We start from the raw sequence: 143,210 nt of genomic DNA, 5'->3' as shown, positions 1-143,210 counted from the left end.
GGAGGGGTGGGGGGGTGGGGACATTCATAAATCCATATCAAACAGTCCCCAAATTATGACAGATGACATGGCAGTCATAAAATTGCACAAGCAAAACTCACCAAGTCATTAATTTCATGGCCGTAGAAAATAAACAGACACATTTTTTCGCGGCCCTAATAAATTTTTAAAAACTCAAAGAATGGTCCATCTGCTTCGAATAATTTTTAATTTCCTATTCTGTCTCATTCCCATTAGCTATTCCACTGAGATATTTGCTAAATTCTTTCATTTACCTCCTCCCATCTGTATTCAATTACCCTATTCCCAAATAGAGTGAGTTTTTGTTTCTCCTAAGCGCGGGACAAAATACCCCCGCCTGTACCTTAAAGCAAATGTTATGTGTGTTTTATTATCTGTTAGACTGTATGAGTCATTCTAACTCCATTGCCTGTGTGGAAAGGTTTGGAGAGCAATCTGATTTTGATGTTTTTTGGCTTGGGTGGAAAACACCTGCCCGATTCTCAAAGCTAATCTATTAACGTGGTAAATGCTGTAGCAGATGTTCCTGAGTGAGCAAGGGGCCGCACTGGGCTGTGACCAGACCCAGAGTGTCGGGCACACAGTGGAAATGCTCAGAGATCAGAGGCCAGAAATATCACTGGGGGCCAGAGCTGTCATGAAGTCACATTTTCTGGCTGCCCCCAGGCTCTGGCTGTCAGGAGACTCCTCACTGCCTCCCTGGACTCTTAGCAGCCACTCAAGACAGAAGGACATCTCAAGGTCACCTGGTCTACCCCTCCACACCCCTGTTTTTTACATAAGGGACACTGTGGCCCAGAGAAGAAATAAGCCTTGCCCAAAGCCACACAGCATCCTGAAAAAGGACAACATCCTTTTAGGCTGCAGACCCCAATGTTCGGAAGACCTTACAAGTGAGGTGAGACTCCTTTTGTGGAGCTGAGATACAGAGGGGAGAGCATTCTGTGAGCACACCTTTCCCTAACCCCCCCCCCCCACACACACCAAGTGCCTTCTACCTGGGAAAACAAGATCACTGAGGGGCTTTTCAGTTTAAAACTCTTCTATATCTTTCCTCATCCTGGAGGAGTTGGGCCAGGCCTGCAGGAAGTGGGGTGAGGGGTTAAAGCCTTTGCTCCATGGTGGGTTAGTTTCAACACTGTGTACATACCACTGGGAACTGCAAAGCCCTGGAACATGGACTTCCAGGCCAAGCAGCAGATCTGGGGAGGAATCAGGGTCTCCAAAGACACACATTGTAGGAACTATGTTGTTGCTCTCTGGGTGCCCACATCCCCTCATCTCTCATTAAATCCATGCATGCTAGTAGCTTCTTACTATGGGCACCTGAAATACTGCCCAAGAGCTTTCTCTGGCCTGGGATTATGTTCAGTAGAACCTCAGGACAGGCCAGAGGTGCCAGGGACTTGATGGCCCCAAGAGCAAGCCTAAAACAATGATGAATGGGAGTTGGTGTGCAAATATCCCAGCTCCTTCCCCTCTTGGATGGGAGGAAAACAATTCTGAGACATGTTCTAAAGCCATGGTTCTCAACCAGACATGATCTTGGCCCAGGAGACATTTGGCAATGTCTGCAGATATCTTGGTTGAATGGTTGCTATCTGCATCTAGTTGGTAGAGGCCAAGAGGCCACCAAACATCCTATAATGCACAGGACAGCACCTCCCCCACTCCCCAACCAATAGTAATCCAGTCTAAAATGTCATTAGTGTGGAGGCTGGGAAACCCTATTCTCTATCCTCTCCCAGAGGTTCCCAAAGAGATTGAGCCTCAGATGCCCAAATCAATAACCTGCTCATTTAGGCACATTCTCCTGACTTCTTTCCCCTCCCTGGCTCATTTCCCCACTCTCCTTTCAGCACCTCCTAGGACCAACTCTCACATAACTACTTTTACTGAAATATTCATGTCAAGGTCTGCTTCTTAGGGGACCCAACCTAAGATTATCCATTACTACAGTCATAACAACAACCTTGGAAGATTCTCAAAGGTTTGGGTTCCTGTTTCAGTCACCTACACTCTTACCATACACATGAAGTCCAGTGACACCCAAACTGATGTGGGTGATTAAGGACACACATATGTGAGGGCACACCAGCCAGCCTGGCTAGGAGGTTCTTTGGTCCTACTCTAGTGGACCAGCTGATTGGAACTGTGCTCACCCTGAAAAGTGACAGAAGACTTGAGTGCTGATTCAATGCAGTCCCTACCAGAATCTCAGCTGATTTCTTTATAGAAATGGATGAGCCAATTCTAAAATTCATATGGAATTACAAGTGGCCAGGAATAGCCAAAAAAAATATTGAAAAAAAAGAACAGAGTAGGAGGACTCATACTTCCTGATTTCAAAACTTGCCACAAAGCAACAGTAATCAAGATAGTACAGTACTGAGACAAAGATAGATATATAGATCAATAAACTAGAATTGAGAGTACATAAATACCCATATATCTGTGGCCAACTGACTTTCAATAAGAGTGTCAAGATCATTCAGTGAATAGTCTTTTCAACAAGTGATACCAGGACAACTGGATATCCACATGCAAAAGAATGAAACTGAGGGGCGTCTTGGTGGCTCAGTCAGTTAAGCATCCAACTCTTGATTTTGGCTCAGGTCATGATCTCAACAGTTCATGAGTTTAAGCCCTATATCGGGCTCCATGCTGGCAGTATAGAGCCTGCTTGGTATTCATTCTCTCTCTCTCTCTCTCTCTCTCTCTCTCTCTCTCTCTCTCTCTCTTCCTCTCTCTCCCTCTCTCTCCCTCTCTTTCTCTGCCCCTTCCCTGCTCGTATTCTCACTCTCTGTCTCTGTCTCTCTCTCAAAATAAATAAATAAATAAATAAATAAATAAATAAATAAACAAACAAATCACTTTAAAAAAAGAATTAAATTGAATCCTTACCTCACACCATATACAAATATTAACTCAAGATGGATCAAAGATTTAAATTTAAGAGCTAAAACTATAAAACCCCTAGAAGAAAATATAGGGGTAAATCTTCATTATCTTGCGTTTGGGAAAGTATTTTTAGATATTACCCCAAAAGCATGAATAGTAAAAGAAAAAGTAGTTAAACTAGACTTCATCAAAACTGCAATATTTGTGCTTCTAAGAACACCATCAATAAAGTGAAAAGACAACACAGAATGGGAGAAAATGTTTGCAAATTATGTATCTGAAAAGGGACTTATATTATTAGGTATCTATGAATTTGGAACTACTATTTTCTCCTGATGAATTTAAACCTTACATATTGACCTTTAATACCACTATATCTTCCATAGCCTTTTTTCCTTAAATCTATTTTGTCTGATAGTAATACAATTATGCTAATTTCCTTTTGGTTAGTATTTTTCTGGTTTTCTTTTCCTGTTTTACTTACAATTTTTTTAAAAATCTGTCCTCATGTTTTAGTTGTGTCTCATAGAAGCAGAATTTGGCTATTCTTTTCTTTTTAAATTTTTTTTTAGCATTTATTTATTTTTGAAAGATAGAGACAGAGTATGAGCAGGGGAGGGGCAGAGAGAGAGGGAGACACAGAATTCAAAGCAGGCTACAGGCTCCGAGCTGTCAGTACAGAGCCCAACGCAGGGCCAAACTCACAAACCGTGAGATCATGACCTGAGCTGAAGTCAGATGCTTAACCCACTGAGCCACCCAGGCGCCCCTTGGCTATTCTTTTTAAAACCCAGTCTGAGGGACACCTGGGTGGCTCAGTTGGGCAAGCATCTGACTCTTGATTTTGGCTCAGGTCATGATCTCACAGTAGTGAGACCGAGTCCTGCATCAGGCTCCATGCTGAACATGGAGCTTGCTTAAGATTCTCTCTCTCCCTCTCCTTCTGCCACTTGTGCACACACTCTGTCTCTCTCTCAAAAAAATAAAATAAAATAACAGGGGGCACCTGGGTGTCTCAGTCAGTTGAGCATCCGACTTTAGCTCAGGTCATGATCTCACAGTTCATGAGTTCAAGCCCCACATTGGGTGCTGTGCTGACAGTTCAGAGTCTGGAGCCTGCTTAGGATTCTGTGTCTCCCTCTCTCTCTCTCTGCCCCTCCTCTGCTCACACTCTGTCTCTCTCTCAAAAATAAATAAAAATATTTAATAAAAAATTTTTTAATAAAGTAAAATTATCTTTAAAAATAAAAAATAAGAAAAATAAGAAAAATAAAAATAAAATCCAATCTGATAGTCCATGCATATTAACTGAAGAGTTCAGTCTATTTATATATATAAAGATTTATGTAATATTACAATTATATTTATTTATAAAGATTTATATATATTTATAAAGATTACAAATATATTTGGCTTTATTTCTATGATCTGTGTGTGTGTGTGTGTGTGTGTGTGTGTGTGTGTGTGTGTTCTAATTTGTCCTGCTTCCTAAGGATTTCTTTTCTTCTTTGTTGCAATGCTTTGAATTGACTGAGGTTTTTTTTACTCATCCCAGTTTTTCTCCACCTAGTAGTGTGGATGATAGGCATTCTACTTCTTCTTTCTTTTTTTTTCAAGATTTTAGTTTTAAGTAATCTCTCCACCCAATGTGGGACTTGAACTTACAACCCCAAGATCAAGAGTCACATTCTCCACTGACTGAGCCAGCCAGCTGCTGGCTTATTTCTTTACTGGTGATTTGGCATTTTGAAATGATTACCTAACTTAACATAATCTAAAGTGAATCAATATTTACCCTTCTCCCAAACAACGAAAAATACTTTAAAAGTTTTAATTCCATTTATTGAGTCCTGGGCTTTAACTCCTTCTCTTGTTTAACCCCATAGAATAGACATTGTTTTGGACAATCAGTGTGTTTGTTTAAATTTACCCATATTTTTATTATTTTCTTAATTCATTGTTTCTTCTTGTATCTCAGACCTTCTTCCTGAGATCATTTTTCTTCTCAAGTTCCTCCTTCAGAAATCCCTCTAATGGAGGGGAGGGATCTGTTATTTACAAATTCTCTCAGTTTTAGTATAAATGAAAATGTCTTCCACCCTTATTCCTATTTTTTGCATTCTTATTGAGATGATTCACATACTATAAAATTGGCCCTTTGAAAGTATACAATTCAACAGTTTTACTATACTTATACAGTCTTACAAACATCATACAATCTAATTCCTGAACATTTCATCACCCAAAACAGTATTTTTTCAATTCTCTTTAGTGTATGAGTATATACTTAGGATATACACTTATTCTTAAAAGATATGATACCTTTTTTAAAAAAATGTTTATTTATTTATATGGGGTGCCTGGGTGGCTCAGCTGGGTGTCAGACTTCGGCTCAGGTCATGATCTCACAGTTTGTGAGTTTGAGCCCTGCATCAGGCTCTGTGCTGACAGCTCAGAGCCTGGAGCCTGCTTCAGATTCTGTGTCTCCCTCTCTCTCTCTGCCCCTCTCTCACTCACACTCTGTCTCTCTCTCTCTGTCTCTCTCTCTCTCTCAAAATAAATAAATAAACATTTTTAAATGTTTAATAAATACAAATGTTAATTTATTTTTGAGAGAGAGAAAGAAAATGCAAGCGGGGGAAGGGGCAGAGAGAGAGAATGCCAAGCAGGCTCCATGCTGTCAGTGCAGAGCCCAATACTGGGCTGATGAAACTTGAGATCATGACCTGAGCTGAAATCAAGAGTTGGAGCAACTGAGACACTCAGGCATTCAAGATAAGTTATCTCTTAAAAAAATTATTTCAGGAGATGTCTGGGTGGCTCAGTCAGTTGAGCATCTGACTCTTGATTTCAGCTCAGGTCATGATCCCAGGGTCATGGGATCAAGCCCTGTGTTGGGCTCATGCTGTGCATGGAGCCTGCTTAGGATTCTCTCTCCCTCTCCCACTCCCCCACTCATGTTCTCTCTCTCTCTCTCTCTCTCTCTCTCTCTCTCTCTCTCAAATAAAATTAAAAATAAAATTATTTCAGTCTTATTGAGGATGAGTCTTGGGATGGTATGACTTTTTTATTTTTATATATATATATTTTTTATTTGTGAGAGAAAGAGGGTGCAAGTGAGTGAAGGGCAAAGAAAAGAAGAGAGGGGGAATCCCATGAGGGGCAGAAAGAGAGGGTGAGAGAGAGAAGTGGGGTTCACCCCAAGTGTGGCTCCAGCTCACCCAAAGCAGGGCTTGTGCTCACCCAAGGCAGGGCTCAAACTCACCCACGTGGGGCTCAAACTCACGAACCATGAGATCATGACCTGAGCTGAAGTTGGATGATTAACTAACTGAGCCACCCAGGTGCCCCAGTATGACTTCTTTAAACCTCTTTAAAGCTACTAGTCTTCTTTCACTGTTACTATTGATACTATTGTAAACTCATCAGCCATTACAGTCTAATTTCTTCTAATTATAGAAGTTGTGAACAATAAAAACTTTTCTGTTATTTTAAAGATCTTCTCCTTGGCATTCCTCAGTTTGACTATCATGTATCTATGTATGGACTTATTTTTATTTACCATGTTTTGGATTCACTGGAATTCTTGAATTTGAAAGTTCCTGTTTTTTAATATCATGGAAAATTCTCAGCTACTATCTCTTTGAACAGTGCCTCTCTCCCATTATTCCTATAATTGCTTTCCAAAAGTCTGATTAGACATATATTAGAGCTTCTTATTTTGTCTTCCATGTCTCTTCTCCAAATTTTTCATTTTTCTTTCTGTGCTGAATTATGTGTAGTGCTTTCAGACCTGTCTTCCAGTGTACTAATCCTCTCTCCAGCTGTGTCTATTCCATTTATCTGATCCACTGAGTTTCTCATTTCAAATGTGATACACTTACATTTCTAGAACCTCTGTTTTGCAAACATTTCTGGTCATTTTCATAATCCCTTGCTTCTTTTTTGTGCCACAGAAGCTCAGGGTGTGGAGTTGTCAGCTGCCCAGCAAGGTAGGTATCCCTGGGGACATAGAAATTTCAGCACTCACTCTCTTCCCTGGGCTCATGTTCCCAATTTGTTCCTGGCCTCTCAAAATTCCCTTATTTTATATATTTTTTTAATTTTTTAAATGTTTATTTCTTTTTTAAGAGATGGAGAGACAGAGTATGAGTGGGGAAGGGGCACAGAGAGAGAGGGAGATACAGAATCCAAAGGAGGCTCCAGGATCTGAGCTGTCAGCACAGAGCCTGATGTAGGGTTTGAACCCATCAGCCGTGAGAAAATGACTTGAGCTGAAGTCTGACACTTACCCAACTGAGCCACCCAGGAGCCCCAAAATTCCATTATTTTCTTAGAGGCCTTTTTGTTAACTGAAGAAAATTTAAAAACATATTTCTAGCATCATTAAAAATTTTTTAAGCTTATTTATTTATTTCTGAGAGAGACAGAGGGAGTGTGAGTGGGGGAGGGGCAGAGAAAGAGGGAAAATCAAGCAGGCTCTGCCCCATCCACACAGAGCCCAACTTAGGGCTCAATCTCATGAACCGTGAGATCATGACCTGAGCCAGAATCAGGAGTCAGACACCTAACCGACTGAGCCACCCAGAAGCCCCATCATTAGATATTTTGTAGCTGACATATTTGTATGCCTTTAATCATCATCATCTTATAGGTTTTTAAATACCTTTGTTCCTTTTCCAATACCCATGTTTTCAGAACATAGCTATTAAGCACCTATTATGTGCCTAGAACTGTGCTGGGGACTGGGAGAATGAGACAGAGATTGTCCCTGCCCTCAGAGTTTCTTATGGTCTGTTGAGAAGCCAAACACTTAACCAGACATCTGCACCCACCCCACCCCCCATTAATCAGTGTGCTCTGATGGGGGAGGCATTCGTAAACAAGACCATGATGAGATACATAAAGTGCAGAAATACTCTAATAATCAAGTTGATCTCTTTATGTAAATATTCAATACTTATTTAACGGGCTAGCTTAAATAAAAACTCAAGCTCTTTGGGGCTCCTGGATGGCTAAGTTGGTTAAGTGTTCTACTTTGGCTCAGGTCATGATCTCATGGCTCATGAGTTTGACACCCACAATGGGCTCTCTACTGTCAGCACAAAGCCCTCTTCCAGATCCTCTGTCTCCCTCTCTCTCTGTCCCTCCCCCACTTGGGTGCTCTCTCTCTCTCCCTCTCTCTCTGTCTCTCTCTGTCTCTCTCTCTCTCTTTCTTTCAAAAATAAATAAACTTTTTTTTTAAAAAAAAGCTCTTTTCCTGCATTAGAAGGCATAAAGGAAGCTATTATTATTCAAGCCCATATTGTTACTGGGACATGCATCTTTTGGGGAGAGGATCTAGCCCCACCCCAACCCCAATCTACTTAGAAAATCAATTACTCTAACCATATACCTCTTGGAGGGATGGTCTGGTAAATTTTTCCATCTCCTTGCATTTCTACTGATGTTTCAATTGCTTCCCTAGTCATCCCTTAATTCTGGTGTTCTGAGTCACTACTGCTGTATAACATATCACTCCAAAACAGTGGCTTAAAACAACTACATGCTATTGGTTGAATTATGTCCCCAACAAAGATATGTTGAAGTCCTAACCCTCAATATTTCAGCATGTGATCTTCTTTGAGAAATAGCATCATTGCACATGTAACTAGTTAAGATGACATCGTACTGAGATAAGGTGGGTCGCTAATCCAATATAACTGGTGTCCTTATAGAAAGTGGGAAATCTGGGCACAGAGACACAGGAGGAACCCAACACAAAGATGGAGGCAGAGATTGGAGTGATGTATCTATAAGCCAAGGAATGCCAAGCTTTGCTTACAATCACCAGAGCTAGGAGAGAGGCATGGAACAGATTCTCCCTCAGAGCACTGGGAACCAATGCTGCCAACACCTTGATTTGGGACTCTAGCCCCCAAAACTGTGAGAGAGTAAATTTCTGGCTTTGTACCTAGTTTGTGGTCATTTGTAACCTAGGCAGCCCTAGCAAATTCATACATGATCCTTTATTCTGAGCATGAATCTAAAGGCTGCCTGGACCCCAGGCCGCTCCCACTCTGGGTCTGTCCTGCATTGGTGGCTGGGGCTGTGATCGCTCATCTCAAAGGCTCCTCAGGCACATGTCTGACACCTGGGCTGGGAAGACTTGAACAGCTGGGGCTGGATGCATTGAGGCCCCCGGGCATTTCTCTCTCCCATTTCTCTCACCTGGCAGCCTCGGGGGGATGGACTTCTTACAGGGCAGCTGACAGTTCCCAGAGCAAGTTTCCAAGAGAGAATCTGGGAGAAGCTAGCAGGCCTTTTCTAACCAGCCTTGGAAGTCATAGAGCATCACTTCTGCTATGTTCTATTCATAGAGCCCCCCCCTATGTCCAAGCAAGGGGCATGAACTCTACATCCTGATGAGAGGAGCGTGTAAGTATTCACAGACATGTTTTCAAATCTGCACACCAGCTCAGTCAGGGGACATCTGACCTGAGGGATGGGGGAAGGCTCCCTAGAGACAGTAACGTCTGCCTGCCTGAATTCCTAGGCATGAGGAGTTAGCCAGGGAGCAAGGAGAGGAGCCACTTCCCTCCTCCCCCTGCACTGAGCCTCCCAGCTGATGCAGGAATCCTGTCCCCCTTCCATTCTCACTACAGCCCCCAAGCCCAATGAAACCCTAGGCTCACTCACTCAATTGAGCCAGGCCCTGCACATCCAGACTCTGCCCAGATAACCAAAGGTCAGTCCAGGCTCCTCTCTCCCACCAACCAAAGAGGTGGAGGGCAAACTTAGGTCCTTAAGTGCCTGACAGAGACCCTTCCTTTTCTGTTCATTTCTGTCCCTCCTTCCCCACTGCTCTGGGGCAGACAGCAGGCCCCTCAGAGAGACTCCCACACATACTATAAGCCCCAAGGTTTGGCATCTCAGTCTTAGGGTCTGGTGCAGCTACTCCCCCCATGTAACCCCTCCTGTGGCTCCCCAATTCTCTCCTTTGTACTGAGTCTTTACAAATCTGCTCCCTACCCCTCCCCCAGCCCATTCCGCTGATAAGAAGATGAAAGCATCTCTGGCTATGTTGTTAGTCTGCCAAGGCCACTTTTCTGTGAAGGGCAACATCCAGGTGTCTCATCACCTGGAAGCGCCTAATCTGGGACAGTGAGGGGACGGGGGGTGTACACACGCACACAGACAAACACACACACACACACGTGAGCGCACTCCCTTTTTCCCACCAGGCCTCAGATCTCCGGAGGAGGCTGAACAAAGGTTTGTCCAAGGTCACATCCTCCTCCTCTCCGATGCTGCCTCCACCCTCAGAGCAGCAACCAAGACCATCAGACCAGTGTGTGCAGGGCAGCCCATTTGTTGAGTATCTGCTACAGTTCAGCCCTGCGCCCTCTGTCCCTGCCAACCCCCTTACTAGTCTACTCAATCACACGATGAAGAAGCCGAAGCTGGGTCTGTGCCTGAGCTGAGATTCATTGTCATGTTTGTCTGAACATCGTTCTCTAAAACTAGATCCTTCACTTCTCGCTTCCTCCTACCCTCCTCCTCTTTACCTCTCCCTCTCTCTTCCTCTTCTTCCCTACCTCTGTCCATCTGTCTATCTGTCTCTAGGCTCCTTCTCTCTCTCCTTTGCTGTAATCCCCCACAAGGGTCTAGGGCTGTTTAGAAGCTAGAATTATCTCCAAGATGGATTTGACCTTCTATTCAGTCTTTCGTACCAGAATCTGGCCACACTTGTTAGGAAAACTGCAGGGAGGAATGAACAGTGGGCTATCTGCTGCCTCCTTCCCCCACCCGCCAAGGGACCTTTCTCAGGTCTTTAAGCTGAGACCCAAGGTGGGTTGGGTGGGGGAAGGAACGACTAAAGACCAGAATGGTAAGGGAGATAGATCATTCCCAGTGGTCAGGCTACAGTAGGACACATACAGCCGAGGAGACAGGAATTAAGTGTTTATCAATAATCAAAGTTCCTCCCAACCTGAAAGCTCCAGCCCAAAAGAGTGCTACCACTTGAAACCTATGTGACCTCTGTTATGTCACTTAACCTCTCTGAGCTAATAGTAACCCCTAATTTAAAGGACTGTTATAACAATTTAGTGTTGATTTCTTTAGAATGCTTTGGGCTACAAATAACAGAAAAGTCAACCAAGACTTCCTTGAGTGGGGCGCCTGGGTGGCTCAGTCAGTTGAGCGTCTGACTTCGACTCAGGTCCTGATCTCATGGCTCATAAGTTCGAGCCCCTCATTGGGCTCTGTGCTGACAGCTCAGAGCCTGGAGCCTGCTTCAGATTCTGTGTCTCCCTCTCTCTCTGCCCCTCCTCAACCCCCTCTCAAAAATAAATAAACATTAAACATTTTTTTTAAAAAAAGACTTCCTTGAGCAATAAAGATAGTTAATTCTTTCAAACACTGAGATCTGAGAGGTAGGTGTTTTCAGGTTTTGTGCAATGATTCAGAAATTCCATCAAAAACAAGTTTCTTTCTACATTTCTGTTCACTGTCCTTACCTTGTCGTTGGCATTTCATACTGCTCCTCATGGTTGAACGTTAGCTGCTGCCACTCCAGACATCATGCACCACATTTAAAAAGTGGGGCGGGAGGGAGGATATTAATAATACAACACCCCTTCAGACAATGGATCCTAGTGCAGATGATCAAGGATCCCACCTTAAAAGATTCTGCCCTACAGCATGATCTCCCAATGAGAAACTCATTCTCAAGATACTTTTGCATCTTAAAGGTTCAGAGAAAAATGGTGACACCCCAATGGTAGGGCTCCACGCACATGTGAGGCTAGGTAGGGCAGGAGAAGGCTTCTTGGCGTCTCAGGTCATATCATAGACCTTCAGAGCTGGAAGGGACCAGAGATAGTCTCCCCCAACCCCAACCATACAAATGGGGAAACTGAGGCCCAGGGCAGAGAAGTGATTTCCTCATGGTCACACAGCAGAGCCAGGATCAGGAATAAGGATTCCTGGCTCTGATCCCCTCTTAGCATTCTGGGGCAAGTCCTCAGAAAGGAGGGCTTAGACCAGGAAACGCAGGTGTCTTAGGTGGGCTCCCCAGAAGCAGAGCCTGAATCGGGGATCCCTCTTCAGATGGTTCACTGGGAGAGGCTCTGAGAAAGGGAGTGAGGGCACACATAACAGGGGAAGGTAAAAGCTAAGTCTAGCCGCAGCCTGTTCCCACTGAGGGTCCTGGAGCATGATCAGCATCACAGAGTTAGTCCTACCTTGAGGTCTGGGGGCGCCTGTTGTACCACCACATCCGCCAGCCACTGGCCGCAGCCCGCCCAGCTGGTGCGGCCTTCGGGGTGGGGCAGCTCTCCTCCCTCCGGTGAAGGGGCAGCTGTGAGCCACTAGCAGCAGCTCTCCGGCAGCTGGGGGAATGCACACACCAGCAGGTTAGAAGCTAAACAAGCAAGTGTCCTCCCAGAGCCCTAAGCCATTGCTGGCAATCCCAGCCACAGAGCACGGTGTACCAGAGAACAGGCCTGTCCCCTCTGCAACGTCAGTTTCCCTGTTCGTAAAATGGGCATGCAGGACCAAGGGACTGCCAGACTCCTTTCCAGCTCCCAGACCGGCCACTTGCCCGGGCAGTGGAAGGATCAGTGAGAGCAAAGCAGGGTCTCCACTCAATCAGTCTTGAACCCCACGAGGCTGGCAGAGGCAACAGTTTCTTGGCATGTGTACATCTCCAGCCTGCTGAGCAGGCCTGGGGAGTCAGTATTTCTTGAAATGTAAGTACCGAGACCACACTGGGTTGTCAGTAAATTCATTATCCCATTACGCAGACCTGAATTATTCAGCGCTCTTGAGGCCGCCTCAGGAACGTGCCCGAGCACAGTCGATGCCGGCATTAGTGGGATGGATGGAGTCAGGCCCGGGGCATGGTTGGTGCCAGGATGATGGATCTGGGCCCAGAGAAGCTGCCGGGCACAAGGGAGTGTCTGACTAGCAGGCCCTGGGCCCTGGGCGTTTCTGGGGCCTAGGAAGTGGATAATGCACACATCCACCACTCCCCTCCTCCCCCAGGAAATTGGCAGAGTGTGTTTTTGGAGCCCCATCTGCTCCACAGGGCCCAGGGACAGAAGATCCAGACTTCACCTCTTCCTGGCTGTGTGACCTCCAGGAGGCTGTTTGCCTCTCTGAGTCTCAGTTTCTTTATCTGTAAAATGCAGCTAAATGTTCCCAGTATCCATTCTCCCACTTAAGTTTAACTATAGAACTGATTTTTCTCTGAGCATATAATGCTCTAGAATAAAGGCTATTTCTAGACTGAAGTGTGGCCATATGACTAAGTGCTGATCAAAGGAATGCAAGTAGAAGGATCCAGTGAAACTTTCAGGAGGTGTCCTCAAAGGAAAGGGGAGAGTCCTGTTTTGTCTCTTTTGTTTTGCTGAAAACTAGGATGAAGGTGTGATGGCTGGAGCTCACGCAGCCATCTTGCTCAGGGAGGAGAAGCCACATGATGAGGATGGCAGCACAACATAGTACAAGCCTGAGTCCATGTTGGCCCTGGAGCCTCCTTATCACCTCCATCTCTATAAAATAGAGATCAAACTCTCTCTTGCTTAAGTTGCTATTCTTTTGGATTTTTCTGTCACTCCCAGCCAAACCCAACCCTACCTTGTTGGGCAAGTCTGAGGGTGAAATGAGACGTTACAGGAAAAGCAGCCACCTCAGTAGGCATTTCCTCTAGGACACTTCAGTGATTAAGAACTGTAAGCCCTGAAACCTTAGGATCAAATCCCAACTCTATCGCTTATAAGCTGTGCAACTTTGGGCAAGTTGCTTAACCTCTCTGTGCTTCAGTTTCCTCATCTGTAAGACAGAGATAAAAATTACACCTTCCCTCTCACAGGGTTAATGTGGACTAAGTGAGTCAATATGAAGTTACAAAAAGTAGCTGACACACAGCAAGTGCTATATAAGAATCGGCAGTTAGTTTTTTACCTATCTAGGGGGATTCCATACATAGCTCAGGGACCTACGTTCCCATAACATCTCCCAAAGCTTCATCTCAGTTTGGTTTTTCCCCTGAAGGTGATTGTGTTCTCAGGGCAACGATGCCAATGGCATTCTGAGTTTCAGCCAGGACACGAATAGCTTTGCCTCGAGGGAGAGGACCCCGGTCTGAGCCAGTAGAAGTGGGTGGCAGAGACTGGGCTCCTGGTGTGGACCCCAAAAGAGGGTTTTCTCTCCAGGATGCCTATGAAGTACTCAGGAAGAGAGAAAGAGAAATAAAGACCCCTTACTGGCTATGTGTCCTGCACAGATATCCCTTCCTTCCGGGCCTCCGGGGAGTGTATTAAATCCGAGGTCACAGTTCATGTGCCAGCAGGACAGAAGACCAATGTGAAATATGAGTGAAATGTGTCAGGTCTGAGGCAGCAGGGAGAGTGGAGACCAGGACAAGAGCACATGACCCAGGGGGGCAGGCATCACACAGAGCCAGCTAACCTGCCAGGCTGCACAAGGGGCCTGCTGCTGTCAAATCTTCCTTTCCTTTTTTTTTTTTTTAAAGTTTATTTTGAGAGAGACAGAGAAAGAGAGCAAGCAGGGGAGGGGCAGAGAGAGAGGGAGAGAGAGAATCCCAAGCAGGCTCTGCACCATCAGCACGGAGCCCAATGCAGGCTCACTCGAACCCGTGAACTCTGAGATCACGACCCGAGCTGAAAGCAAGAGTCGGACACTTAACTGATTGTGCCACCCAGACACCAAAATCTTCCTTTTCTAAAGGAATGGAAATCATGGGGCGCCTGGGTGGCGCAGTCGGTTAAGCGTCCGACTTCAGCCAGGTCACGATCTCGTGGTCCGTGAGTTTGAGCCCCGCGTCAGGCTCTGGGCTGATGGCTCAGAGCCTGGAGCCTGTTTCCGATTCTGTGTCTCCCTCTCTCTCTGCCCCTCCCCCGTTCATGCTCTGTCTCTCTCTGTCCCAAAAATAAATAAACGTTGAAAAAAAAAATTAAAAAAAAAAAAAAAGGAATGGAAATCAAATCTGAATTCTTTGTGAAATTTTCTGATCCTTTACTGTTAGCTCCATTCAAACAAACAAAACACTGATAAAGGCAAACAAAGTATGTCCCCGGGCCAGCTTCAGGCCACCAGATGTAAAACAAGTGCTGAGAGGTGTGCTATGCGACACAGTGTGAATTCTGGAGTCCCTGGATATATTTCACGGCGTAGGTGAGGGATCAGCTTGTGCTGAGCCTGGGCGGGCAGCATGGAGGAAAGACAGATGCTGGGAGTTTTCCCTCCCAGGGAAGCAGGTGCCGTGGGCTGGACCGGGGTTCAGGATGGCAGGGAGCGCGGGCAGAGGCTCACGCCTACTACCTCAGGTAACACTCTGGCCCCCAGAGCTTCACGTCCTTCCTCTAAGAAACAGATTAGGGAGTCCAGTTTCGGCCCCCTGGCACAACCCTGGCCCACCTGCCCTGCTGAGGCCCTGCCCAATCCACAGCCTCTGCACCCACAACTTTGGGGACCCCCTCGGGGCCTGTGTTAGCTTGGACTGCTGATCCTGCCTCTTCAGTCTGCCATCCGTAATGGGGTTGCACGCCCACACCCTTCTCCATGTGACTTCTCCACTGAGGGGGTAGACTACACATGCGCCTGTACTCAGCCTGGCCAAGTGACTTGCTGTGGACACTGCAACATCAGCAGCCCTGACTGAGGCAGAGGCTTTAGAACCACTTGGGTGCTTGGCCTCTTGCTCCTGTGCGCTGGTCTCAGAATGATCTGAACCCACCACCTGAATGAAGCACCCCAGCTGACCTGCTGACCCAGGAGAGAAAAGTGCATGGTTATTTTGGAAGCCACTGACACTTGGGACTGTTACATAGCACTTTTGCAGCAGAAGCCTGACTATTATGTTGGGAAGACAGGGGCTTCCCCCACCCATCCCCAGCTCACTACACAAAATCCCTCGCCCTGTCTGGTCATCGTCACAGAAGTCCCTGTGCCCCTGCCTCTGAGGTAAATACAGAGACTCCCTCTGGAGGGGGAAGTCCCCCAAGTTGTGGGCTGTGAGACCTTGGATGAGCTACTTCCCCTAAGAGTCACCTGTAGGGTGTGGGTGACATGCCTACCTCACCAGGGATTGGGAGGTGTCCATGGGATGCCTCAGGTCTGAGGGGCACAGGGGTGGGAGGAAGTACCCAGGGCTGCTATTTGGACTTGTCAGGAAGGGGAGGAACTTGGCCTGCCTCAAGGGATGGGGCGACTCCTGTGAGAGAGCTCACCCCTGAGGTAAATGGAGCCTCACTTTTGCAGGGTGTGATTTTGAGTACAGTGGGGAATCTGACACTCTAGCCTGAAGAAAAAGCAAACAGGGTTATCTCAGGACCCACTCCAAACCACTCCTGTGGGAACAGGCCACATTGTTTGTATCAGGAATGCTTTCGAGCTTCCAGTAAAAGAATATGCAACTAATCGTTGCTTTTTTTTTTAAACTTTTTTTAACATTTATTTATTTTTGAGAGACAGAGAGAAACAGAGCATGAGTGGGGAAGGGGCAGAGAGAGAAGGAGACACAGAATCTGAAGCAGGCTCCAGGCTCCGAGCCATCAGCCCAGAGCCCGACGCGGGGCTCGAACTCACGGACCACGAGATCATGACCTGGCTGAAGTCGGACGCTTAACCGACTGCGCCACCCAGGCGCCCCCCCCCCTTTTTTTTTTTAACGAAAATTTTTTTTTAACATTTAAAAAAACAGGAAGAAAGAAACAGATGACATCATGAGACACACACCAAGGTCATCGGGGATTGTGGCAGACAGAATTTTGCCCCCATGATCTCTACGACCTCCACCATCAGTGCGAATCCTGTGGTTCTTATCTTAAATGGCAAGGGGACTTTGCAGATGTAACTAAGGTTACCAACCAGGTCACGTTAAAATAAGGACATTACCTGCGATTACCTGGGTGGGCCCACCGTAAGCACAGGAGCACTTAAAGGCAGAAGAGAAAGGCAAAGTGATTTGAAGCACCAACAAGATCCAAGATGTCTTTGCTGGCCTTGACACAGGAGCTTCACGAGAAGGAGCTGAAATCCACCAACAACCAGTGGGCTGAGAAAAGAGCCGGGGGGGGCCCGGCAGAACCGCAGCCCCAGCAACACTGTGACGTCAGCGTGGCGAGCCCCCAAGCAGAGAATGCAGCCATACCTTGACAGCTTCTGCCCCACAGGACTGTGAAATGATAAATGGGGGCTGTTCAAAGCCCGCACGTTTGTGGGTGCTCAGTACACAGCGAGAGAGGTAGAGAAGTATCACCCTCACTTTCTAGCTGAGAAACTCTGAACTCACAGCCACGGAGCTATGGGACCAACGACAGACCCCAAGTCCATCTGATCCTAGAGCCCGTGCTGTCGCTTTCCCACTGGGCCTGTCCAGATAAGGAAGCCGGGGCACAGGAGGCCGGGGCATTGCCAGGTCTGTAGCATCTCAGCACAGAGGAGGCAGGAGCAGGCAGTGGGGCTCCATCGTCCCCACCTCATCTGAGAAGCCCCAGAAGCCCCTAACTCATGGTCTCTCTGATTCCATCCGCTCGGCCTGAAACACCCCTAGAGCCTTGGAGTCAGGGCGTTGCCCCCCCACACACACCCCCAAAGTCTTAGGTGAACAGGTGCCATCCTCCCTGGGGAGCTTGGCAAACCTCACCCAGATGCGGTCAGACTTCAGGCTGCAAATTTCTGTATGGAGAGGCCTACAGAAGGCAAGACCTGGACAGAGGCTCCAAGGTGCCCCTGGCAGCCCACAGCTGCTGGGGAAGAGCCCGCTGAGCGTGGGAAGCGGATGGAGAGCCCAAAGGTAGGAAAAGGATTCCTGAGGTGGGGGCAGGGCAGAGGCGTCAGCTGGCCCCACCAGACTCCACCTCCACGTCTCAGCTCCTCTGATACATGCTCCCAATCAGAGGAAACGGTGGTCCCAGGGGCCAGATCAAACCCAGACATCAAAGATGTATTCAGTTCGGCTGAAGCAATGCTTAAAAAAAAACAAAAGTCTAATCCAAATGCTTAAAATGGTGAGGTTTCACATTACAAGCCAGATTTCAACCCTTCTTGAGAACTCACAAGCTCTGGCCACACTGCATCCATCTTCCCACATGGCGGCATAGGCGGCCAAGTGGCTGCCAGGCCTTTGGACGGGACATGAGCTCTGCAGTGCCCCAGTCCGCACTGCCCCCTACTGCTTCGCCTCACCTACCTGTGCAGCCCCTGAACACTTCCATCTTCCAATTGCTTAGGCCTGACCTGACTCCACAACCCTACTTTTCTGCCCCTACCCTGCCCTGCACAGTCCTGGGGAGCCCCTGGGAGAGAGGATCCAACCCATGTGATGTCAGCAGTTCAGAAGTAGAAGCTGGGGGTGTCATGATAGAAATTCAGGGGCCTCTTCCAGACCCATTGTTGTGGAAAGCTGTTTCCAGGGCCCTGATTTGGCTAAGAATTTGTCAGGGGTCAATTCTCACTTCCTGGTATGGACCTAAAGGTATGAAGAGGCACCCACTTTCTCTGCCCTTACCAGCCTGAGAGTTCCTGGGTGCCTAGTGGGGCATTTGACCTGCATGGGACCAAAAGGGCAACCCAGAGAGGTAGAAATGGTGTTCCTCTTGCCCAGCCCCTCATGGCCCTGGGAGCAGCTGCCCACATCCAGATGGCCCTTTGGGGAGGCCCAGCTCCCTCCTCCCCACCGCAGGGGCACCTCTGAGGAAAAGAAGCAACACTGACTTTGTTTTCAGCCTCCTGGAAAAGGCTCTGTAGGATTCCAAGGCGACACTTTGCTCCCTTCATTGTGAGCTGAGACGCCCCGGTGCTGCAATGCAAGAGACAAGAAATGAGTAGCAAACGGGGGAGGGAGGTGGAAAAATTAAATTTTGCGTGATCAGCAAGGTTTCAAACAATCGCTCGCCAACTGAAGTGGGTGCCACGTCTATAAGTCATTCTGTTTTATAGACCATTAGGATCTCCAGAGAGAGCCTGCATGGAGACCACTGCTTTTTGTTGAAATTAAAATGTCAGAGAAAAAGAAATAGAACAAAACAGGGAATCTGCAATTAATTACCAGGCCATAAAAATTCAATAATCAGGAGGCAGAGCGGCCGCGGGCCCAGAGGTATCAGAGCCAGCGTAACAAGAATGGAATACATTAATCTTTTCAAATTAGTTTTTTAATCTGACGGGGATATATGGTGACATGCCTCCCCTCCCTGCCGGCTCCCCGCCCCCCACCCCCCCTCCGGGGCTCCCGCCGGAAGCCAGGCTTGGGGAGGGAGGCTCGGGTGTGAGCTGGGGGCCTGCCCAAATCCGGACTCCCAGACAAGGTAGAGCTGAGCCCAGGGCCCCCAGGCCGGTGGCCTGGTGGAGAGAGCCCAGCACGGCTGCCAGGAAAGCACTTCTTGGGTGTCTGGATCTTGCTGGGTCTCAGCGCATGGAGTCAGTGAGGAGGGCACCTCTCTGAGCTTTGGTTTCCTCCTCGGGAAAATGGGAACAGTATGCCAGCCTCATAGGTAGGCTGCATTTAGAAGGCCTGGTACTCAGTGGGAGGCCCCTACGGTTACTGTGTTGACTGTCTAGACCCGCAGCTGCAGCAGCAAGGAGCGGGGTGCCGCTCCAGCACACTGCTCAGGCCGCACTTATGTATCACTTGCTGTGTGCTCAGCCCTGGGAGAGGAGAGACCCAGCAGCCCTTACCCTGGGGATGAGGCTCAGAGTCTGGTCAGAGAAACATTTACTGGGGGCCAACCAGGATGCAGAGGATTCGAAGGCAAAGGGGCAGGTGCTTCCCAGCCAGCCGCACCCCCGCCCAGCCCAGGCACAGACAGCCGGCTCCACCCCGCGCCCGGGGTCAGTCCCGCCCTCTGCGTCTGACTGGAGGTCACGTCAGCGGCTCCTGGAGACTTGACCCGGAACTGAGCCCTCCTCCTGCACCGCCTCCCAGCTGGGGTCAGGGCTGTGCTCCAAGTCTCTCCAGCTCGCTCCGATCTTCCTCGGCTTAGCCGATCTCACGGACCACCCCCTAAACCTCAACAAACCTGCCTCTGGGCCTTGGGGTCCGGGGGCCTCGCACCCGCTAAGCCTCCTCTGGGAAGCCCCCCGGTGGAGTTCCTGACTGGCCAGAGTGGGTACTAAATGGGCTGTTGGAGCACCCAGCCCGGGGGGGGAGGTGACCTTGAGCGGCCGGATGACCCGCTGCCCTTTGGCCCTGGACTCCTTTTAAATGTAAGTTACAGCCCACCAAGTGCCGGCCCTGTGTAAATCCTTCACGTGGATTTTCTCGTTTCATCCCCTGGGAGGTGGCGACTGTGAATAACCCCATTTTGCAGAAGAGGAAATTGTGAAAGCAGAGCTGCTCCCCATTCTAGTGTGTGCTGTGGTCTCTGAATGCAGCGTCACTAGGAATACAAGCCACTGGCTTCTTTCGCCTTCCCCACTTTGTGTTACGGTAAGTGTTCCATCAGTGCTCACTGGAGAGTGACCCTGCAGAACAGCCCTGCAAGGGGACCTCACCTGCCCTGCAATCACTCCCCCTCCCCCAAATGTCTCCACTCCTGCCTCCACATGTCTCCACAGCTGCCATTTACTGGACACCTACTGTGTGCCAGGTTGTGGGATCTGGTGCTGTTTACGGTAAGACCGTGGTTCCTACTTCACACAAAATAAACAGGCTGAGAAAGAGGGACCCAAGAGCTCATACGTCTGTCTGGCACCCGACGGCGGGTTTCTAAGAACCTTGTCTCAGGGCCCCATCAACAAGCCTCCCCTCTCAAGCCTCCCCTCCTGTGGTTTTTGTCCCCAAACCGGGTCCTTCAATCGGATACCCTCACTCACCTCCCACAGGAAGCCTCCCAGTCCCTCTCGGAACTCCTGTAATTTCTATCACTTCGTGCAAATTACTATCCTGTTACGCCAGCGGCCCAGCCACCCACCCACATATGCCCCAGGGTCCCAGCAGAAGCAGCAGCGATAATAAGAAGCACCCAGGAGGGGCATCAAATTTCTACCTCCCTGACCCAGGACCGTAGACCTCGAGGACCCGCACCGAAAGCCCAGACCCCAGATGCAGGCTTGCTCCCCTTCCCGGGCGCAGTTCCAAGCGCAGCCACCAGATGGCGCCCGGCTCGCTCTGGCGGGGCTTGCAGTAAAGCTGTGCGGCCGCCAGATGGCGTTCGAGACCGCAGTTCTGCGGGCAGTACCGGGACAAGGCGGAGACTAGAAGGCAGGCGGGTCCCAGTACGGGCGCAGAAGCCCAAGCCAAGTGACCTGGACGTCTCTCCCTCCTGGCCACACCATGATCCAGCCCGCACCCCGGCTCTCTGTGCCCGCCGCGTTGGTCCTGGGCTCCGCCGCGCTGGGCGCCGCCTTCGCCACCGGCCTCTTCCTGGGTGAGTAAGGCGGGGCCTGCGGCACCTCCCGCAGAGCCCCCGCAGGCGGGGCAGGTGCGGGAGCGGAGCCCGTGACTCCGCGAGGCTGGCTGAGGCTGAAGCTCAGCCCTGGCGCCCCGGAGTCCCAGACCCTGACCCAGGACCCCTCCCCGTCAGGGAGACGGTGCCATCCGGAGCGATCCCGGCGAGAGAAGCGCCTGCTGCCCCCTGAAGACAGCCCCCTCTGGCAGTATCTGCTGAGCCGCTCCATGCGGGAGCATCCGGTGCTGCGGAGCCTACGGCTGGTCAGCAGGGCCAGGGGCGGGAACAGGCGCCCACTTCGGACCCAGCGGGCCCCACGTGCTTGTGTGACCTTGGGCTGGGCCTTGGAGCTCCCCGGGCTTCCGGGACACCGCAGGCGGGGCGCGGTGGGCGTTCCCTGAGGGCCAGTCCCCCTAGGCCACGCCCACAGCCGCGCACCTGGAGGGGGTGTGAACACGGGGCGGAGCTGGGTGACTGGCAGTGGTGGTGCGACCCTCTCCCCTCCACCACCGCGACACAGCTGACCCTGGAGCAGCCGCAGGGAGATTCCATGATGACCTGTGAGCAGGCCCAGCTTCTGGCCAACCTGGCACGACTCATCAAGGCGAAGAAGGCGCTGGACCTGGGTAGGGCGCACGGCTGGGACCACTGGGAGCCTAAGTCACCAGGATGTCCCCCATTCTGGCCTGAGCCTGTCCATGTCCCTGCCCACAGGCACTTTCACAGGCTACTCAGCCCTAGCGTTGGCCTTGGCGCTGCCCCCGGCCGGGCGCGTAATAACCTGCGAGGTGAACCCAGAGCCTCTGGAGCTGGGGCGGCCCCTGTGGAGGCAGGTGAGTGTCCCGCACATTTGAGGCCCTCGTCAGGCCCTTGGAGCCTGACCACTCCCAGCCCTAGGAGAAAGGACCTGCTGGCTGTGACCCCACTCCTTCCGCAGGCTGAGGAGGAACACAAGATCGACCTTCGGTTGAAGCCCGCCCTGGAGACCCTGGGTGAGCAACGGAGTAGAAGGGGCCTTGGCACCATTTTCTAAGTGGGACGACTGGGCGTGAGCTAGTGACCAGGTCTACTGGGCGGGCTTGAGGCAGTGACAGTCCTCTGCTTCCTGGCCTCACCTATGCGGCCACATGCTGGGTGGCAGGGCGCCCCTCCAGACCAGAGTCCCTGAATGGTCACAGCACCTGGGCAGGCCTGGGCAGGGGCTTCTGACCACCTGGGCTGCGGACTCAAGACCTATCTTACCCCCCGCCCCCCCCTCAAGACGAGCTCCTGGCCGCGGGCGAAGCTGGCACCTTCGACGTGGCCGTGGTGGACGCGGACAAGGAGAACTGTGCCGCCTACTATGAGCGATGCCTGCAGCTGCTGCGCCCTGGAGGAGTCCTCGCCGTCCTCAGTGTAAGGGATAGACTAGGGGGAGAGCCCTCCTGGGCTGGGTCTCCGTCTTTTCCCTTGGCTCCTCCCTGTGCCCCGCCCCCATGCCACAAAGCCCCGCCCAGTGCTTTCTCCCCCTGGGGTCCTGTCTCCAGCTCTCACCCCTCCTCCTGCTTAGGCACCTCCTCCTCGGCCCTGTCCCTCCATGATGCCCCGCCCCTCCGCAGGTCCTGTGGCGCGGAGAGGTGTTACAGCCTCAACCGCGGGACACCGAGGCCCAGTGCGTGCGGAACCTGAACGAGCGCATCCTGCGGGACGCCAGGGTCCACATCAGCCTTCTGCCTCTGGGCGACGGCCTCACCTTAGCCTTCAAGATCTAGGGCTGGCCCCCCGAGAGTGGCCTCAAGTGAGGGGACCTGGGTACCCCAGACATCAACCCTGAGTTCTAAATTCGACAATAAAGTGGGGCCTGGGACAAGATCTTCTCAGCCTCCGTACGTGGCTCTAACGTGGGGTAGGGAGGGAGGGCCCAGCACTGGCAGGTTCTTCAGCAGAAGGGAGCCTTGAGGTCATAGGCGTCATCCCCTCCGTGGCACTGTCCTGAGGACCACGTGGCACCAGGGCTAAAGCCTGAGTAGGAGCCTCCAGCTGACGGGAGGCAAGATATAAAGTTTTGATTGACCTGGCCACATACAGTTGCTCAGAGATCCCAGCTCTTCGGATTTGCCTCCACTCCACAGGATGCTCGCTAGAGCCCCGCCTTGGTCTCCCTCCTACTTAGCTTCCTAGGAGGGTCAAGTGAATGAAGCTCTTGTTTGGCGCAGCTGGGACTGGTTGGGAGACCACAGCTGGAGTCTGACAACAGGAAACAGACCCTACAGCTGACCAGGTTTGTGGCTGGGTACTTTCACAGGTTATGCTGGTTCTGCTATCTGCCCATGTTTTCACAGCACTGTCAGCTCGATCTCACCTCTACAGTGGAGGCTCTGGTCAGTGGACATCATTTCTGAAAAACAGGCCACTTGACTTAGACCTGAGGACCACGAGGTTGGAGTATATATCCTGTCCTCCCCCTGAAGTCCTGGAGAAAGGTGAGGGACTGAGTGGGATCACTGACCAGAAAGGTGTGAAGCAGACAGGCCAACAGGTAGGAGGAGACCATCAGTACTGCGGTTTTAAATAAGTTCCCCAGAGGAAGATGAAGATATGGTTAGGCTGTCCGGCACCAACATCTACGAGCTGAGGTGGAGGGAAGCCAGGTGCTTCACTTCTCTCATCTAAACCTCCCTAATCCTAATCCCCTAGGAAGGTATCTCCAGGCCACAGATGAAGTGTTCTTCCCACTAACACTGCCTCAGGCAGAAATGGCATCAGCCTAGAAGACAATCAGGTTTTGCCACCACTTGGTTAGGCCTGGGTGCTGCTACGAGGCTGGAGGCTACTAGAAACAAGGCCACAGGAGACCGTTAACAGGCAACTTTCATAATCCTAAACTTCTTGGTACGTACCTTACATTTTAACCCACAGGGCTCTGGGTGTGAACCAACCCTTGTCTCTCCACACATTAAAGCCTATTAAGGTTGCACATGGGGAAGGGGCACCTGGGTGGCTCAGCCGGTTAAGCGTCTGACTTCGACCCAGGTCATGATCTCACGGTCCGTGGGTTCGAGCCCCGTGTCGGGCTCTGTGCTGACAGCTCAGAGTCTGGAGCCTGTTTCAGATTCTGTGTCTCCCTCTCTCTCTGCCCCTCCCCCGTTCATGCTTTGTCTCAAAAATAAATGTTTAAAAAAAAAAAAAAGGATGCACATGGGTGAACAGGCCCAATTTACTCTTAAATAGATCTTTGACAAACTGGTAGCTCACTTGTGCCACACCCAGTCCTGAGTACTGGACCAGGTAAACACAACATGAGGGAAGGCCACTGGTTAACTAAGGGGCAGCAGGTCATCCAGGAGGCTTCAGGGGTCACCAGGCCTGTGACCAGTTCCTTCCCACCAAGCACCGCCAGCAGTTTCTCAGCGGTCTGCTGAGCTACTTCACAGCTCTCCTGTGTATCCCAAAAGCATGAGGTGTTTTCACACCTAACTTGCAGACATCTTTTTTAACCTAGCAACAGTGTCTCTCAAATGGCTCAAATTCCAACTTTCTGCCATTAAGTCCTATCTTATTCATACAGGCCATTTCTGCCAGTCCGTCAAGACGAACACAGTAAGATCAGAAAGACCCCTTTTTTTGTTGTTTTTAGAGGAGAGCACGAATGGGGGGAAGGGGCAGAGATTGAGAATCCTAACCAGGCTCCACACTGAGCACAGAGCCCAAGGCAGGGCTCAATCTATAACCGTGAGATCATGATCTGAGCTGAAATCGAGTCAGATGCCTGACTGAGCTACCCAGGCGCCCCAGAAGGAGCCTTTTTATCACCCCAGTGTGGAAAGTTTGCTTGGGTTTCTAATCTCTCATCAGATTCTTTCTGACCTAGAAATATTCAGCATGTATCATTTTTTGGGTAGTGAGTCTGAAAGTACTTACATTTCCTTATCTGTTCTCTCTCAGACTTCAAATGGTACACTGGGTCTAGTAGTTTCAATGTGAACAAATCTCTCCCTTCTCTTAAACTCTGATCACATTCTTCAAACTATCTCCTCCCATCAGAACACTTGCTCTTTCCTACTATTCCAACCAGAATCACCTATTAATTTCTATCATTCAGTCCAAGTGCAGATTAAGGGCCAGTGGCCACAAAACCTGAAGGCACGGCTTCTGGTCTCACACACTTAAGTCCGACCCTTTCAGTCAGTGTCTGCCTAGAATGAAATGACTGACATCTGACCGAGGCCCACATATTCCCTTCTCAGTTCCTCTGGTTACAGACACCCCACTCCACTTGCCTACACCTTGTCCCATCCCACCTATGGCCTAGCTCATTTTCCACAGCGATAGCTTGCAGGGGTGTGGTGTATGTGGCTAACCTTCAGCACCATCCCTTCTTCCTTTCTTCATCACTTACTCTCCACTCCCTCCTGGGGTCAACAGTGATCCAATGGAATTTTGGACAAACTTACAAACTGAAGATATAAAGGCATATATCCTCTTATTTTATTGTAGTCCAAAAAGCTCATGGAGTTACTTTAGGGACACAGAGGACTTAATGGCACAGATTTAGGTAAAAAGCAAAATGCTCACCAGAAAAATAAAGTACTAACTAGATACAAGGGAGATTTGACCCTAGCTGGCAAATGTTTAACTCTGCAAATACTTGGAGTCATTAGTTATGTATACTTGTTTTATTCATAATCTGTAATGTTTTGGGATACCAAAAGTAACTCTAATAGTTGAATTTAACAAAATTTTTTAACCTCATCTTAAAACTTCCACTGATCCATCTCATTCAATGGCAATTTTCAATGTTAATAAGAACATAAAAACAAACATGCACACAACTGCACAGTTTTCATAAAGGTCTATTTCATTATTGGTGGGTAGCGCATTTAACAGTTAAATACATTTAAATAATGTATAGGTGACTGCACGACTGCAGCATTGGTAACTAGATAACCGATTCAACTAGAAACCAGCTAACAAGTAACTGTCTAAATGTTTAAAATACAGCTCTTGTTTAGATCATCCTTTGTTTTGATCACCTTCTTGGGGGGAAAAAGCCTGCTGGTCGGTCACACTGGAAATATATTAAGGCCAAATCTTCTGATATCCATTCCCAGAGGTTTCTTTCAGCTAGATTAAGCCTCCAACTCCAGGGCAAGCCCAAGTTTGTGGCCTCCAGCATTAATGCTCTTCCCATCTACCAGAGCAGACAGTGTAAGCTTGACACCTGTAAACAAAAGCAGGCAACTATGATTTGTCTGAACACCTCCAAAGTCTGCAATCTTTAATAGCCTGCCTGTCCCTCCTCAGCCTGTCAGATGACCTACTAGTGCCAGCCACCAGAGGGCACTTAGGAGTATCAGAGATACAAGAGAATTCAGAAAGTAAAGAGATAAAGTCACAGAGCATAAAAATGTTAATAAAGTTCAAAGTGCTCTAGAAAATATAGTAATATTCAATATGCTACAAAGGAAAATCATAATTGGACTCAGGAAAGGAAAACTACAATAGAGAAGTGGGGAAAACAGAATATAGACTACATGTATAGACTATTACATATTGCTAAATTAATGTTAATTTCCTTAGCTATAACAGTGGTATTGTAGTTAGGAAGAAAAATGTCTTAATCTCAGGATATGCATGTTAGGGCTGGTGTATCCACATGTCTACAAAACAAATAATTCTTAAAGGCATATAGAGAAAAAAAGGATTATGTATGCAGACATGGACAGAGAAAACACATGTGGTAAATGTTAACTGGTAAATGTGGCTAAGGGCATATGGGTGTTCTTCATACCATTCTTTCCTTTAGGTTTCCAAAAGGCCAAAATAAAGTCTGGGGGAAAATCCCTATTTGAAAGGGGGGGGGGGGGGGGGGGGAGTTCCAAGTGCTTTAGAACCTGCTATTCAAATGTGGTCCAAGAACCAGTAACACTGGCGTCACACAAGAGCTTGTTAGAAAGACAGAACCCTTCATCCAGATCTATGGGCTCAGAATCTGCATTTTGATGAGTCCCCGGGTGATTCATGCACACTAAAATTTGGTAAGTACTGCTCTAGAAAACATAGCAAGGCTCAAAATAGTACATAAAGTAAACGAGACTACAGAGACCAAACAATGAAAGCAATGAGTTATGTCAGAGAGCACAACACTCCTGTTCTGAGTAGATGCATGCTGAAGCATTTAGGGAAGTGTCATGACAGCTCCAACTTCCAAACAGCCCAGCAAAAAAAAAAGGAAAAAAAAAGGAATAAAAAAAATTGTGGCAAAAGATAAACATGTTCATAGTACTGTTTTTGAAAGGTTTACAAAGAAGCTGAGAAATAAAAAATAATTTTTGAAACACCATCAAAAAAATCCTACGTATCAAGAACACTTACCAGGCCTCAGAGTCTGAGTATAGCCCACTCCAATTAAACTAGAGTTGTTGACTTTTGCCTAAAATAAAATACAAAAACAGCTGTAAACTTTTTGAATCTCCGGAGAGACAAAGGCCCTCCAGGTTTCCTTATCATGCAATTATGAAGTGTTCTGCTTTTTTATTCACATGTGAAATACTGAAATTCAATATTGTTATTAAGCCAAACAACAGCCAGGTGCCACTTAATTCTTATCCATTAAACTCAAAGTCAGATTATCAGTAGGACCCAATTTTCTTCATTGTAAAAAGGTGACAAACAACCTCTAGGATCAAAACAGATTTGGAAATTATTTGATGTCTACACTCTTGTAATGTGTAACATCAAAACAGTCCAGTCCAGAGACAGAAATGATGTACCTACAAGCAAAAGTCACATAAACGACACTTACATTCACTCGGCACACAGCCAAGCCTTCACTAGCCACCAATGGCCAAGTGAGCTATTGGTCTTAAGAAAGAAATGCCCCACTAGTGACCATCTTGTGTCCAACAAGCTAAGAGCCTCAGACAAAACTGGATACAAGTTTCTACTATTTCAGAATAGAAGTAAACCATCAAACTGTGATGGGCAATACTTCAGGGTGATGCTTGATTGGGGGCACAGGGGCACTAGAAATGTTAGATGTATTTCCAAACTAATCCCCAGGAGTCACTCAATGGCACACAGGCCAAAGTTGCCTTCCCATTTTAGACTATGAGAGAGCTACATCAGCTGGCATTAAATCTGTGATGGTGCCATGGACATACATTTGAAAAGAACAGCAGCGTAGCTACCAGAGGATAATGTGTGAATCCTAAGGTTTTTACTGCTACAGTGTAAGTGGAAACAGACGGGAAAAATAAATGAATCACTGCCTTGCCAATGGGAAAAGCATTCTGGGTGCTTCTCATTCTTTCTGCTTACAACTGCTATCATAAAATAAGAGTGAGGCTAAAGCTTAACTGCCTAAATTATCAAAACATTGTTCTCAGGAATGAAGATCACTTTACGTAACAGAAATAACTCTCGGGGAAGGTTTAACTTCCTTTTATTCCCAGTACATACAGTATAGGCAGTGCCTGACCTGTAAGCAACTGACACACAGGAACAGCTGCTAATGTGCCTCAAATAGAGCCAGTGCCTTGCCTCTACACTCTCAGACACTGCACGCCCTTCTACCCTAAACCCACTATGACTGAAGGATGAAATAGCAAAGAAGCAAAGAGACTGGGTAGCTCAGTCAGTTGAGTGTCCAACTTTGGCTCAGGTCATGATCTCATGGTTCACGGGTTCGAGCCCCCAGTCGGGCTCCGTGCGGACAGTGCAGAGCCTGGAGTCTGCTTTCGATTCTGTGTCTCCCTCTCTCTCTGCCCCTCCTCCTGCTCAAGCTGTCTGTCTCTCTCTCTCTCTCTCTCAAAAACAAACATTAAAAAAAAAAAAAAAAGCCTAAGAAAAGGACTAGGGTGGTTATCCACCCCAACTAACCAAGAACAGGTGGAAGGGAGTTCTTGGGATGCAAGACTTTTTTTTTTTTAATGTTTATTATTTTGAGAGAAAGCGCAGGCGGGGAGAGGCAGAGAGAGAGGGAGACACAGAATCCGAAGCAGGCTCTAGGTTCTGAGTTGTCAGCACAGAGCCTGACACTGGGCTCAAACTCACAAACCGTGAAATTATGACCTGAGCCAAAGTGGAACACTTTGCCGACTGAGCCACCCATGTGCCCCTGGGATGCAGGACTCTTAATGCTAAAGCTGGAATAGTCCCAGGCAAAGCAGGATGAGCTAGTGGTCACCCTAGCCAGGAGGGAAATCAAAAGATGTACAACCCCTTCTGGTTCTACCCCTTCTGCTCTGGGCCTAGCAGTAAGGAAAGTCCTTTCTCTCTCTAAGCTTTGGGATCTCCACCTGCAAAACAGCATTTGTACCACAGACCCTGAAGATCAAATCTAAAGATATTTTGTTAACCATAAAGACAGAGTCCGGGGCGCCTGGGTGGCGCAGTCAGTTAAGCGTCCGACTTCAGCCAGGTCACGATCTCGCGGTCCGTGAGTTCGAGCCCCGCGTCAGGCTCTGGGCTGATGGCTCGGAGCCTGGAGCCTGTTTCCGATTCTGTCTCCCTCTCTCTCTGCCCCTCCCCCGTTCATGCTCTGTCTCTCTCTGTCCCAAAAATAAATAAACGTTGGAAAAAAAAAAAAAAGACAGAGTCCAACTAACATAGTACTACTATTTCCTATAGAAAGACAAAGTAACAATTAAAATGCTATTACTCCTGGCCTGGGGCCAAAACACTGGCTTACCTGAGCTTAGACAGGCTTGGAGCTCAGGGTTATTATCCACACTAACTGAGCAGCTTTTGAGGTTAAACAAACTCCTATGACCTGGTAACAAACTTCTAACACTGTCTCCACAGAAAATGCAGCATTACAAATTCTAATTCCAATCTAGGAGTAAACTAGGGATCCTGTGAACCACGGTTCAAACTTTCAATACAATTCAATCTACCCAAAGATGAATTCCCACAAGCAAAGAGCCCACTCCAAGCCCACAGCAGTACTCACAGAAATGGAAGCAGTGGGGTCCAACTGATATTTGGCTGCAATGCCAAAGCGAGTGCAGTTGGTACCTGATGTCCAAGCAAGGTTTACTGAAGTGTCAAGATCTTCACATACTTTCTGATAAATTGAACCTCCAAATTCTGTCCCATCATTGCTGTAAGATACTTTAAATTAGTAAATCTAAAACAGACACTGTAATGTCTACAGCACTAAGCTGATATTGTAGAATTATAGTTAAACAATGCTATAGTTATACTGCTCACATGGGTCTCTAGTATTCCACTGAAAACGTGTTTTAAAAGGTCTTTATTCCAATGTATGCCCCAAAGTAAGGTCATACAAATCATGATAAATCATTCAGTAGAATTACCACCCAGCCATTAATAATCATGCTGTAGAATGCTACAATAAAATTATCAAAATGTATTAAGGTAGTACGGGAGGGATTATAAACCAGGCTTTGTAATATGTATTTTCTATATTTACATATAAGAAGAGAAAACTCCCAAACATTATCAGGTAACAAAGATTATACATCTAGATGGTAGGATTAGGATTATGAGAAATTCTGGTCTTCTTCTTTGTACTTCTGCTATTTAATAATCTGTTGTTTTTATAAGGGAGAAAAATTCTTAAATCCTTTCAACATACATACCTAATTTGGGTTAGGTAAAAACACCATACATTTTAGGCAATCCTACCAACTCAGCACCTCAGATATCACAGACAAGTCAAACATACTGGTAATTTGGCAAATCTTAGCCTTTTCTAAAACTCCAGAGCACATCAAGCCTCACATAAATTAAACATTTACTCTCTCAGCACCAAAAGTCAGACTAACGTTTTTTACTATACACTTCTAAGGGCACCCGGAAATGCCTAAGGATGATGATCTTTTTGTGTTAAGAGAGATCCTTTAGGGGTACTGGGTGGCTAAGTTGGTTAAGCATCCAACTCCTGATTTTAGCTCAGGTCATGATCTGACAGTTTGTGAGTTTGAGCCCCTAGTCGGGCTCTGCGCTAACAGCGTGGAGCCTGCCTGGAATATTCTCTCTCTCTCTCTCTCTCTCTCTCTGCCCCTCCCACACATGCATGCACACACACTCTCAAAATAAATAAAGAAATTTTCTTTTAAAAAGGCAGAAATTCTTTTTTTTTTTTTTTAAGAGAAATCCTTTAGATTGTACCTGGGTTCATAAGAAATGACAGGTGACATCAATACCACTCCCAGGTCCTATGTCCCCATAACCCACAAAGCAAATACTCACACATTAGTGTGTAGCTGGAAATCCCCAGTCCTGTAGCCCACTGCAAAGTTGTTTCTTGTCAGCTTTGATTTGGCACTGTCAAAGGTCATCTGGTACCCAGCAAGCCAGCCCTCATAACCAAAGACAGCTGAACCATGGATTGCAGGTCCAGCAAAATCAAAGTCAACATCACAACCGAGGTTTATACACTCCCTCTTGTAAGAAGACTTGATTTTACCACTTTTCTTTCTGGAAAAAGAACAAGCTGACTTAAAACTGATGCCAGTGGGAAAGCCTTACACACTCAACCTCTGCACAGACAGCACAAGAGGGATTTATGAACTGCAGCACAAATGGGGAGTAAAAGCAGTAGTAGGATAACCCTAAGAGGTAAAGAAGATACAGCTCAGTGAGCTAAAAAAAACAAGGGAACATGGAGTTACTGGACTTCCACCACCATCAGAAGATTGCTTTTTGCACGACTGGCAATCAGTCACAAAAGCCTATTAGAAACATGTTAATTACCCAAGTTAGTGCCACAATGGGAAGAGGCATATATTTGAAGGGAAGCCAACAATAGCGACTGTAGTACTCATCATCTTCCAAAGGCAAAAACAGAAATTCACCACCACAAGGAAGTTAAGGAAGCTATCAAACAGTAAACGTGCACCTTTCCTAAATATACAGAAATGCTTTTAAAGCAGATAAAGGGGTGCCTGGCTGGCTCAGTTGCTAGAGCATACGACTCTTGATCTCAGGGTTGAGCTAAAGCTCCACACTGGATATAGAGATTACTTAAAAATAAAAATGAAATTTAAAGCAGATAAAAATGTCTGTTACATGCTTACCCCGTGTTTGGTGAAAAGGTAGTATCAAATGTCAGTTTCAAACCTTGACAAATCTATTTTGAGAGAAAAAGAATTTGTTTTCATCATTATTTCCTTTTTGAATTACAAAAATAAATTAATACTAAAACACATGTTCAAAATGTTACCTGGTCTTCAATTGCTATTTCTGTTCCCAGAGTGTTATCAGTGTTCCACTTTTCTGTGAAAGTCAGACCATACTCACACCATTTATATTTGGTCTCCAAGGTTCCAGTAACTTTACCAGTGTCTGTGTTAGATGAACCAGATGTTGAGAATTCCTAGTAAGACAATAAATGACTTCATGAACTTTCTTGTAAGCCTAGAAGAATCACTGCCTAACTTACATAAAAACCCACTAAAATACAGGAATTTCACTAATCCTTTTTTCCAGTTTCCCAAATATTCCTATCCTCTGCTACTGTGAGTACATACAAGAACAAATTAGCCTGTCAGTTACTAACTGCCACCTTACATACACTGGACATTTCCAACCAATCACAAGTTAACCTGTATTTAATTCTCAAATGAACGACAAACTGTAGACCTTTTAAGGAAACTTCCACTAAGGTGATTTTATTTGGAATTTAAAAATCAGGGAAGGTGGCGGGGAGGAATGAATGTTTTGGCACTGTCTGCTTTCTGCCTGATATTAAATAAAACACCACGAAGGTTAGTATGGTTAATCATAGATGCCCCCCCATCACTAAAATGAGCATTTATAATAACTGACACACTATTAGGAAATGTTTCCTGAAAATTCCTACAACAGAAAGCACTCCAGTGTAGGAAGAATTCATGCCATGAGAAAAAATTTAAAATCTTTGGTAACCCCAATATTCTATTTTTCTGAGACGAAGTTTTCCTAAGATTTCATACCTTCCCAAACATCTTTCACATTCTCATTAAAAACGAAACAAAGTAGGAAAAGATTTGCTCTACAACTGGTTTTATCATGCATGATGTAAACTATATTATGTATGATAGATAATATCAGTAGAGAAAACAATCTAATACAGGTATTAATTTGAAGCACACCACATAATCTTATGTTTGCAGCAAATATAAGTAACTTGCCAATCCCTAATTGCACACCAACTGGAAAGGAAGGCATAATATGGAGGGCTTACTGAAATTTACAATCTGCTATAGAAAATCCAAAAACCTAATAATCTTTCAAGTTTATTATACAGACAGGCAAACTTCCAAGTTAAAATATTAAAATACCTACTGAGTGTTCTGATTCACAATTTGTCTGCTAATGATGGCTACACACTTTGGCCAATGGAAAGCCAAGTCTAAAGAAGACAGCTAATCTAACTAATAGAACTCAACCTGAAATTGTGATGCCTGCAAGAGTGAGGAAATATCAAAAATATTATCAGTGGAAGAAAAGGCCAATCATCCCTCACTTAGAAAACAGAACATTTGTATAACTATTGCTCTGCAGTGAGATGGACTCAATCTCCTGATGTAAAATGCTTTAACAGGAATTTCAAGTCAAGGCTTGGCACTCAGTGCCCATACTAAAAAGCACTGGATTGTCAGGAAAAAACACTGGATGTAAAATTTAAGAGTCCTGGCATCCAGTTCTGGCTGTCATTTAGTAAATGAGTAACACTGAAGAAGACACTTTTCTGGGTCTCAATTTCCCGTATTGTATTAACAAGATCTACCTTTGGAGGATTAAATTGGACTGGCACTGTGAAAGCTCTGCACATTTTCCTGTGCTCTACACAAAAGGAAAGCATTACTAAAACAATATATATGGAGCATGTTCTTCTAGCAAATCCTTGGAATGCTGAATATGTGGAAGCAGCTATTTTTAATCCTGAGTGACAAAGACCAATGACTCTTGAGGCTCCACCCACTGCCATCCATCAGCCTATAGGTTATGAGCCAGCCTATATATATATATGTGTATGTGTGTGTGTGTGTGTGTATATATCTATACCTATATCTATACCTATATCTATATCTATATCTATATCTATATCTATATCTATATCTATATCTATATCTATATAGATCTCCAAGGAATCCTCAAGACACAAAATCAAGATCATCATGTGGGACCAGAACTGGACCAGATGACATCACTGGAACAGCTTACACCTTTCACTCCATCACCAAACACTTAAGGCTTCTACATTCTGGAGCAAACTGGACACCTCTGCAGTTTAGGTGAGAAAACAGAACGAGCTGTTAAAGGGACTTATCTGGGGCCAGGTACATACTACAAGAGCAGTACCACATTGAGTTACACATTAAATGGAAACAAAACATACTGTATGGAATCCAACCCGTATACATCCTTCTTGATCTTAAACCTAATTCTGTAAAGCGTTCCTTAACCACTGTCCACAAAAAGCCTTTTCTCTCCAACAAAGATTTTGATTAATCAATCTAGTACTAGATACACTTCTCTGATTGTTCTTCAGATTAAAGTTTATTTTGTCTCTCCAACCAGCAATAAACAAGCTCTTTAAACAAGGATTGAGTCTTCATTTTTCTCAGAAGGCTTTTGTGACGCCAAAAGTGCACAGCAAGTGCTTATATAGGACTTCAAGAGGTTAAAGAGTGGGAACACAAAAACAAACACTAAGTCACTGCTCTGTACTATTACTCTGAGCAGGTAAGCTGCACAACCAGTGAACACTTGGGCTTCCTTACAGACCAAAGAAGCCAAATGACAGATGTGACCAATATAATACCCCTGAAATCCAAGTCTGTGCATTAAGAAACTACATTATGATCAATTTTAATAAATATCAGTTATATGCACTAAGGGAGCTAACAATTACAGCAAGAATTTATCAAAATAACCAGTTAATAGTCAGTATTCACACACATAACCATCCCCAAAGCAATCTCAAAACAGGGCAGCACCTGGGTGGTTTAGTCAATTAAGCATCTGACTCTCGGTTTCAGTTCAGGTTAGGGTCTCACAGAGCTCAAGCCCTGCATCAGAGCAGTGTGGAACTTGCTTGGGATTCTGTCTCTCTACCCCTCCGTTGCTCATGCAAGGGCGTGTGCACGCTCCCGCTCTCTCTTCTAACAAACAAATGAATGAACACTGAAAAACAAAAAAGGCAGGGGGCACCTGGGTGGCTCAGTGGGTTGGGGGGCCGACTTTGGCTCAGGTCATGATCCCGAAGTCCTGATCTCGCAGTTTGTGAGTTGGAGCCCGGCGCAGGGCTGTGCTGACAGCTCAGAGCCTGGAGCCTGCTTCAGATTCTGTGTCTCCCTCTCTCTCTGACCCTCCCCCACTCATACACACGCTCTTGCTCTCAAATGGATTAACATTAAAAATGTTTTTTAAAAGAAAAAGGAAAATTATTTAACAGTTCATCAGGATTTATTAGATATCTAACACTCACCACACCACTGCATGACTTTGTTTTCACATCCAGTTTCACCAACCCAAAACCTTCAAGTAGAGAGTAAAAGATAACAAAATGATTATTCTGTATAAAAAATGCATACCAATAGCTGAAATCACATAAAAAACAGAAAAACTTCATATATTCAGAGGAGCATAAAAATGTGGGTTGATACAACATTTAAATGAAAAGATTTTTAATTACTCTATGTAAACTAACATGTACAGCACAGAACATCTCATGCAGCTTTGCCTAGTGTTCTGGTGTATATATGGCACAAAAAATGGTTTTCAAACCATTTTAAAACCTAAATATCAGATCAGAAAATTAACTTTAAGTCTTGGAATAACCAATAGTTTATTGTAATACAGACATTTAGAACAATTATCCCAAAGAGATCTTCCTTTAGGATTAATCAACTAAGTAACTGGAAAAATAATCCAAAGTAGAGGGGGTGTATGTGGAACAAAATCTTCAAGAAGAAAACCCAAATTCATTTGAAAAAATCCATAAACCACTAGGAATAACCACTGCCAAAGCAAAAACACTTTAAACATCCTAATTCTAGTCACTCAAGACCTAAGCTGTATCTGAAGGAAATGAAAGCACAGCTGTTTTTTCCTTATAAATAAAATCCATGAACTACAGTTTGAAAAAAATTAGAGGAAACTGGGGTGGAGAAAGATGTGGATTGTTACTATTTTAACAGAAGTTTTATCTAAAATGTATCTAGTAAACAAACCAACACAGCAAGATATTTACAATTTGAAAAAATTATTAACTTCCTCAAGCAATCCAAACACATTTTCACTTCTGATCGGGGGCGGGTAAGGAAAAAAAAAAAAAAGGAAAGAAAAAAAAGAATCTTACCAAATCCCTTGTTGAAAATATCTCTGGCAGCTTTGCCAAGGTCAGCATATGATGGAGGAATACACATTGCTGGTGGGAAGAAACATTCCAGTGTTAAGGTTCCTGTTCTCCCACTTTCTGTCCAGGAACTAGATTATCACCCACTGCTATCTTTAAATTGAAGCAGTCCAACTTGTTGAAGATGTCTTCTTTTGATACTACCAGGAGCTACACTAACTATATGTATTCTAATGATCCGTGAAAGAGGTATCACCAATAAAGGTTTATTTCTAAAATGAATAACCACAGTAAGTGGCTATATAAACTTGGGCAATTCCTTCCAAAACAGAAAAAACAGACTTTCTATTCCTAAATTTACACAGTATCTACAGCCTCACCTCTTGGGACCCAACTAGTACAAAGAACCAAACACATACACACAAACATATCTATACACACAGAAATCTCTGCCAAAATTCACTGGGATAGGCTGATTTAACCAAGTGACCTAAAACCAAAACCTGAAACAAGGCCCTCTCCCATAACAGACCTCTTAGTATCCTCCATGAGTTCGAAACCAATATTCTGGAGTGGGAAGAGATAGGTAATTAACACGTTAATTTAAATACTAGAATTTAGACAAAAACACAATAAACTGGGATTCACTCAAGTATCTACATCAACTAACTATCAAAAAGCACTTTAGGCATATTAATATGGCACTCAAGTCCTTGGCCAATGCTACGCGGCTTAAGGACAAGCAATCTGTGGCGGTTATACCAGCTCATTCATTCTACAGAGCACGTCCACGCCCTTAGGAGCACGTGTAATGACCTTGTGCTCTCACCAAGGGGGTTACTACTTCCTCTAAAAAAGTGACTGACCCAATCTTCCAAAGGCTGAATCCAACAGTAACTTTTTGCTTTCGAGTTCGTCAAAGGCACGTTCAAGAGGTGGAGGTGATGCGTCCACAGACCAACTCCCCTGACCTAGTCCCTCTATCTGAAATCCCACAGCCCAGCCCCTCCTCCGCAGAGCTGAGGCAGTCAGACGGTGGAGCGGCTACCGAAAGGGGCGAGTTTCCAAGCCCTTGGAAAGATCAGGGGAAAGAAGGTGCGGTTTTCCGGTGGACAGGCTTCGACTCCCAGCCAACCCCGCCCCATCCCGCAGACATCTCTGCTCTACTTACGCCGCGCGCAGCTCTGTCCATAGGTCGCCATGGCGAAGCCACAGAAAGAGGTGATCTGCTGGAGGGACAAGAGGTGCGGTCAACGGGGGTTAGGGACAAGTCAAGAGGCCAGAAGGGGGTCTCAGACAGGGAGGCGAAGAGCCGCGGGGCTGCGCGGCCATCTTAGGGAGCCAGGGCCGACCCCGAGTGTGGCTAAGGCGTCCTGCTTGGCCGTCGGGGCCTAGGCGGCCAAGTGACGCGACAGCGGCGTACCTGGTGCTCTCCCGGGAGGGGCTGCTGCCGCCGCTCTGCTCGCAGCTGAGGCCGCTCGGCTCGCTCAGGCTTCGGCTGCAGCTACCGCGGCTGGAGGGCGAAGTGAAGGAGACACCGTTCCGCCCGCCGCAACCCTGTCCTCCCCCCGCCAGGACCCCGCCGTTGCCCCCGAGGCTGTCCGCCGCGCCGGCCCCCGCAACGCCGCCCGCTGTCCACTCCAACCTGCTTCAGAACAGCCACGAGGGCCGAAGACACACCCGGCCCCGGGGTGGGCTGCTTCTGTCCGTCGGCGGGGGCCGGAAAGGCAGAGGCTGCTGGACCTCGGGTCAGGCAGCGACGAGGGCAACCCCAGAGGAGAGGGGGCGGGGAACGGCGGAGGCAGCGCTGTAGGGACTGCGCGTGCGGGAAATGGGGCCGAGGCCCGGCGCGCGCTCCTCATGGATGGGGTGGGGCGTCAGGCGCGCACCCGCGCGGGACCCGGCGCCACTAGGCGCGGCTGCGCAGCACGGGGGTCACGTACGACTCTCCAACTTCCTTCAGGGGTGTGCTTCCCATACCCTGCAGAGACCGTCTCCGTGCAGGGCGTCTGAAAGGAGTTAGCTAGCGTTACCCCGGCCTAACCTGAGCAAGTGCAGCGTGCGCTTCTGAAAGACTCTCCAAGCCCAGGAAGAACGAATGGGACACTGGGGCGCCACTTCCAACGCCACCCGCACTCACTGCCTTCGCCCACCTCCCATCGCAGAGGCCGCGGTGGGAGGGCCAGCCCAGAACTAAGTGGAGCCGGCCTCAGGGTGCCCCGCCCCTTTTCCTCGCTTCTAGCCCTTAGGGTTCCTCTTTTGTCGCCGCCTCCTGGCTTAGGTATAGGACAGCTTTGCACACGCACCGAACCGGAGCTGTCTTGATGAGTCAAGCCTGCTAGAAAATTTAGGAATCTTGCTGACAAGGCAGTAGAATGTTGCGCTCAAGTTCCTTGAGTGTGCTGGAAGAGTGAGGGAGCTAAGAGAACAAGAAAAAATGAGCCGTCTAATGAGATAGAAATAGGGTCAATTGAAGCCCCAGAATCCATCAGCAATCTCAGCATTTTATCCTTACTGTATCTGAGTTTCCTCATCACTAAAATGGCAAGTTTAAAGGAGACGAAGTGGTCTTTAGTAGCCATTCAGCCGCACACAATGAGGAAAGCCTCCCAACCCCCATCCCCTCTGGCTCTGAAAGCCACCTCTGCTCAACTCAAATGCTGCTGGAAGTTCCACCGTCCTAAACCAGACGGTAACCAGATAGAGATTTCCACAAGGCAAACCCAGATTGAAGGTGCATCCTGATGGACTCCCTCCCATTTGTAAGCTCAGCCATAAAACTTGCCTGGTTATGGTTGGAACTACTCCTGTAACAGGTTAGAAGAAAGGAAGAGTCTTTGCTCAGGCACCAGAAACACTAATTAATGCCTTCATTCAAGCTCAGACAGGTTGCGCTGAAATCAGCCTGGTTCTACTGGGAACTTGTTTGCTTTGGCTGTGCTTGATGCTTTTGTGAAACTAATAGCAAAGACTGATGCCTCATCCCAAATGCAGCCTGACACACCGCCTTCCTGAAAAACCTAGTCTGTGCTCAGCCACCTCCATTACCTGCAATAGGGCTTATTCACAATGTGAACTATCTGTAGTAATTTTAACCCCCAGAGAATTTCACTGTGCCACAGAACACAGACCTTAGGCTTTAGTTTAACCTCCAGGAACCCAAGGAATGTACAGAATACCTAATGACCAGGAGAAGAGTCATGGCAATTTATTTCAAAGTTGTATTCAGTAAATCTATTCCAGTGCTTTCATTCAAAGCCCCTTAGAAGCAGCAATAGTAGCAGCCACCACTATAAGCAACTACCTTGTGTCGCCCACAGGGGAAGCAAAGTACACTCAGCTGCACTTCCTGCTCTCAGGGCACTTACGGTCAAGTGTGTGTAGAGGTATCCAGAACTGTGAAGCGTCCAAGATTTTACTCCACTCGCAAGCTAGCAAGTTAGTCTACCATAGTTTTATAGGTTCATAAATGCTGGCAGAAGACATGAGACTCAGAGACAAAAGACTTTATTACTTGTGGCATGGCAAGCAACATAGGTTCATGTTTGAATTAGTTCCCCTTGCCCTCTCTGTCCCCAGGGGTGATGCAGAACAGCCCATGTGGAAGCTATGCACAGTAAGTGTTTGCGTCACAGCTGAGGACCTGAATTTAAGAAACCTGTTTTACAAAAAAAGAAAAAGAAAGAAAAAACAAACCTCCTGTTTCACAAGCCGCTGCTGCAAACCTGCCCAACCTCTTCACTCTGCCCCAGACAGAGACACTATCTCTATCTTCCAAGGCTGTTTGCTATGCAGACATCCTTGAAAAGATAGTTTGGGATAAAAGAAGTCATAAGACCTGGAGAAACTCCATGGAGAACTGTCCCACAAAAAGGATAGGGAATTCAGGAATTGCAAGTACAGTGCTAAATGCAAGTACAGAGATTTGTGGGCATAGTCACACTGAAAAGACACTTGCCGTAAAGTCTGAAAGGAGAACTTATCAAAAGTAAAAAGCCAATAGGTCAAGGGTGGAAAGCTAAATTCTAGAAAGAGACATGTGCAAAGCCATACAGGTACTTCAAGTGGCAAGAATCACTTGGAAACCACAAGTAATTAAGTAAACCTGGAAAAACCTACAGGAAAAGTTGAAGATGTTGGGTGGAGTCAAATGCTGAAGGTCCTGAAAGCAGCAAGTGAAGAAGAATCTAGGATGGCTGGGAGCAACATTTCTGACCTGAGCAACTGGGAGAACAAAGGTTCCACTCAGTGTTGTGAGGGCTACAGGAGGAGGGTCAGGTGTGAGGATGGAGGATGAGGAAGAGAGAGGAAAGATGATTCTGTTTCAGATAAGTATGAGGAACCAGGGGCCACATCTGAATAGAGTTATCCAGTAGGCAATTATGAAGCCTAGGAGAAAGGTATAGGTAGGAGATACTGGAATGAAAATTTTGGTTTTAATTAGGACTATCCTTGGGTGTGATTAAAGTCAATAAATGATGGGATAGCAATAAAGATAGTAGAAGCCTTAGCAGTGTTGGTATTCCAGGGGTGAACAGACTGGCCAGGAGGCTAAAAGAAAACCTAGGAGGGAATACTTCCTGGAAGCCAAAGGGCAAGAGCAGTGACTGGACGGTGCTCTGCAAGAGCAGTGACTGACGGGGAGAGTGCTGGACGGTGTCACATCCTGAGGAGTGGTCAAGTGAGGCAAAGAGTATTAGCTTCTCTTAGCTACAAATTACCCCAAAACTTAATATTTTAAAACAACAAACATTTTATTACCTGAAAGTTTCTGTGGGTCAAAAATTGGCTTAGCCGGGTAGTTCTGGCCCAAGGCCTCCCACTGAGGCTGCAGTCAAGATACTTGCTAGGGCTACAGTCATCTGAAGAGTTGACTGCTATAGGATCTGCTTCCAAGATGGCTGCCTCATATGGCTCTTGGCAAGAGGCCTCAGTTCTTCACTATGTGCATCTCTCCATAGGGTTGCTTGAGTGTCCTCATGACATGGCAGCTGGCTTCTCCCAGAGCAGGTGATCTAAGAGAGAGAGGCCAAAGCCACAATGTCTTAGATGATCCAACCTCAAAAATCACACTGTTGGGGCACCTGGCTGGCTCAGTAGATAGAGCATGTGACTCTTGATCTCAGGGTTGTAAGTTCAAGCCCCACATTGGGCACAGAGCCTACTTAAAAAAAAAAAAAAAAAAAAAAAATGGATTCCGAAATCATGCTGTCATTTCTGCCTTATTCTGCTTATTAGAAGTGAGTTATTAAGACCAGTCCATGCTCAAGGGGAAAGAAATTAGACTCCATGTTTTGAAATGAGTGTCAAAGAATTTGTGGATAGATTTTAAATTACTACAATCAATGCTCTTGTCACATTATTTACATTTCTCCTACATGGAAAATATATTAACTCCCTCTGAAGATCTCCCCCAAACCTCCAGCCTTTATAGCATTAGCAGAAGTCTTTCGAAGTATATTTCCTTAAGTACAGCAACTCCAGTACAGTTCCTCTTGATCTGAAGACTTATGAACCAAGAGACAAGCTGTCTACCCCCCAACACATACACACTTTCAGTACACATGGGGTAGGATAGGCACAGGATATCTAACTGCTAAAGACACCCCTGGTCAAAAAGGGAGAAATAGGACATATATAGGAGTCCATAGCAGTTCTGAAATCCAGCCAGGCAAATTTTGACTGTTTCTCTATTAGGACTCAGTCCTATTGTTGCCTGTGCCAGATGAGGTCACATAGGGAGAGACAGCCCTAGATTCACATGTCTTCTTTTCCTGTCCCAAGGTCTGTCCCATTATATGAAGGGTACACCCCACCTCACACTTCTACTCCATCCCCCTTCACATACACACACTCCTTGACCACTTCTGTGGGCTCAAGGGTATGTCACTGGCAGTTCAATCCATGCTCAAGAGAAAGGACTCTGGGGAAGAAATCCTTACAGTCCCCAGAAGCAGGCTGAGAACTGTTTCAATGGGAAGACAGATCTTCTGTATCCAGAGTTTGGTCCAGCTATGGAGAAGGTGAGCATGGTAGGCATGTTTCCTTGGCCCTGCAGACTCCTCACCCCATAGAAATAGGTACAATCTGAGGAGGGTTTGAGGGGGGCTTTCTAAAGTATGAGGCCCAGGGTGGGAAGGCCCTTTTGCCCAGGTCTAAGGACAGCACTGGGGCTAAGGACTGGGAATCTTCATATGACTGAAACAGACATTTATTGTGATGAGAGAGAAGGAGAGCCAGGATGGTAAGCTGTGGTTATGGTTAGAATGTGGGATGTTGAGATGTAAGGTTTAGCAGTGGAGCATTCTGGGTGGTGAGGAAGTGAAGTTCACTGGATTTGAGGTCAAAGATGACAGGTGAGGCTAGGTTTTTGAAACCAACCACCCCACACACACTCAACATGCAATGGTGAGATAGGCACAGGTTGTGGCAGGGATACTGAAGCCACCAGGATGTTGCTAGGATAAAAGGTAGAGAGGAAAACTGGGGAGTCAAGTGCCAAAGTCCTCAGGGAACACAGGGGAGTAGCCAGGAAGTTAGTCATAAAGGATAACGAGTAGAGGATGATAGAACTGATGGTGGAGGTGATTTTATAGGAGGGTGGAGGAGAAAAAAAAAAAAAAAAAAGAATGGCCACACTTCCCATCCCCAGGTCCAGCCCTTGAGTATGGAAGGGTGTGGGGAATGATCAGGCTTCTCTCTGGGAAGAAGGAACATCTGTGGGAAAAGGTCCTTTTTTTGCCAAGGTGAAGAGAATGAAAGAGCATTCACTGGTGCAACTGAAGACTTAGGGTAGTTTATAATAGAACAAGGCTCTGGAGGGGATCAAGGGAGGGGGCAGCAGTGAGAGGACAAACCAGAAAGAAGGAAGCACAGACAGAACTGTGGTGAAAACTAAGGAGAGTGCAAGGAAATAGGGGGACTTAAAATATTTGGGGAAATTAGGACCCATGGCTTGAGGTGATGTCATTCCTAGGATTAACAGGGCTCAAAAGCCAAGCCAGTACCTATGAAAAATCCCTGAAATTGTGCATAAAGAACAGTGTGCCTGGTTTTGTGCACATAACTTTGGGCTATCATTCTCAGATACTCAGATATCATTTTCATCACTGATCTAGACTGCCTGTCAAAGCCCAGCAGTGACCAGGGGAAAGGAGAAGCATTCTACAGCTCTCCAGATCACAGGCAGGGGGGACTGCATTTCAATTTACTATTTAATATAAGATGTGATGATTAAAGAAGATAGTGGAGTTACAGCTTAATAGAACACAAAATAAGTGTAAGTTTCATGCAGTTCCTCCCCGTTGATATTCTGGTGGAATGATTCTGGGTTGATGCAGAGACTGATATAAAAGGACTTTGCTACTTATCATGCAGTCAGCAACCTGGGGTCTTGCTCAGAGTTCCAATTAGAACACTGGTGAAACATTGTTTTTTTTCCTTGAAAAACTCACACCTTCCTTATGGGAAAGCTTAGCCCAAAGCAACAGGGAAAATGAAGAGAGGCTCCTGACCAAGAAACTTCAGTGGCTCCCGTTTGCCCAGAGCATAAGGTCCCTGGTATAAGGAAAATGGATCATGATTCCGCTCTGCCTTCCTTCACAGACATGTTTCCTACCTACCACCTGTGCTAATTCAGGTCATGGGCTATTCCCAGATCACGGTGTTTTCATTCAGTCTCACTGCCTTTGCTGTATGCTGGTTATCCCACCTGGAAGGCTTCCCCATCCCCACTGTTTTGAATTAAGAATCCTTTTATTTTCTTTTAAGTTTATTTATTTATCGAGAGAGAGAGAGAGAGAGAGAGAGAGAGAGAGAGAGAGAGAGAGAGAGAGAGTCACAAGCAGGGGAGGGGCAGAGAAAGAGAGAGAGAGGGAAAGAGAGAGAGAGAAAAAGAGAGAGACTTCACACCATCAGCATGGAGCTGGATGCAGGGCTGGATCTCACGAACCATGAGATCATGACCTGAGTCGAAATCAGTATCAGACGCTTAACCAACTGAGCCACCCAGTTGCCCCCTCTGAATCCTTTTACAGCTCGACTCCAATGTACTCCCACCACAGTGTTGGCTGACTTACCAACTATGCATTCATTTACTTTCTCTGAATTTCTAGGGCATTTGTGACCTTATGGCATTTATTACATAGTTTCTAGTATTTTATTATGAAAATTTCCAAACATACAGAAAAGTTGAAAGAATTGGATAATGGATGCCATATGCTACTATCTAGATTCTACAATTGCCATTTTGTTACATTTATTTTTATCCCATATCTATCCATCTATGCATTCATCAATCCATCTTACCTTTTTGATGCATTTCAGGGTTAGTTGCAGACATCAGTACACTTCACCTGTAAATACTTCAGCATGCATACCATTAACTAGAGTTCAATATTTATTTGTGCTTTTTAAAGTGAAATTTACTCACATATATCATGGAGTTTTTGTTTGTTTGCTTTGCTTTGTTTTTAAATACTCTGGGGCACCTGGGTGGCTCACTCAGTTAAGCATCTGGCTTCGGCTCAGGTCATGATCTCATGGTTCGTGAGTTCAAGCCCTGCGTCGCTCTGTGCTGACAGCTCAGAGCCTGGAGCTTGCTTTGGATTATGTGTCTCCCTCTCTCTCTGCCCCTCCCCTGCTCTCTCTCTCTGTCTCTCTGTCTCTCTCTCTCAAAAATAAACATTAAAAAAAATACTCTGCCTTCCCTATGACTCTCTTTTTTTAATTTTCAGTGTTTATTTATTTGAGAGAGAGAGAGAGAGAGAGAGAGTAGGAAGGGGCAGAGAGAGAGGGAGACAGAATCTGAAGCAGGTTCCAGACTCTGAGCTGTCAGCACAGAGCCTGATGTGGGGCTCACACTCACGAACCATGAGATCATGGCCTAAGCCGAAGTCAGAAGCTTAACCTAATGAGCCACCCAGGCACCCCTACCTTCCTTATGAAACTTTTTAATGGTGAGAATCATTTATTACTCAATTCTATCCCCACACACCCAATATCTAATAATGATGACACTAGTAATGATAAACATAATCAAAATAATCATGGCTAACACATACTGAGCATTTGTGCCAGGCACTGTTCTAAACACTTCATATGTTTTTTTAAAATTCTTATAACAACCCCATGAAACAGGTAGGATAAAGATATCTGTTGTAGATAAAGAGAGGTTAGGTAACTGGCCCAGGTTGCATAGTTCTTCCAGTGGGTGGAGACAAAATTTAAACCCAGCTCTGAGTCCAGGGCATAGGTTCTTAACCACCATTCACATTGCTTCCCCATTGTCAAAGCCTTACCCATGAGGGAGAGTAATTTTATTTACGGAACATTCAAAGAGTCCACTGCTCTGGACCATCCTTGTCATGACACATTAACAGAGATAGTTGGCTTCAAAATTTCCCCCTGTTAAATCTGTAGTAGGGGCATGAATCCATAACCTGAGGGAGAGGAAAGCTGGCTTCTCCACAGACTTGTCACTGGGTCATTGCTGTGAGTCTCATGACTCACATCCCACGGCTGCCTGCATCTACTGTATGGCTGCCCTGTATTTCTGGGCCTAGTGTGGGAGGCAATGGAAGGAGGGTGAGGGAGAGTTCTGAGGCCTGGGAGAGTCACAAGGACAGCTTGGCTGGCAGCCGCCTGGACAGTCAGTACAGAGGGAAGCTGATGAGGAAGCCAGAGGCACAATAGGCCATTATTTCTGGCTGCAGGAGTTTGGTCGGTTTGCTACTGGGTGACCCAACATCCCTCCTACCAGTTTGAGTTCCCTTAGACCTTTGGTTGGAAGTAAAGCAATTATATTTCAAGTAATTCACAGGCTATGTCTGGAGATTGGGAGAAATACCAAAGCTCATTATGGCTGTAAGTAATCAGGCATTCACTTTGAAGACCTCCCTCTTGCTACAATCCCCACTACACACCACCTCCAGGTAATACAACGGAGTGCATGACTCCCCTCTTCAGACCCCTCCATAAAGCCATGAATGCACCAGGTTAAACATAGGCTACAGCCCTCTGAAATATGGTCTAACCTAAGCTTCTAAGCAAGCATAGAGTTTTGTTAGCCACTATTTACACAGGGCATTAATAGAATTTATATATATAGAAAGAGCTCTGTGATCAAATAGATTCAGGAACTGTTGGATTAGTTAACCCATTCTTTAAGTGGAACTTCTGAGAGCCTTGAATTGATGTGCATGATGAGTCTCTGCAAGGAGAATGCAATATGTTCCCAGTTTTTTCAAGAAGGATCTCAAGAGACTAGTGTTCCATAGAAAGTGTGCTATCTCTGGGGCGCCTGGGTGGCTCAGGTGCTTAAGCATCTGACTTTGGCTCAATCTCATGGCTCATGAATTCAAGCCCTGCATGGGGCTCTTTGCTGTCAGTGCAGGGCCTGCTTCATATCCTCTGTCCCCTTCTCTCCCTGCTCCCTCCCATTCATGCTCTCTCTCTCTCTCTTTCTCTTTCTCTGTCAAAAATAAACTTTGAAAAAAAAAAAAAAAGAAAATGTGTTATTTCAAATATCATTCTCAACATAGCTATCCCTGAAATGTAACCAGTTCTTCTAAGCCTATCATGGCAGCCATGAAAATGCACTGTTCAGATCTGCTGCTATGCAGAGCACAGCCGACTCACTGGTCCAGTTGCTGCCCTTCTAGATCCAGTGAAGTCACACGAGGTATTTCTAGCCTGGAACCAAGCATAATGATGAACAGGGGTCCTCGTGCAGGTCCATTGCCGCACAATGTGGGACTCCTCTCACAAATGGCTTTGGCTTAAGGATGTCCCTTTGGCCTGGCCAAAGCTTTCTTAGAACTGCGTTGCCATCTGAAACTCTTCCTACTCAATCTTCCTTCCTGTGCTGAAATCTGAAGCTTCTTCTACATTTTCTCCTTTGTCACAGGTATATCCCTCAGCAAATCTCTTGCACATTTTTTTAAAGTTTATTTATTTATTTTGAGAGCAAGAGCAAGCAGGGGAGGGGCAGAGAGAGAGAGGGAGAGAATCCCAAGCAGGCTCTGTGCCAACACAGAGGCTGACATGGGGCTTGATCCCACCAACCATGAGATCATGACCTGAGCCAAAACCAAGAGTCAGACGTGTAACCAAATGAGCCACCCATGCACCCCTCTTGCATGTTTAATTCTACCTCAGCATCTCCTGCTCAGAAGATGTAAACTAGCACTCCTATCTCAAATGTTTTCTAAAGCCTGTCCAGATTTAGCTCCTCCTTGCAACTACACGTCACTTTTATGGCATTTGCCTTTGTGGTCTGCACTGAGAGGCCTCCTGATACAGTAGAGCAGCACATGGAAGACACTCTTGGAGACAGTGACCCAGGTCTGAATCCCAACTCTGCACTTCAGCAGTAAAACCTTAAGGAAATTCCTCAGCAAGCAGTAAGTGGGGGTGACACCACTATTTTGCAAGGCTTCCAAGGATTAGATGAAATGTTCTATTTAAAGCACCAAACATAGGGGCGCCTGGGTGGCTCAGTTGGTTAAGCATCTGACTTCAGCTCAGGTTATGATCTTGTGGTTCACGATTGTGAACCCCACATCAGGCTCTGTGCTCACAGCTCGGAGCCTGGAGCCTGCTTCAGATTCTGTGTGTGTCTCTCTCTCTCTGCCCCTGCCCTGCTCCTTCTCTCTCTCTCTCTCTCTCTCTCTCTCTCTCTCCCCCTCTGTCTCAAAAATAAAAAAATAAATAAATAGCCTTTATCTCTTCAAAAAAAAAAAAAAAAAAAGCACCAGACATAAAGCAGGTACTCAAAAAATAGAATAATGGTCATTTATAGTCATTTGTATTTTTTCTCCTTTCCACTATCAGATTATAAAGACTTGAGGGTGGATAGTTTGATTTTCATCTAACTCTCCTGAAGGGCGTGAGATACAGGTGTTATTCATAGTGGGTCAACAAATAGCTGTTAAATTAAGTGGGGGAAAAATGCAGAAGGAAAGGGGCATCTCAGAGAAGAGGGGCAGAAGAGCCAATCAGGAGTGTTAGCCAATGACATAAGAAATATAAATATTCAAAATATATAATACATGTATAAAATAGAAAATATTTATGCTATATATGTGCATACATATATACATGTTATATGTATATTTATATTTAAATATATAAGAGAACCATGGTTTCAGAAATAACTGCTGAGAAGAGGGCCAGGAGACCAAAGTTGTGCTCCCTGGTCCCTTTGCAGAGGTTTGTACTCTAAGGCCTGTAAGCACAACCTGGAAGGGCGATTTTACCAGTGAAATCCTTATTTCCTAAGCTCAATGCAACTAAGAAAAAAGTGGCAGGAAACCAAAGGAAGGAAATTGCAAAGATGGACGGGAAACAATGTGTCAATGAAGGGACACAATTAGAATATACAGAACCAGGAGTTTCCATCCAAGTTCAGAGTACTGCTTTTTTGTTCAGTTCAGGGTATCCAGTCACCATGATTTTAGCCTGGCTTGGAGGGGGAAACCACAGCAGTGGTGGCCCCCAGAATAACCTGTCCTGGGCCTTTGTAGGAGGAAGCTACTGGAATTCATAGATCTTCTGCCTGTATGCCCAGCTGTGGCTCCACCTCTGGGGAAGCTCAGGAAAGGACATCGTCTGTTTTGGGAGCCATTGCTCTCTGATGGGAGGAAGGAATTCACACTCACCTCAGCTTTTCCCAAAGCCTCATTAATTCCTTGAAACCCCAGCTCCAGGACATTTTTAGTAGAGTACAAATATCATACTGGAAGAAATGCTTAAGGCCCTGTTTGTGGAGCACAGCCCAGCATTAATGGCCTGTTTGCCCTCCCAATCAACAGGTGTTCATGTGTAGCAAGATTCCCTCCCCAGGTAACACCCTTCTGTTCTAACAGAATGACCTTCCATGATGGCCTACGTTCTCTCCATTTAAATCCCTTATGCCACAGAAAAGCTCTATGGATACATGTATATATGTGTATACAAGAAGTGTTTGAAAGAGGAGGAGGGGAAAGTTGGGAGGGATTGCCTCTTAAGAGTCAAGGCTACTGCTACATCTCCCCTACAAGTAGAAAGCTACCAAGCTCATGAAGTTCAAATCTAGAAGCCAAAGTGTACCCGGGACATCTCCTTCATCTCCTCCAAAACAGTATCAGTTTTCTCTGTGTTTCCAGCAGTTTTATGAGATGAGCTACAATGACACAACATTTGAATGAATCACTCTGCTCAGTCTGCAATGCCAAGACTACAAATATAGTTAATTCAGATGAACTAGGTCCCTCTGACAAGCGTTGGTTTGACTGAATCATAGAGCATATTAAAAGAAATTCAGTTTTATTGCCTTCAGGAATCTAGTGGAACTAGCTAATAAATTGCTCTTCAGTATAGATCTTAAGGGAAATTTGCGTTAATGAACAGATGAGAATATTTTCTAATTATGTCCATCAATTGTTTATATGGAAAGCGTTACCTGAAATGCTCGCTCTTGTTTATATCACAGTATTTTAGTTGAATAACCTCCTTGATAAATAGTATAAAATAAACCATCCAATTTTCTATTCCTTCGAAACAATTAATGCTGCAATGGCTCTATAAGCATGAAATCAAGCTACTGTATGTATCAGTCAGCTTTTATTCTTCCTGCCCTGGGGACACCCTAGTCTTTCAAATTTTGTGACACACATTCCTTCCTCTCACACTCCCTTCTATAAATGTTTGTTAAGCAACTAGTGTGTGTCAGATACTAATTAAAAATCAGCAATCTCACAGACTAGAAAGGGAGACAAACATGAACAAGTATTGTAAGGTGTTACAGCCGCAAGGATTGCTACATGAACAGAGGACCAGGGATTATGAAGTAGTCAGTTCACCTTGAGAGTAACAGGGAGGCCTTAGGTTTAAATGGATTCTTGGAAATGGAGGACATGTTCATGTGACCAGCTAGGAGGGAAAGGGGAGCCCCAAAAGAAAGATGCCTCGGCATGATAGAGCATGGCATGTTTGACAAACTGTAAATAATATGGCAGGAAAGGGACAACAGATGGGATGTTAGCAGAGGAAACAGAAGAAAGAGGGGTTACTTAACAAGGGCAGGCTGGAGAGGTCACTGGGGGCCAGATCAAGGGGAGCATGCACTTGGGGCGCCTGGGTGGCGCAGTCGGTTAAGCGTCCGACTTCAGCCAGGTCACGATCTCGCGGTCCGTGAGTTCGAGCCCCGCGTCAGGCTCTGGGCTGATGGCCCAGAGCCTGGAGCCTGTTTCCGATTCTGTGTCTCCCTCTCTCTCTGCCCCTCCCCTGTTCATGCTCTGTCTCTCTCTGTCCCCAAAATAAATAAACGTTGAAAAAAAAAATTAAAAAAAAAAAAAAAAAAAGGGGAGCATGCACTGGCTCTCCTCAGTACTGGGCCAACATCACATCTGGAGTATCTTATTTAGGACAGTGGTGACACACTGGAGGGCAATAATGAAGTGAGAGGGTGAATCTGGTCTCTCTACTCCATCTTGGCTACAGGCAAAAGTCTAAATTTGTGATTTCTTAACAGAAAAATTTTGTAAGTATATGTGTTTGCCCATTTAATTCGAGGCAAAGCCAAGTAAGAATGTGTCCTACAATGAGATTGCATTTAAGATATACAGCCTCAGAGCCAAGACCAGCCTTGTGAAAACAGACTTCAGGACAATATGGAACTGGATACTGGCCAAGAAGACTGGAAAAACACACTCTGACCTCTTAAAGAAAGCCAGGCCTTTCAAAATACAGAACAGTGGGAAGGGGGTTTAGAAATAAAATGTTAGAGGGGCGCCTGGGTGGCTCAGTTGGTTAAGCGACCGACTTCGGCTCAGGTCATGATATCGCAGTTTGTGAGTTTGAGCCCCGCGTCGGGCTCTGTGCTGACAACTCAGAGCCTGGAGCCTACTTCAGATTCTGTGTCTCCCCCTCTCTACCCCTCCCCTGCTCACGATCTGTGTCTCTCTGTCTCTCAATAATAAAGATTAAAAAAAAGTTTTTTTTTAAAGAAATGTTAGGTATATCAGTTATCTCTTGCAAACTAACAAATATACCAAAACTTCATGGTTTAAAACAATTTATGTCTATGATTCCGCATATTGACTGGACAATTCTTCTCTTGGTCTCCATTGGGCTTCCTCATGCAGCTGTCTCAGCTGGTGGGTCAGCTAAAGGCTAGGCTCAGCTGGGATAGCTTGGTCAGCTGGGCCTCGCTCTCCTTACAAGATCTTTCATCCCAGGCTCCTTTATGGCACGGCTGTTTCAGGCCAGCGTCCCAAGAGGGTGAAAGTGGTAGCCTCATGAGTCATGTATCAGCACTTCCATCACATTTTATTAGTCACAAAGACAGCTCCTGTAAGGGGTGGGGAAATAGACTTTGTCTCTTGATTGAGGGAGTGGTAAAGTCATATTACAAAAGAGTATGAGTCTACCACAGAGGATTTGATTCCTACTGCAGAAACACCTGTATGATGTGGGGGAGTATAGAAGGGCTGAAAAGCAAAGAAATCCTTCCCCCAGTTCGTTGACCATGGCAGGGACAGAACGCTGGAAAAGCTGAGTGGCAGAGTAGCCAAACTTCAGCCAAAGTCTTCACCGAGTACAATTTCCAGAGCCACCCGGTAGCAAAGCCTAGTTAGGGCAAACATAAAAGTTAGCAAGAGAGCCCTGTATCCAAAGAGGGCATGCTGCTCTCCCTCACACTCGACTCTCAGATTTTAGGGAGGTTTGGTTCAAGTATGGTAATTTGCCAAGTGATACTTTTACTCCAATAATACCTTTTGTTTTTATATCTGGGACTATTTCCTCCCTGTCTTCTTTCAAGCACCTTGTAAAGTGAGAATAGGACTTGTCTTCTTCTTCTAGAGATAAGGAAACTAGGACCAGGAGGGACCACCCTCCAATCCCTCAGAAGGTTGACACGAGAGCCAGGCTTCTCAAAATCCCCTCTTGGGTCTCTGTCTTATGCCAGGGCATGGATTGTTCTTGTCCCTGATGCCTACCGAGGCGTCCGTCCTCAATTCCTTCCTGCAGGGGTAGCTAAGTCCTTCCCTGGTTGTGTAATATCTTCAGTTTTTAATTCACTAGCATCTAAGGCTCCGTATAAATAATTAGGACCCAAGTCCTCCATTGCCAGTTTGCAGGCAGAAGAACTGCCCAGACAAGGGCAGCTTACTGGGGCTTTTGGAAAGTGATGTGCAAAAACAGCCCACATTTATGCAAAGAAAACAAAAACTCTAATTCAAAACGATATAATGCACTTTTTTTTAAAAAATTAAAAAAAAACATTTATTTTTGAGTGAGAGAGAGAACGTGAGCAGGGGAGGGGCAGAGAGAGAGGGAGACACAGAATCCAAAGCAGACTCCAGGCTCTGAGCTGTCAGCACAGAGCCCAACACAGGGCTCGAACCCATGAACTGTGAGATCATGACCTGAGCTGAAGTCGGACACTCAATTGACTGAGCCACCCAGGCACCCCAAGAAGTATGCACTTCTATGTTTATTGTAGCATTATTTACAATAGCCAAGATATGGAGGCAACTCAAGTGTCCATCGATAGGGGAATAAATAAACACACACACAACTGAATATCAATCGGCCATAAAAAAGGATGAGATCTTACCATTTGTGACAGCATGGTTGGTTCTAAAGGGTACTATGCTAAGTGAAATAAGATAGACAAAGACAGGCAAATACCATATGGCTTCACTTACACGTGAAATCTAAAAAACAAGACAAAGGAATAAACAAGAATCAGAAGCAGACCCATAAATACAGAAAACAAATTGATGGTGGCCAGAAGAGGGTGGGTGGGAGGATGGGAAAAATGGGTGAAGGGGAGTGGGAGGTACAGGCTTCCAGTTAGGAGATGAATGGTACAGAGATGAAAGGTACAGCATAGGGAATATAGCCAATGGTATTATAATAGCGATGTATGGAGACAGATGGTAGCTACACTGGTGGGGAGTATAGCATAACACGTAGAGTTGTGGAATCACTTTGTTGTACACCTGAAATGTATGAGTCATTATGTAACATTATGTGTCAACTATATTTCAATAAAACAAACAAACAAAACAAATAACAGTCCTCCTCAGCCCGCACGCTAAACACAACTAATTAAAGAGCTGCAGTGGGGCACCTGGGTGGCTCAGTCGGTTAAGTGGCCGACTTCGGCTCAGGTCATGATCTCGCGATTTGTGAGTTCGAGCCCCGCGTCGGGCTCTGTGCTGACAGCTCAGAGCCTGGAGCCTGTTTCGGATTCTGTGTCTCCCTCTCTCTCTGACCCTCCCCCGTTCATGCTCTGTCTCTCTCTGTCTCAAAAATAAATAAATGTTAAAAAAATAAAAATAAAAAAAAATTTTTTAAAGAGCTACGGTAAGGTAATGATCAAAGGGTGGATATCACTTTTTAGTTTCAAAGTACTTTCACACTATGAACTCAGCAGATCCTTATAATGTGATGATGATGATGATGATGATGACGATGATATCTTACACTTATGATGTTCCAGGTACTATTTTACATCCTTTGCATGTATTAATTCATTAACCCTCATAGTAACTCTATGAACTTAAGTACTATTAGCAACTCAAAACTGAGAGACAAAAAGTCTCCATAACTTTACAAAGTTACAGAGCTAGTATGTAAAGGAGCCAAGATTTAAGTCTAGGCACCTGGCTTCAGAGTTCATGCCCTTAAACTGCCATACTATACTGCCTTCCAAATACTATCATCCCATCATATCAAATAAGGAAACTGAGGCAGTGATTTGGTGACTTGACCAAACTTAGGCACAGTGCCATTACATCACATGTAGGACACAGAAGCCAGGCTTTCCCCCTGTAAGCCAAGCCCTCTTACAGGTAACAGTTGAGGTTATCAGCCATTTCTATTTCGAGTGGTTTTCCTAATAGGAAGGATTATAAGGGTTGGGAGGTGGAGTCCAGAGTGGGAGGCCAAATTTGAATACCACACCAATTTTGAATCTATTCCTAAACATGCTACCCAAGGCTAGGGAAATGAAAACATAATGCATTTTAGACATGCTATTTTCCTTGAGAAGACAATGGCTACCTTTAAATTCAGAAGCAGAGGAAGGATGAAATTGTGAAAATGGGAGCTGCTCAGTGAACTGACCCTAGAAGCTAGTCCCTAGGAAAGGAGCTTGACAAAGGGAAGGAGGGTCAAGGAAGGTCATGCTCTCAGTGCCAATGTATGAAGGCACCAGGCAGTGTGCAGGGAGAGAGAATACAAAATTACATTGCTCTCAGATGATATTTATCCCCACTCAACTACTACCCAAGAAAGGACAAACTTCCTCTAGCCTGCTGCCTAGATTAGAAGCCCAATCTTTTTTTTTTTTTATTTTTTTTTTCAATGTTTATTTATTTTTGGGACAGAGAGAGACAGAGCATGGACGGGGTAAGGGCAGAGGGAGAGGGAGACACAGAATCGGAAACAGGCTCCAGGCTCCGAGCCATCAGCCCAGAGCCTGACGCGGGGCTCGAACTCCCGACCGCGAGATCGTGACCTGGCTGAAGTCGGACGCCCAACCGACTGCGCCACCCAGGCGCCCCTAGAAGCCCAATCTGTTGCTTTCCTTTTGGAGCCCTCCATGAGAATGCAGCTACCAATTCCCATGATGAATCAAATCAGTGAATATATTCCCTTCACCTCTGCCAAGCCCTGGTCCATCCCAAGGCTTAACCAAGAGTCCCCTTGTGTCCTACAACTCAGATACCTGACCTACTCAGGACCCCCGGCTCAGAGTGGCAGGATTGAAGGCCACTCTTTCCACTCCTGGCAGGAGCCTAACCTCTCCGCTCTATACAGGTGGGGTTCTACTCTTTAGCTCTGGCCAATGAGAACTATCTCAAGGCTAGGTCTCTCTCATCTCAGGGCCAACACCATTATCGTTATTTCAAATATTTTTCCCCTAAGCGTCCTCAGTGGTTGCTTAGAATTCAGAATGCTGTCAGTTGCTTTGTGAGTTGGTGTGTGTGTTATCTGCTACTGAATATCATGACAGAATGGGGTCAGCAGATTCTCTAGTTCTGGCCACCAGAGAAACAAGAATTTAAGCTGGAATGAGGGAAGGATAAAATGGTCCCTGTTCACAGATGGACTACAACTATGTGCAAAATCCTAAGAAATCTAGAAAAGAACTTCTAGAATATAGTACATGAGTTTGGCAACATCACAGGGGAAAAGGTAAACATCCAAAAGTCAGCTGTATTTCTGTATATTAGTAATGTATAATTGGAAACCAAAATTAAAAAAGCAAATGAGTGGGGCACCTGGGTGGCTCAGTCAGTTGAGTGTCTGACTTCGGCTCAGGTCATGATCTTCTGGTTCATGGGTTCAAACCCCTCGTCAGGCTCTGTAGCGGACAGCTCAGAGCCTGGAGCCTGCTTCAGATTCTGTGTCACCCTCTTTCTCTGTCCCTCCCCTGCTGGCACTCTGTCTCTCTCTCTCAAAAATAAACATTAAAAATTAAAAAAAAAAAAAGATGGAATGAGTGAATAAAAAAGCTAAGTGTAGCTTAGAGTAGCTATTTGTATAGAGCTTCAGTGGACAGAGTACTTTTACAACCACCAAAGAGGAAGGAGGAGGGAACTAGGGAGCTTGGCAAACACCTGCATTCTCACTCCACCCCATTCTGAAATGCCCTTAGGGGAGGGCACCTCAGACAGTTGGTTGAAAGGCTCTTCAAGGGATTCTCATCACCTCCAGAAAGAGAAACAGTTTGACCGGGAACATCAGCATTTAACACCGCCCGCACTTGCATCTAACCTAGGAACCTGTTAGAAATGGCCGGTGGGGGGAGGGGAGTGGGAGGGGAGGAAGCCAGGTGATCTTGAGGCACATGCTTTGTTCCAAACAGCAACTTCCTACCTCATTCTGTGCCTAAGACCAAGGCATCCAGGTTGCTGGAGGTTTATAGCACCCTCTGCTGGTGACCACTTGCAAAGCCCGACCTCTGAACCAAAACAAAGCTCTCAAAATTAATTTGCTGGCCTGTGAATTTTTTACTCAACTGAAGGAATGTTAAGAAAAATCCTCTTTCCTATTACATACACTGATGCCTCCTCATTTTATCACAGAATTTCTGATATCATGGCGTATTCTCCTCTGGTTCTGCTGCCGCTTTCATTTCCTTGTGCTTCCTTCCTTTTTCCGGGCTCCTAATAAAGGACCCAGAAGCACTTGGTGAAATTTTCAAAGACAATGGTCTCCAAGGCCAGGCAAGGCCTGGAGGCCTCCAAGGTCACACAGGACGTGGGCGGATGAGGCCTTCTCTGCCTTACCCTCAGGTCTGTGTCACTCTAGCTATAATGGAGATGTGAGTCACTCCCCTACACAAACACAAAGTCTCTCAATGGCTTCCAGAAACTTGAAGCAAAATCTAGTCTTTACCAGGAACTCTGAGGCCTGCATGATTGGGAGGCTGGCTACTTTTTTGTAAGTTCACTTCCAATCATTCTTTCCCTTGTTCACTTTTTAAAAGAAAAAAAAATTGTTTATTTTACACACACACACACACACACACACACACACACACACACACAGAGTGTGAGTGGGGGAGGGGCAGACAGAGAGGGGAAAAAGAGAATCTGAAGCAGGTTCCAGGCTCTGAGCTGTCAGCACAGAGCCTGATTCAGGGCTTGAACTCACAAACCATGAGATCACAACCTGAGCTGAAGTTGGGCACTCAACCAACCGAGCCACCCAGGTGCCCCTCTCTTGCTTACTCTTAAGCTAATTTGGCCTCTAATTTGTACAACATGCCAAGCCTATTCTAGAGGTCAGTGTACTCACTATTCCCGCAACCTCTAGATATCCATGTGGTTCCTCCCTCATTTCATTCAGGCCTCTGCTCAAATGTCACCTCTGCAGAAGGCCTCTGCAGTCAGAAAGTGCTCCCTACCACTCACTATCCTTTTATCTGTTTTCTACTGTGTGTGTGTGTGTGTGTGTGTGTGGCCACTTTTGACTACCAAAAGGGTCAATTCCCACCAACCAAAGATCGCTGGGGCCATGCATGAGTCAAAATTTTTAAAATTAAACTTCATGTAGCAAGAGAAACTAAACACTATTGAAAGGAATGGGCAAGCTCAGTAGGAGGGTGTTAGGAGGGGCTTGTACAGGATTTGGGCTTGTGTTTGGTGATATTACAGAGGGTTCATGAAAACAAGGAGGTGGGATGCTATTCTGAATTGAGTGTTTTCAGAAACCTGGGGCAATTCAGGATCTTAGTTGTACGTATTAATCGGGAGAGGGGTGTATGGTTATTTTTATGTTGCATGGTCCTAGCCTGATTACAAGTAAAGATGGTCTACTGGTCATGCATGTTGATGTTGATATTCTATAACATTGTTCACGTTCAGTAAGGAAACACCACTGTCAGTTACTAGTTGACAACTGTTAGGGATGCCTTTTTCTTTCTCATATATTAGTTTACTGTCTATAAAGTAAGCTTCCTGAGGGCAAGGAAGTTGTTTTATTTACCAGTGAAGCACCGGTGCTTAAATAGTAACCGGCATATAGTATATGCTCAATAAATGCTTGATAAATATTCTTTCAAAATATCTTCCATTACTCAAGTCCTATACATCTACAATGGAGCCCTATATCTGGGACAGGGTAAATTCAGATCCTTAGAATGTCTCATAGGTAGAGGCAGAGTCAGCAGTAGTTGCTGCTGGGCAAACAGGTATTGTTTATCCTTTACTAATTTTTTTTTAATTTTTAAATTTTTTTTAAAGCTTATTTTGAGAGAGAGAGAGCACAAGCAGGGGAGCAGCAGAGACAAGGAGAGACAATCCCAAGCAGGCTCTGCACCATCAAGGCAGAACCCGATGTGGGGCTCAATCTCACTAACCACGAGATCATGACCTGAGCTGAGGTCAAGAGTCAGATGCTCAACTATGTAACACAGGCACCCTGTTTACCCTTTATAGAACTTCAAAATGGAAAGCAACTGAGTCTTCCAGACTCTCCCTTAGACCAGGGAGCACTTAGCTTCCTTCAGGTGCTTAGGAAGACAATTATCCAAAACCCCCACTACTCTGCATTGGCAAGACATGGCCAAGTTAAAGACTATGCTATAAATAAAATGGGAGAAACACACCTCAATCTGTTAAATCATCTTCGTTTCCCTGTTTTATATATTTTAAATGGAGCGGAGTTGTTTTTTTTAAATGTCTATTTTGAGAGAGAGAGAGACAGAGAGAGGGAGAGAGAGAGAGAATCACAAGCAGGCTCTGCGCTGACAGCGCAAGGCTCGATGCAGGGCTCCATCTCCTGACCCTGAGATCATGACCTGAGCCGAAATCAAGTCGGAAGCCTAACCAAGGGAGCCATCCAGGTGTCCCTCCCCATTCAATATTTTATAGTCATATGGATTTTTAACAAAATATATGACATAGTCTGCAATGCAGTTAGTCCTCCATAAAGATTTGTATTCCAGTAAAGCTGTCACCTTCCCTTACTATATTACTATTTAAAAATACTTCTGGGGTGCCTGGGTGGCTCAGTTGGTTAAACATCCAACTTCGACTCAGTCATGAGGTCATGGTTCATGAATTGAGCCCCACATTGGGCTCTGTGCTGATAGCACAGATTCTGTGTCTCCTTCTCTCTCTGCCCCTCCCCCACTCACTCTGTCTCTCTCTCAAAAATAAACATTTAAAAATTTTTATTTAAAAAAATAATTCTGCAGGGGTGCCTGGGTGGCTCAGTTGGTTGGGCGACCGACTTTGGCTCGAGTCATGATCTCGCGGTTTGTGAGTTTGAGCCCCGCATCGGGCTCTGTGCTGACAGCTCAGAGCCTGGATCCTACTTTGGATTCTGTGTCTACCCCTCCTCTGCTCACACTCTGTGTCTGTCTCTCAATAATAAATAAACGTTAAAAATAATTTAAAAAATACTTCTGCACTTACTTAAGTGAAAGGGAATTAAGATATCATTTTTAAACCTATCAGATTGCCAAAAATGATAAAGTTCAGTAATACATTATTTTGGCAATGGTATGGATTAACTGGCAAACTCATACACTGCTAGTGGAAGAAAAAACTGTACAACTTCTATTAAGGTCAATCATGTGACAATATCTAACAAAATTTAAAATGCACAAACCCTTTGACCCAATACCATCAGTTTTAGCAATTTATTCTACAGATGAACTTGCACACATGCAAAGTAATATATTATTTACTATAGCATTGTTTGAATAGTAAATAATCTAAATGTCCATCTTTCAGGGAATGAGTAATAAATGACATCTATACTCAATGGAGTATCATGTTGCCATTAACAAGAATGAAACAGGGCAGCCTGGGTGGCTCAGTTGGTTAAGCTTCTGACTCTTGATTTCAGCTCAGGTCATGTTCTCATGGTTGTGGAATTGAGCCCCACATTGGGCTCTGCGCTGACAGTATGGAGCCTGTTTCAGATTCTCTCTCTGCCTCTCTCTCTGCTCCTCCTCCCCTTACTCTTGTTCTTTCTCTCTCTCTCTCAAAATAAATAAGCATTAGAAAAAAAAAAGAATGAAGCAAATTGCATTCTTTATGTACTTATATGGAAGTAACACCAATATATCATGTGGGAAAGAGAAAAGCAGCTCTTGACATTGGGGAGCTGGCCTGGTACCATCAGCTAGAACTTGGGTGTTGCCAGAAGCTGGCCCAGGACCCATAGCTAGGCCTTATTGTTTTCCTGCTGAACATAAAAAAAAAATTCACCAGACACCAACGTATGACAAGGAGACCAGTGACCATGATAGATCAAGATAAAAACAGGGGCGCCTGGGTGGCTCAGTTGGTTAAGTGGCTGACTTCAGTTCAGGTCATGATCTCGTGGTTCACGAGTTCGAGCCCCACGCTGGGCTCTGTGCTGACAGTTAGGAGCCTGGAGCCTGCTTCAGATTCTGTATCTCCCTCTCTCTCTGCCCCTCCTCTGCTTGCACTCTCTCTCTCTCTCAAAAAAAAAAAAAAAAAGGATAAAAACAAGACTAGTCAATAATTATGTCTGAACACAGATAAAAACATAAACATTACTGAAACCACAAAAATGACCAAGTATCCCTCTATCCTAATATGTGACTGTTGCTTCCTTACCAATTGTAACATTAGCTTCGATCCATTCTTCCTGTCTTAAGATTTATTAAGATACTCAATCATTGGATTGCCCCAACATCCCGAAAGCATCCAATCCAGAGCAAATCCATGCTTCCTTAAAACTTTCCCCCTAAACCACCTAAATAACCACCCAAATCCTAAAATAAGTCCTTTCCAACACCCTCCAGCTGAGATGCCCTATAATTTCCCATGTTATATGTTCTCCCTCATTGTAATGAGCAATAAACCTTATTCAACTAAGGTGTGTCCTTGGAGGGGAAGGCATTGGCATATGTTAAGTGAAATAAATAAGGTATGAAACCATGTATGCATGTGCATATACATGTATATGGTACACTTTGTTTAAAATAATATAAAAATAAATGAAAAAATATGTATTTGTTTGAATATGCATGGAATGCCTCTGGGAAAACATACTAGTTAAAAATGGTTGTCCTGACGGACTTCAAGCTGTATTACAAAGCTGTAATCACCAAGACAGTATGGTACTGGCACAAGAACAGACACTCAGATCGATGGAACAGAATAGAGAACTCAGAAATGGACCCCAAAACATGGCCAACTAATCTTTGACAAAGCAGGAAAGAATACCCAATGGAATAAAGACAGTCTCTTCAGCAAGGGTGCTGGGAAAACTGGACAGCAACATGCAGAAGAATGAACCTGGACCACTTTCTTACACCATACACAAAAATAAACTCAAAATGGATGAAAGACCTAAATGTTAAGGCAGGAAGCCATCAAAATCCCCGAGGAGAAAGCAGGCAAAAACCTCTTTGATCTTGGCCGCAGCAACTTCTTACTCAACACATCTCTGGAGGCAAGAGAAACAAAAGCAAAAATGAACGACTGGGACCTCATCAAAATAAAAAGCTTCTGTATAGTGAAGGAAACAATCAGCAAAACTAAAAGGCAACCGACAGAATGGGAGAAGATATTTGCAAACGACATATCAGATAAAGGGTTAGTATCCAAAATCTATAAGGAACTTATCAAACTCAACACCCAAAACCACATATGAACACATATGTTCAAAAAACACCCAAAACCACATATGAACACATATGTTCAAAAAACAAATAATCTAGTGAAGAAATGGACAGAAGACATGAATAGATACTTCTCCAAGGAAGACATCCAGATGGCCAACCAACACATGAAAAGATGCTCAACATCACTCATCATTAGGGAAATACAAATGAAAACCACGAGATACCACCTCACATGTCAGAATGGCTAACATTAACAACTCAGGCAACAACAGATGTTGGTGAGGATGTGGAGAAAAAGGATCTCTTTTGCACTGCTGGTAGGAATACAAACTGGTGCAGCCACTCTGGAAAACAGTATGGAGGTTTCTCAAAAAATTAAAAATAGAACTACCCTACAACGCAGTGATTGCACTACTAGGTATTTATCCAAGGGATACAGGTATACTGTTTCAAAGGGGCACATGCACCCCAACGTTTACAGCAGCACTATCAACAATAGCCAAAGTATGGAAAGAACCCAAATGTCCATCAATGGATGAATGGATAAAGACGATGTGGTATATATATATAATGGAGTATTACTCGGCAATCAAAAAGAATGAAATCTTGCCATTGGCAACTACGTGGATAGAACTAGAGGGTATTATGCTAAGTGAAATTAGAGAAAGACAAATATCACATGACTTCACTCACGTGAGGACTTTAAGACACAGAACAGATGAACACAAGGGAAGGGAAGCAAAAATAATATAAAAACAGGGAGGGGGACAAAATGTAAGAGTTAAAAAAAATTTTTTTTTCAACGTTTATTTATTTTTGGGACAGAGAGAGACAGAGCATGAACGGGGGAGGGGCAGAGAGAGAGGGAGACACAGAATCGGAAACAGGCTCCAGGCTCCGAGCCATCAGCCCAGAGGCTGACGCGGGGCTCGAACTCACGGACCACGAGATCATGACCTGGCTGAAGTCGGACGCTTAACCGACTGCGCCACCCAGGTGCCCCAAGAGAGTTTTAAATATGGAGAACAAACACAGGGTTACTGGAGGGGTTGTGGGGTACATGGGTTAGGGGACATTAAGGAATCTACTCCTGAAATCGTTGTTGCACTATATGCTAACTAACTTGGATGTAAATTAAAAAAATAAATTAAATTTTAAAAAATGGTTGCCTTGAGACACCTAGGTGGCGTCAGTTGAGCATTCCACTTTGGCTCAGGTTGTGATCTCTCAGTTTGTGAGTTTGAGCCCCACACTGGGCTGTCTGCTGTCAGCATGGAGCCCGCTTCGGATTCTCTGTTCCCCTCTCTCTGCACCTCCCTGCTCACGCTCTTGCCCTTAAAAATAAACATTAAAAAAATGATTGCCTCTTGGAAGGGGAACTAAACGCTGGGGCACAGGGGTGGGAGGAAAAGTTTTCAGTATATATAGTTTGTTACCAAGTTTGTTACTTACTCACAATAACTTTTTAAAAAGATAGCAAAATCACAGGTACCACTGTGGAATGCAATAGTGAAGAAAATTCAGAATCTTGCCTGGACAATTAGGATTATCAAATTTCTGCAGGTATGATTTCCACCATGTTGCAGTCCTTCAAAAATCACATCACCACTGCCAACTACTCTCCAGCTAAACCTCCAAAATGAGCTTTGGGGAAAAACAGGATCAAATTTCATGTACTTGGACATCGTATTGATGAAGGCTGCTGATCGATGATCTCTAATGAAAAACCATCAGGTATAGGTGTTTAGAGTGGGATCCAAGACTCTTAAGGCTGGGATATGAACAGGTCGTGGTGGTTTTATACTTCCAGTTCTCATAAGGGGCCCTGTGAGCTGAGAACATACAGCATTTAAATATTATGCTCCTCTAGCAGATGCCTTACAGCCATCAAGTAGTCTTCCTCACAGTTATAGCTGACGGTGGTAACCGAGCGTCTCTGAGGCATTCTCTTGACCCGGCACTTTTCTCAAGCCTCTGCTAGAGCCGGCTCCCACTCCACATGGTAGCCGGCAGTCTAGCACTCCAATGGGTGGATGAGCTGTTGACCATAAAACAGACAATTTTGGATACAGGGTATATTATATTCTATAGTCATATTTCACAACCAGTAGCAGTTGACAGCTCATTTTTGGGGTGTCTTGATCTTCCTTGGCTGGGGGCAAAAGCTTCCTATAGCTGTGCCCAGGCCTGGTTCCTTGACCTACTATCTTGGGGTCTGTAGCATTTCCTTCATCTCTAGTTTGACCTGTTGTGTACTTTCCACCATCCTACCCTCTCTCTCTTTGCCCTCGATTAACTCCTGTTTTATAAAGCTACTTATATCTGTCCCAACAATATAGACCCTGGCAATAGGCATCCCAGTGCTTCCATTAAAAACACATACTCTGTCAACAGCTCTCTAATACATACACAAATAAATCCCCCCCCTTTTTTTTTTTGCATGAGAATTAGAGTCCTGTAAACCTTTCATCATATCTTTATGGATTTTTCCTTCAGGGAGGGGTCAGTTCAAGTTTCACATGCTTAGTAAATTCTGCTTGGACCCTCAGACCCCAGTGAGCCCTTCCTCTCTCAAGTTACCAAATGAAGACAGTAAATTTGTCTGTTGACTCAGGGGTTTCTAAACATTTCCTTCCCCTATCCTCAACTCTTTTTTCAAAGGGAAAGCCAAATCTGTGAAATACCAGCTCTGGATGACAACAGCACAAACTCAGGGTGCCTGGGCGGCTCAGTCAGTTAAGTGACTGACTGATGATTTCGGCTCAGGTCATGAGCTCATGGTCATAGGATGCATCCTCACGTCAGGCTCCACAATGAGGTGAGCATGGAGCCTGCTTGGGATTCTCTCTCCCTCTGTCCCCCGCTCTCTGTCTCTCAAAATAAATAAATAAACTTAAAAATAACTGGGGCGCCTGGGTGGCTCAGTTGGTTGAGCACCCGAGTCTTGATTTCAGCTCAGGTCATGATCCCAGGGTCATGGGATTGAGCGCTGAGACAGGCTCCATCCTTAGCATGGAGCCTGTTTAAGATTCTCTTTGCCTCTCTGCCCCTCTCCCCCACTTGTGCTCTCTCTTTAATAAATAATTTTTTTTTTTTAGGTTTATATATATGAGAGAGAGAGAGCGAGCAGGGGAGGGGCAGAAAGAGAGGAAGAGAGAATCCCATGCAGGCTCCACACCATCAGTGTAGAGCTTCACGTGGGGCTGGAACTCATGAACCGAGAGATCATGACTTGAGCCAAAATCAAGAGTTGCTGCTTAACCGACTGAGCCACCCAGGCATCCCAATAGAATGTGCTGGGTTTTTTTCTTGAAAAGAAAAAAAAAAGGAAAAGAATGGTACAAACTCCAATTCCCTTTCCCCTACCCCTGAAGAAGTTCAACCTGCCAGTTTCAAAACTATAGGTTTATTCCACCAACAAATGTTGTTGGCTACCTTTTCATGTCAACTTCCCAGATAGATTATTAATTTCCTATGGGCACAGATCCTGTTTTATTGACCTAAATTCAACTAGTATTTCAGCATTATGTACCAGCTACTGAACCAGCAAGGGTAGAATACTTTCATATCTGGCCTTTGATACAACCTAGGAGATAGGCATTTTTTTGGTCTCCATTTTACACATAAAGTTAAGAGGAGCTGGAAGAAAAGACCTAATTTAAACAGCAGCAGAGATGCAACTCATGCCCAGGCCCTCAGAGTCTAAATCCAGTACCTTTTCTATTCCATCAAGCAGCCTCTAGGGTCTGTCCTGGATTATTCCTTCCCAGAGTTCTCAAGAGAGACCAGCTGGGGCCACCACTAGAGAGGCTACAATTAGTAGTGATCATGAAGACAAGTTCAGTCATGGATCAAGTTCATATGGTCTATGACAATGCTTAGTGTTCCAATGACACCATGGTTCTAAGCTACTGAGCTACCCCCAACAGCTGTTTTCCCTTCTTTTCCTGTTCATCATTATTTCCAAAGCTGACCTGCCAAGATGATGGCATCTTCCTAACATAATCTACAATTAAACCAAAACCAACCAGACAAAAGCTTTAATCTGTCCAAGAATAATTAGCAATTTGCTTCTCTTTTCTCCCTCTCAACTTAACCTACAATTATTCTATACCTTCAGGAAGATCACTTTTCTTCTCTAGTTTACACAAAAGAAAGAGGAAAGAGCAAATGGCTTATCTAAAAGACAATTAGGAATCAGTAAATGCCCGGGACTAGATACCATATTAAGATTTAAAGTTGCTGGGCCCAATCATTCACAAAAATAAAAACTTACTGTATAAAAAATAGACCAGCTGCATTAGGAATGCAAGACACTCAAAGAAATGACTGCAATCCAACTTTCAAATGTTTTATTTTTAGTGTTTTTAAACATTTTAATACAACAAAGATATAAAATAATATATATTAGTTAAATCTGGATTTAATTTAGAATCAAGATATTTACTTATATACAATACTGTGCTTCAAGGTATGGCTACCACAGGAACGTTCACATCTTCAAGTAATACTAGTTTTTCTGTGGATAGAGTGACATTTAGGTAGTGTTCTTAAAACAAAACATGCCCACTTTAGCCCACTTTAGTTAAGCAAACTAATTTTGCTTCCCCCGCTCAGTACCAGTTTCCACTTCCTTTGTTCCATATCAGGAATACTTCAATTGTCCTAATAATCCATAGATTCTCTCAAAAAAAATTATTAAAATTAAGCATTTTTAAGATGACTAACTAATAAGCCAGTAGTTTATGCTGAAACAGACCTGAAATAACAACAAAATTATCATAGTATTCCTTCTCCCTCCACATCAGGCACAAAACATCCTTATGCTTAAACATGGAGTACACTGAATAAAAAAGTCCATTGGCTAATTTAGGGTAGAACATATTCTAAAAACCAACCTTACCAGTAGCTGAATTATGGCTTATAGATTTCATAGATATTTTTATTGAACTTGATGCAAAATAATAGGCCACATTTAAGTTACTTGAAATTGGTGGCATTCACTGGGTGTGAGGGGTAGGTGAGAGGGGAGACCAAAACCTACTTTCATCGTAATTTCAGTCATTCAGAGCTTCTCAAACACAGAGAGGGAAAAATCCTCAACCTCTTTCCTTTCTCACTTGTCATGTGAAGCAGTCTGACTTTTGATGTTACTAACAAGTCACCTCTACAGAGGTAAGGGGGTAATTCAGGCTACACTTTTACAAGTGCACACCATCTTAACCACCAAGTAAAGATGGCATTAAAACTGACATGCTTTGTTGGCTTTGAAACTATCTAAATGAAACCAATCCTGCTTAAGAAAGCTATTGGACTATTCTAAAAGAGAACTTTCTTGTCTCAAATGCCTGAATACCTTAAAGAACTGACACATGACTATTACTATAATTAGTTTTTTTTAAGGGATAACTTAGGTCTACAAAGACTATCAAAGAAGTAAATTTATTAGATCACAGAGTTTAAAATAAGAATATGGTTAACGTTCTCAAGCATTTTAGAACAAGAATCCTTAAAAAATGTTTACTATAAAACTAATGATGAAATTGCCTTTTGCTGAATACACTGAAAGCAGGTTAGTGTTATGAATATGACTTTGAAATATAACACTTTCCAAACAGATGTCTCTAAAACAGACTTTCATATAAGCTATAAAAGGATTTGGCTCTTCAGTTCTCCATTTACAAATTGTAAGATTTTTGAAATTCTAAGTAACAACACTCAGGCAGGTACAGGGTAAGAAAGAGCCACTTGTGGTGTGTGTAAATCATTACACAATCAGCAGGTCTTTTAGTCAACAGACGTTTTGTTGTGAACAGTCCACATTTCTTCAGCTGACTGGTTCTAAGATTACCTTCATTGCTTTCTGATTACGAAAAAAATACTTAATCAGATATGGAAGTTGTATTTTTACCCCAGCAATTCTGACCACAGAGAGTTATGGAAAGGATAGGCATTTGAGAATTTTGCAGCAAAGCCAAAAAAGGTTTCTCCCAAATTATTCAGTAATAACAATAAATGTGCCTTCTTCAAAATCTCCTACTCTCTACTAACTTCAATTACCACAGTTAACAATGTCCTGCATGGACTTAAAAAAAGAAAAAAAGACAAAAAAAGGCTACACTGTCCTCAGGAACATAGAGAAATGCATTGAGGACTTTCAGTATAACCTCCAGTTTGCATTCCCCAAGCCAAAACCTTCTTGGTTCCTTCTATACTGAACTTTCAGTATTTTATAAGCTTTCACAAGCCTGCAACTGAAGACAGGGCAAAAAAATATATAGATCTAAGGCATGTAGCTTCTCCACCTAGCCACATTCATACCCAAAATGTGAATATAAACACCACCTTTCCAAAGGTTTAGATTTTAACAAGAAAAAAAAAAAAAAATACCAAGACAAAATCTGGAAGAGTTTCTGGACAAAACAAAACGAAACAAAACAAAACACAACTGTAATATAGGTTTCATATTAAAAAAAGAAATGGAAAGAATTTTGTGTCCAAGTTTTCCAAGAAAGAGACTTGGAGATGATGAATTTATGTAAACACTGCCTTGTATTAGTTATAAATTATAAATCTAGCTTACCTTTTCCTCAAATCAGATATGATAAATGCAAGGCTGAAAACTTATTTTACAATCCTCATTGCAGTCTGCTGTTAGGCACTCTGCAAAGTTAGTTACAATTTTTTTTTTTTTCTATTTTGTTCTAGAATAGAATCCATATAAAGGAAAGAAGACTGATGTTAGGAAATTTATCATTAAGTAGCTATCTAACATTCTTGAATTAATGTTGCCACAGATTTTCTTCAAACATTTTTCCAAAAGCTAACATTAAGTCCCTCCCTAGCTAAAATACAGTCTTGCTCTGTCACTTGGAAAGAATACTAGTTACACATAATTTGACCTCAAGAGTCATAGGAAACATCCTTCACCTTTCATGATTATGCAGTTTCCTTACATGAAATGTTGGCATTTTTGTCCCTAGCGTGTAAAACAATCAACAATTTAAGATATAAGATTCTAAAGTGTGAGTTTTAAAATCATAATAAAATTTGAATTGCCTTGTGTCATTTCTCAGGTGAGAAATAAGATATAATGGTCAGAGTAGACTCAAATTGGGGTAATTCAGCACTGGCTGAAACTTGTTTGCGTAATATTCCTTTCCTGCTCACTCCCTTCAAGCTCCTCTGTACCTTATAGAGGGGTGGGAATAGGACTCAAAATGCAAAAATAAAATATTTCACCCACATGACAAGCAGATTTCAGCTAAGTGGCCTAATTTTAGACCTCAATATGTCAGCACTTTTTCTAACTCCTTGTTTTAAAATGGAATGTAAAAACTACACACTTAATTTTCCAAGTGGCTAAGCTCAATCAGTTGGGGCTCAAATTCCAATTCCATAACCATTCTACTGTCATAACTATTAAAATCATTAAAAGCAAAGTGACAAATGTTACCACAGGGGTCAGATTACTTACGGTACTAAATTTCTAGTGTAAACAGTAACTAAGTCATATCACTTCCTGACTGCCAAATTAAGACAAAATAGAAAGAATGTATGTACACAATTGTATTTAAAAATGAAAAACAACAAAACCTTTTTATATCCAAATATATTTGAGACTGTTTACTTCTGATGGCCAAGAATGACAAATATTAAACCAAATAATTGTATAATGCCTGCAACCTGTTATCATTTCTTTTCAGAAATAGAAAAAATATTCTTTGCATGCAAACCTCCCTACTTAAAGACATCAGAACTTTATCTAACATTTGGTAAAACACTCCACTATTTTACTCATTAAATAACATCATTAAATAGCATAAAATTGGGTTGTCATAAGTCTAACTAACAACTACAGCACAAAGTTGTTCCAGGTACCTACCTCACTAAAATTAAGCCAATTTGATTTTTATGGATGCAGCCACTTTTCCCTCAAAAATACTGACTGATGGTCATACTGAGCCCTCAGAACAAAATAGGAACTGCATCTTGTGTTTTATCTTTGGTGAAAAATGCCAGTACCATATTTGTACTCAGTTACCTCGTGGATAGCCCCTTTCATTTTCTTCTTGTTTCAGGCATCCTGGTATGTTCAGGGTACTTTTCTTAAAGATGGTTCAGGAGGCAAAAATTATTTGTTAGTAATACAGATTACTTTCTAGAGTTGCAATTTTCAAGAATACAGAGATCAGTTCAAAGAACAAATACTGCTCACTTGGTAGGGGTTTTTCCCTTGAAGATATTAAGGAGCTTAAAAAAAATTATTTCTTGACTAGAGTCCTAATGAAATTACAAACAAACAAACAAACAAACAAACAAAACCACTTTCAACCAGCAAATTGCTTAAGTTCAACAAGCCAGTACTCAACAGGTAAAGGTAACAATCTGACTTCAATCACAACATTAAGTTTGTTGAAAAAGAAGGGTCAGGAAACATCTACTTAAACTTAAGCTTCCTATTCAAACAGATATGCAAGGACTCTTGATTGTTCTTTCTTGATTTCTATAATCATAGCCTTGCTCAGAATATGAACTTTACTTTGTCAACATATAAGCCCAAAAGCAAGGCATCCAGGAACAACCTAGGGGGAGAAAGCAAAGTTACTCACTTTCGACAACTACTATATATTTAATCAAGAACCCATTACAAAGGTAGTCTTTATCCAATTAATCTTTTCATTATTGCTGGTTTTGAAAATGGCCAACAATATTCATTAGGTACTGTACCATTAACATTGCATTCAAAAAAAGAAAACATGGGAAACCAAATTCTTGCTCTCCTACTCTGCTGATATGCTCTGGTATTGGCTAGAGTATGGTAGTACAAAAAGAGTCTTGTCGTGATATAAAAGGCAATAAACACATCAATGGAATAATGTTCATGGGCAGCCAAAATGAAGAAGATTCCAAAGAGGTTGAGAACCCAGGATAAAGTGTGCAAGAAATTCCAGCTTCTTGGTGTATCTGGGAAAAGGACAGAAACATCGTTTCAAAACCACATTCCTTCCAGTGCTCCTAAGTCATGTGTTTCTTAGATCAGTCTGTTCCTTTTCATTCTTCACAGAACTTGACACCCTTCCCACAGCCTCCTCTGCAGCCAGTTATCTAATATGCATGGAAGCATTAAAGAGATACTTACATTCAGTGACAAAGAAATTCAGCATAGTTAGGACGACTGTGTGACCACTGAACATGTAATCTCCGCAAGTGTGAACACCAGTTAGGGTCATACCAAAGCCACTCCAAATGGCAAAGGCCCGGCGCAGTTTCTCCCATACACTGCCATATACCTATAAAGAAAGCTACAGATTAGAGAGGTAGGGGCTTCTGAACATCTACTCCCATTGAAATTCAAATGCTGAGTGACTTAGAAATAAGATCTAAACGAAAGCAACCAGACTCCCAGTCTAATTCCAGACATCAAGAAAGAGTGGTCAGAAATATTCTGGTAATTACATGAAATCAATGTAATTCAAATTTCTCTACTAGAAGTTCCTTTACAGTGAAAAGGTCACTATTACACAAAATGTTTCCAAGTTTTAATCCAATAATACAGTAGTATTTGCTGGCTGTTCTTGTCAACAAGAAATAGGCTATGACAGTGACAATGGTTACCATTCAATGTCTATTCATTTTCCCCTTCTTAACTGGTAACAGAATTTCAAACACTGCATTTCCTATCCTCCCTTACAGGCTTGGTGTGGTTATGTGACTAAGTTTTATACAAATAAGATGTAAGTGGAATTGTAAAAGATTTCTGGGAAGGCTAATTATAAAGGAAGGAGACAACAACTATACAGGAGAGCAGAAAGACAGAAGAATCATGAGTTGTGGTTAATTAAGTCCATACAATTACACATGACCTACTTTCAGATTTCTCTTATGAGAGAGAATAAACCATTTGTTTATTAAACCATGCCACCTTGAATTTCCTGTTATTTAAAGCCAAATCTAATCCCAACTCCCACACATAAGCTTAAAAAAGCAATCCATTTTGAGGAAGAGTTTGAGTAAAGGTCACTTTTTTTTAAAGGCATTTAACACATAATAACAGTACAAAAAATTGCTAGAATTTAGTGTGCATTTACTATGTGTAAGGTATACTGCTAAGTGCCTTATGTGTCACTGTATTTAATTTCCACAACAATCCTATGAAATGATTCAATTGTGCAGATGAGGAAACTGGCTTAGAGAGGTCACACAGTTAGTAAGTAACACAACGAGGATGTGAATCTTTGTTCACATGTGAATCCAGGAAGACCAATTCTAAAGTCCTAAGTCTTAGAATGCCACTCTACTTGCTAGATGGGGTGCTGCCCAATTCATCAATCATTTAATAAAAAAGCCAGTTAGATTAAAAAAAAAAAAAAAAGAAAAAGCAGGGCAGGACAAGAAGAGGAATTTATTATTAGACAAAAGGAAAGAGAAATACACATGGTTTGGTTCCTCTAAGCCCTCTAAGAAGAACAGCGTTGGAGATAGTACTCTTGTAAGAGTAAGAAATTAGGCAGTGAAGCACAGAGACTGCTAGGAAAATGTATCTCAGCCAGGGACAGGAAAAAAATGATGCCAGTCAAAAGAAAGCAATCATTTCTCAGTTACTCAAGTCTCCCTACCCCTTCCAATTTTAAATGTCCCAAATATTCTTCCAGAAAAATAAAAATTAAAACATAACAGAGTAAGATGCCTTGATGAGACAAGGTACAAAAATCTGCTTTAAGTAGTTCTTTCCTTAGGGTGGGTCCATTGCTACGTTTCAAAAACAGGCAGGTTCTTGGTTCTGTCCCTAAACCTCCTACTTCTGGGAATGAGATTTCAAGCAATTACTTTATTTCAATGAAAATGCCCTATGGAGTTCACTGTAAGGGACTTGATTGCTAGTTACTATCACCTTAACCTTCTATTTTTAACAACTGCAACAAATAATACAGGTCAATAAGTAGGTTATATTATAATTTAAAGCAATTAACAGTATTTAGGGCAAATTTGAATAGAAATGTCCACATATAACTAACTGATAATGAAAAACAGTCATTAGAGACAGAAAAAGGGTTATCCATACTATAGAGGAATGGTACTTATTTTTGTAGTACATGTTGTAGTGCTATGTACATATATTATTCTCTTTAGTGGCTGACCCAACAACTAAATCCCTCAGCTACAGGAAATTCTCTTTTCAGTGTAATAAGCTTATATATTTCTTTTTAAAAATCTCTTCTAATCAATTACCATACTATTTGGGGGAAATTGTTCTATCCCTATTCCACACCATGTACAGAAACAAATTCAGAAGAGTAAAGGTTTAAATAGAAAACATAAGACCGTAGAAGTCTCATATCATTATCTTTCATTAATCAGAATGACAATGACTCTAAAAATTGATAATAAGTAGTCCTGGCATGAGAGTGGGAAAACTGATATGCATACAGTGTAGGTAGTAGTGAAAAATTTGTCTTTTCTGGTAAACATTTGAGCAATATCATCACTATTTTTAATGTTCATGTTCTTTGAGGTCATAATTCCACTTCCAGGAATTTATCTTAAGTAGATGTTTAAATAAGTGAAAATACATAAATGCACCAGGATGTTTACAAAGGCACTGCTTATAAAGAGCAAGATTTGGAAACAACATAAATGTGTATCATTTGGAAACTGGTAAATCATATAATGGGACACTGCAGCTATTTAAAAAATGAGGTATAACCATATGCATTTCTTTAGAAAAAAGTAATTAACATTAAATAAAACATAAGTTAAAAGAACAATATCTGCAATATAATCTCATCTTTTATTTAAAAAGTATCTATTATATAAACTTATGTGAATGTGTAAGCATGCTTAAAAATAGTCTATGTGGCTATATACCCAACTGTTAATAGTATTATTTATGGGATGGGTGAAAGAGGAAATTATGTGAGCTTTTACTTTTTTTTTTTAATGTTTATTTTTGAGAGAGAGAGAGAGCGAGCCCGATGCAGGGCTTTAACTCATGAATCGTGAGATCATAACCTGAGCTGAAGTCTTTTTAACCAATTGAGCCCCATGTGAGCTTTCACTTTTCAATTTATATATTTTCAGAAAAATAAAATATTTCCTTTACACGAAATCCTAAGGGTCATATTAACCTTTCCCCCTTGCTTACTGGTCAGTGTCCTAATACCTAGAGAAAGTTTTGTTACCCTTCAGCTCAGGGCTGTATTTTTAGTTCTTGATCTCCTTTGGCTGCTTAATCTTCCCTTGCTGGCATTTCAGCTATTTACATTGCAATAGAAGACCTGACAATTATGTTTTACACTTTACAAAGAATATTAAAATAACAACAAAGCTCTTAACACATACATTTGAATATTAGGGAATACATAACTAAAGCATGGAAGTTTATAATAGTAGGATAATAAATTCTTTTGTCCAAATTTAATGAGTCTCAAAGGCCAATTTTGTATAGTATAGGTGGTTTTCAGGTTTTTAAAATTTTTTGTTATCTGGGTTTTGTTGTTGTTCCCATCTGCATAATCTCTCCTCTCTCAATTTAATCAAAAGAGAAGATATGTCTACAATATAGCAAAACAAGCTACAAAGTTTAAAACAAAAACAATAAATCAGCCATTATTTAGTATAGTATACCCCAGGAAAGAGTAAAGTTTAGAATAGAGTTTAGAATGCTTTAAATGGAATATGGTCAAACTGCAAAACTTTTAAAAAAGGAGTGATGAGGACACTGAAGGGACCAGAGTCATGTCGTATGAGGAACTAACGATGTTCAGTATAGTGGGAAAGGGAAAATGACAATTGAAAGAAACTTGTTTTCTTTTCTTTGTGTTTGTTTATTTTTGAGAGAAAGAGAGAGAGAGAGAGAGTACGAGCAGGGGAGGAGGGGCAAAGAGAGAGGGAGACACAGAATCCAAAGCAGGCCCCAGGCTCTGAGCTGTCAGCACAGAGCTCAATGTGGGGCTTGAACCCACGAGCAGTGAGATCATGACCTGAGCCGAAGTCGGACACTCAACCGACTGAGCCACCCAGGCGCCCCAAAAGGAACTTGCTTTCTATAGCTTCACGGCACAGAACCAGTTTCAATGGACTGATGTAACAGGGAGGTAGATTTTGGCTTAAGATTACTACCAAATTATTTCTAGAAATCTATAGAGATCTATAGATCTAGAAATCTATAGAGATTTCTTACAGATATTGAAAATACTTAAAAGCACATTTTACTATTTAAAGCAAAATCTTGGCCCTATTACATATATGGTGCCAACAACCCACCAAGAACAAAAGGAAAGAATGATGAAGAGGTAGCAGGCTACCTTTCCAGTGCACTGCAGGTGCTGTCCTGGCACGGAGAGGGAGGTCACAAACATGGTAAAGCAGCGAAGCAAGAACACAGTACCCATCAGACTACAGAGCCTTCGAAGAAGTATTGACCTGTGAACAGAGTGACCAAAAAAGAGAGAAAGATCAGAAGAAAGCAAACCAAAAAACTCCAGGCATCAAGTGTTTACTTAAAGGAAGAACAGACAGGAAAACCACTAGAACTAGACTCTTTGAAGAGGACAGAAATTTTAGAGAATTCTTCAGTCTAAAGCATCATTGTCTAATAGAACTTTCCGCAATGATGGAAATGCTCTATAACCGCACTAATAAGGTATCTACATGTGGCTCCTGAGTACTTGAAATGTGACTAGTACAACCAAGGAACTAAATTTTAATTTTATTTCATTTTCATTAATTTAAATAGCCAGATGTGGCTAGTACCTGCCATGTTAGACAGTGCAGACCTAAGAGCATCATTTCATTGATAAGAAAATATGGCTAAGAGAAGGTAAAGGAGCTAGTGAGAAAGAAGTAAGACTAGTACCTAGCCTGATTCTTAGCTTAATGTTAGCCCTGTTATTCATCTATCGCTCATAAATTATTTATTTTATGAGAGGTAAAACTAAACACATGATTCTGGGGAATTTTTTGCTGATTAATAACACCGTAAATTGGTTACCAATAGTAGCTATCTAAGAAACATTCTCTAACTTCTCCTAAGTTAAACGTAAGGTATAAAATAATAAGTCTTTTGGGGTGCCTGGGTGGCTCAGCTGGTTAAGTGTCTGATTTTGGCTCAGGTCATGATCTCATAGTTCATGAGTTCAAGCCCCGCCTCCGGCTCTGTGCTGACAGCTCAGAGCCTAAAGCCTGCTTCAGATCTGTGGCTCCCTCTTTCTCTGCCTGTCCCCCACTTGTGCTCTGTCTCTCTCTCTCAAAAATAAACATAAAAAATTTTTTTAAATACTGTTTTTTAAAACCAAGTTTTATATTAAGTAAACTTAAAATTTTGAACTGCACTGTAATATCACTTGTACTGTCATATTATTTTTTTAAATGCCTTAAACCAAAACAGACTATAAGATTCTTAAAAACAGGAATTATGCTTTACACGTTTTTGAAATGCTCTTCCCACCCTCAAAAAAGCATTGAACACAGGTTAAGACATCTGAAATTTTAGTGTGTACACCTGGGATGGAGCTTAGGCATCTACATCTTAACAAGAAGCCTGGTGAGTCTAATGAAAGTAGTGCAAAGACCACATTTTGAGAAACACTTTCTTTGACAAATTAAACATCAAAACTTGCATTTAACTGGCCACTGCTATGCTTTGCTAAACCTACCACAGTTTCCTGTTTTGAAGAGTGGATAAATTCAAATTCACTGGGTCTTGTGAGTCAAAGTTAAATCAGAGAGCACCAGTGATATACATGTTCTTAAATCACCTCTGGTTTTAAGCAATTCAGAGTTTAAAATATTGCTGGAAAATGGGAAAGAATGAAGCACAATACAGCCCGAGAGTGTGACAACAATAGCAATCATCAACCTTTCTTTTCACCTTCAAAGCGATGCAATAACTGCTGCTTAGGAACTGAAGCCCATCAGCGGTTTACCTCAAGCACTTCCTGGTGAGGAGAACCGATCAAAAATTCAAGAAACTCTCATCAGTGTCCAAAGACAACAGATAGCAGATCCACAAACTTTAGAGTTCTTTAAAATTTTTCTTCACTATGCCTTTTTACTTAAATCAAATAATTTCCTCTCACTAAAGTAGGAAAGAAGCCTCCCTTATACTTTTTTTTTTAATAAAAATTTTTTTTTCCTTTATATTTCTTAGTGGAAGTGCCAAAGAAGCACTTTCTCTATTCATCAATTTCCTACACCATCTTAAGCAAACCACACTGGCTAGACAGATGTGCATGGTGTGCAAAATAATCCCTTTTCTAATGAGCCTCCTGCAAGCAGAGAACAATTCAAGCACTATCCTTGTCCAAAGACCATCTTTGGAGGAGTTTCTATCCTTCCACAAAAAGTGATATTTCCGGTTTGTTTCCAAAGAAAGTTAAAGCTAGACTGTTAGCGATTGGCTAACGGCCGAACATTGCCAACTCCGATCTTTGTGTTCAGAATACATTCAGAATGTAACTAAATATGGAGGTATTACCTCACGGTGACTTTCTTGTTGATCAAACCCAAAACATTTTCCATAATGGCTAAAGGAAATTAACAAGGAAACTACAAAGGGAGAAACAAGGTTTGATGAACTTTATCCAAGACAGTAAAAACATTTTGTCTTTTAATGGAGTAACTGAGGTACCTGTGTTTGTGGAGAAGAAGAACCAGGAGCCAAATATAGCACAAAATCATGCCACATACTTCTGTCATGGCAAAGGCCCATGGGATTCTAGGAACACTGAAAGAGAAAAAAATTACATTTCATACTGACAAGAAGTGCATGTATGTGACACCTTTTGCAACATGATACTCTTCAAAATTTATTTCTATAACTTTTACCTCTTTTAGGAGAGGATATTTAAAGAACCTGGGGGAAAGATCTGTTTCATCAAATATCTCATTTATCAAAACTTCTTTGCTGTTTTTGATTCCCAATTAATGGTTCTCTGTGAAGAGGTGACAATCCTTTTCTCCCCCCCCCCCCCCCCCCCCCAGAATGGTAGACCTGGATACGAAACTGCCCACAAAAATCAATGGGAAAGGGTTCACCTCCTGCATGATGTGCTAACTGCAGAATCCAGAAAATTGGGGCTTGAACTGGACTCTTTTCTCCCTATAGCAAATTTTTTAATTTGGTTTTGTTTTAGAGGCAGTAAATTGTTTTTACTCCTTTTTCTGCCCTCCTTTGTTTTATATCCTTGTTTTCTTCTATTGTTTCCATTGACCCCTCTTTCCTCATGAAATCCACAGCTCCTGTGGTTATTCACTAGTAAAATACATGTCACATTTCCTAATTTAAAAAGAAAGAGAAAGGGGCACCTGGCTGGCTCAGTTAGTAGAGCATGTGACTCTTGATCTTGAGGTTTAAGTTTGATCCCCATGTTGGGTATAGAGATTACTTACAATCTTAAAAAATAAATAAATAAAAAGAGTGAAGGAGGAGAAAGAGAAGACAGAGGGGGAAAGGAGATAAAGGTGGAAATGAATTAGTGCAAATATATCATCTCCAGGTGATCATTTTTTTTTTTTTCCATTTATTTACTTTGAGAGATTCAGAGAGCGTGAGCTATGGCAGGGTATGGGGTAGGGTGGGGAGAGAGGGAGAGGGAGAGAGACATAAAATCCCAAGCAGACTCAACACTGCCAGCATGGAGCCTGATGCAGGGCTTGAACTCATAAATTGTGAGATCATGACCTGAACTGAAATCGAGTCAGGCGCTTAACCAACTAAGCCACCCAGGCACCCCTGATTGTCTTATTTTTATTCTTTGTACATTTCCACTAAAATTTTTTGTACAATGTATTAATTTTATAACTAAGGAAATAAATGTATCTTTAAAAATAAAACATGAAATCTGAAAGAAAGGTATTAATAGTTTTATCCAACCAAACCTTATTCAAAGTGAAGAGAATACATCATCTTTAGTCAGGGACTTGTCATTTGTTACCTCAAAAGATTCCTCTTACGTATTTTTAATCTATTGCTGCCTTATTTATCTCGCATTACTAGGGGAAAAGGTTATCACATATCAGAAATTTTTAAATAAAATAAAAATTCCTTTAAAAGACTTTTAACTATATAAATTTTTAAATGAACACTTAAAAATAATACATATGTATATATGTGTGTATGTATATATATGTGTGTGTGTGTGTGTGTGTGTGTGTGTATATATATATATATATAAACAATTTTACAATGTTTAGGATGAAAATACATTTCTGCCCCACTCTCTACCTAATTCTTGCTTCCCAGAGGCAATCACTTTCACTCTTGTGTTTTATTTAGCATTATATCTCTTAGCTCCCACAGTCCATTTTCTCTCCCCTATTCTCTACAGTTTCACAATTTTTTAAAAAATAATTTTTGGCTTTTACTTAAGTTTCTAAATACCATTTGCAGCTGAGTCAATAGAGAACAATAATTAAATCCCTTTCTTGTAGAAATTCTTATAATTCTCTAGAGCTAAAAAATCTTTCTTTCTTTCTTTTCTTTTTTTTTTTTTTTTTTTTAGTTTGCTCTGTTTCTTATGTGCCTATCATCAATTCAGGTTCAAACTATTCTACCAATTCAATTTTTCCTTTTGGGGAAATCTCTCTTAGAGCTCTTCTTTTTTTTTTTTTTTTTTTTTTTTTTTTTCAAATTTAGTAGGTTTGGTCATGATCGCAAGGTTTGCCTTTCCCAGAATGGCATATAAATGGAATCACACAGTACGGTTGCATTTTCTAGTCTGCCCGTATGGCTCTTTTTTTGAAGTAAAACTCGACTTTCACCTTGTAAACTCCTCTTTTCTATATTAGATTCTTTGTTTCCTGAATCCAAGTACTCGTCTTTTTCAGTTTACTCTTTAGTTTTGATTGTTTCCTCCATTCGTTTTCTGAGAAAGACAGGCTGAAGGACAAACTTGTTTTTAATGTTAGATTTATTGAGGTTTAATTTACAACCCAAAAAATTCATCCCTTTTAGTTGTGTAGTTAGTTCAATGAGGTTGACAAACGTATTTGTCAGTCATGTAACCACCGCCACTATAAAGATATAGAATATTTTCATTACTCCAAAAAGTTCCCTTGTGCCCCTCTGTAGTCAACCCCCTCTCTCACTTCTAGCTCTGGGGCAACAAGTCAACTGATTTCTGTCCTATATAGGTTTGCCTTTCTCAGAATGGCATATAAATGGAATCACACAGTATTTATCTAGATACCTTTTGTATCTGCCTATTTTCACTTAGTATAATATATTTCAGATCTACCCATATATACTGCATGTATAATTCTTTACCCTTTCTTTATCTACCATTTCCTTTCCATTCACTGGTTGATGGGTATTTCGGATATGTAATGGATATTTGGATATATTCAGTTTTGGGTGGTTTTGAATAAAGACCACATACAAGTCTTTGCATGGATATATGTTTTCATTTCTCTTAGGTAAATACTTAGAAGTGAAACTGTTAAGGCTTATGTTAAGGATATGTTTAACTTTTTAAGAAACTATAAAACAGGGGGCGCCTAGGTGGCTCAGTCGGTTTAGTGTCTGACTCTTGATTTCGGCTCAGGTCATGATCCCAAGGTCATGGGATCAAGCCCTGTGTCAGGTTCCATGCTGAGCATGGAGCCTGCTTAGGATTCTCTCTCTCTCTCTCTCTCTCTCTCTCTCTCTCTCTTTCTCTCTCTCCCTCTCCCTCTCCCTCTCCCTCTCTCTCTCTTTTGCTCCTCTCCCCTGTTTGCATTCTCTAAAATAAAAAACAAATTATTAAAAAAACACCACAACTATCAAGCTGTTTTCAAAGCAGTTCTGTCATTTTGCATCTCTACCAGCAATGTATGAGATTATCAGTTCCTCTGAATCCTCATCAGGCGTTATCATCAATTTTTTTCATTTTAGCAATTCTAGTAGCTGTGGGATTGGAAAGTAAATATTTTGAAACTTGAAAACTTAAAAATATCCTTGGGTCTATCAGCAATTGCACTACTAGGTATTTCCAAAGGATACAAAAATGCTAATTCAAAGGGGCATAGGCACCCCAATGTTTACAGCAGCGCTATCAATAGTCAAATTATGGAAAGAGCCCAAATGTCCACTGACTGATGAATGGATAATGATGTGGTGTGTGTGTGTGTGCGTGTGCGTGTGTGTGATGGAATATTACTCAGTGACCAAAAAGAATGAAATCTTGCCATTTGCAACAATGTGGATGGAACTAGAGTATATTATACTAAACCAAATAGGTCAGAGAAAGACAAATAGCATGATTTCACTCATGTGAAATTTAAGAAACAAAACAGATGCACATTGGGGAAGAAAGGGAAAATAAGATAAAAACAGGGAGGCAAAGCATAAGAGACTCTTTACAGAGAACAAAGTGAGGGTTGCTGGAGGGGAGTAGGTGGGGGGATGGGCTAAATGGGTGACGCTCATTAATTAGGAGGGCACTTGTTGGGATCAGCACTGGGTGTTACATGTAAGTGATGAATCACTAAATTCTACTCTGAAACCAATACTACACTATATGTTAACTAACTTGAATTTAAATTAAAAAAAAATTTAAAAACTATCCTTCGGTCTAACCTTATAACTAATTGGTAGTTTGCTTGGACTGAGAATTCTAAGTTAGATGTTATTTTGTCTCAGAAAGTTAAAGGTCTTGTCCTCTAGCTTCCACTGTTGCAAAGAATTTGACGCTATTTAGATTTCCAATCTTTTCTATGTTACTTGTTCTGTCTCTTAAGAAGCTAAATTTTAGGGGGCACCTGGGTTGCTCAGTAGGTTGGGCTTCTGACTTCAGCTCAGGTCATGATCTCACAGCTTGTGAGTTCAAGCCCTGCATCGGGCTCTGTGCTGACAGCTCGGAGCCTGGAGCCTGCTTCAGATTCTGTGCCTCCCTCTCTCTGTGTCCCTCTCCTACTTGCACTCTGTCTCTCTCTCTCAAAAATAAAGATTAAAAAAAATAAATTAAAAAAAAAAGAAGCTAAATTTTAGGATCTTCAGCCTAAAATCCAGTGTTATAAAATTTTCCATTTCTTATTCAGTGGGCCCTTTCCATCTGGAAAGTCACATCCTTTGAATTCAGGAAATTTCCTTTATTATATCCTAAATAATATCTTCCCCTTCATTTTCTCTATGTATTCTTTCTAATACCCTTATTTGTTCACTGTTGGGCCAAATGGATTGATCTTACTTTTTCTCCTCTACTTTTCATTTTTGTTCTACATACAGGGCAATTTATCAAATCTATATCCCAATTATTCTGCTGGATTTTAAATTTCTACTTTCATTTTTAATTTTCCAAAAGCTTTTTTTCTTCTGAATTTTCCTTTTTTATAGCCTACTGTTACTGTCTCATAAAATGCAACATAACATCTCATCTGTGAGAATATGGTTTATTTTTTGAAGTGTTCTTATGCTGTTTTGTGTTTCCCATGTTGCTTTTTTCTGTTTGCATTGGTCTTTTGTCCTTAAATGTCTGATCATTCTTGACCATTCATATTTGACAGTGAACCACTAAAAAAATAATTTGAAGCTCTGTGCGCATAGATTGAGCTTCTCACGTTGTGGGTTTCATGGTAGAGTGATAAAGGGGTCTGGTTGATGAGATAGGGATATCTCCCCTACCATTGTATCTATAGTCCTTTTCTCTTGTGTAGGTTTTCCAAGGAGAGGGATCTGTTCTCCTGCTGAGATGACTGGTGCTGGGAGGGAATGGGGATAAGAAGTCTGGCTACTTAAGGAAGGGAGCTAGAAGTTTCAGTGATCAGTATGTAAATTTATAGTAATCACCTTGAACACATCTAGGTACCTTTGTTCTCATGAGCCCAGAGTCCCTCACATTTAACTACTCTGGAGACTATACCATCTATCTTCTGTTGGAATAGAGCAAGTCTAAAAGCTTTTCAACCAATTCTCCCATATTTGGCTCCTATTTGTACCTGGTTGTGACAGATACCTGGTGCCATCTGTTTAGAGAGTTTTTCTGGAGCTCTGCAACACAAACTCCCCTTTTGGACATTGCTAGCTCCGGTTCCTAATCTTATAATAGGCCCTCAACTTCCTACTTTCCAAATATTCATCATTATCACTACTTTTGCCTTCATAGGGTTATAGGGTTCCCCTCCATCTCCTCTTTACTGTTATTTTAGTGGAATGTTGTGAGGAAATGTTTTTTCAAGATCTCATTATTTATTTTGACACAAAGTTATCTAAAATGCATTATACATGTACATACCTCTTTTTTTTCTAGATAAAAATTTAACTTTGGTAATTATTACCATTACTTGGTAATAATCATGATTATGAACACTGATTATTACACTGAATATGATAATGACCTCAGGATTACTGAGAAATGAAGGTTAAGCTCCAGGCTAGAGTAGTTTTTCCATTATTTATGTTTGCTTTTTATAGTGCTTCTGGTTCTTCTGTTACTAGTATGGCTATCAGCTATCCTTTCTCACTGTTTTAAGTGGGCCTGCCTATAGAGGCATCCCTATCTCCTAATTTTCTGTTTAAGGTGTACTGAAGGTCTTGAAATTGTGTAACATAAGCTTCAGAAACAGACTTTTAAACAAAGATCAGTGTGAAAGTGATTAGGAGTGTTCCCAAGGGAAAACCTTAGGGTAGTAAGAAAATGAGATTAGGAAGGCAAGGAAGCAGGGTAAAAGTGAGCCATCAAATAAAGGCTTGTGGGGTTAACTATGGCAAGGGTAATTATGGCTCAATCCTATGGGGACTTTGGGAGACAGTGTAGGTCCGACCTAAAAGTTGTCCCAATTAGGGTGAAGAGAAATAAAATATTTATACCCTATCTCATCAGTCATTAGTTAAAGGCCGTTGCTGGAGGGATGTAAATTCCTAAGCATGTTTGCCTCTCTTTCCAAGCAGGCAAAATGTATTCAGCAGCCCAGATGCAGCTCTCCAACACAGATACATTTACTGGATGTTGGGGGCATCCACATGCAAGAAAATGAAAGAGATCTGAGAGTACACAGGAAAAACACTGATAGCACCTGTTACCATTCTCCTATGAATAAAGCTTCAATGCTTAAGAGCATGAAGATTTGTAGTGGGTGGCACTATAGGGAGTTAGGCAAAATTTGGCTTCATATCCCCATTACAAACTGAAAATTACATATATGTTCACACAAAATTTTGTACACAAATGTTCATAAGCAGCATTGATGGCAGCCAAAAAGTGGACACACCCAAACATTCATTAACTGATTAATGATAAACAAAATGTAGTATATATCCATACAATGGAGTATTATTCTGTAATAAAAAGGAATGAAACACTGATACATATTACTATATGGATGAATCTTGAAAAATTATGCTAAATGAAAGAAGCCAATCACACGCAAAAAAGGCCACATATTGTATGATTCCATTTATATGAAATGTCCAGAACAGACAAATTCACAGGTGTAGAAAGTAAATTAGTGGTTTCCAGGGAATGGAAGGAGGAGGGAATGGAATGAGACTGATAATGGATAGGAGTTTCTTTCTGGGTAATGAAAATATTCTGGAATTAGTGGTGATAGTTGCACAATTTTGTAAATGTAATAAAACCCACTGAATTGTACACTTTAAAATAAAATCCTCATTTCTCTCTCAGGTCATTTTTCCACCTTTCTCCCACTACACCTTGGTTATAGGCATCTACTGAACCTCAGCATCCATTCTCTCATTTCTTGAAGACTTCAGCTTCTGGTTCACTGTCACTTTCTCTAAAACTTCTATTGTAACTTGCGTTCTTCTCGCTTATCTTTTTACTTCTCCTTTGGCCTTGTCTTTTACTCTGCTTCAGTGACCTGCACCCATGGTTATAACCTGGATCTTGTCATTACTAAGATTATTTTTCATAATCTTAATTTCAAGAATCCTATATAAACCAACACCTCTTTGCTTTCCAGCTTATTCCTTCTAGTACTCCCAACCTCAATAATTTTGAGACCTAAAATCCATTGATCTTACAACATTTTCACTGTCCTTCACCTATCTCATTTCCTCATGTCCCTTCTTATCCACCTGAGTCCATGGTCAGTCATTATAATCACTCCCTTGCCTGGTCTTCCTTCATCATGCTGCCTAGCAAACCTTCAACCCTGCTTATTAAATCCAGTTATCCACCTATTCCATCCACCTATTTGAGTGAGGTAGTAAAAACACATCATGCCAACATGACTACTAACTTCAAGGAGGCCATCAGTGCTGTTACTACATCACACAAGTCTACTCACTCTTCTAGATGACTATTTTACACCCCATTCATTTTCCTCAAACTGCCATTTTTCTCTCCATTGTAACTCTCTATTTGCAGAGAAAATAAAAACAATCAGGAGAGCACTTCCTCATGCCCTACCATCACATCTAACAGTGTGCTTCTGTATTTTCTATCTTCTCTGTTATGTATGAACAGTCCATGTGCCTAAACCAACCTCTCCTACCCATTAGATCCCATCACTTTTCATTTACTCAAGGACATGACTCTGATCATGTCCATCTCTTTCCTCCTAACATCATTCCCCTCCGCCTAAATTGGGCCATTCCTATCATCAATACAACAAACATACTATAATATAGCCCATCCCACACTAAAATCCTGGTGACTCTCTATCCTTTCCTTCTCTGTCCAAGATACAGCTCCATTTCTCTACCACCTTTACAGGAAACCTTTTAAGATTTGATTGTTTCCAATTTCTCTCTTCCTATTCTTTTTCTCTCTTATCAACTCTAACCAATTTTTTTTTTTAGCTTTTCTTGGCTATGAAAAGTGAACGAATAAATCTTTAAGGTCTTCACTTAAATCCACCGTACAATAATTACCATTTTTTCCACATTTATTTTTTTTCACTCTTTCTATGCATACCTACATACACACACACACACACACACACACACACACACATACTGTTTTGGAAGAACCTGAACCCACCCCCTGCAAAGTAAGTTGCAGACATTATGACACTTCTCTCCTAAATACTACAACATGATTCTCCTGGGAAAAAGGATATCCTTTTCATAACACACTATTATACCCAGGAAACTGTAACACTGATTGTTAGACAACATTGTTTAATATGAAGTCCATACCCAAAATTTCCTAAATGTCCCCAAAATATCAACAGTATATATTTTTTCTTGATATAGGTTCCAATTAAAGTTCATATATTGCTCTTGGTTACAGCTCTTCAATATCCCTACAATTCTCTCTGCCTGACTTCCGTTTGCTATAATATCTACATTTTTGGAGAGTCCAGATCAGCTGTCTTATTAGACTGTTCCTTGTTCTGGATTTGTCTGATAATTTCCTCATGATTAGACTTAGGTTACATTTGGAGGGGCAAGATTATTATATAGTTGATACTGTGAACATCACATCCAATGCACATGTCAGTTTGAAATGCTACATTTGATCATTTGGTTAAAACAATGCATGTCAGATCATGACACTGGAAAGCTACCTTATTCTTCCTATAATTAAGTAGTATGTGAGATGATTATTTTCAAATCATGTGAACATCCTTGATCTTTCACCTAATGATTTTAGCATCCACTGATGACTTGCCTGAATCAATTACTATGCTGGATGTTGCAAAATAGGCCATCCATGTTTATTTGCTGGTATCATTCTTGAAGAATTTCCCCTCTTGCCAGACCATTTTTTGTTTGTTTTATCACTATGGATTCACAAATTCTTTCTTTTACTCAATATATTAGAATCCATTACCATCACTATGCTTTTGGATGTTTTAATTGCCCTAGTTTGATCAGTGCAAGTCCCTTTAAACCAGCTCATATGTTCTTCTGACATGCTTTCATTGGTTTTATGCACTTCCTTGATTTATGGAACAAGAGCTGTTTCGCTCATTTTATATTTTCCTTGCTTCACACTTAAAACTAGTTCATATCAGTTCTTAAAAATCTTCCTCACTCTTCTTTGTGATTTAGTAGTACTCTGCTATGCAGAGTATTATATTCAACCAGTTTTCCAAGGACAGGCATTTATATTATTTCCAATATTTTCAATTACTACAAATAATGTCACAATGAGCAACTGTCACAATGAGCATATGTTTCCTATTTGTGGATTATATCCCATTAGGTAAATTTCAGTAAGTCTCATATTCTCTTTTGAACCCATTACAATCAGTTTCTGCTTTTACTAACTCTTGTGAAGGTCAATGTTGCTATATCTGATGGTCAATTATCCACATTTTACTTGATGCCTGAATAGCACTTAAAAACAGCTAATTATTAATTATTCCTGCCCTCTTACAATACTCTTTTTTAACTTGGCTTCCAGGATACTACTTTCTCTCTCTGCCCTGACATTCTCAGTCTTCTTTACTGGTTTTGCCTTACTTCTCTGATTTCTGTTACAATGTTCTTGGGCTTGGGGGCATCTGGGTGGCTCAGTTGGTTAACTGTCTGACTTTGGCTCAGGTCATGATCTCATGGTTTGTGAGTTGGAGCCCCACACTGGGCTCTGTGCTGACAACTTCGGATTCTGTTTCTCCTTCTCTCTACTCCTCCCATGCTCATGCTCCGTCTCCCCCCTCTCTCTCTCTCTCTCAAAAATAAACATGTAAAATATTTAAAAAAATAATAAGGAAATATAAAACAGGCCACTCATTTAAAAAAAGAAAAAAAAAAGAAAAGAATGTTCTTGGGTTCAATCTTTAATCTTCCCACTTTTTAACTCACTTGCTAGAAGACCTTATCTAACATCACAGCTTTACCTGTGCTGGTAACTTCCAAATTTCAGCCTACATCTTTCTGAACTCCAACTCATCCTTCCATCTCTTACTTGACATAATGATTTGGTGTAAAAGATATCTCAATCTGACATGTCCAAAACCAAATCCTTCCATTTCTTTCCAAGTCAGCTGTCTTCCCATCTCTGTAAAGGGCAACTCCATCCTTGCAAAGGGTCAGGTCAAAAATCTTGGAGTAATCCTTGACTTTCCTTTTTCTTATGCCTTACATGCAAATCCATCAGCAAATCTTGTTGGCTGCACTTTCTAAATATATAAATAGAACTTGACTCTTTCACACCATCTCTACCACTACTATCCTCATCCAATGCACCTCATTTTTGTCAAGGTGAATTCAATAATTTAATCCCTATTTGGCCATACTCACGTCCACACTCAGGCTATTCTCAGTACAACAACTAGAGTTACCTTTTAAAATGGAAGTTAGATCACTCCTTCTCTAAAATACTTTCCAATGGCTTCCCTTTTCATTCAGAATGAAAGCTAAAATCCACACAATAATCTACAAGTCACTATACAATCTGGATTCCTGTTTCCTCTCAAACTTCATCTCCAACTGTTCTTCCCAGCTCTCATTTCCTGTTCTTTAAACCTGCTAAGTACCCTACCAATTCAGGATTTCTGCAACCTGTGTTGCAACTTGGAATAACGAAACAACTTGAAACAAAGAACAAGGAGCAAGGAACAACTTGTTTCCTCTACCTCCAATACTCTTTCCTTAGATATCCATATGCTTTCTTCCTTACTTCCTTAGGGTCTTCTGTTTATATTTGGGAAAACTGTATAGAATAGGGGAGGAGATATAGGGATCTAACAGTTTCTTCAACAGCTTTCATTAGACTCTTCTTTTAGCACCACCCTTTCACCTGCAATATCCAGAGTTTTGAGAAATCTGCAATATAGATTGGGTTGGTTCTCATTTTTCCTAATTGCTGTTTTAGAATTTGATCATTTTAGGCCTGTTTGTTGCCACTCATCCACCTACTTTCAAACTTCCAAAAATGTATGGCTACTCTCTCCTCTCTTATCTGCTGCATCCTTGTAAGCTTACAACTTAAACAAAAACCTCTTTACTACACTTTAAATCGGGGTTTGTGAGGACAAATATGTGATATGTACATCATTTTGCCATCTCAACACAAATACTTTAATTCACTTCATTAAAAAAAAACACATTCTAAGCAAAAAAACATTCTACAAGGCACTTTCAGAAGGGTAAACATTTTATGAAAACAATCAGTAAAGTTCTACAAACTTGAAACAGATTTTTAAAACAACTAATATAAAAACTAATACTTTTGAGTTTTGTTCTATTCTTATTTTTCATATGCATATACTATATTCTTTTTTATGCATGCAACACTTCATAAAAACAAGAGGATACTATCAATGAATCAATTTGTATTATTTGTGATAATTCCAATTTATTTGGTGATACAGGAGCCTTCCCCGTATTTTTGGAAAAGCTTTTAAACCCCATTCATCAAGAAAAGGTAACCAAATTCCATTTATTATAGACACCATTCCAGGAAACCCTTTTAAAATGTGAACTGCCCAAGGAGCTATAATATAGCTATAAAAAAAAATAAATTAAGCAGTGGCTTTTCCCACTCACACAGGCTTAAGGTCTAATTTATTTTAAGACAGGGGAACCTGGGTGGCTCAGTCGGTTAAGCGTATGACTTTGGCCCAGGTCATGATCTCACAGTTTGTGAGTTTGAGCCCTGCATCAGGCTCTGTGCTGACAGCTTGGAGCCTGGAGCCTGCTTTAGATTCTGAGTCTCCCTCTTTCCCTCTGTGCCCCTCCCCCAGCTCATGCTCATACTCTATCTCTGTCAAAAATAAATAAACTTAAAAAAAAAAAGCGACTTCAAAGCATATCTTCATATGCTACCAGATAAATAGAAAGTATGTATCAACCAAAATAATAACAAACAACATAATTATCATAACTATATTATCATTGCTGTGACTGCAACCTTCTGCAAACTTGGCAACTAGAAACAAAACTTACCTGTCTAAGAATATATCTGGGAGTGGTGGATAGGTCTGCATATCAGGCACTCGCTCGTGGACTATAACCATAATGAAAGATGTAAACCCAAATACTATAAAAACATATATACAACTCAATATGGTCTTCCAATACTCTGGGTCCAATCTTCGAATAGAATGTTTGTTTTTACCATTCATGTACTGGTACTGATCAGAATTCAAATCAGTGATCGGTCCATCACAGTCATGTGAAGGCTCTCCATTACAGAGCCACTCTGCGCTGTGAAGAGCACTGATGAAAGGTGTCATGGAACCCATGGGACTGTCACTGTTGTATCCCATTTCTTCTAAAACATCAATATGTATTTTCTGCAATTTTCGGACTGAGAGCATTAACCTTTTAATGTCCCCTAAGATTTTGATTTCCAGAGGAGGAGACCGGAGATCATATTCAGTCAATGTTAGCAATGTGATTCCATCAAGTCGGTGCTTATTACATAAAATGTCCACATATTCAAAAAAGCCTTCATCCTTCAGCCAAACAGCTACATGCTTGGTAGTCCAGCGGCGAATGCAGAGGTGATTAGGAACAGCCATTTCCTTTTCCACTGCCTGTCCAGGGAAATCAGGAAAACAAAACAAAAACTTCAGTGTGTCCTAACTACTCCTTTAAAGACCAAATACACGTAAACATACCAGAAACAATAATTTTTCTACTCTGATCTATTGGCTTCTAGAAGAGAGTAAAAAGGAAAAAAAAAAAAACCCAAATGATTGGTTTTCCGTAGATTAACATTCTAATAATTTTATGATATGGCCCCCACAGAAGAAGGAAGGCTAATGACTAAACATTTTTACAAAAAATTACTGTACAAATGGCCTTTCCACACCATAGCAAGTGTAACTTCATTAGAAAAAGCCTACCGCTGAGAATTGAGAAAAATCTCATTTTAATGCTTTTCTTAAAATGAGATACAGAAAGATACCTAATACATAAAAATTAATCAAATTTTAGAAATCTTTATGTTTGATGGAATAAGTATCTCCCACTTCTCTAAAATGAGAAAACAAAAACAAGGAACACCACCAAGGTAGATAGAGAACTAGTTTTAGGAAACCCCTTAGATTAAGAGTATTTCTACCCACTACACAAATGATTTCTAAACAGATATAAAGCCTATAAACTAGATATAAGTATCTTATTAGCTCATTTCTTTCCATACTTTGAATATACCATTATAGAACTAAATAAGAAATTTCCTTCTTAAACTATCACTGAGATTTCAGTGATAAAAATTTTAAAAGAAAACTGTCATTTCAATGTACTCATATTTGAGGACCCAAACTTTATGTTGTGATTGTAAAAGGCCAATAATGTACTATCTGAAAATGTACTAATTATTTTTACTACTTTGATCCACATAGTTCTGTTTATGTTCTTTTTCCATTCTAAAACTTTCAGTAACTTGGGCCTCTATCAGGTTTATAAGATAACACAGGAGACAAAGGCCTACATGGAAAAAACTTATTTCCCTGAAGTATTTTCCTCAGTTACTAAAGCATGTGGGTTTTCTGACATCTTCCATATTTTTAAAAATCTTATTTCCTTCTGAGATGATTTTTTAATTAATTTTTTTGAGAGAGAAGGTGCAAGTGAGCGAGGGAGCAGAGAAAGAGAGAATCCCACGAGGGGTAAAGGGGGGGGGGGAACGATTTTTTAAAAAAAACATAGTAGGCAAACTTTAAAGCATAACAACAACAAAAAAATAAAGAATGACATAAGAAATACCCAAATGTCCACTACCCAGGTTGAAAAAATATCAAATAATTCCAATATATGTTGTTTCTTAATCTGGGTATTAGTCATACAGGTTATGTTCATCTTATAAAAATTCAAGAAGCTATATGCTTATGATCTACACTTTACGTATGTTAAACTATATTTTAAAAGTTTGCTTTAAAAGGCCAAAAACAAAACATCAATACAATTGAATGTCCCTCCCTGATACTGTCCCCTTCCTCCCCTTCCCAGATGAAATAATTCTTGATTTTGGTGTTTATCATTTTCTTATAATATGCACTTTTGACTATGATAAATCTTCTATGCTTACTTATGTTGAGAAAAGTAAAAAAACTGCTACTGTTCTACATTCTTCCCCTACCCACACAAACTCTTGCCATGAAGACTTATAAATACTTGAAAAAGGCAGATACTTAACTACATGAGCACCACCACTTACACCATCAAAAATATTCAGGCAACAAGAAATGCTTATTAAATATTTATTTCTTAATTACTAAAAAGCAATCCTAATTTTTGGAAGCCTTTAATCAGATTTTGTTTCCAAACAGAGTTTTTCATATTATCAATCCACAATAGCTTTTCAGTCTTAGAACATTAACAGCACATCTGCCTATAAGGATCTGTATGCTTTAAAAAGCTGCCTAATTCTTATGTACTAAAGAGCTACATAAACTCTTACTCAGCTCTTTTTAGCTACAGTATATCATCGCCATCCCAAACATGTTTTATGCAGTTTACCACACTGAATTTATACACACTGATGTGTATCATTTTATGTAAGTTATCACATATATACAAAATTCCATTAAAATAACTTTGGTATGTTTTAGTTCATATATATATCCAGATGGTTTCACCCCACCCACTACATACATATCTCTTCCCCAAAGATATGCTCTGAATAAATTTCTTCATCTTTGAATATCCAACCACACCTGTTACATACAAACTCTGCAGCAGTTACGATGTAGCAAATTTGCGAAGTTCATCTCCCACAAAACAAGGCTGGATTCTTCTGTCATTTTATTTTCTATTCTGCTACCTTTCTCCTTTCTCAAACAGCTTACCACCAATGGGTTCCAAGTCACTCCCATCCTTATAGCATTATCCTTCAGTACGGTTTTGTCTCATACACTGTTCAAAATGATCTTCTCTTTGTTTTTTTCTTTTTTTTCCCCTGTCTTAGATCACCAGTTCTCTATACTCTCAATTGGGCCAACAATCAGAGTTTGACGCTGGTGTTTTAGCTGCTACAAAACGAGTAACACAAGGAAGCCTTCTGGAAGTCTTTGAGCCTGCTGTGGCAATGTCCTAAAAACATGACACACTCCACTAATGTGCTTCATCAGGTCAGGACATGTCCTTTAATTGTATGCTACTACATATAGTTAGAGGCCCATATTTATGTAACACTGTGAAAACCTGCACTAAAGAGGTATATTAAAAAGATGATAAAAGGCTTTAGGGCCAATTTAGTATTTATGTTGTGCCATAGAAACTACATGGAACAGGAAATTTTGAACAAAGATATGACGGCTATGAGTTTCATATAAATCCAAAAAAATGAAGTTAAGTTAGTGTTTAAGAACACTTTCAGCTTTAATCAATAATTAATACGAATCAATTAAGGTTTAAAGGGACTCCATTTTTCACCAAGATTTAATGAGAGGGACCAAATTTACCCTCCCACCACAAATAACCAAATGATAGACAAAATACATGGGAGAGAAAAACCAGCATCAAGACACTGGGTATCAGACAAAAAAAGATCGCTGCCAGACAGAATACAAAGTGAACCCTACTGCCCCAGCTTACTGCCCTGAGAGGTTCCAAGTCATGTGTGACACAGGACACAAAATGGGTGAGGGCTAGTGGACTTGCTGAGTTGAGGAGACAGAGCTGAGGGTCTGGGGAGATCCAGGTGGCTAGTGTTCATGAAACAGATTACTGGAGAAGAGAAAGATGCACAGACAGAGAACTTGTTATAGACTGAATGCTTTGTCTCTCCAAAATTCATATATTGAAATCCTAACCCCCCAATTAGGAGGTGACTAGTCATGAGGGCAGAACCCTCATAAATGGGATTAGTTGCCTTTTAAGAGATACTCCAGAGAATTTTATCACCCCTTCCACCACCTAAAGACATAACTAGAAGATGACTGACTATGAAGCAAGAGTCAGACTCTCTCTCACCAGATACCAAATCTGCTGGGCTTTGATCTTGGACTCCTCAGTCTCCAGAACTGTGAGAAATAAGTGTGCTTTGTTTAAGCCACCCAGTCTACAGTATTTTTGTTATAGTAGCCTGAAAAGACTAAGACAGACCCCAGAGATCTGCAGAGATTGTCCTTTGAATATGCAGCTAAAATGCTGATCATCACATACACACGAGGAAACAAAACAGGACTGAAAAAAGCACCACCCAGAAAGATTAGAGGGAACAACACTCAGTACACACACAAGACCAATACAAACGCCTACCCCAAACAGACTGAAAAACAAAACAAAAGAATCTCACAATTCATGGGGCATTAGGCAAAGTGCATAGGAAGATCTTGCATAGTAGTAAGACAAAATTAATCCTAAAGCAGTAGTTGTTTGACTGGGGGCAATTTGCTACCCCCTCCCCAACATTTGGCAATTTCTGGAGACATTTTTGGTTGTTACAAGTAGGGAGTCACTTAAAGGGCAGAGGCTACAGATGCTATTAAACATTCTACAAAGCACAGCATAGCCCTTCACAACAAAGAAATAACTGATTCAAGATGTTGATATTGAGTGCTGATATTGAAAAACCCTGCCCTACAATGAACAGGTCTCTGGTCCAGTCAAATAAATCTTTTTTTTCTTGAAGTTTATTTATTTTTGAGACAGAGACAGAGAAAGAGAGAGAGATTATCCCCAGGCTCCATACTGTCATCACAGAGTCCAACGTAGGGCTCAATCTCATGAATTGTGAGATCATGACTTGAGCCGCAATCAAGAATCGGACACTTAGCCGACTGAGCCACACAGGCACCCCCAGCCAAACAAATGTTAAAATCAAGATCCAAAAGAATCAAATTATTTTCCAGTAACTTAACTACATCCTACAACAAAGTTCAAGATTACTAGGATTATTTAGCACTCAACAGATAAAATCCATTATGTCTGGCATCCAATCAAAGATGCCTACTCTCTATCCAGAGTAGGAAAAATTACCTATAATTAATAGAAAACAAATCAATCAAAATTGACCCAGAACTAATACAGATTAAATAGAATTAGCAGACAAGAAAATCAATGAAGTTATGATAACTCTATTACATATTCAAGAAGTTATAGACATGGGCCATAAACAAGCTCCAATGGAAACTTCTAAAGATGAAATTACAATACACAGAATGAAAAATACACTGGATTGGATTAACAGCTGATTAGACATTACAAAAGATAAGAATAATAAACTTGAAGACACAACAATAGGAATTACTCAAAATGAAACACAAGAAAAGATAAGTTTTTTTTTTCCTTTGAAAGACCTTGTAGGGGCACCTGGGTGGCTCAGCCTGTTAAGTGTCCGACTTCGGCTCAGGTCATGATCCCATGGTTCCTGAGTGGGAGCCCCGCGTCGGGCTCTGTGCTGACAGCTCAGAGCCTAGAGCCTGCTTTGGATTCTGTGTCTCCCTCTCTCTCTGCCCCTCCCCCACTCGTGCTCTGTCTCTGTCTCTTAAAAATAAATAAATGTTAAGAAAAAAGTTTTTTAAAAAGACACTCAAAAAAAAGCATTTGAAAAAACCCAATATTTATTCCTGATAAAACCTCTCGGCAAACCAAAAATAGAAGCGTCATCAACTTTATAAAGGGCATCTTTGAAAAACCTGTAGCTAATATCATACTTAATGACAGAAGTCTATACGCTTTCTTATAATATCAGGAACAAGCCAAAACTATCCAATCTCACCAATTCTATACATTGGACATTCTGGCCAGTAAAATAAGGCAAGAAAAGGGAACAAAGCCATACAGATTAGATAGTAAGAAATAAAACTCACAACCTGCAGAATTTGCAAGCAATATAATTGTTTATTTAGGAAATTCAGTGGAATCTATACGTACACACAAAAACCTACCACAACTAGTAAGTTAGTTTAGCAAGATTGCTAGATATAAGATCAATATGCAAAAATCAATTGTATTTCTATATACTAGTAATAAAAATTCAAAAACTGAAATTTATAGGGGCACCGGGGAGGCTCAGTTGGTTAAGCATCTGACTCTTGGTTTCAGCTCAGGTCATGACCTCGTGGTTCCTGAGTTCCAGAACATTGGCTCTGTGCTGACAGTGTGGAGCCTGCTTTGGATCCCCTCTCTCACTCTCTCTGACCCTCCCTTGTTCATGCTCTCTCTCTCTCAAAATAATTAAATAAACTTAAAAAAATTGAAATGTATAAAACACTACCATTTACAATAGCATCAAAAAATATCAAATACTCAAGGATAAATCTGACCAAACCCGGAAAAGACCTGTACACTAAAATCTATAAAATACTGTAAGAGAAATTAAAGATCTAAATAAACAATGAGAGATGGGTGGGTCAGAAGATTCAATATTGTTAAGATGTCAATTCTCCCCCAAATTTGAACTACAGATTCAGTGCAATTCTAATCAAAATCCTGGCAGGCTTTTTTGTAGATGTTGATAAACTTAACTCACAAAAGCTCATATGGAAATGTAGAAGATCCAAAATAACAAAAAACAACTCTGAAAAAGAACAAATTAGCTGATTGCAAGACTTATCATACAGCAATTATTTTCTACCGCTATGTAGCTAATTACTATAAACTTAGTGACCACCCTCAGTTCTTGCCTCTTCTTATTCTGAAAAGCAGCAGCTTCACCTGTGTTGAACTCCCCTTGTACCTGGAATCTCTCCTGGAAAAGCACATTCCTTCTCAAGGACTTGCCTGATTAAGTCAGGTCCACTAAGAATAATCTTAGTTTCTTAGTCAACTGTGCCACATTAACACAACATAATCACAGGAGTGATTGCCCATCATATTTACAGGTCCCTTCTATTATTATACAACAGTCACTGGAGACCACTTTAGAATTCTATCATCTACCCCAAATCAAGACAAAGTGGTAGTGGCATGATGATAAATAAAGCAATGGAACAGAACAGGGAATCTGGAAATAGACCTAGATAGATAGACAGATCGATAGATACCTGTTTTTCTACAAACATGTAAAGGCAATTTAATGAAGAAAGGATAGTCTTCATCAAATAGTATTGGAACAAATGGATATCCATATGCAAAAAAAATCAATCGATATCTCTCACCACATATAAAAATTAACCCCAAATGCATCACAGACCAAGTGTGAAGTCTAAAACTATAAATCACCTAGAAGAAAACACAAGAGAAAATCTTTCTTACCTTAGGTTAGGTCAAGATTTCTTAGATAGGACACCAAAAGCAAAATCCATAAAAGAATAAACTGATAAACTGGATTTCATTTGTCTAGGTAGGAGACTGAAGGACCTTTATAGCTTTTAGTCTGTAAATTTCTGCATTGTTTGAATCTTTTATAGCAATGTATTTCTATACTCAAAAGACAGAAAATACATAAAATAATACATATTCATTGAAGAAATAAAATTTTAAAATTACCTTTGAGACTACTGCTTGTAATTTGGTATAACTCTCACAGAATTTTCTACAAAAAGAAATCATACCATAGATAATTCTGTCTCATTTTTCCTTAACATTATTACATGAATCCTGTCTAATATTATTAAATTATCCTTTGAAAAGGACAGTCCATTAATGGTTATACAATAGTTTGTCCATCTCTCCATTGTTGGCAATTGTTCACAATATTATTACTATTACAAATAGTACTGTAGTGCCTTACTTAAGATTTCTAGGAGTCAAGTAACTATCAAAAAAAACTCAAGTGTTTCCCCACTAACGTCATTAAAGCTTAATTCACAATTAAAAAACACTGCATGAAAAGCTTGTACTTGTCTAAAACATTAATTGGTATGTATAAAGGAAACATCCCCATTTGAGATAAAATTCTAAAGAGGTTTACTCTGAAATCATGAACAATTAAGAATTATCAAAGGCACTGAGAGAATATTCAACTCCTGCAGAATCTCATTATTAACAGGCATTAGTCAGAGTTCCAAGTCCTAGATAACAGATAAACAAAAGGAGCTGACTGTTCTGTACAAAGGGGAACAAAAGCATCTTATGGATGGACTCCAGTTAGCAATTTTTGAAAACTATAAAAAATGCAATTTTCGGCACATCAACTCTTTTATTTACAAGCATATTTCTTTTCTTTCCAAATTTGGTTCATACTAATTAGAGATTTCACCAGCCTGAGAGCAAAAGAGCTTACAGTATATTGCCTATATACTGTAAAGATGACTTTATCTCCATACTTAATAAAATGAAAAAACCTTATCATAAGAACTTTAGTTTGGTATTTCTTAACAGTAGCATAGCTATTCCTCAATCAACAAGCCTTTCATGCATCCCATTAGAATGACCCAGATCTCTTCACAATAATATAAATAACTCAGTTGTGTTCTTCTCTATTAAAACTGCAAGTACTGTATGTTAGGCTTGACAAAGTACAACCAGTCCAGAACTGCAAAAGCAGATAATGATTATCAATGAACTCTTTCCCTACTCCTCCTTGTTGAAACCATTTGTGTGCTCCACCCTACCTCTGTATGACCAGTTGCAGAACAATCTGGCCCCCACTGAAAATGACTGAACTGAAAGGAGCATTACCTTCGTGAATCACACTGACTCAGTGTCTGTGACAGATACGATGAATTTGGCACTGATGAGTTGGCATCTTTTCCAATCTCCCTCTAGTTGTTTTCTGCTACTACAGAGGTTGAAAGCTAAAAAATTATTCCCCAGGATCCCTTGCAACTAGAGTTCTAAATGTGAATTAGGTTCGGCCAAGTGGATTCTCTGACAAGAGATACGGAAAACAGTAAGTGAAGTAGGGGCCATTTTCCTGAAGTTCTGGCTGTCCACAAGACAAGACGATGTAAATGTTGGGTGTGTGTTGTATGTGTGTGTGTGTGTGTGTGTGTGTGTGTGTGTGTGTGTGCATGTGCGCACAATTCTCCAGTTTTCAGTCACTAAGTGTTGAGTATAAGGAAGAAGTTGCAATTGTGGAGCAGCAATGCTGCCTTTCTAATGCCTGCATCAGACACGATGATACGTTCTTTGTTTTATGTTTGTTAAACCATACATAAAACTTACTATTTTAACAATTTTTTAAGTGTACAGAACAGTAGTATTAAGTACATTCACATGGATGTGCAACCATCACCACCATCCACTTTCAGAACTTTTTCTTCATCCCAAGTGAAAATTTTGTATCCATTAAACAATAACCCCCCCCCCCCATTATCCCCTACTTCCTCACCCCACAACAACCAACATTCTACTTTCTGTCTCTATAAATTGGACACTAGGTACCTCATATAAGTGAGACAGTATTTGTCTTTCTGGGTCTGGCTTATTTTCCTTAGCATAATGTCTTCAAAGTTAGTCCATGTTGTAACATGTTATCAGAATTTCCTTCCTTTTTAAGGCTGAATAGTATTTTGTTGCATGGGGGCGCCTGGGTGGCTCAGTGGGTTGAACCTGAACCTTGATTTCAGATCACATCATGGTTCATGAGTTTGAGCCCCACATCGGGCTCTCTGCTGACAGCATACAGCCTGCTTGGAATTCTCTCTCTCTCTGCCTATCTCAAAAATAAACAAACATTTAAAAAATATTTCATTATATACATATATCACATTTTGTTTACCCATTCATCCATCAACAGACATGAGTTGCTTTCAACTTTTGGCTATTGTGAATAATGCTCCTATAAACACGGCTGTACAATAACTGTTCAAGTCCTATTTTCGCTTCTTTGGTGTATAAACTCAGAAGTAGAATTGCTGAGTCTTTGGTAATTTTTTTTATTTTCAGGAATCACCACACCATTTTTCTTTTTCTTTTCTTTTTCTTTTTTTTTTTTTAGAGAGAGAGAGAGAGAGAGATGGCGCAAGTGAGAAGGGGCAGAGAAAGAGAGAGAGAAAAAGAGAAAATCTCATGAGGGACTGAGAGAGTACTGTGGGGGGAGAGAGAAGCAGGGCTCACCCAAAGCAGGACTCAAACTCACAAACTGTGAGATCATGACCGAGTCAAAGCCAGCTGCTTAACCAACTGAGCCACCCAGGAGCCCACCATACCATTTTTCAAAGTAGCTATACTATTTTACATTTCCACCAGCAATGTACAAGTGTTCCAATTTTTCCATACTCTTGCCAACACTTGTTATTTATTTTTTTTTTTTTAACAATAGTCATCCTAGTGGATGTAAACTGTAAAGTAGTTTTTATTTGATTTCCATAATGATTAGTGATGTTGAGAATCTTTTCATGTGCTTACTGGACATTTGTATATTTTCTTTAGGGAAATGTTTGTTCAAGTCCTTTGCCTATTTTTGAATCAAGTTGGTTTTGTTGTTGAAATGGTATGTTCTTTTTAACTTTTTAATGTTTTTATTTCTTTGTGAGAGAGAGACAGAGACAGAGAGACAGAGCATGAGTGGGGAGGGGCAAGAGACAGAGGGAGACACAGAGTCTGAAGCGGGCTCCAGGCTCTGAGCTGTCAGTACGGAGCCCGATGTGGAACTTGAACTCACGGACCACAAGACCATGACCTGAGCTGAAGTCGGATGCTTAACCGACTGAGCCACCCAGGTGCTCTGAAATGGTATATTCTTAAAATTGTTCCACGCCGGCCTTCTAATACCTTTGATGACTGTGGCAAAGGTAGCACTTCTTTGGCACACAAGTTCAAATCTTGTTACAGAAGTCATTCCTAGCAGCCCAGCCCAGAGCCTAGAGTAGTTTCTATCTCTTGTAATTGAACCTCGCCTGAATATGTCAGTATAGGCCAGGCCATTCAATCTTCCCAGTTGTTAACTTTCTTTTCTTTTCTTCTTTAAATGTTTACTTATTTATTTTGAGAAAGGGCAGGCATGTGGGAGCAGGGGAGAGGCAGAGACAGAAAGAGAGAATCCCAAGCAGGCTCTGCACTCTTAGCACAGAGGCCTGACATGGGGCCTGATCCCACCAACCATGAGATCATGACCTGAGCTGAAATCAAGAGTTGGGACACTCAACCAACTGAGCCACCCAGGTGCTCCAAACTGTCATCTTTCAAAGCAAGTGAAGTACCTAAGGTTAAAGGCTTCAAGCTTGCTCACAAGGTCCACATTCTAGTTCAATTCTAGGTAAGGCAAATAAATTTATGCTATTTCAACTTCCTGGGAAATTAATTAAGCAGGATATGGTTTCATCTGTCCCCCTCCCCCCTCATTAAATGCACATACTCTTGCATTATCTTTGGAATGAATGACTTGTTTTATTTCAATAAGCTGTACAACATATTTTTTTCTCAACCAAGCACACTGTGCCAATGGAAAAAGATGAAGCAGTAAAATGTTCCATTGATAATTTAAACACAACAAAGGCTCTGATCTGGTCATTTCATCTATTAAATAGGTTCAACTCTATCTATTAAGAATAAGAAAGTAGACAGGTCCCCCACGTCTTCTAGCCAGCCATAGGTCTCCTGGGAGTACAGGAAAAGTGAGGAGGCTGTGGGCTTGGGTGCACCAGACTGCCTACTGTGAAGCCCACAGGGGAGAAAATAAAGGAGGCAAATAGCACGACAAATTAAAGAAAGGGGGAGAAAAAGTAAAACATGAATATATCTAGCAAAAAAAGTTATCTAGCACCTAGGGCAGCAGGAGAGCTTAAGAGATTTTTTATGTTAGATTATTTTTATTTTTAGAGACTATAGTAGGGATTACTAAGAATATTACAAAGACCTGTATGATGAGCACATAATAGGTTCTCAACAAGCATTATTAAATAAATGTGCAAAAACAAAGTAGCAATCAAAATAACTGCCCCAATGCCCTTCCAAACAGGATTATTAAAAACAAAACACCTTGTTTTACACTGGCTATTTCATTCTTAAGAGTATGTATAGTCTTAAAAAGATTTTACATTTTCCCTTTATTTATGCACATTTTTAATAATAAAATGTTATTACAAATTCTTCAGGGCTTCAGTTTTACATCAACAAATTTAGAATGTCTAACTGCCAAGAGACAACCCCTGGTCACTAATTTGATAAACCCATAGGAATCAGGATCTGGTAATCAGCCTCAATGATTCAAAACTTGATCTTTTGTCATTACCCTAGAGTTGATCAAATTGAGTGAGACTACAAGCAAACTTATATAAGGTACTGATGGATAAACTAGAATGCCAATACTAGGCACATAAGTGTCTAGAAAGAATACTCAAGAATCTTGTCCCAGGCAGATTTGTTCACAACTCTGAAGTATCTAGAAGGCTGACTTAATAAGCAGAATGTTACTTATAGAGTAAGTAATCAAAGCACAGAAAAGCAGATGATTTTAAGCAACATTTTTATGAGACTTAATGTATAATGTCTGTGCCTCACAGAGTATCTGTCTAGAAAAAGTTGTTTACATCTCTCAGTTTATCTCTCTTTTCCACACAGTAGATATAAAAAACCTTTGACTCCTCCTTTGCCTATGCTCCATGGAATCAATATAAATAATGGTTTTCAACCTGGCTATACATTAGAATAATCTGAAATAAAAAAAAAAAAAACAAAACATGCCTGTTCTACTTCCCATGCTTTTTTTTTTTAACTTTCTTACTGGATCAGAATCTGAGAAGCTTGACATCTGCATTTTTTAAAAGCTCCCCAAGTGATTCTGAAGCACTACACCAGACCATCCAATCTAACTCTGCTTGTTCTTCTACTTCTGGCTTAGCTAACATTTAATCTTTCAAGTTCTTTCACACATATCTTATTTCATCCATTATATGTTGATTCTGTGTTGAGCAGCTGTTTCTCCTATATAAAAATCTACATGATACAACTGAATAAACTATACCTATACACAGAACTGCAGGTAAAGACATATCACACTCTAGGGTTGACTACTGATATATATATTAAGAAAAACTGCATTTAGTTTATACTAAAAATAATCCTTCAGAGTCTGTTTATAATATCCTAGCACCCAGGAAACAGAAACTTTTTATTATTTTAAATAACTGATCAAATGTACCCACAATTTGGGGTGCCTGGGTGGCTCAGTCGGTTGAGCATCTGACTCTTGATTTTGGCTCAGGCATGATCTTATGTTCCGTGGGTTCAGAGCTGTGTTGCAATCTGCTTGACAGTGTGGAGACTGCTTGGAATTCTCTATGCCCCTCCTCCGCATGTGCTCACACATGTGCACACTTTCTCTCTCTCTCAAAAATAAATAAACTTAAATAAATTTACCCACAATCTATATATTAAAAAAATTTTTTTTAATGTTTATTCATGTTTTTGATAGAGCATGAGTGGGGGAGGGGCAGAGAGAGAGGGAGACACAGAATCTGAAGCAGGCTCTAGGCTCTGAGCTGTCAGCACAGGGCCTGACGCAGGACTCGAACTCACAGACCATGAGATCATGACCTGAGCTGAAGTCGGACACTTAACTGAATGTGCTACCCAGGTGCCCCCACAATTTATATATTTCTGATAATTATAAGGAAAAAAGTCTTCAAAACATAGTAAGAAAGCTAAAAAAAAAATAAAAATCTATAATAAATATTAAGTCTATAAATTCCTGGTAGGATTTAAGAGCTTTATTTTCAACCTGTCCTTTAACTTAAAAGAAAAGTAGCATGATATGGTGAAGAGCAGTGAATTGGTTGTCAACATTCTTGGAGCTCAATTTCAACAACATTAATTAACCTTTTAGGTGATTTAAAACAATCTAAACTTCTTGGCATCTCAATACCTTATCTATAAAATGAGGAGGCAAAGAAAAAGCTAATAGAAGGAAACTAATATTTATGAACATCTATTATAGATCAGACACTGTCCAGGATGATTTCACATGTGATTTAATAATAATAATAATATTAATAGCAATAATTGTAATAATAATTCCTGCTTCATCTTTGCCTAGTTGCTTTGGGGACTCTGTCTGACTGGACCTGTTTTATGTTTTATTTTATTCATTATTTTTTTAAGATTTTATTTTAATTTTTATATTTATTTATTGTTAAGAATATATATTATTTCTCCTCCTTTTTTATGTTTATTTTTGAGAGAGAGAGAGAGAGAGACAGAGTGATATCAGGGAAGGGGCAGAGAGAGAGAGGGAGACACAGAATCCAAAGCAGGCTCCAGGCTCCGAGCTGTCAGCACAGAGCCTGACTTAGGGCTTGAACCCACGGACTGTGAAATTATGTATGACTTGAGCTGAGGTCAGTCATTCAACAGACTGGCCACCCAAGAGCCCCTAGGATTTTATTTTTAAGTAATCTCTACACCCAATGTAGGTCTTGAATTTAAAATCCCAAGGGGCGCCTGGGTGGCTCAACTGGTTAAGTGTCCAAATTCATTCAGATCACATCATGATCTGGCAGTTGGTGGGTTCAAGCCCCGCATCAAGCTGTGCTGATAATGTGGAGCCTGCTTGGGATTCTCTCTCTCAAAATAAAACTTAATAAAACCCCCAAAAACTGAAGATGTCAAATGAGACTAGCTAATCACTCTCAAGACCAAAATATCTTCAGAATAAAAAAATACATACTAGAAGTAAGATCCAGATGATTTGGAGGTGACTTGTAATACAGCTTCTTCATTATAAAACTTTCAACTTTTGTTAAGAGATCCTTTTACAGATAGAAATAATACATTTTCCTCATTATTTGTTGGGAAATCTAGGCTAACTATTTAGGTACCAAAATCAGGTACATACACGTAATAATAATACAAACAAATAGCTGGATTTCAAAAAATCTTTTCATTTCAGGCAACTATTAATTTCCCTTATTTTATAACCACCATGTCACCAGCCTAGTATCCCAATGAACAACTCTGTTCTTTCCCCCAGGGGAACTACAAACCTGTCTTTGTGATAATCCCTTGTTTTTCTTTATAGTTTCAGTACCTAAGCATATATTCATAAACAATATAGTTTAGTTTTGCTTGTTTTTCTTTTATATGAATCGAATCACTGTATGCATTCTTCAAGTATTATACAAAAGTAGATTGTAGCATTCACTTGTTTTAAAAAAATTTGAATGACAGTAATTTTGGAAAAAGTTTAGAGGACTGCTAAATTGATAAAAACAGACTCAAGATTCAAAGTAATATAGGAAATGTTAAATAGCCATTTTAATTTGTCCATGAAGACAAAATTAATGGTATATCACCTCAGAAGAATTAACTGCACAAAATAGGGAAGCATATTCAACCAGAACCAAAAAAACTCAGTTATCATATTCTTCAAAGGAAGAAGACAAAAGTATGTACTGTTCCTTGATATGAACTCATAATCCTTTTTCAGTAAAAAGTCCCTGGAAGACTTGTTTCTTTGACTTTTGTATGATTAGTACAATGAGGTGAACAGGATTATCAGTTACCCAATCAACACCTACTGGAAGAGGAATACAGCAGGCAGGATGTGCAGGTACAAGATATTCCATCTCTGCAGAGTGTTGTTCTTTAAAAGAATGTATGTCCTAACTCACACACTCTTTGATTTCTGAACTGTGTTCAGTACATTTTTAGGAAGTAACAACAGGCAATAATTAGATTAGCTACCACCTTAAGACATTTATGAAGGGCCAGAAAGTGCTCTAAGTGTTTTACTTGTATGTTCATATAATTCTCACAACCACATAAAGTAGGCATTATCATCTTCCTCAGTTTACAGATGAGATAACTGAAACAGATGGGTTAAATAACTTGCCCAAGATAAACTTGTACTACTAACTAGTACAGACAGGTTTCCAACCCAGGCAATCTCATTTCAAAGTCCATGTTCTTTCTCACTACACCACACCACCTCACATAAGCTGAGGGTTCTTGTACTTCTGTAGGGATTGAATCTCATAAACATTAAATATTTTCTAGTTATCAGCAGAGGAATTTATCAAAGGTTTTCAGTTACATTACATAAAGATTACATCAATGAGACTGCTTAATGATGGAAGCTTTTTGAATCACAAATTTGCACTGTACAGGCTCAAACATTTACTGTCTGCTATATCCAGATGTCAGGTAATAAGGCACTGGGGATATAGACAGTATTAAAATGCCTTCATGTTATGTTTGTTCACCTATTAAATATTTACTGTGCACATACTACGTGAAGAGTATCTCACTAGGCAATGTAGCACTTACCTAGATAAATATGAAACAGATCCTGGCCTCAATGATTTTTAGTCTAGAAAGGGATATTAAAGAAAGTCATTATGAAAAAAAGGTAAAACAAATTACAGCTGCTATTTATATACATTAGTTCACTTAATCCTTAAAACAACACTAATAAAGTGGTTACTTATGAAACTTGTTTAAAAAATTAGGAAGTTAAGGGAAAGAGAGGTTATTTCCAGTTGGTGAGATCAGAAGAGTTCTTGGAAGTGACATCTGAGCTGAGCCTTTAAGGAAGGGTGAAGCTGTGAACAGAGACGGAAAAATAAAAGTACACTAACAAAGGGGCAGCTGAGTGGCTCAGTCGGTTAAGCGTCCGACTTCAGCTGAGGTCATGATCTCATGGTTCGTGGGTTCAAGCCCCGCGTTGGACTCTGTGCTGACAGCTCAGAGCCTGGAGCCTGCTTCAGATTCTGTGTCTCCCTTTCTCTCTGCCCTTCCCTTGCTTGTGCTCTGTCTCTCTCAGTCTCTCAAAAATAAACATTAAAAAAAAAAAAAAGTTAAAAAAAAAGTACATTAATAGAGGAAAATTGTATGAGCAAAGGTATGAAGACAGAAAACAATGGAGAACTATTAGTGTTCACAGGGCACAAAGGACTACTGGGATATTAAGCTGAAAATATAAATTGGGGCTAGATCATGGAAACGTTTGTCAAGTTAATGATATTCTTTTAAAAATTTTTTAATGTTTATTTACTTTTGAGAGAGAGAGAAAGAAAAAGAAAGAGGCAGAAAGAAAGGGGGACAGAGAATCTGAAGCGGGCTCCACGGACAGCAGAGAGTGTGGGGCTTGAACTCAACAAACCGTGAGATCATGACCTGAGCGAAAGTCAGAGGCTTTAACTGACTGAGCCACCCAGGTGCCCCACCAAGTTAAGGGTATTCTATAGACAATGGGGAACCACTAGAGATTTCTGAGTAAGAGGATGACATAATAAGTGTGCTTTAAGGAGAATAGCTGTCAGAAAGTGTAAAACAGACTGTGAGGGATGAAGCTAGCATAAAAGTATTTAACAGACTAAATGAAGGAAATAGCTTCTAAAAATAGAGGCTTCACAGTTCATGGGTTTGAGCCCCGTGTCGGGCTCTGTGCTGACAGCTCTGAGCCTGGAGCCTGCTTCAGATTCTGTGTCTCACTCTCACTCTGCCCCTCCTCCACTCACACTGTGTGTCTCTCTCAGAAATAAATAAACATTAAAAAAATTGAAAGAAAATTAAAAAAAATAGAGGCAAGAGATGAAGGAAATACGACAGCAGATGAAAAAATGGCAGTAACAGCATTCTTTCTGATAAATACTTTTTTTTTAAGTTTATTTTGAAAGAGACAGAGTGCAAGTGGGGAAAGGGCAAAGACAGAGAGAGAGAGAGAGAGAAGAGAAAGAGAGAGAGAGAGAGAGAAGAGAAAGAGAGAGAGAAAGAGAGAGAGAGAGAGAGAGAGAGAGAGAGAGAGAGAGAGAGAGAGAGAGAGAGAGAGAGAGAGAGAGAGAGAGAGAGAGAGAATTCCAAGCAGGCTCTGCACCAGCAGTGCAGAGCCAGACACAGGGCTCGAATCCACGACCTGAGCCAAAGTCGGATGCTTAACTAACTGAGCCACCCAGGCGCCCCTCTGACAAGTACATTTTTATTATTTTTAAAAATTTTTTTTTTAACGTTTATTTATTTTGGAGACAGAGAGAGACACAGCATGAACGGGGGAGGGGCAGAGAGAGAGGGAGACACAGAATCGGAAGCAGGCTCCAGGCTCTGAGCCATCAGCCCAGAGCCTGACGTGGGGCTCGAACTCGCGGACCACGAGATCATGACCTGAGCTGAAGTCGGACGCTTAACCGACTGAGCCACCCAGGCGCCTCTGACAAGTACATTTTTAAAAAGAGCATATGTGGACTTCTGCTTGTGGGAAGATGGAGTAGACATACTTTTCACTATTACTCCCTGGATGAACTCAAACCTAGAACATACAAAGAATTCCTAAAATTCAACAATAAGAAACTAAAAATCTAATTAAAATCGGTGAAAGACATGAACAGGCATGTCATCAAAAAAGATGTATGAATGGCAAAAAAGCACATGAAAAGATGTTCAACATCACCAGCTGCTAGGGAAATGCAAATTAAGACCATGATGAGGTATAAATTGTTACAATATGGAATGCTGTCAAGGATGCGAGAAACTGGACCTCTCACACACTGCTGGGGGAAAGTAAAATTGTACAGCCATGCTGGATGGTAGTTTGGCCAATTTCTTTAAAATCTGAGCATACGCTTACCATACAACCGAGCAACTGTACTTCTGGGCATTTATCCAAGAAAAATGAAAACTAAGGTTCACACAAAAACCTGTATACAAATATCCCCAGCTTTATCACTTTTAATAGCTGAAAGGTGTATAAAAACAAAATATCCCATAATATGTGAACAGTTTAACTGTGGTACATCTATACCATGGAATACTATTTAGCAATAAAAATTAATAAACTATGAATACATACAATAAGTAGATGGATCTCAAGGGCATTGTGGTATTTGGAAAAAATCCAATCTCAAATGGTCATATACAGTATGATTCCCTCTGTAATATCCTCAAAATATCAAAATTATACAGGTGGAACACAGGAAAGAGTACGTATTGAGGGTGGAGGGTAACCCAAGGGAGATCCTTATAGTGATGGAATAATTCTATATTTAAAAAAAAAAATTTTTTTTAACTTTTAAAATTTATTTGTTTAAGTAATCACTACTACACCCAATGTGGGGCTTGAACTCAAGAGTTGCATACTCTTCTGAGCCAGCCAGGTGCCCCTCTATATCTTAATCAGTGCAATGGTTACACAAATCTACTCATGCTAAAGTAACACACAACTACACACACCTTTTGAACCAATGTCAATTTCCTGGCCTTGATATTGTACTATAAATATGTAAGATATAACCAGTGAAAGGTATGTGGGATCTCTCTGTACTATCTACACAACATACTGTGAATCTTTAATTATTTCAAAATAAAAGTTAAAAAAAAATTTAAAGGAGCAAAATGTCCTAAAAAATAGCAGATGCATCATATGTATGTATCTTTAAATAAGTAAAATGTCAAACTATTAAGAGTTCTCCAGTGGACTCCTTCACTATCTACATTAAACATTTCTAAAATTTCTAAATTTTATACAATAAGCATATAATAGTTGATAACCAAAGAGAAAAGACTCTTTAAAGAAAATGAAAACAATATTATCTCTCCCTGTTTGAAGCATATCACACAAATAAGATATGAATAGAAAATTAAGAAAGAAAATCAATTAAACTCAATTATTAATCTACGTATGCATATATACACTAAATAAAAGAAACAGTGAGGCAACTAACAAGCCCAAGAGGTCCAAAAAAATATCTAATTGCAGATCCAGCACCATCACCCATTACCAGTGTGACTTTGGAAAATGACTTAACCTTTGTACTTTAAGAGATCAAGAGATTACGAACAGAACCTAATCAGAAATATTAAACATACAATGTTTTGTAAATCAGGATGACAGAATTCTTAAAATGGTAGAATTGGAAATGACCTGAATGGAAGATTTAGTACAATTCCTCAACTGACAGCTTAAGAAACAAAGGCTTGAGAGTGAAATAAATTTCAGAAAGCTATTCTGCAACAGAATTCAACAAATAACCCAGAATGCATAGCAGTTAAGAATGCTGGCTCTGGAATCAAACTGCCTAGATTCAAATCAGGGATTTACAACTCACAGCTATGTGACCCTGCATTAGTTACTTAACCTCCTTGGGCCTCATTATTTTTATCTGCAAAATGGAGAGAATACTAGCTCTTACTCCACAGGCTTATTAAGATTACATGGACAAAAACATGTAATGCTTTTGTAATAATGCTCAGTAAATATAAGCTAATACTGCCATCCTCACTAACTCCTCTTTCTGCCAGTATTGTGCTAGGCCTGAAATTAAATCATTAGGATAGTCACCTATCAACTAATAAACCCACTCTTTTTTTTTTTAATGTATATTTATTTATTTTGAGAGAAAGAGAGCAAGCGAGCAGGGGAAAGGCAGGGAGAGAGAGTATCCAAACCAGACTCCAAGCTCAGCGCAGAGCTCAGCTTGACATGAGACTGGATCTCACAAACTGTGAGATGGTGACCTGAGCTGAAATCAAGAATCAGACACTTAACCGACTGAGCCACCCAGGTACCCCCAAACCCACTCTTAACCTTTGGGTTAATATGAAATACTTATGAATATTTGAAAACAGCTGTAAAATCTTATTAAGGTTTTGCTCAAGATGGAATTACCTTTCAGGGAAACAACAATGTGATCAAAGAACAAACTGAAAAGTAAAATAACAATAGTGATTCCAATTAATCGGTGTAGACTTCAACTCAACCTGAGTTTCTCATATAAAAACTTCCTTAATATCAAGTTTAACTAAATAAAAAATATTTCAACAGGAGTATATGAATATTTTAAAAAATATGTTATAGGTTGATGATAATTGATTATTGTTGACATCTAAAAGTACTCCTAGGGGTGCCTGGTTGGTCGGTGGAGCATGAGAATCTTCATCCCAGGAATGTAGGTTCAAGTCCCACGCTGGCTGTAGAGGTTACTTAAAAATAAAATCTTAAAAAAAAAAAAAAAAAAAGTACTTCTATACCTTAACAATTAACTTGGGAAATTTTCCTAAAGTGACAGGCACAGGGCACCTGGGTGGCTCAGTTGGATAAGCTTCTGACACTTGATGTCGGCTTAGGTCATGATCTTACAGTTTGTGAGACTGAGCCCCAAGTCAGGCTCTCTGCTGTCGGCATGGAGAATCCCTGAGAATCTCCTACTTGGGATTCTGTCTCTCCTTTTCTCTCTCTAAAAAAATAAATAAACTTAAAAAAAAAAAAAGTGAGAGGTACCAATAACTGGAAATAGACAAACCATCCTGGTGGTCTTAATTATACAAACACATAAGAGACCAAAATGACTTTCAAGTTATCATTATGCAATCTTTAGAATACAAAGGATATATGAACAAAATGAAAACTTTACTTTTTTTTTTTTAAGTGGGCTTCGTGCCCAGCACAGAACCCAATGCAGGGCTCAAACTCACGACCCTAATGTCAAGACCTAAGCTGAGACCAAGAGTCTGATGCTTAACTGACTGAGCTACCCAGGTGCCCCAAAAACTTTACTTTCTGTGTGTTTTCAGAACCAATGTTGAGGTTCATATGATGATAGTAATTTAAATATGCTGGATTTTTCTTGTAGTTTCACTCGATCATGTGTAATCTAAAATACTAGAGTATAACCTGAAGTAACTGTCTTATTTAAAAACTATATATTGTCTTCAAAAACCATACATTCAAATTCCTCTAAAGGAATTTAGAATTGATTAAACCTGATTCATGAATACAAAATGTGCTGTTTTTGAAAGTTATTACTGATTTGGCATACAGTAAAATTTTTTTAAATTATAATTTCCAAGTGACCATATCCCAAGACAAAAAAGAGGGGGAAGAAGGGTGACTGGGTGGCTCAGTTGGTTAAACGCTGGACTTCATCAGCTCAGGTCATCAATCTCCCAGTTCGTGCGTTTGAGCCCTGTGTCAGGCTCTGTGCTGACAACATGGAATCCGAAGCTTGCTTCGGTTTTTGTGTCTCCCTCTCTCTGCCCACCCTCCTCCCCAGCTTGTGCATGCTCTCTGTCAAAAATAAACAAATCATTAAAAAATTTTTTTACAAAAGAGGGGAAGAGATTTTTAAAAATTATATAGTAAATATATTCTCCTTAAAACAATTAAACATTATAGTTAAACTCAAGCTAAAATAACATTTTTTTTTTAATTTTTTTTTCAACGTTTATTTATTTTTGGGAGAGAGAGAGACAGAGCATGAACGGGGGAGGCGCAGAGAGAGAGGGAGACACAGAATCGGAAACAGGCTCCAGGCTCTGAGCCATCAGCCCAGAGCCTGATGCGGGGCTCGAACTCATGGACCGCGAGATCGTGACCTGGCTGAAGTCGGACGCTTAACCGACTGCGCCACCCAGGCGCCCCAAGCTAAAATAACATTAAATCCAATTTTACCTAATAAAGCTTACTTATTATACATTTAATACAGACAAATTCTATCAGTTTGCAGATCCATAAGCCAGAGCATAAAATTAACTTTTATGAAAGTAAGAAGACTAAACTATAATGTAGAAGAATGAAGTTTACTTTGGGCATTTAGCTCTGCAGTTTGTAGTATTTAGAACTATGCAGCTTTTTTTCCAATCCCATTTTTATTTTTTAATCCTATTTTTAAATCTTTTCATCAAATTTTCTCTTTCTTTTTCTTAACGTTTGTTTATTTATTGTTTAGAGAGAGCATGAGTGGAGGAGGGGCAGAGAGCGAGGGGGACAAAGGATCTGAAGCAGGCTTTGTGCTGACAGCAGAGAGCCCCATGTGGGGCTCAAACTCACAGTGAGATCATGCTTCAGATCAAGAATCGGATACTTAACCGCCTGAGCCACCCAGATGCCCCGTTTACCTTCTTAAGCACAGAGCATTGTTTCCAAAACATCTATGAAATCTGGTATAATTTCAAAAGTTACAAAGACCCTGAACCAATTTCTACCAACCATTTTTGAAACTCCAGCAGTGATTCTTTACTATTTTGTTATGTCCTACTTCTGAGCAGTAGAGTTTGATGCAGCACATTTGAAGAAATTAAATTGCCTTCTTAGTTACATCATCATTCTTTTGGCTGCACTTCAGTTCAGGGACGTTTTTTGCTGTCCAGATCATGCAATCTCATATGCTATTAAAAAAAAAAATTGTCATGTACACCAAAGAACCCACACTTTTTCTGGCTCCAACTTGCCTTTAAACTAAGACTCCCACTGGCAGGATGCATCTAATTCTATACCACATCCAGAACCATCACAGCTCAATGAGTAAGAATCTAATTAGACAATATTGCTCAGTTTAAACCCTCAGTTGCAGTAAAATGTTTTACACAATGATGATAATTTAGTAGTAAATTTGATGAGGGGTTCTTGATCTGGCTGCATGCCAGTACAAAGAAATATACCAGCAAAGAAGTATATAAATTCTAATTCTTATTCTAATCACTAAAATGATATTTGGAAAGATGAGTAGTTTGATATATTGATTGGCAAAATCTTTATTTCTAAATATGCTACACCTCCAAATCAAATCAACATGATGGAAAATGAGAAACTGGCTCAAGATTTCAAAACCCATCACAATACTGTGAAAATATACTGAATTTGGACTCAAAATTTAATGTATAGTTTTGGCAATCTTTGACTTTCATGACAATATTACATTGATAAAACTGACATTGATTTAATTTAGTCTCGAAGTTCCAAAGCAAAACCAATTTGCAGACATTTTCAATAACTCAGTGATACAGCATGACTTACAAGATTTGAAATTAGCAGAATTCGTGGTTCTCACCTCCTACTAGATAGAATGTCTTACCTGTCAAGAATTTTAAGAGAACAAAGGATCAAGATATTAGATACTACCTCTCTTGTCCACTGCGACAATTACTCACCTAAGCCCACAATAAAAATTTAAGACAAATATAAATATAGGTCACTGACTCCACAACAGTCTTTTGAGGTACACATGATAAAAACTATTTTATGGTGAAAGACTGTGATGGAACTATTGTAACCAAGTTTTCCTAGTTTCTACATTCCTAAGCAAGAGCAAAGATAAACTCATATTATGTTACATTCTGTACTGAAGTGATTTTATTACCAGGAAGACCCAATGTGTAGGGAAGTAACAGAACACTTCAATATGGAGACATGAAGTCTAGACTCAACTAGAAGGTTAAGCTTAAGATCCAGTGATGACAGTGCTGTGTATATGGTGGGGGGGGGGGGGAGCCTAGGAATATTCACACAAGTCTGTCACAAATTCATATCCAATACTCATGTGACAAATTACCAACCAGTGACAGAGGCAGCATGTAAACACTGAATTGTTCTCCAAGCGTGCCTGGTCCATGCTCTCCAATTTTTGTTAACTTCTGGATTTCTCAAAGGTAAGAGGACAGTAAAACCTAAAGTAAGAATTACTGTCATGATTAATGGCTGTGTTAGATTCACACTACGTAACACCATATATTACATCAGGCCAGAAGGTAAGAATTTTCAAAGAATGTCCACTTAATATGGTCATTCTTATAAGACAAAATAATAATATTCATTAGAACATCTGCGATTCAACAATTTCTCAAAAACAGTGTTTAAATTTCAATTCTCAGAAAAGCCATGAAAATGTTTCCAAATCAACTATGGCAAAGTTTTGAAAACGCATTGAGGATTTAGTGGTTAGCAAAATGCATTTTTACAAGTAGTTGTGCAATGTGAGAGTTTTTACAGAATGCAGAGAGTACTACTGAAATCAAAACTGATTTATCTGTGATAAACAAATAGTAAAAATAAAATAAGTTTAAAAAAATAAACAAAAATGGATTTATTTAAGTATATCTGCAAGTTCTGCCACTGTGGTCATGATGGCTTCTTCTGGTTTTAGGGAAAATGCTCTACCACAAAACTGATTTTCTTTACAACTAAGGGACAGTGAGAACTGTCAAAGGGAAACAAAAGTAACCATTAGGCATTTAATATGTTAATTATACAACTCCAGGGGTGCCTGGGTGGCTCAGTCAGTTAGTCTGACTTTGGCAGGGGTCCTGATCTCGCAGTTTGTGAGTTGGAGCCCCACATCGGGCTCTGTGCTGACAGTTCAGAGCCTGGAGCCTACTTTGGATTCTTTGTTTCCCCTCTCTCTCTGCCCCTCCCCCCCCCAAGATAAATAAACATTAAAAATTATACAATTCGATTTAATAGTTTCTTTAATGTTATAGCAATATTAAGATGTAACCTTAGAAAGAGTTCTATTTCAGATCCATTCAGTAAATTTTTAAATGCCAAGACTTTTATTTAGAGCTAAGTATAAAGGCAAGGTCTTTAGAGAAATCTGTCTGGTGAGGGTAAACAGAGATATAAGCAATAGTAATACTACGTAACTTCCAACTAAATATCTTTTGTATTAAGTTAAAAGGGAGTTAATCTTTTGACAACAGTTAAAGCAAAGAATTCATCTCTCCTTTGAAGAAATAATTACTAGTCCACTAAGCATTTGAAGATGACAGTCTATATACATAAGCTAATTGAAAAGTTTTTTCAATAAAGTACATTTTCACTGCATGAAGATTAAATAGTAGATACCTGTTTAGAGAAGAAACACTTGATCAAAAGTTTGTTTTGAAATGGCCAACAAATGTGCAAAACATACAGTCAAATAAGGAGTTGCAAAAGTAAAACAACATATGAAACATAGCTGAAGTCAAAGACTTCTTGAAGCCATGTTATAATTTAACAATTACAAAAGGAAATTAACTTACTTTTACTAAAGTGAACATAAGTATTGCAATCATTATTTTTCTGGCACAATTATTCTTTTGGTACTGTCTTCCATAAAAAGCATTTGTGTACCCACCTATCCCAGTTCTGTTTACTGACAACTACAAGCATCCTCTATTTCTTATTCTTCTAGATTACTCTCCTAAAAATATTATTTATACAAGATACACAAAATTGCATTAATACTGGTCCTGCAAATGTATCAAAAGAACTTCTCCAATTTTCAAGAGGTGACTCCAATCCTGGAGCTACGGGTGAGAGAAAGAGCTGGTACTCCTGGGCTGCAGTGATTTCACGTAGACGGCTGGCCCTTGAACAACATGGGTTTGAATTGCACAGGTCCACTTATATGCAGACTTGTTTCCCGATAAATACGGTACTGTAAATGTATTTATTTTCTCTTCCTTATGATTTTAACATTTTCTTTTCTCTAGCTGACTTTACTATAAGGATACAGTATATAACACAAATAACATACAAAATGTGTTAATCGTTTATGTTATCAGTAAGGCTCCTGGTCAACAGGCTATTAGCTAAGTTTTTGTGGAGTCAAGAGTTATAGGGGATTATGACTGCATGCTTCCAACCTCCTGGTGTGCAAGGGTGAACTGCAGTTTTATAACCCTTTTAACCTGCATTGATCATATTTTTACCCTGTGGTCAAAATAATGTGTCAACTCAAATTGTCAAAGCAGAACCAGTCAATACTGAGTCTCTGTAAAACCTAAGCGTCCAAATTCTTGTTTTGAGGTTTTTTTTTTTTTTTAATTTAATGGTAACGTATTAAATCTCTTCTTTTTTAAAGATCTAAACTTGTCTGGTATTTAAAGTAAACTTGAAGAAAAAATACAAAGACAAAAACACGCTATTACTGTTAGTAAAAAACCCAAAATGATACCTTTATGTTCAGAATCACCCCCTTCACTATCTTTTCCAAACATCACTTCCTTTTTACTACTTCCCCCCCAGTCTTTACGGCAAATCAATGTTCAACACCGCCCCAGATTATTAAAACGATCCCCTATTCACAAATGAGAAAGCCCCATTATCCAAGCACATTACCCTAGTGATCTTCGACGTTTTCAAAGACACCTGTGAAAATGCCAAAGCCCTAAATTAGATCCCCCAGGGCTCTTTTTCTTTCTTGACCCCGTTTCTCTTTTTAAGGCCCTTTAGGTCAGACGACTTCCTAGCGGACAGCCCCTCCCTTTTCCAATCAAACCTAAATCCTTCCCCTAATTATCACCACCCCCCGACTCTGGTCAGCTACCTCATCATTCACACCCGGGTTCCGTCGCTCGCCAGGCAGCAACACTGACCGTGTTCTGGCTCCTACGGTGCCTCGCCCCCACTGCCAAATCCCGGAGCATCTCTTTCTCCAGTCCCGCATTCACGCGGGACCCCTTCGATCTGCTTCCCTCACTATTCGGCTCTCAAAACCTTCCAAGCCCTTGTCTCTTCAAAGCCATCTCTCCCTCAGTCTCCCACTCTCCCACCTCACCTCAGGCTCTCGGCTCAACAGCCTCCATTTCCCACAGATTCCATTCTAGAGCCGACTCTCCAGGCTCCCTCAACCGTCTCCTGTGGCCCCTCCAGACCCCAGTCCTTGGGAGCCCCGGCTCCGCCCCTGACTCCCAACTCACCCTCGGCTGCAGGCGACCCCAAACCCCCCTCTCGTCAGGCTCAGCTGCCGCTCACCTCTGCGGTCCGGGTCGGGCTCCCCCGACCCAACTCCGAGTCGGCGTCCGAGCCGCTGTCGGAATCCCGGGCCCTCCGGGCCTCGCCGGAGTGAAGCTCCTCGAGCGGCGGGGGCGGAGCCCGGGGAGGAGAGCCCGAGTGGAGACGGGGGCGGTGGCGGCTGCGCGCAGGCATCGCTTCGGCCTGTCTCTGCCGCGCCGGGAGCCACTTGAATCCGAACCGGAACTGCTTCGGGAGGAGGGGCCGTACCGGAGGGAGGCGGAGCCTACGGGCGGGGGTGGGGCCCAAACCGGAAGGTTCGCGGGACTCAAGCTGGGCTGGGGGAAGGAAAACCGCAGCGAGGAAGTCTGAGAGCGCATGCGTCAGGCCCAACGCCAAAGGGGGAGAAAATAAAGGCCTGGTGAAGTTGGGGTGGGGCCTATGGGATTAGCAAGTGGGGTTTGGGAACGAGAAATTACCTAATTCCTTTGGAGGGAGCCAGCTCCTCTGAAAGAGCCAATATCCAGGGATCATTGTTACCATTTATTGCCTTTACTTTCTGACAGCGCTTATACCAAATGTTATATAAATATCTCACTTAATCCTTGTGCCAACTCTCAGGGTGTTATAACACAGAACTGCCAAGAAACCTACCTGAGGTACTGCAGTTAATACATGCCGAAGCCAGTATTCTTAAATCTAACAAGATTCTGTACTCTTCTATTCCATTACCCGAAAGTACCTAACCTGGCCTAGAATTGGCAGAAACCAACTCCAAAGCCACCTGTGACCTGAGCTCCAAACCCTCCTTGATCTTGCTTCCCCATCAAGTGCAGGGCAGACTTCGGAGGCTCTGATGGGATGGAGACAGGTTGGGGGGGAGGGGACAAGAGTGCCTACTGCTCCCGTGGGATGCCCTGCTGTAGCCTTTACCCTCAGGCTGGACTCAAGGCCAGAGGCAGTTGGGAGCCTTCCCACTGATGAGGAAGCATAAGGCAAGCTGAGGGCAAAGCACAAGCTAACAACACCCCCCACTCCCACCCCCGTGGGATATATGTGACATTCCTCAGGCACTTCCAGGCTGTCTGAGAACAAAATAAAGGACAGTAAACAAATGGTCAAGGGGCACCTAGGTGGCTCAGTCACTTGAGTTTCTGACTTCAGCTCGGGTCATGATCTCATGGTCCGTAGGTTTGAGCCCCACCACGGGCTCTCTGCTGACAGCTCAGAGCCTGGAGCCTGCTTCGGATTGTGTGTCTCCCTCTCTTTCTGCCCCTCCCCCACCAACTCTCTGTTTCTCTCTCTCAAAAATAAATAAACATTAAAAAAAAGAAAACAAATTAAACTGAGACTCTCCATCATTTTACAAATTACAAGAAAAAGGCAATCTTATCAATAGTTTTATCTCCAGGAACTCCCTACTGTCTTAAAGATAATGCTTTGCTAGAGGGAAAAACAACTTTAGTTTGACAATAGCTAGGCCTTCAGTAATCTGTGAGTCTTAGCGTATGGAAATCTCTTTAAGAAACTTCCTCTGGACTTTACCTCCCCCAACTCCATAGTATATAACCAGTCACTCTTCATAGCTCTTTCTGCCCAGGGTCCTGTCCCCAGGCTTTAATAAAATCACCTTTTTGCACCAAAGATGTCTTCAAGGATTCTTTCTTGGCCGTCAGCTCCAAACTCCCACCACCTCAAAACCCCATCACCACAGCAAATCATATTCCTCCCAACCCAACAGAGCCTTCATGAACTCACCTGAGAGCGGGCAAGTCCTCTTACCTCTTTTGCCCATAACTGCCTCTGACAGGAGGGCAGATATAGAGCTTTCTTAGTTTCTGTTGTGGGGACAAAAGCCCTTGTAAGCAGGGGAATCTCCCTCCCATCCCCAAAATGTTTCTAATTTTTTTTTAATGTTTATTTATTTTTGACAGACAGAGTATGAGCAGGGGAGGGCAGAGAGAGAGGGAGACACGGAATCTGAAGCAGGCTCCAGGCTCTGAGATGTCAGCACAGAGCCTGACGCAGGGCTCGAACTCACAGACCACGAGATCGCGCCCTGAGCCGGACGCTCAACCGACTGAGCCACCCAGGTGCCCCCAAAATGTTTCTGATGACAGTCCTTTTGGCTCTTCAGAAGTCTAGGGCAACATTCACTTCCCTTCTCCCCACTTTGATATACACAGCCCATTTCAGCTTTCTCTTTTGAGAAAGCCATCTTCAGTACAGAACCATTGTTCAAACCTTCCCCCACAAACCCCATGGCATCCTTGAGATGAAGTCCTCCTTGCCTCCTCTCCACATTTCTCTGACTCCACAACCCTCGAAACTTTCCCGGGGCTGCATAATCCAGAGGCTCACTCAGCAGCCATATGGTTCCCACCCAATTGGTAGCCCACCCAGACCTGCGGAGCTTTTTTTTTATCACTCATCCTTGGAATCAATCACCCCTCTCCACCCTGGATCTCTATTTTAACTCAGTCCTCAGAACTAAATAGCCTTCCTCAGGGCCCAAAGCCTCTTAGTTCAACAAATGTTAGGCATTACGATGTGTTAGATACAGAATATCCTTTGTTTCATTTAATCCTCACAATTCTTTGAAGTAATTGCAATTATCCTTACTTTACAGATGAAGAAACCCAGGTGGAGAAGTAAAATAACTTGCAGAGATATGATGGATTCTATGTTGTCATGGAGTTTGGGGTTAGGGGAGTAACTTGGGGGGAAAAATGTCCTGTTCTCTCTGGAGGCCCCACGACTTGCTGAGTCACTTGCTTCTGTCCCACCTGTCCCTGCCAATCTCCAGGAAGGAGAAATGACACTGGAGAGGCAGAAGAGGAGTGACCGCGGAGACAGAGGGCTGGGTGGGCTGGCCCATGGCTGAAGCCTCAGTCCCAGTGCTGAGGGGAGATGCCGAAGCCACGCCTTGCCCCAGCGTTCTGGAACTGGAGGAGCTCCTGAGGGCAGGGAAAGTTTCTTGCAGCCACGTGGACGAAGTTTGGCCCAACCTTTACATAGGAGATGCGTGAGTGATAGCTTGTCGGAAAGGGTGTGGGGAAGGGGACAAGGAGAGACAGTTCTTGGGCTCTTTATCAGAGATGAGGGGTTAGGTGGCACAAGGAGAAATAGTTCTGTTCTGCACATCTCAGGCCAGGGACTGACTCTAGGACTCCTGTGTGCTGGGGTGAGTGCAGTGATCAGATGTGACCACCAGGGGGAGGAAAGCTTTTGCCTGCCTGGATGATTGGCGCTCCCAGAGGATTCTGAAATCTTCTGATATATCCTGAACAATTGGCGAGTCTCAGGGATAGAGACCTGGGGAATGGTGCTTTCTGGTATGACATGGGATGGACAGAGAGCTCCCCTTCCTGAGTCCAGCCTCCTCTGGACACAGAGTGGGTGAGGAAGGTGAATCAGGGAAGGTGTCATTAAACATTTGCAAATTAGAAACAGGTACGACGTGGTGGCCACAAGAGGCCAGATGTCCGTGGGAGGGCATGGGGCAGGAAAGGAGGGGCAGCTGGTTTCCAGAACTGAAGCAATTCTTTCCTTCCTGTCTTGGCTAAGGCAGGAGCAGATCACCTCAGGTAGCAAAGAGGGTCTGAAGATAACTCCCTATACCACCAACCCTTCCACCAGAAAGCTCTGAGGGCGGGGCTCAAGCTTACTGGGTTCCTTCTTGGCTCCCTTTGGATACTGATGGCTCTGTCCCTCTGAAGCAGGGGGCCAGCAGGGGGTCTCTCTTCTGGACCCCATGGCTTAGCCAGCAACCAGCCCCATTCCTCCCCTTCCTAGGGCCACGGCAAATAACCGCTTTGAGCTATGGAAGCTGGGCATCACCCATGTGCTGAATGCAGCCCACGGCGGACTCTACTGTCAGGGCAGCCCTGACTTCTACGGCAGCAGTGTGAGCTATCTGGGCGTGCCAGCCCACGACCTCCCCAATTTCGACATCAGTGCCTACTTCTCCTCAGCAGCTGACTTCATCCACCGTGCCCTCAGCACACCCGGGGGTAGGAATTGGGTCTGAACTCATATTCCAACCTGCTCAGTCATTGGGGGGCGAGATATCAAGTTTCCCCTCAAATATCGGTGTCCTCCCATTTCTAGTTTTTCAAAAGCCTTCAAGTTTTTAAAAATCCTCTGCTCAGTGCTACTACAATTTATCCAACTTCATTGCTTCATAGACAGGGAAACTGAGGCCTAGAATACAAGGTCATGTCACGAGTTAGGAGCAGTCCTGGGACTGAAAGCCAAGTTTCACAAATAGCAGAACAGTTCTTTCTCTGCATCATTCAGCTTTGAGAAATTGCCATTTAGTATAGATGTCTGGTTTCTAAAGTATTTTCAAATGGAAAAGAAAGCAAACTTTAAAAAAAAATTTTTTTTAACGTTTATTCATTTATGAGAGACAGAGACAGAGGCTCCAGGCTCTGAGCTGTCAGCACAGAGCCCAATGCGGGGTTCAAATCCACAAACTGAGATCATGACCTGAGCTGAAGTCGGATAATTAACTGACTAAGCCACCCATATGCCCCTAAAAAACCAACAAACTTCTAATACCCAGGGTAGAACAAAGGAGGCTGGGGAAGCTGGGGCCCGCACTCTGTGTTCATCCTGGGTAAGGGCCATGCCCCTTCTTACCTGACCCTGGGCAAGCCAGTGTCCCTCTCTGGACTTCAGTTTCTCATCTATGTGATAGGAAAGACAAGACTATGGCTCACAGCACTCTTTAACATCCAGAGCACTTTGACATTCGTTTTACAAGCATTCATTTACCAGCTATTTATTATTTTTTCTGTGCCAGGCACTGAGCTAGGTACTAAATCCACACTTAGACAAGGCAGGATCCCTGCTCTAATGGAACTTGCCATTATATGTTTTGTGGAAAGATGGTCAGAATATGGAGTATTGTGGGTACTATTCCTTTGAATGGGTAAATGTGAAGAGACGTGGGAGACCAGGGACAGGGCAAGGGTGCTCAGTCCAGAGGACCAGGAAGTGAGGAGACTTCCCTCTACAGCAGTATTCACTGGGCCACATGCAAAAAGGATGAGCTGCTTTGTGATTCAAGTGATACCATGAGTGGTCAGGAAAGCCTGTACAAGGAAATCATGTCTTAGCTGAAACCTGACAGATGAGTACTAAACATTAGTCAGACCATGAGCTAGAGAAGCTATAGGTAGTTGGAATAGCATGTTCTAGGGCTGGAGGCCAGAGACCATAAGAGCTTTAAGGAACTGAAAGTTACCCAGTGTTCTTAGATCTGAAGGTTGGGGTGAGACAGCCTGAGATGAAGCTGTAAGGTTAGCAGGGGCCAGCTCACGGAGGGTCTTGTAAGCCGTGTGTTAAGGAGTTTGGACCCTATCCCAAGGGGAGGCAAAGGGTGTTGATATACCCATTTGACTGATCAGGAAACTGGGAACCCTAAAGGCTGAATGGTTTGCCCAGGGTTACATAGTACACCCAAGGCAGAGTGGGGAAAGGAACTTGGGTCCCTACCCCTGCCCTTGGGTGGGCCAGCTGGTGGGAAAGGGTCTTTCACCGGGATGTCTTCCTCAGCCAAGGTCCTGGTGCACTGTGTGGTAGGGGTGAGCCGCTCTGCCACACTGGTGCTGGCCTACCTCATGCTACACCAGCAGCTGTCCCTGCGCGAGGCAGTGATCACCGTGAGGCAACACCGATGGGTCTTTCCCAACCGAGGCTTCCTCCACCAGCTCTGCCAGCTGGACCAGCAGCTGCGGGGTGCAGGCCGGAGCTGAGGGGCCAGGTGAGGGCTGGGCAGGGAATGAGGAGGTGAGGGGCAAGACTGGGTGCAGTTAAGAAGTGAGAGGTCAGGTCAGGGCTTGATGGGGAACCAGGAAAGGGAAGGCCCGTGAGGGTTGGCGGGGGACATGGAATGGGACCAGTTCAGAAGTGGGTTGTCAGGGCTATGTGTAGCCAGAGGGAGGGTTGAAGGGGCCTGGCTAAGGCAACCTTCCAGAAGGAGCCTTTCTCCTGCAGCCTACTCATGTTCTTCAGACCCCTGAGAGGATGGAAATGTTAGGAAGGAAAGAGGTGGAAAGCATATAATGGAAGAGGTGAGGCCTTCTTACCTGGTTCTGATGTGGGCTGCCCTGCTTCCTTGGCCAAAAGCCAGTGGGGGCTCACCTGAACCCCACTAAGGCAGCAACACCGACAGTCCTGACACCTGTGGGCTGTCTGGACATTCCCACACCTCTGCATACCTCCTTCCCAGGTCCAGACCCCAGCTCCAGCTCTGGGGGGAAAGTGGGGCTACAGCTGTCACTCCAGGCTTAGCTAATTTTCACATCAGCCCTGCCTCACCCTTCTCACAATGGAGAAGGAGTACAGGTACTCCTGCCACCACCCATGGCCTCCTTACCTGAGCCCAGCTTGATATAAAGTTCTCCTGCCATCATGCCATTCCATTCCTTGCCTCAGACCCAGTACCCCACTCCCTACCTGTCCTCCCCCAATCAGTCTGATGTCAGAGATCCACAGAAGCAGCCTCCCTAACTTCATTCCCTCTCAGGTTCTGAGGACCCCTGTAGGACATTAAAGGTCTATCCAGCTCCTTTCTACTTCCGTTTACCCTCCCTCCTGCGGCCCCATGTGCAGTGCATTCAGAGCATTAGCAGATGGTCCTTAAGTTACAAAAGAGGAACAGATCCTCAACACTTCCTCCCCCAGGTCTCCCCACTCCTGATGGGGGCCTCCTGTATCCCCAGCTGCCTAGTAGAAGGAGTTGGCTGCTCCCAACAGCAACACTGCTTCTCAGGCTCCTGGCCCACAAACGGTCACCGAGGTGCTACTTCAATTTCTTTGGCATCAGCCCTGTTTTCCTCCAGCTCAGCTGGGAGGCCACAGGGACGTCTCTTCCTGTGGTGGAGTGGCTGTGCTGGCACCAGCATTGTGAGGGAGCTGCGGTGTCACCTGCCCTTCTCTCACCATGCTGAGGCTGGGTCTGTTTTGTCTGTCCCCAGTAGCCCACCTGCCTCACATTCACATCCCCCTTGAGGGCCATCAGCCAGGGAGCTAAGCCTCCTACCCATGCTGTGCCTTCCCTCATCTCTCCTCAACCCTGATTTGGGCTCTGTGCCTCAGTGCCCACTGGCTCAGAGGGGTTGCCAGCTAGGGGTGGGTGATGGGCCTGGGCTCTCTTGGGAGTTGGAAAAGTGGTAGCTTTTTCCTACCAAGAGCTTCCCAGGATGTGGACTGAATTTCCCTCTGCCCTGCCCCCCACTAAAAGCTGTTCTTGTTTCTGAATTGGTAACTGGCACCACTGCCAGGGAGCCATGTAGCAACACTGACCCCTTCCTGATACTTTCAGAAGGATGAGCATCTTGGGGATGGGGATCAGAGCAGGACGGAGAGATAGGTTTAGAGTTTGGGGGTGAGTGTAATGGAAGAAAATTAGGGTTATAGCCGTGGTTGGGATTAGGCCTAGGGCTGAGCTGGGTGGGAAACCACTGTGCGGAGCTCTGTGGGTATGCGGAGCCAAGAGGGAGACAAGAATGGCATGTTCCCATCCTGCTCTCTCCTCTAAACAGGTTTCAGAAAACTGGTGGAAAGCAGATCTCTGATTATGCCCAACTGCCCCACTTCCTTGGCTTGGAACCCTTAAATGCCCTGACCTCCAACTTCAGTATCTCTCCATCAGGCAGCTTGGGGGAAATCAGTTGGGCTGCAGCACTGCACACTTCCTTGAGGTGCCACCCACCAGACAGCCTGTGCTACTGGAGTCCCCAGGAGTTGTGCAGTGTGCAGCCTATATGGCCATACACAGCAGACCTAGGGACTCTGAAAGATGAGGGGGCCTTGGGGAAAGGTTATTTCTCTCCATGAGCCCTAGGCCCCAGACCTGCCTTATTTCTCCCAGCACCTGTACCCACTTGACCTTACATAGAGGACTCAAGGCAGAGGCAGGTTTAGATGGCAGTTCTTGCCTCTGCCCTGACAAGTCCCAGCCATTCTGGGACTTGGGTTGCCTGCCTATAACATGGAGCTCATCTCTTCCCCAGAGCTGGTCATTACTCCCTGCCGCAGGGCTGTGCCACTTTGCTGCCCTGGCACTGGTCCTGTTGGTGCTGCTGGAGTCTCTGGCCCAGGTGGATTCCAAGAAGATGGTAAGAACCCAGTGTGGAGTCCGCCCTAGAGCCTGCTACTCCATCTGCTTCCTCCTGCTGCCTGCACTCCCTGCCAGCCACTGTCTTCAGTCCCTGCAGGTGGGAATGGTCTGCCTTCTCAGCCAATCCTGAGGCTCCTTAGGCAGGGGCTCCAAGTTTCCTGGGGTGGGAGGATGGGAGGAGAGCGGGAGGGGACTCTAAGTGTTCATGATTGCCCTTAGCCATAGCTGCGTCCACCAGCTCTCCCCAGGGCTCAGGGGACCCCAGCAGGGGCTGAGCCCTAGCTCCCTGGAGTTCAGACTTCAGAGTCACCCTGTAGGTGTGGCCGCAGGTGTGCATAGGTCTCTGTGTGTGTCTGTCATCTGGGAGTGTGTGTGGAGGAGTCCTGAAGTCTATATGAGAAGGGTATCTGGAGAGCAGGAAGGATTCTTAACAGGCCTAAATCCAAGGTCCTTAACTGACCACAGTGGCCTTGGAAGGACCTAAAACACCATCTTGCTGACCTCAAGGGACAGTGAGACCTGGGTTAGGAATACTTTCTGGAGGAAAGAGGAGCCTGGCAGAGGGCAGAGTGGCTTCTGGACACACAGCCTCTGGTGGCAGGTCAGCGCAGGTCTAAAGGCCTGCTCTGAACCCCACCTACAGCTTTGTTAAGTGTACCCACGCTTCCCTCAGCCTGGGTCTTCTAGATCTTAATCCTGGGCCAGTCCTATAATCCTCAGCTCCCAACTAAGCACCCCTGGACCTGGGTTCTGATGTTGACATCACTGCCAGTTTGTGTCTGGTTTTGGCTAGTCTCTTTTCTGTTCTCCTCCATGGAAGATCCTTCTAGCTCTAACCTTCTTCCCATCCTTCATACCACCCTCGAAGGCCAAGGGAGCTTTTAAAATGGCTTATTGGATCTTCTTTCTCCCTGCTCCACATATGTATACACACCATAGCAGACCCCTGCGAGCTGCCTCCACTCCCAGCAAGGCCAGATGCCTGGCTGGGCTTGGCACTGACCATGCCAGGGACCCAGTGGGTGAGTTGGGAGTGTCAGGGGGAGGCCAGAAGAGGGGAGCAGCACATCATGCTTTATAATTAAACTCAAATCAAAAAATAGAAACAGCATCAAGTGTGCGGAGACAGGCAGCTGGAAGCCGGCAGCACAAAGTGGCCGTCAGAGAAGACCACAGCCTGGGCCAGATATCCCCACAGGTGGGTGAGTGCCCCTATTTCAGGGGGGCCACAGAGCATGCTGAGTCATGAGGGTCAGGGCACCTGTGTCTATGTGTGTTGTGGAGGGACTGGGTTAGATTGGAGGACAGAGTGGGCTAGAGATACAGGCACAGACAAGAGCAGAATAGTCAGAAAGATGTGGGCTCAAATCCTGGATCCCATGCTTACTGGCCGCGTGACCTTGAACACATCACTTAATCTCTCTGAGCCTCAGTTTCCTCATCTGTAGAATGGGGATGATAACGTTATCTGCTTTATAAGGGTACCGTGATGATCCAATGAGAAAATGTAAGCATTTAGCTCTGTCTGGTACACAGTCTATCCTTAGTAGGTGGTGAATATAATAACAATTATTGCTGGACGGAGAAAAAAAAACCTTAAGAGACACAAAGAAACAGAGACTAAGCCTCACTGTCCTGGGGGAGGTTACCCTCTACCCAGGATATGGCTGAGGGTAAGAGTAATAATAGTAAGGGTAAGAGTAATAATAGTAGTAATGATAATAATAGTAAGATGCACCATTCTGAAGGCATCTACCATAAGGCAGACCCTGTGGGAGGTGCCTTACATTTAGTATTTCATGAAATTCTCACAGCAGCCCCATGAAAAAACCAGCTCGAAGAAGACCATACAAACACCTGACCTGAGGACTGCCCAGATCTGTCCTCCTCCAGGGCCTGCGTGCTGAGTGCAGAGCCCCACTGGCAGCTCATGTTGGCTGCCCGCCTGCCACCCTCCCCGAGGCTTCCTTTACCAGACTTCTCACTCGTCTTGCCCTGAGATCTCTGGCCTCAACTCTCTTGTGGCCACAGTCCCATCTGGTCTGCTTGGGGAGGAGGAGGGGGAAGCAGAGAGCCTGGGGAGGAGGGAAGGCCAGGGGGACGTCTGGAGCTTCAGCTGAGGAGGTGGATGGCAAGAGCTGCCCCCCGCCCCGAGGAGGCCTGTGCCTTGGCCTGCCAGCAGGCAGAGTGGTGTGTCAGGGGCTGTGGAGGAGCATGAGCTCCTACGAGAGGCTGGGGAGAGCAGCATAGACAGGAGGAGGGACACACACAAAGACAGAAAACAAATACCTAAACTTGTCAACAGCGGCAGCACAAGAGCAGAGAAACCACTGCCCACAGAGGCAGGTATTCAGCTTAGGGAGAAGACACAAGAAGGAGGCAGAATGAGGGCCAGAGTGAATGAGGAGAAGAGCCAGGCCTGACCTGTCCCTACTAAATGTTGGGCGCATGCTTCACTCTGTGGTGGCCAAGGAGATGTGGGAGGAGGAGTCAGTCCAGGTCCGGGGGCAGCAGAAACCAGAGGAGCTGCTGTAGCCACTGACTTCCCTTCCTTGGATGTGCCTGGAGCTTGAAGGATGAGTTCTTGTGCAGGGGGCTGGACCCCCAGTAGGACAGAGTGGACAAATGTGGGGTACATCTGTGAGCATCAGGTATGAGAACCTAGGTGGGACCAGACAAGGAGTACCCCAAAGTCCAAGGAAAAGGCCCCCATTCTTCAGACTTGGGTCTAAGGCCCCTAGGAGATTGAAACATGGGCTGTGGCCTAACAGCCCCCAATTCCTGATCCCTCTGCTGGTTCCTCCTCTTCCCAGGAGCCCCCTTGGGACCAGCTCTGTGTCAGCCAGAGCCTGGCTGCCTACTCCCTGGCACAGCTGGACTGCGATGCACCCAATGGCCACAGGGTGGCGGAAGTACCCCACGCCAAGCTCAGAGGCCAGCGTGGGTCTGCCAGGCTTCCCAGAGCTCCATCTCCTGCAGCTCCAGCTGCTGGCGGCAGACCAGTGTGGCTGTTGGACAACCCTGGGGCCTGGGGCTTTCTCCACCCCAACACACTATGCCACTCCCTACCCTGTAGCTACTGCAAACCCAGCCACTGCTCTCATTCTCAGGTCACACCCCCAGGGAATCCTAAAGTCAGGCAAGGCCAGGATCTTAAACATTAGATAGACCATCGGCCAGACAGGAGCAAAGACTTGCTGGAGGCCACCAAATGAGTTATGGCCATGCTGTCCTCCCTCCCTCCAAAGTTCTCTTTCCACCACTTCAGGTAGCTTCCATTGGACATGGGAAGCTCAGGGCCAAAAGCCTTTTATCCCAAAGAGATGCCAAGCAGAGAGGGTTTGAAAGGACTGTGCTTCAGTCTACAGCAGCCTAGGTCTGCTCTCAGACCCCACCCCCACAGGCTCCAGGGGAAGGACCTGGAATTCTAGCCGCTTCACAGCGTTTGTGTTCTGGGCGGAACCTGCCCCAGCCCAGTTCCGCTCATGTGCTGAGTCCTGTCCCTGTACCCACTCCCCCATTCCTGGCCCCAGACCATGCCCTAGGTAGGTGGCAGGCCATTCAGCCTGCCCTGAGAGGTCACAGTGGGGGATGAAGGGGAAACCTGGGTCTTCACTTCCACCCTGCCCACCGGCTACCCGCTGGGTGAGCTTGGCCAAGCCAGTGGCCTCCTGGGTGCCCATTTCTCTTCCTGGTCCTGGAACTGCCTACCAAAGAGAAAAGATGTTCTTCCCAGTTTGTACCTTCCCTAGTTACTGGTTGAGGGGGCCAGGGACAATTAGTCAAGATAGGCACTCCTTCCCAGCACAGCACCAGACCCAGGTTCTGGTGCCACAGATAACCCAGCTCTGCAGGGTCCCGGATACCCTCAGCCAGATGACTCCTGACACAACTCACCCTCCCTGGGTGAGGCCTGATCTTCAGCACTGGCCTGAGTCATGGGGGTAAGGAGGAAAATCCCAGGGCCTATAGGCAGATGTGTGACCCCAACACTAGGCTCTCATGTAGAGACAGACGGATTAGTAGTGACCATTCTCTGGAGTCCCCAATGATGGCAAGTGGAAGGCTTAGAGACAGAACTGAAGGAACATAACTGGATGGAAAACCCAGCCTTGCTACTTATCACCCATATGGCTTTGGGCATCACTTGAAAATTCTCTCTGACCTTCAGCTTCCTCCTATGTAAAATAGGGAACTAACCCAAGTGAGGCCTCAGGCCTATAAGAGCATCAGTTTACCTAGCACAGAAATACCAACAAATGTCAGTTCATGGCCCAGGCCCCCTTATTCCTGAGATGGGCTCTGCCCTTCAAGCACCTGAAACTGGGAGGGAATGGGGACCTGGGAAAGTAGCAGAGGAGGGAGCTTGAGATGAGCTGCCAGGTTGTGGGGGCCTTCGTAGGTGCTCTCTGAGAGCCGCAGTCATCTGAAGTCCTTATCCCTATAAAGTCCCAAGTACCTGTGACTTAAGGGACAGGGTCTTCACTGACTAGTTGTTACAAACAGGGAACTCCGAGGGCCCCTTGGCCAAAGCTTCCACCATCAGGGACCTCTGGAAAGTGCAGGAGAGAGCTTCTCAGCTTCACAGGGGTGACAAGGGATTGATTCCCTTGTTCCCTGGGGAAAGGGTCTAGGCCTCAGCCCCACCTGAGCTGGTTAATAACCTCATCCAAAATAACTGAGGCCCTTTTTGCAGCATCCCAGTGGCACCTGGGCACTGCACCATGCCTGGGCCTTTCCATCAGCTTGACCCACAGGTAGGGATCCTGCCCCCAACCACCACAGTGTCCACTGTGTTTCAGAATGAACTCGCTGCAGAAGCAGGACCTCCGGAGGCCCAAGATCCATGGGGCAGTCCGGGTGTCCCCCTACCAGCCACCCACACTGGCCTCCCTACAGCGCTTGCTGTGGGTCCGTCGGGCTGCCATGCTGAGCCACATCGATGAGGTCTGGCCCAACCTCTTCCTAGGAGATGCGTAAGTACTACCCACGGTGGGAGGTAGAGGGGACAGAAGGAGAGCCTCTCCCAGAGTCCTCCAGGAGCAGAGGTGGCACCCTCTTTGCCTCCCACCATTTCTTTCCACATGTTCCTTTCCTTCTGTATTACTATTAATTTTAGCTGTGGAAACAGAAGACACATAAGAAAAGTGCATAGAGGGGCTCATTCAGTTGAGTGTCCAACTCTTGATTTCAGCTCAGATCACGATCCCAGAGTCTTGGGATTGAGCCCTATATCTGGCTCTGCTCTCTCTCTCCTTCTGCCCCCTCCCCCACTCACACACATGCACTCTCTCTCTCCCCCTCTAAAATTAAAAAAAAAAAAAAAAAAAAGAGAGAGAAAGAAAAGAAAAAGAAAAAAAGAAAAGCGTATAGAGCACATATGAACCGTTTCGCCATCCAGGACAAGAAATAGGACATTACTTATGCCCTAGAAGTCCCACTCATCATAATCCCTTTCCTTGTAGATAACTACTAAGTATTGAAATAATTATTTCCTTGCTTTTCTTTATGGTTTTAACACCTATATACCTGACAATGTAGTTAGTTTTGTTTGTCTTTTAAAGTCATATGAATGGAATCCTATTGTGGATCCTTTGTGCCTGGCATCCTTTGCTCAGTGTTGTAAAATTCACTTGCATTATATGCAGCTGAAGCTCAGTCATTTTGCACTGCTGCATACTATTTGTTTGTATGACTATCCCATAGTTTATCCATTCTATTGTATGTGGGCATTTGAGTTGTTTTCACTTTTTGACTATTATGAACAGTGATCCTAGGAACAGTCTAGTACATGGTTCCTGGGAATACACACACCAAGTTTCTATAGGGTGTATATGTATAAAGAAAGTAGAATTGTGAGTCATTTCCCCAAAAGTTTTCCTAAAATTTGGAATATATGGATGAATATACGTGGATTTCAGACATTTTCCTTAATATTTAGAAAATATGTTTCAATCTTATAAATAATATGGCAAATATGCTTTCCTCGCACCAGATAACCAGTTATAAAATCCTTGTTGACTTTTTAAAAATACACACACACGGGGCATGTAGGTGGCTCAGTCGGTTAAGCATCCTACTTGCTCAGGTCATGATCTCACAGTCTGTGATTTCAAGCCCTGCATCGGGCTCTGTGCTGAGCGCTCAGAGCCTGGAGCCTGCTTCAGATTCTGTGTCTCCCTCTCTCTCTGCCCCTCCTCCGCTTGTGCTCTGTCTCTCTCTCTCTCTCTCTCTCAAAAATAAATAAACATTAAAAATAAAAATATACAGACATAAACGCTTTGTCACATTTTTTTTTTACAGAAATGATACCTCTTTCTAGTCCCATTTTGTAATCTACTTTATGTAGAAAGATTTTTTTTTAAAGCTTTTTGAATGGAACCACACATCCTTTGAAAACATTTTTAAACAAAGTTCTGTATCCTGCATTCTTTTTAAGTTTATTTATTTATTTCAGAAAGACAGAGACAGTGCTAGTGAGGGAAGAGCAGAGAGACAGGGAGAGAGAGAGAATCCTAAGCAAGCTCTGAGCTGCCAGGGAAGAGCCCAATGTGGGGCCAGAACTCACAAAACTGTGAGATCATGACCTGAGCTGAAACCAGGAGTCAGATGCTTAACTGACTGAGCCATCCAGGCGCCCCAATGTAGCCTGCATTTTTCACAGGTGCTCAATATAGCACAAACACCTTTCCTTGTTTACCTGCAACAACCTACAACATTTTAGTGGTTGCATAGTATTTCATTTAGATATACCATACTCAGTCTCCTATTACAAGATAGTGATTTTTTCCAGTTTTTCACTATCTTGAATATCATTAGGTCCAATTTATATATGTCTGTGGGCACATTTTGGGTTTTTTTCAAGTTCCTAGAAGGGGACTTGCTGAGGCAAAGGATGTATATATTATGCATATATTTTTTAATTTTTTTTTTGTTTATTATTTTTGAGAGAGAGAGAGAGAGAGAGAGAGAGAGAGAGAGAGAGAGACTGAGAGCAAGTAGGGAAGGGGCAGAGAGAGAGGGAGACACAGAATCAGAAGCAGGCTCCAGACTCTGAGCGCTCAGGACAGAGCCCGATGCAGGGCTCGAACTCACAGACCGCGAGATCATTACCTGAGCTGTAGTCGGCCGCCCAACCGACTGAGGCACCCAGGTGCCCCAATATATTATGCATATTTTTAAGGCTTCTGATGCATGTGGCCAAACTGCCCTCTAGAAAAGTTGGGCTGCATGAAACGGAGTCTTGATCATGTGGGCCTGTTCATTGTTTCCAGTCTCACACTTGGAGGAGGGGTGGCAGAGGGTGGAAGGCAACAAGTTCTAGCCCAGCCAGAGGTGACCCAATGAGACCTGCTCCACCTCTCAACGTCCCCATGCCCTCCCTGCAGGTACGCAGCCCGGGACAAGAACAAGCTGACCCAGCTGGGCATCACCCATGTCGTGAATGTTGCTGCGGGCAAGTTTCAAGTGGACACAGGTGCCAAGTTTTACCGCGGAATGCCCTTGGAGTACTATGGCATTGAGGCTGATGACAACCCCTTCTTTGACCTCAGTGTCTACTTTCTGCCTGTTGCTCGATACATCCGGACTGCCCTCAGTGTTCCTAAAGGTGAACTGCTGGGGAAGACACTGGGGTGGAGGTGGGGGTAGGGATGGTGGTGAGGGGGTGGGATCTGGGGCACTTTTCCCAGTAGCACTGGTGGGTGGGGTGTCCAAACATCTTCAACAACCCTCCCACCCCATGGAGCAAATAGCTACTACCATTTAGTGGATGTCCCCTTCAGGGGACCAACAATCACAGACATAGCTAAGGTCTGATGTGGTTCAGGGTAACCATCCCTCAGTAAGAGGTCTGGCGTTGGGCAGAAGGTACACAACCTAGCAAAGGCTAAACAGACCCCTCTAAGATGAGGCCTTGGCATAGGGCTGCAGGGATAGAGGAGAGGGCAGAACTAAGGGGGTAAGGGACACTCCCTCTAATCAACCACAAATCCAGGGGACTCCAGGAATACTGTCCCCTCTCCCACCCTTTACAACAGGATGGCAGAGTTGGAAAGGATGCCAGAAGAAGCACCTTGGACCTGGAGAAGGGAATCCCAGCTGTTAACCTTAGCTGGGCCACTAACTTGCTCCGTGACCTTAAGCCAGTCCCTTTCCCTCTCTGGGCCTCAGCTGCCCCATCTGACTGTAAGAACATTGTCAGTATTCCAGGGTGCTGTGATAGGTGGGCTGAAGGATGGCCAGAAGCATCTCCAATTCCCGCTGGGGTGGGTGGTCAGTGTGAGGGCAGGTAGCTGACGCTAGGTTGGGTCTTTCCAACAGGCCGTGTGCTGGTACACTGTGCTATGGGGGTGAGCCGCTCTGCTACAGTTGTCCTGGCCTTCCTCATGATCTGCGAGAACATGACGCTGGTGGAGGCCATCCAGACGGTGCAGGCCCACCGTGATATCTGCCCCAACTCGGGCTTCCTCCAGCAGCTCCAGGTTCTGGACAACCGACTGGGGCGGGAGACGGGGCGGCTCTGACTTGGTGAGCAGCCAGAAGCCCTGACCTTCTGGCCAGCATGGCCCAACCCAACCAGCCTGGCCCTGGGGACAGCAGCCTCTGCTGTTTCCAGTGACCTTGAGGTATAAATAGCAAGTGGGGGCTTAGCTGAGGCAGAAGCAGGGAGAATTGAGTGGTGACCTTTCGCAGGTGGATTTCCCTGACCCAATCCAAAGAGTCTTTATACAAAAGAGAGTTCAGTCTGTCTCTATAATAAAATGTTCATCATAATAAAGACAGGAGATCTTCTGGTGATTTGTGGGGGTGGCGGCTTACTTTCAGGATGGCCACGAGAGTCCAGAAGGCTTGCCAGCTCTGAGTCAGCATGTTGGCAGCCTACAGAGAGAGTCTGAGTCCATGTTGAGTCTTCGTGAAGAAAGAGGGCACATGAGGATCAATTAGTAGTATCTGCCTTGGGTACAAAAGGGAGGAGAGGGAGTACCAACGCTGAGAATTAGCTGGCCTTTTCCTCATCTTGTCCTCCTCATATCATCACCCAAGAGCGAGGTTGTCTGAATAAAGACCAAGGTTCAGTCCGTCACCATCCTCCTCCATGCTCACCCCATCAAAAAGCAATCATCAAAACTTGCTGTACAAATAACATCTCTTGAATCTTTTCACTTATGCGTACTTTCAAAAGGACAGACTAAAACAAGCACCAACTGAGAGAAGAGGGTCTAGGGAAGAGACAGTCCTGGGTGAAGGAAGGTTTTATGAAGCAGCAAAACATTTAGTTCCAAGTTTCTTCGTTTTGTGCCCTAATAGCACAATATGAAAAGCCCCAGGTTCCTCAACTGGAGCAAAGTGTCACGGGTTGCTCTCCTCCCACCTCTCAGGCTGCTCCTATTTTAGCCCTTGTCTCTTCCAGCTGACCCTTAAGCCTCAAGGTTTCTCATGGTTCTGGCCACTGCCTCTTCTCTTCCTCACAGTTTTCACTCTGCTGGGGGGGGGGTCCCTTTGCCCCCACCCCAGCCTCAGTTCACATCTCTAGGCTGATGACTCCTCTGAGGCAGCCCGGTTTGCTCTCCTGAGCTTCAAACCTCTGTATCCCACTGCCCACCTCTGTGTGAATACTGCACTTGAATTTCAAACCCAGCTGAGCTTTTCCGCAGCCTCACCCCACCAGCTGAACTCTTCCTAGTTCTTCATTTTCGTGAAGAGTTCTGACAGCCACCATTGCTCAAGTCAGTGATGGGTATCCTGTCCCCTCCTACAGTTAGCCTATTGATTCTACTTCCTCAATACCTTTGGGACCCGCTCACTTAGCTTCATCTTTGTTGTGAGGATCCAAGTTCAAGCCACCCTCACCTCTCACTGGATCCTTGCAGCAGCCTACTATTGGTCTCTCTGCCTCAAGCCCTGCCCCTCCAATCTCCATACACAATCTTACTAAAATGGAAATCTGATCACATTGCCACTCTGCTTACAACCCCCTAAGTACAAACACCTTGACAAAGTATAAAGATGCTTCATTATCTGAGAACCTTCTTGTATCTCTAGCCTTATCTCTTGTAATTCTGTTTCTATACACACTGTGTAATTAAGAAATGGTAGATCCACTTGCAGTTTCCAGAATGCACCACATTCTCTTACCTCTGGCACTTTGAAACATGCTTCAGGTTGTACCACCTGAGTGTACCACCCTCCCCCACTTTCACTGGGGTCTCTATGAGGTCTCAGTTTAGCAGTTACTTTTGGGAAGCCCTCCTGGACCCTCCAAACCTGACAGAAGTGCTCCTCTTCGAACCACCAAAATGTCCACCCACCTTCTGTGACATCACCTGTCACTCTGAATCATAACTTACTGGTGCCTTATCATTCTCTTCCAACTGGCTGTTTCTGACCAGGCTTCTTCCCATGGTCTCAAAGCTCCCATGGCTCCCACACCCTGGTTATGACCCTGCCCTCAGGCATAGCTCTGTGCTTGTGTGGACCACAACTACAGGTTGGCACCGCTGGCACCAGGTCTCCTCTATGGAGGTCACCAGGGGGAGTGGGTCCCAGCCAGCCCCAGGAGCAGGCCTGCCTCCAGAGGGTACCTTTGCTTCCCCCGGCTCTGCCCGCATGCTCACCACTTGGGCACCCTGACGCCTTCTTCCCAGCACATCTTGTTCTTCTTTGGTCACCTTGACCCTGCCTCCTCACTCCCTACCAACACTCTCTGGGGCCAGCTCTGCCTTCTGGGCAGAGGGGTCCTTGCCCTTCTCTGCCATCTTGCCTATTTCCAGATGGCAAGTGCTTTTCCTCTGTACAAATCAGACAAGGTCCCCCCTTGGGAGCAAACCAACCTTTCAGGCATAATTGCTCCTGGGCTTGGTTGAGGAAAAGGTGTCCCTTTCTCCCAAGCAGACGTAGCTCCAGGTCAGGGTGCCCGTCTGAGTGAGCTGAGCACAGGCTGTGTTTTAGCCCCTGCTCCTCCTCCTGCAAATTATAAAACTGAGCAAACCTATGCTGCCTTGTCTGAGACATAGGGGTTAACACCCCCATTTTAAAATTAAACAACCCAAGGCTCAGAGAAGATGAAACGCGGTTGGAATGTTGCCGCAGGGATGTGGGACCTCTGGGCTCTGGCCTCAAAGGGCAGGAACTGCCCTGCCAGCTCCCTGCTCTCCTCCCTACAGCACTTGGTCCCATTAATGGCTGGTGGTTGGCTACCTCAGGTGCTCTCTGAGCCTTTTCCAAAGGGTAAACATACATCCCAGCTGGAGGATTGCAGAAGGGCTGCTGCTGCTGTGCCCAACCAGGCAGGGCACCTCTCCAATCTGGGGATGGAAAACTGTTCTCGATTCATTCTCAGGTTGGTGGGGCCTATAATTCTCCAGAGTAGACAAAGCTAGTCCCTGCTCAGTAGACCAGCCTGCCCAGCCCCAATTCCCGTGGATCCCCCCTCTGCCTGACAACTCAGCCCTTGTTGCTATTTCTTGCTAATGCACTGTCAGCGGGACCCAAAATAGTGGTTCCAGAAGTCAGTCTCTAAATCAACATCCGGGTCTATGAGTGTGGGCAGCCTGTCCCTGCTAACTAGGCTGGGGTGCCCAGAATCTAGGACAGAACCACACCCTGGGGCTTGAGTTACAGCAGGTCATCTTGGAGCTCTGAGGCTTGGGTTCAGAAAATGGGGCTGCAGGGAAAAGAGGGAGGGAAGCCCTGACAAGGCATGTGGTAGGAAGGCCAAACATTCCCCAGAGCATCTGAGGAAACAGAGGCGGAGCTCCAGACTGGCACCTCCATCAGGAAGACTTCCTGCCTGCCACACTTGCCCTGGGAAGTCTATGATGATGCATCTGCTCCCCTTCCTCTCTAGGGCAGTGGGGGTCTTGTTAAGAGCATGACTTTGGAGCTGGGTTCAAATCCTACTTTGCCCTTTACCTGAGGTGTCTGACCTCAGTTAATCTCTCCATACCTCATTTTCCTCACCTGTGATGTAAGAGTAATAATAGCCAACATATAGGATTATTGTAAGGATCACATGGGGAATATAGAAAGTGCTTTGTGCAACAGGTGGAATGCTCCCCAAAATGATAGCTCCCCAAAATGAGAGCCACAGCACATAGTACATGGGCCCCTGGCATCATCTGCTACACAGAACAGCATGTTGGACTAAAAGTTGGCAGTGCTCTCAGTGTTGAATGAACGATTAAAAATTAGCTAACAGGGACACCTGGGTGGCTTAGCTGGTTAAGCTCTTGATCTTAGCTCAGGTCATGATCTCACAGATTGTGGGATCGAGCCCCGCATTGGGCTCTGCACTGACAGTGCAAAGCTTGCTTGGGATTCTCTCTCTCTCCTTCTCTCTCTGCCCCTCTCCCACTCGTGCACACATATACTCTCTCAAAATAAATAAATAAACTTAAATGAAAAATAAAAATTAGCTAACCTAAATGCCACATAGTATTTTGGAACAAAAGGACATAAGTAAGAAAACTGGTAGAATCTGGGAAAAGTTTTCAGTTAATAGTGTTACGACAATTTTAATCTTTTTGATAAATATGTCATGGTTATGTAAGAGGTTAACAGAGGAAGCCGGGTGGTGGGTATACAAGAAACGTCTCCATTATCTTTGTAACTCTATACATGTAAAATTATTTCAAAATAAAAAGTTAAAAAAACTTGCTGACTGTTACGGACTGCTTTGCATATGTCAAGCACTATGCTAAATAAATGAGACATCATTTATTTTTCCAGTTTCATCCATAGGGTTTTATTTCTTTATGAAAAAAAAACACATATCAAATATAACAAAATGTTAAGATTTGACCATATTGAGTTGTGGGAATGTAGGTGCTTATTACATCTTTTCTTTTGTATTCTTAAAATATTTCCTAATTTAAAACATCAAAAAAAATTAACTTTTAAACTTAGAAACATCCTATTCTATATATTTAGGTTCTGAAACCCATATCAAATGGATTTTAGGACATATTCTGAATTAAAATGGTATCACTTTTATTGGCTTCTGACCTAAAATACTGCAAACTCACATAATTTTGTTTCAAGAGAAAGGTAATGATGACGTTTCATTGTGATCAAAGAGGAGCTAAGCCATTAAGTCAAACTATATATTATTTCATCCAATCCTCACCACCCTATGGGGTAGGTTCCTAACATCACCCCCATTGTACAGATGAGAACACAGGTGTATAGAGGTTAGGCCTGTGAGTCCCTAACTTTATTTATTTTTTCAATGTTTATTTATTTATTTTGAGAGAGAGAGAGAGTGCATGCACAAGCACACACGAGTGAGTGGGCAAGGGGCAGAGAGATAAGGAGAGAGAGAATCTCCAGCAGGCTCTGGGCTATCAGCGCAGAGCTGGACGTGGGGCTCTATCTCATGAACCATGAGATCATGACCTGAGCTGAAATCAAGAGTAGGATGCTTAACTTACTGAGTCACCAGGTGCCCCAGGGGGACCCCTGATTTTAATTGAGAGCTTAGTATGTATCATTGCACTAGTCAGGGTAGGCTAATGGCTCTGACAAGCAAAACTTTATTTCTTCCTTGCAACACAGGCTGATGGGGGCATGGAGGGTAGGGGGAGCAAGCATGGAGGATGTAGAGGCCAGATATATCTTGTCCCCTCTAGTTCCATGAGCAGAACTCAGTCACATGGTCACATCCAACTACAAGGGAGGCTGAGAAATGTAGTCTAGCAGGGTGCCCAAGAAGAGGAAACTGCAGATGCTGGTGATCATAAGCAGGCTTTTAGACAGCAGTTGTTGATTAGACATATAATTATTTAATTCTCATAGGCCATAAGAGGTAGATACTATTACAGTATTCCTATCTTATAGATGTGAAAACTGAGGCTCAAAGTGTTTAAGTAACCTTTCTCAAGGTCACTCAGCTGACAGTGGTCATACTATACTTCCTGAACTTTTATTCTGGGTTGGCCTTAGTGACTTGCCTGCCAATAGAATTTTGAGAAGTAGTATTCTGGGACTTCTGAAGCTGGGTCATAAGATGCCTTATAATCTCTGCCTGGGTCTCTGAGAACACTCTAGGAGCCCTGAATCACTATACAAGAAGTCATACTGCTCTAAGACCACCATGCTAGAGAGTCCATGTGTAGTCAAACAGGTCAACAGTCTCAGTTGAGTCTAGCCTTCCAGCCTCCCTTTCAAGGCACTAGATATTTAAATGAATCCATCTTGGACTCTCCAGACCAGCATGTCTGTCAGCTATTATATACCACTGAGTGGCCTCCATCAATGTCACATGGAACAGAAGAATAGTCTATCCAAGCCTGCCCGAATTAAGGACCCATAAAATCATGAGATATAAGAAAATGCTCTTGTTTTAAGTCACTAAGTTTTGGGATAGTTGATTATGCATGAACACATAACCGGCACAGCAGCAGAACCTATGACCAAAAGCCCTGGCTTTTGAACACCAAATTAGCCTCTGGAGGAATGGGGTGAATGAGGGAGGGACAGAACAGCCACATTATTCCATTCCACTGCTGCAGAGTTCATGAAGATGAGCTCCCATATCTACAGGGGAAGATAGAGGACAAGAGAGTTCTGTCTTACATCTGCTCAGAGCCCCGCTCAAGATTGGAAGATAGTTAGGGGCTCAAGGGGAATACTGGTGGCAAAGGCCTTGAGATGGACAGGGTGGGCACTTCTCTCCCAAGCTCTGTCCTAAGCTCCACTCACCCTACCTACCAGGCCAACAGACTCCTGCTGAGGAGCCCAGGATTTCCAGGCTAACAGGGGTCCCTGTGGATCTACTGGCCTCTACCTCTCAGCCTCATCTAGACAGCTGCCTCCTCCATTTCCAACCCCACGGAGGGTGAGGGGGGCAGCCACAGTATGGACTCTGCAGCCATTGGGGTCTTGGGGAAACCTGGTTTGAGGAAAACTCAAAGGAAAATAATACCCACCCCCACCTCCACAGGTACTGCCCTCTCTGGCAGGCAAGAGGAGCCAGCTATCAGTATTCTCACTTTCCTCAGATCACTCTGTTCTTCCCAGCTCATTCCCCCAGACTTCTGCATTAACTTCCTTATCCATGCTTCCTGAGCCATTTGATATCTGGTCCGCCTGGTCCTCTCTCCTTGAGGGCTGTTAGAATTTCCCCTACTCTGAGATTTCCTGCACCTCAGCTGCCACTTCAGAACCTTTCATAAATGTGTGTCCTCTCTCCACACCCTTCCCTTTTCATATCCCTTTACAGATATTTGGGCTTTGCTTCCTATATCCTCTGGGCCTAAAATGGGACTCTTGGGACCTACAAGTGGGACCCCAAAAGACTAGCTATCAAGCTTTCCAGGATTCTGGCTTAGTGCTGTTGCCTCCTAGGGCTATCCTGACTTTGGCAGTGACTGGGGATGAGGGTTGCTGCTTAGGCAGACATGAAAAAAATACATAAATAATTGAGTACAGGTTGATTTTCCCAGGATCATGTGCAGGCTTTAAAAGGGATGTTGGGGGAAGCCATTGTTTTACTTGAATGGTGAACTTGCAGACAGGACAACTAAGGGGAAACTTGGGAGAAGAAATCAGGGGATGCTTCTAGTTCCGTTTAGACCACACCACACAAATAAAGATATGCACCCTGTACCAGCCATGCAAGGGCCCCATCATGCCAATACTGGCACGTAGTCCTTTCTCAGGTATTCCTGGCATCATGTACTCTCTACAATAAGGCTCTGCTGTCCTAGCTATAGGTAGTTACATCAGGATGGGCACCTGGGCACAGACTTCTACTTGCTTCTAATATCCTCCCCTTTTGGTAAAGAACCTCAGTTATTAGCTGGCTGGAAATGTACCCAGCTAACATAGAACCTCTCCCAACTTCCCTTGCTGGTAAGTGTGGCCAAATGACTACATACTGGCCAATAAGATATAAGTGGAATTATTGTGTGGAACTTCTGATACGTCTCTTTAACGGGTGAAGGAGAGTGTCCTTGGATTTCTCCTCTCCACAGTGCTGCCTTAAATGTGAATAGCACTGGCTGGGTTCCCTGCTCGTCCTGACTGCCTCTGCCTCCACACTTCCTTTACTAAAGAAAGAAAGGCTTATCCTGTTTAGGCCACTATTTTTCAAGTCTCTGTTACTTGCAGCCAAATCAGGCCTTAACTGTTAAGTCTCCTGACCCACAGGTAGTGAGAGGCCTATGGGGTGGTCTAATATGAGAGGCTGCCACTGATGGGTGCTCTTTCCCAGACAAGACTGCTGACCCAATAAGGTCCTCTCTTTTGGAGAATTTGAGTGGGAGACGGTAGCAGGATGAGTGGAGAGGTACCCCGAGAGAAGTCGGGAAGCAGGAGCTGTAAGGCAGCGGAAGTCTCAAAGTAGAGAAACAGAGGGAGTCAGATGGCAGAGGAAGAGAGGAAGTCAGATGGTAGAGGAGCAGACGGAGTCAGAAGGCAGAAGCCAAGCAGAGAAGAGCCGAGTCTAAAGAAAGCCAGAGCCACGGGGTGAGGAGCAGCCTGAACTTGAGGAGACCCCATGTTAACCTGGGCACCAGAGTCACGGTATATCCTGGGAGACATTCCCATTCTCCAGGAGATCCTTGTTTTCGAGTGTGTGTTCTTCCAATGAATCTCTGAGGTCACTTGATTCTGAGTCTACCTTTTGGCCCCAAAGAACCTCATCTATTCATTTCATGAACTTCAATAAGACCACAGCCATGGTCTGACAAGAATGAGTCCATCTGGCAGGACAGTGGGTCAGTGAATTCAGGACTGCTCCAGAAATGGCCACTGCACAGAGGTGCCCGGCCTGCCCTCTCTCACCCCCAATCCAGCTTTGTCCCTCCTGAGAAGTGGCAATATGTGTCTAGCCAAGGAGACTATAACATACACCATGACCACCACCATGTGGAGCTGCCTGGGGTAGGAGTGGAATAATGGGAAGAACAGATGGGAAGAACAGGAGCCTTGGATATACGTGGACTTAGGTTTTCACTCAGACTCCATCCTTTAACAACCTGTGTGAGCCTGAACAGATAGCTGACCCCTCTGAACCTTACATTCCCCAAGAGTAAAAATGGAGAGGATAATAGGATTGCATAGGTCTGTTGTGAGGATGAAGACAGAGAAGGAGCCCAGCACTTAGCACATAGTAGGTGCTCAACAAAAGCTTGAGTTTCTTTCCTTCCTGCTGAAACAACCAGGGTGTTGGGAAAGAAGATCTGGATCTCTATCTTTCCTGAATGGGGAGGGTGAGAGGGCTGGTCACAGAGACCCCAGGACAGATGTAGTCTTTTCCTGCAGCTTCTCAGGACAGCAGTGGGGCACAATGTAATATTCAAAACCAGCCTGTTTCTAAAAGGCCATCATCTGGATTTAGTTTCACATTCTTTAAAATAAATCTGTATGATTTATAAACTCTTACCAAGCAGTTTTACATACATAACAGGCTCTGCATTCTATTACAGGTTTCTTAAGTAGGGTTGTAAACTTACATTAGGATATTAGGCTGTAATGACAAATGCAGCCCTCTTACATAAAACCCCAATTCTCCAAACAGTAGAATATTTGCTTAATGAAAAGAGTTTTACAGGCTCTCCAGTCTCCCAGCTCATCTTCATTCTGGTCCATAATTTAGAGAAGAAGAGAGAAAAATTAAATGTCACACACACACACACACACACACACACACTCACTCACACACCACACACACATATGCACACACATGCATGCACACACACACATTTCTGAAGGAGGCTTATGAGAAAAATCTGGAATGTCTTGGAATTTTTTTCTTTTCAATTACAGCTCAATAAAAATGTCCTCATAAAAATTCTAGGTAAGCAATCACTTTGCTAGCAGAATAGGGCTACCCACATCCCAAGGAGGGCTGCCTGGTGAGATTGAGGGGTGAAGGGCAGGAAGCCAAAGGTGGTTTCCTTCACCATCCCTCCACCCTCCATCTCATATACACATGCCATACACACACATGATGAGTTCCTCTAAGGAACTGGAACAGTCTTTGCTAGGGAGGAGGTAGAGGAAAACCTTTCTGAAGCTCCTCTAAGTCTGTCCAGCCAAGAGGCCAGCAGGGGGTAAGCCTTATTTGGGGCATAATAGAGTACTTTGAAAATATTGTACAGCGGTGTTTTTCATTGCTCTTTGCCATAACTTAGTTCCCTAGAAGTAGATTTACTGGAGAAATTAGATTTGAATTTCAGGTAAGCAACAAATGATTTTTTAGTATAAACATGTCCTAAATATTACAGAGAACATACTTACACTAAAAATTTACTTGTACATCAGTCACACCTACCTGGAAGTCATTCTTCCCTTATGGCCCCAGAGAAATGGGAAA

The 143,210-nt window shown here is 43.1% G+C and overlaps 4 protein-coding genes across 23 annotated transcripts; 2 read left to right on the top strand and 2 right to left on the bottom strand.

Moving 5' to 3' along the window:
* Positions 1-19,828: 19,828 nt before the first annotated feature.
* On the top strand, positions 19,829-23,174 carry COMTD1 (catechol-O-methyltransferase domain containing 1). 5 transcript variants are annotated; one of them, XM_045040190.1, is made up of 9 exons: positions 19,829-20,139; positions 20,244-20,362; positions 20,758-21,302; positions 21,459-21,586; positions 21,844-21,949; positions 22,038-22,156; positions 22,261-22,315; positions 22,585-22,718; positions 22,922-23,174. In XM_045040190.1, exons 3-9 carry the CDS (start codon positions 21,209-21,211, stop codon positions 23,072-23,074), a joined length of 789 nt encoding a protein of 262 aa, XP_044896125.1. In that variant the 5' UTR covers positions 19,829-20,139; positions 20,244-20,362; positions 20,758-21,208; the 3' UTR covers positions 23,075-23,174. The 5 variants fall into 5 exon arrangements, with proteins under 5 accessions (XP_044896125.1, XP_006937974.2, XP_006937972.2 ...); XM_006937912.5 differs by having other exon boundaries at positions 20,491-21,302; XM_006937910.4 differs by adding an exon at positions 20,491-20,547 and having other exon boundaries at positions 19,829-20,362; positions 20,935-21,302.
* Positions 23,175-26,139: 2,965 nt separating this feature from the next.
* On the bottom strand, positions 26,140-38,409 carry VDAC2 (voltage dependent anion channel 2). Of its 4 annotated transcripts, none has more exons than XM_019813333.3 (11): positions 38,261-38,409; positions 38,039-38,128; positions 37,787-37,844; positions 36,619-36,687; positions 35,746-35,795; positions 32,494-32,646; positions 32,348-32,400; positions 31,521-31,748; positions 30,256-30,406; positions 27,678-27,735; positions 26,140-26,523 (listed from the first exon to the last, which is right to left on the bottom strand). In XM_019813333.3, exons 3-11 carry the CDS (start codon positions 37,815-37,817, stop codon positions 26,432-26,434), a joined length of 885 nt encoding a protein of 294 aa, XP_019668892.1. In that variant the 5' UTR covers positions 37,818-37,844; positions 38,039-38,128; positions 38,261-38,409; the 3' UTR covers positions 26,140-26,431. The 4 variants fall into 4 exon arrangements, with proteins under 4 accessions (XP_019668892.1, XP_011285609.1, XP_044896124.1 ...); XM_011287307.4 differs by having other exon boundaries at positions 37,787-37,841; XM_045040189.1 differs by lacking the exon at positions 38,261-38,409 and having other exon boundaries at positions 38,039-38,199.
* Positions 38,410-41,344: 2,935 nt separating this feature from the next.
* Positions 41,345-117,031, bottom strand: SAMD8 (sterile alpha motif domain containing 8). 6 transcript variants are annotated; one of them, XM_045040187.1, is made up of 8 exons: positions 116,782-116,895; positions 113,065-113,122; positions 105,606-105,648; positions 89,505-90,097; positions 77,358-77,453; positions 75,034-75,151; positions 70,869-71,019; positions 66,064-70,693 (listed from the first exon to the last, which is right to left on the bottom strand). In XM_045040187.1, exons 4-8 carry the CDS (start codon positions 90,080-90,082, stop codon positions 70,389-70,391), a joined length of 1,248 nt encoding a protein of 415 aa, XP_044896122.1. In that variant the 5' UTR covers positions 90,083-90,097; positions 105,606-105,648; positions 113,065-113,122; positions 116,782-116,895; the 3' UTR covers positions 66,064-70,388. The 6 variants fall into 6 exon arrangements, with proteins under 6 accessions (XP_019668891.2, XP_044896122.1, XP_006937969.1 ...); XM_019813332.3 differs by lacking the exons at positions 66,064-70,693; positions 105,606-105,648; positions 113,065-113,122 and adding exons at positions 41,345-41,630; positions 116,146-116,175 and having other exon boundaries at positions 116,782-117,031; XM_006937907.4 differs by lacking the exon at positions 113,065-113,122 and having other exon boundaries at positions 116,782-116,920.
* A 2,534-nt stretch (positions 117,032-119,565) lies between these two features.
* Positions 119,566-133,670, top strand: DUSP13 (dual specificity phosphatase 13). 8 transcript variants are annotated; one of them, XM_045040185.1, is made up of 7 exons: positions 119,569-119,785; positions 122,323-122,530; positions 124,785-124,988; positions 125,995-126,089; positions 129,694-129,867; positions 132,280-132,500; positions 132,931-133,169. In XM_045040185.1, the coding sequence occupies exons 1-7, from the start codon at positions 119,637-119,639 to the stop codon at positions 132,996-132,998; spliced, it is 1,119 nt and encodes a 372-aa protein (XP_044896120.1). In that variant the 5' UTR covers positions 119,569-119,636; the 3' UTR covers positions 132,999-133,169. The 8 variants fall into 8 exon arrangements, 7 of the variants coding, with proteins under 7 accessions (XP_044896121.1, XP_044896120.1, XP_044896119.1 ...); XM_045040184.1 differs by lacking the exon at positions 132,931-133,169 and adding an exon at positions 133,214-133,670 and having other exon boundaries at positions 119,573-119,785; XM_011287309.4 differs by lacking the exon at positions 132,931-133,169 and adding an exon at positions 133,214-133,670 and having other exon boundaries at positions 119,574-119,785; positions 124,785-124,889.
* The last annotated feature ends 9,540 nt before the right edge of the window (positions 133,671-143,210 follow it).

The sequence above is a fragment of the Felis catus genome, chromosome D2 (genome assembly GCF_018350175.1).
Source record: "Felis catus isolate Fca126 chromosome D2, F.catus_Fca126_mat1.0, whole genome shotgun sequence".
Classification (NCBI taxonomy): Eukaryota; Metazoa; Chordata; class Mammalia; order Carnivora; family Felidae; genus Felis; species Felis catus.
The sequence above is the reverse complement of the archived record's forward strand: the minus strand, read 5'-3'. Positions and strand labels throughout refer to the sequence as shown.

What these genes read in the sequence shown, in the direction of transcription:
- COMTD1 (XM_045040190.1), top strand. Translation starts at nt 21,209, where the DNA reads ATGATCCAGCCCGCACCCCGGCTCTCTGTGCCCGCCGCGTTGGTCCTG. An exon ending in TGCTGCGGAGCCTACGGCTG is followed by an intron (nt 21,587 to 21,843) that starts GTCAGCAGGGCC and finishes ACCGCGACACAG; the next exon opens with CTGACCCTGGAGCAGCCGCA. An exon ending in GAAGAAGGCGCTGGACCTGG is followed by an intron (nt 21,950 to 22,037) that starts GTAGGGCGCACG and finishes CCCTGCCCACAG; the next exon opens with GCACTTTCACAGGCTACTCA.
- VDAC2 (XM_019813333.3), bottom strand. Translation starts at nt 37,817, where the DNA reads ATGGCGACCTATGGACAGAGCTGCGCGCGGC. An exon ending in TGGACAGAGCTGCGCGCGGC is followed by an intron (nt 36,688 to 37,786) that starts GTAAGTAGAGCA and finishes TCTTCCCACCAG; the next exon opens with CAATGTGTATTCCTCCATCA. An exon ending in ACCCCACTGCTTCCATTTCT is followed by an intron (nt 27,736 to 30,255) that starts GTGAGTACTGCT and finishes ATTTTATTTTAG; the next exon opens with GCAAAAGTCAACAACTCTAG.
- SAMD8 (XM_003994082.6), bottom strand. Translation starts at nt 116,955, where the DNA reads ATGCCTGCGCGCAGCCGCCACCGCCCCCGTCTCCACTCGGGCTCTCCT. An exon ending in CTTCTTCTCCACAAACACAG is followed by an intron (nt 75,152 to 77,357) that starts GTACCTCAGTTA and finishes CTCTGTTCACAG; the next exon opens with GTCAATACTTCTTCGAAGGC. An exon ending in GAATTTCTTTGTCACTGAAT is followed by an intron (nt 70,694 to 70,868) that starts GTAAGTATCTCT and finishes TCCTTTTCCCAG; the next exon opens with ATACACCAAGAAGCTGGAAT.
- DUSP13 (XM_045040184.1), top strand. Translation starts at nt 119,637, where the DNA reads ATGGCTGAAGCCTCAGTCCCAGTGCTGAGGGGAGATGCCGAAGCCACG. An exon ending in TGGGCCAGATATCCCCACAG is followed by an intron (nt 126,090 to 129,693) that starts GTGGGTGAGTGC and finishes ACTGTGTTTCAG; the next exon opens with AATGAACTCGCTGCAGAAGC. An exon ending in AACCTCTTCCTAGGAGATGC is followed by an intron (nt 129,868 to 132,279) that starts GTAAGTACTACC and finishes CCCTCCCTGCAG; the next exon opens with GTACGCAGCCCGGGACAAGA.